The sequence below is a fragment of the Dipteris shenzhenensis genome, chromosome 1 (assembly GCF_047967505.1).
Source record: "Dipteris shenzhenensis isolate YYH24624 ecotype China chromosome 1, Dip_SZ_1.0, whole genome shotgun sequence".
NCBI classification, from domain to species: domain Eukaryota; kingdom Viridiplantae; phylum Streptophyta; class Polypodiopsida; order Gleicheniales; family Dipteridaceae; genus Dipteris; species Dipteris shenzhenensis.
The window spans coordinates 15,109,938-15,254,116 of record NC_141596.1 but is presented as its reverse complement, the minus strand read 5'-3'; the positions used below and the strand labels follow the sequence as shown (position 1 = coordinate 15,254,116).

At 42.8% G+C, this 144,179-nt stretch overlaps 1 protein-coding gene across 3 annotated transcripts; it reads left to right on the top strand.

The window, feature by feature from the left end:
- The first annotated feature begins 42,415 nt into the window (after positions 1 to 42,415).
- On the top strand, positions 42,416 to 96,745 carry LOC147905440 (putative UDP-N-acetylglucosamine--peptide N-acetylglucosaminyltransferase SEC). 3 transcript variants are annotated; one of them, XM_087372593.1, is made up of 28 exons: positions 42,416 to 42,685; positions 42,964 to 43,109; positions 43,216 to 43,314; positions 43,393 to 43,443; positions 43,544 to 43,660; positions 43,834 to 43,890; positions 43,972 to 44,091; positions 44,255 to 44,317; positions 44,556 to 44,634; positions 45,238 to 45,347; positions 45,495 to 45,548; positions 59,140 to 59,207; positions 59,332 to 59,434; positions 59,819 to 60,021; positions 60,114 to 60,210; positions 84,487 to 84,558; positions 84,786 to 84,862; positions 84,981 to 85,097; positions 85,353 to 85,437; positions 85,532 to 85,699; positions 85,797 to 85,907; positions 86,019 to 86,105; positions 86,268 to 86,395; positions 95,017 to 95,099; positions 95,178 to 95,283; positions 95,442 to 95,588; positions 95,775 to 95,895; positions 96,041 to 96,745. In XM_087372593.1, the coding sequence occupies exons 1-28, from the start codon at positions 42,541 to 42,543 to the stop codon at positions 96,152 to 96,154; spliced, it is 2,928 nt and encodes a 975-aa protein (XP_087228719.1). In that variant the 5' UTR covers positions 42,416 to 42,540; the 3' UTR covers positions 96,155 to 96,745. The 3 variants fall into 3 exon arrangements, with proteins under 3 accessions (XP_087228719.1, XP_087228728.1, XP_087228736.1); XM_087372602.1 differs by lacking the exons at positions 42,416 to 42,685; positions 42,964 to 43,109 and having other exon boundaries at positions 43,255 to 43,314; positions 43,585 to 43,660; XM_087372610.1 differs by lacking the exons at positions 42,416 to 42,685; positions 42,964 to 43,109; positions 43,216 to 43,314; positions 43,393 to 43,443; positions 43,834 to 43,890 and having other exon boundaries at positions 43,577 to 43,660; positions 43,910 to 44,091.
- Positions 96,746 to 144,179: the final 47,434 nt, after the last annotated feature.

The window sequence follows — 144,179 nt, the reverse complement described above, 5'->3', positions numbered from 1 at the left end:
CTCCGATCCCATCCAAGAGAAGAGCCCGTCGATGATGTCAATCGCCTTGACCTACAAGGGCCAATTTCACCACTCTAAGCATAGTGCCCTCACAAGAATTGGGCTGCTCTTGTAAGCCCAGGGCTACTACCAAGGCGAGCGAGCCGCTTGGGTCCAGAAACTTTAGACGACATCGAATCTATGATACCAACTTGTTGGGATTCAAAAGGTAGTAACACAAGAACCTGTCAACTCTGGATGGAGTCCCACAAGAACCTACCCTTGAGCCCAATGCGACAAACAAGCTCCCAAGCCCATGGAGTGCCATGATTCCACGAATAGTGCAACTCAATAAGAAGATTGCTCAAGTCCCCGAGGAAGCAACACAAGAACAAACCCCTAAAAGCAAGGCAATTACACAAGAACCTTTCTCTAGGCCCATGCGCATGTCATCAAAGGACACTTTACTCTCAATAGAGCACCAACGGTGTTACTCGGGGGCATAACCCATGTACTATGACATCAAGGGTCGTGGTACCACAACAACCTATTTCTACCCTGGTTACATCCACACAAGAATCTACGTGCCTTATCTCGAGAGAGGTCCATCAAAGGGAGCACAATAGCATCGGTGCACACCTGACAACCAAGATGTTGCACAAACTCAACACATGATCTACTTGGCTGATAATGCGGTATGCTGCTATACTGGGCATTAATCTCCATTGCATTCCACCTAATCATCAAGTCCATGTCTAGGTGAGTCTGTACAATAGGCATAACACTCACATGCACCAGTAGCTCACGAGTCCTTGGTATCCCAATGCACCCACTCACATTCATGGTCAGCATAGGCGAATATGGCCAATACATTTTTTGTGCATTTTCTTAATGTTTTGGATCCTTGCACGCTGACCTCAAGAGTTTGTGCTTCACCTAGTCCGTTCACCCCATTTCTCCCTTAGCATGACACCCTTAACATTAATAGCCCCTCCTTTTACCTTTTTTCCCTTTTCCTTCTTTCCCTCTTCCCTCCCCCCCCCTCTCCCTCACAAATTTTGACATAGGTTATCCCCAAGGTCATCTCTTTCCTCCTATCCCCATGGCCGTCGCCTTTTCTATTAACCCCATGACCGTCGCCTTCCTTCTATCCCCATGGTCGTTGCCTTTTTTGCTATCCCCACAGCCATTTCTTTTTAGTTAACCCCACAATTGTCCCCTTCCTCCTATTCCTCAGGTCATCACCTTAGCAAAAAGACAAAAACTTTATCAAATTTTAGCCATATCTTCCTCAGCTATCTGCCCTCTTCTAGCCTGCATTCTAGCCCCCCCATTGAATGTCCTCAGCCTCATCCTCCTCCATCGACTCTCTTCTCACACAACTACCCTTATTTTTCCCCATAATAATGTCATTACATAATAATACTCTCTACAATAGTAGAATATCATTACATAATAATTCTCTCTAACATTTAGGGTTAGAAGACTCATGAGCATAGGATGACATGAGAAGCCCTACTTGGAGGCCTTGACATGTGAACACCATGATGAATTAGATCAAACCGAGATAAGTTAGACTTTAAATCAAGACAAGAATGATATAATTATCAGAGTCCTATCATGAGACGTCTATTATGTATAAAGTTAGACTTTAAATAAAGTGAAACCGATTAAATAAATTCAAGGAGTAGGAGTTGTTGTGACGAGAACACTCTACTAGATAGTGTGAGGTAACAAGTGCAAGACTGACATGTGAGATGATAGATTTCAAATAAAGTGAGAACTTAGAAATAAATATTATATTCTTATCATGAGTTTAATGTATATAATAGATTGGACTGAAAGATGCCTTTTTTTCATCATCACACATTTAATATGTATCCATGATAAATTTCCCTTATGTATCCATGAGTAAATGCCCCTTATGTATTCACATATTTAATAAAATCAACCAAAATAACATTGTGAGCCAAGGAAAACAAGTCACAAATTTAATATGTATCCATGATAAATGCCCATTATGTATTCACATATTTAATAAAATCAACCAAAATAACATTATGAGCAACAAAATCACAAGTACAAAATTTTGCGACTTTGCATTTGTACATGCAGCATCACTTGCCAATAATGTTTTCCTACTTTAAAATGAACTCGTGTACATGCTAAACCCCATCATAAAGCTTCACAATGAAGTGGGTTCTTATGCTTGTTGCTATGGACTCCATTGTGATGCTTTGGAAGTAGAATTTTTCTCTCGAGGCTTTGATGCTTTATGCATAAATGGACTCTTCCTTCGGGCATAGAATTTGTCTACTTCCAAGCGTGGACTAGGTTGTGATGGTTTAGGCATAGAATCCATTGGAGGTTGTGATTCTTTGAGCTTATATTAAATCTCTTCTTTTAAGTGTGGGGTAGATTGTGATTCCTTGGGTATAGTCTCCTCAGGAGGTTGTGATGCTTGCGGCATAGAAGGAGTCTCTACTTCCACTTGTGGACTTTGCTGGGATGCTTTGGGCATAGACTCCCCAAAACGGTGTGATGCGGCCATAGATTGAGTCTCTACTTCCATGAGTGGACATCCTTCTCATGCTTTGGGTTTATACTCCTTGAGTGTATGTTGAATCTCTACTTTTGCGGTGGCTAGACTTGATTGTGATGCTTCAGGAGTAGACTTCATTAAAGGCTGTGATGGATTGGGAGTATATTGAGTCTCTACTTCCTCAAGAGCCTTTGATGCAAACTTGGGTGGCTTATTTACTTCAATTGGAGATTGAGCAAAAATGTATCGAACAGTATGAGCCACAAATGTATATAATTATGCATTGGAATATGTAGACATTGAGGATTGTAAGCCCTTCACATCAAATATTTCATCGAGGAGCAACTTGCAATTGTAGCACACTCTCCAGCCACAGCTGTGTGCATCATTTTGCTCTACAACCTCGCATCTTTGTAATATAAGTCCATTTGTTCTTACAAGTCACCATCATACTTTGTGACTTGTTCTATTGCACTTACTAACATTGATGTAGACCTATCCCTCACAACATAAAAGGGAATGAATAAATGCATCGCAAAAGATACATACCACAAAAGTTACAATGCATTAAGAGTACACTTACGCTAACGCTGCCATGATATCTTGCCATTGAATTGGCAAAATATCATTTCTTGGCTTGTAGGTCCAAAGCCATGAAACTCCAATGTAAACCACATGGCCAATTAAGAATCTTTATTATTTAACTACATCTTACTTCTGACAAAAGTAAATAGGAGGTTAGGGTGTCACTTATTCTTCATAATATGGAAAAATGATAACTCGTACGTTGTCCATATTGAGAGATTGTAGCTAGGTGCAGATATCTTCTATTGACCTTTTATCATTATTGAGCCATGTGGAAAGCAGGGAATCTATGACATATACACACTTTCCAAAATTCAGAGGAAACCAAGATATAATTATATTGCATCAAAAAATAAACAAACATTAGCTCATTAGATTTAATCAATATATAAATATTAAGCCAAGATAAAGTTTGTATTAAACCTGAGGGCCATTATAACTTTATCATTAACCTCTTTCCCTTGATATCTTAGGATTGAATCTCTTCTTCACCAAATGATAGATATTGAGGTTGTTGTCCAATGAGAACCTGAACATCAAAGTTTCTTCTCATTTCTTATAGCTTTGACAAATCTTCAGAATGAGTAGTGCCATCATCATATGCTCTGAGTTCCCATATGAGCAAAGTTGACTCTCTATGCTAGGAAAGTCTTTCGATTATCCTTTTATTGTCTCAAATATTTCACTTTCAGTTTTTCCAGCAATCACCATATCGATCTTGAAGGAAATATTGTGGCCTTCCTAATTTTAGAGCCACGTGAAATCATTTCTTCTTTTTTCCCCTTTGCCGTCTATAAAAAATACAAAATCTTGTGAGATTGATAGGTTATAGTTAAGTCTAATGCTTATAAAAGAAAGTAAAGGGTCATACCAGGATATATGTTCGTGATTCTTTATGTAGTCTTGTGAGCCATGAAGATCAACCATGTCATCATCTGCAATCATCTATGAATCACCTTCTTCTTTATTCTAAGAGCCATCAAGATCATCCATGTCATCATCTCCAATCCTCTTATGTTCCATCTCTTTCTTGTAGCTACTAATAGTTAGATCAACTTGCAAGTGAAAGTGTGCCATGCAAGCCTTTCTTTCAATAATATTAGTGGAATATCCTTTTCTGATAAGATCTTCGAAAAGATATCCCATCCATAATAAGGTGACCTCCCAATTAGGCGGTTGCAAGTATTCCAACATAGTAATCAAAAGACTTCCACTTTTTGCTGGACATTCGTAGATTTTGAAGTGCACTTGATGATGAGAGGACCTATGGATTTCTTTCTCCTCTATGTAAACTCTTGGAAGTCCCCCTTATGTTATGTTATAGGGAGTTGTCAGGATATTTACTCTACATGCATAAGAGGAATGATTCGAGGCATTATATCTTTAATCCACATTCTCTCTTTCTTGTCTTGGTTGCATATATACCATTGTAGATCTTGAAATCACAGGCATAAATTTTCTCCAAGGTGTTATGCATCTCTTCCTTATTTTCTTTATTGACAAAAATGACAATATTGCAAATTCCAGCTCTACTAATAGTGGTATTAGTATTCAATGAATTGGCGAATATCATTGGAAGAAACCTCATCAATAAAGAATACTTGGACCTTATCCCAACTTGTTTCATCAAGTAAAAAGTCCTCATCTGAAACACCCATGTACGCTACAACTTTCCCAGATTCTAAAGTGATGTTCACATTAAATTGAAAGCTGTGGTTGATATCCCTTGATATTCTCAATTTATGCTCATTCACAGGCTTCTCAACATATGCAATGACCTGTGGTGGGATTTGGGCTCTCATGAATGAGGTGACTACTTCGAACCCATCTTCTTGATTCTTCATCTACTTATGTGCCCATGCCTTTTCCTTAACTGTGGATAAAGTGGCTATATGCTTCACAATATTAGGGTCAATATTGCATTGAGAAAAGGGATATCTTTTTTTGTGAGCAAATATCTAATCACACTATCCACTACATCACGTTTCACCTGTATGTTAATGTGCTCCTCCATGCAATGATCTTTGTCCTTCCTGCCAAAAATCCATTCTTTCTTGAGTTTCTCTATTTCCATTGTTACATAGCTATCCACAAAATATTTTATGGGCCTCCACATTCTTGCTATCACCTCTCTTTTCTCAACCTTTGACTTTTGTTATAGTAACAAAGGACCTCCATAAGTAACCTCACCCTTCTCATATGCACGGCAAACTTCCACAACTTGCTCAAACACTCATCAGGTCAAAAAATTATACTTGTTTAGTCTGCATATCTATCTCTCACTACCTTGAAGCTTTTGAGAGATTATTCTCGTTCTTGATTTTCCCTTGATACAATGCACTTAAACATGTATAGAAATTGACTAATGTGTCTGCATATGCTTTTGTGGTAGTTCTTTTCAAATGTGTTGCTGTGGAGAACCAAGTGTCATCCATAGACACCTCGCTTTCATGAATTAGGATTTCTAATGTCAAGGTTATCTTACGTTTTGCACAAATATCATGATTCAATCATTCGGTCTCAATCAAATATTTTGTTGGATGCTTAAAAATACATATTGTGTTGATATAAAAATAGAAGGGAAGAACCTTTGAAATTTGCTCTGTAGTGAGTCTTCAGGAGTCCCTTGCTTGTCTAGAAAAATCATTACAAGCATATGCATAAAGCTAACCATCAATCGGCTCAAATTTACAATGCATCAAGAAATTTCTCTTTGCCTCTTTCAAAAATCTCTCAAAATTTGCCTCCACCTTGTTCATGCGGAATTTGTCGAAGGATTTGTGTGAAGAATTTGTTGAACGCCTCCTCAAAATGGGTAGGTCCTTCAAACATAATTCCATTCTCATGGCTACCTATATTTGGATAGAATGTAATTGGATGTAAGACTACATTAGAGACCGCAGGTTTCTTACCATCCTCCAAAGCCTTGAATATCTGCATCTAATAAGATATATCAAGATTCCTATTATTGGTAAAAAAAGTTGCTGACTCCACATCTCGAGCAGTCATAGCATAGGGCTTTTGTCCCCATATATATCCGACATCATCTTCTATGATCGTCTCATTAAGATGCAGATTGAGATTCTTTATTGACATGAGCTTATCTTGATCTTCCTCAACCTCTTTCCTCTTTATTTTCTCTATCCTCCTCTTTCTCTTGTACTTGAAGTTTCTGAATGGAGGAATGTTGTCTTTTTTTCAAAGTAGCCTTTGTAATTGTGTCCTCTTTATCTCTTACATGTACTTTTTGAATGGAGGAATGTTGTCTTTTTGTGAAAGTAGCCTTTGGAACTATGGCCCTTGTAGTATTAATCTTTTCTATTTTGTGTCTTTATTTTCCTTTGATAGATTGCACCAACATGGCCGTGTCTTGTCCTTCCTCTTCTTCTATCTTTTGCATTTCTTTAGTATGCACTCACTGGATGGCTCTTCAATGATCATCTGGTTTATCGGAGTAATTCATGGTAGCGGGGGTTGTGGACCTAGAACCAATAGTGACAATGGTAGGTATTGAGCCTGTAAAGGCCCTTGGTTGGCCGTGGAGGCTCCTTATATGGCCATATGGCCTTGATTGTAGTAATTTGGTGGTGCAAGGAGAGACAACGGTTGCCTTTACCAGTACATGGGGTGGGGGCATTGACTTGGGGTATCTACACTGTGTGGTTTCCCCATCTAGTGTAATGGGCACAATAAAGCACCAGCCTTACCCATATGTGAGGGCACTCATTCATAGGATGGTTGGCTATGTATACTACAAGTATATTGCACACCACACATCATCCCACCTTAGAAACAAGTGCAAATTACTTGGGCCTTTGCTACCTAGCCCACCCTTGAGCTGTTGACCCACTCAGGATGCGTCAATTTTATGAGCAAAAACCTATGAGCAAGTTTATCCGAGCGTGTTTTTCAAGAGACTTAAAAATTTATATTTCTTCAGGAAACATGGTTTTTACACTTTTATTTTCACTAGAACTAGATCCCTTTCTATAAAAATATACAGAATTGTCACTCATTCAATTTTACATAACATAGAACTTCTTATTCATAGACATCCTTTATGCCCCTGTTATTACCTAAAAAAAGTATTGATAAATAATTCCTTTAAGAAACATCCCTAATAATCACTCTCAATATAATAATATTATGCATATATAATTACTTATTAAACACATTTATATCAACATGACAAGATCTTTCTAGTGTTTTAATAGCATAAATAACAAGGTATTTATGGATATGTTTCTAAAGAAGTTTAAATTATTATAAATAAGTATTAGCTTGGGCTTATATATCACTCTCATAAATACATGTAATATTTAATACTATATATGCAGCATTTTCCAAAATATAACTCCATAAATGTGCTCAAATGGGGTTTTTTGATCAATTTGAGTGGCTGAATGACTGTATTTGGACATTGGATGTGAAAGTTATGCCACTTTTAAAAGTGTTGTCCAAGGTAGTTTTGCCAACGAAACTACCTTGGAAGAGCTACTTCAAAGGGGTTTCATTGGTGAAACTAACTTGATGGCTTGCTTCAATGAATGTAAGAAGGATCATAAGGGAATTTTTATAGAGAAGTCTACTCTACATGTGGGTTTCTTCAAAAGCCATCCCATTATGTTACTCACCATTACCAAAGATTCATGTAAATATTTGTGTATAAAATAGTCATTGCTATAATACTTTGCATATTCTAAGTGAAACTGTATTTTTGCCATTCGATCTATTTTTGCCATTTTTTTACATAGTTGGAAGCTTTTTTTTTTCCTTTGCTCGAATGCTTGGAAGATTTTTCTCAGAAAATGCTCATCCCTAGCCATTCCAGCCTAGGGTTAAAGGAAAAATTTGTGGTGGCAACATGGTAGTCGGGACTTTGTAAAGAGAATTAGATAGTTGAATTGCTAAGAGTGCACCAGTAGAAGATTTGGTCTGATTGTCACCAAATATAATACGATTGGTCAGCAATATATATATAGGAATTTTTGCATCTAAAATGACAGGGTGATGAGAAGAGCATAAATAAGTTCTTGAATCGACGAGAATAAGTATCATCTTACTTCTGAACATTGCTTCAATGACAAATGTGGTCAGAGGATGAGCTAGTGGTTCTAAAGTCAATTTCCCCTTGACGAATCCAAGTGGTCTCTTCCTGACACTAAGTTGCTAGAATCAAAAGTTTGTGCCATTTGGAAACTTTACACATGAAGTGACAATATTTTCAAATGTGTCCATATTTGTTTTGTAGAGAAAACATCTTGCTCTTCCTTGAGGATCTTGATCAGCAGGCAAGTTTGGTCGATTGGTTTGAAATCGAGGTTTGTTTTGCTGAAATGAGGAATGCTGAAATGTTTGCAATTTCCATTGGTGTAGATTTGGTAGCAAAGGAGGAAGTGTTGGTGCCCTACTGGTATTCTTTCTTTTAGCAAATTTGATCCGTTGTGCAATTGCCAAAGCTTCATTACTTGACTTAGGACTTGGTTTTGTGTATATTGTGATACATTAGCATCAAGTCGGGGTCAGAGAAAAAATAGCCTAAATCCTCACCCATTTTTGGATCAACTCTTAAATTTAGTAAATGTGTAAAATTTACCCAAAATTGGGAGATGCTTTCCGTGGGCAGTGTTTGAGTTCATGAAGTTGAGTAAGAGCACCTTTGAAATTGTCTGTGTTCCCGAACGTCGTTGTGAGAACTAGAACCAAATGCTTCCAAGAAAGCTAGTTGCTCATCAAGTTGATGATACTACACCACTTCTAGGCCTTGAAAGGATTGTATAATCTCATGCACCTTTTGTTCGTTAGAACATTGGTGGTAACAAACAATCTAGCCAAAGGTAAATGTCGTCTTCTGTAGCACCCATATAAGATTTTGGGCGAATGCAAGAATCATGCCCCAAATTGGATATTCGTTGAGAATACAGATGTGCCATCTTGCATGTTAGATTAACCAAGTTCTTAAAGTAAATTTGTGATTACATCGGAAGTGACTATGTGTGTTTGCTAACCCTGATTTTCTCCTTCAGCTTCCATGCATCTCTACCAATTGACGTAACAACTACTCAAGCGAAGAGAGAGAGAGATGTGCAGAATGAACACACACACACACACACACACAGAGATCAGAGAATGCAAAGGCTCAAAGAAGAAGATGACTAGCTGAAATCTGCGTCAACATGACTGCCAGATCAAATGCACTCATCCACTACTTAACAAGTGGGTCAAAATTTGGTGAATTTTTGCATCTAAAATGACAGGGTGATGAGAAGAGCATAAATAAGTTCTTGAATCGACGAGAATAAGTATCATCTTACTTCTGAACATTGCTTCAATGACAAATGTGGTCAGAGGATGAGCTGGTGGTTCTAAAGTCAATTTCATTCCATTGGTGTAGATTTGGTAGCAAAGGAGGAAGTGTTGGTGCCCTACTGGTATTCTTTCTTTTAGCAAATTTGATCCGTTGTGCAATTGCCAAAGCTTCATTACTTGACTTAGGACTTGGTTTTGTGTATATTGTGATACATTAGCATCAAGTCGGGGTCAGAGAAAAAATAGCCTAAATCCTCACCCATTTTTGGATCAACTCTTAAATTTAGTAAATGTGTAAAATTTACCCAAAATTGGGAGATGCTTTCCGTGGGCAGTGTTTGAGTTCATGAAGTTGAGTAAGAGCACCTTTGAAATTGTCTGTGTTCCCGAACGTCGTTGTGAGAGCTAGAACCAAATGCTTCCAAGAAAGCTAGTTGCTCATCAAGTTGATGATACTACACCACTTCTAGGCCTTGAAAGGATTGTATAATCTCATGCACCTTTTGTTCGTTAGAACATTGGTGGTAACAAACAATCTAGCCAAAGGTAAATGTCGTCTTCTGTAGCACCCATATAAGATTTTGGGCGAATGCAAGAATCATGCCCCAAATTGGATATTCGTTGAGAATACAGATGTGCCATCTTGCATGTTAGATTAACCAAGTTCTTAAAGTAAATTTGTGATTACATCGGAAGTGACTATGTGTGTTTGCTAACCCTGATTTTCTCCTTCAGCTTCCATGCATCTCTACCAATTGACGTAACAACTACTCAAGCGAAGAGAGAGAGAGATGTGCAGAATGAACACACACACACACACACACACAGAGATCAGAGAATGCAAAGGCTCAAAGAAGAAGATGACTAGCTGAAATCTGCGTCAACATGACTGCCAGATCAAATGCACTCATCCACTACTTAACAAGTGGGTCAAAATTTGGTGAATTTTTGCATCTAAAATGACAGGGTGATGAGAAGAGCATAAATAAGTTCTTGAATCGACGAGAATAAGTATCATCTTACTTCTGAACATTGCTTCAATGACAAATGTGGTCAGAGGATGAGCTGGTGGTTCTAAAGTCAATTTCATTCCATTGGTGTAGATTTGGTAGCAAAGGAGGAAGTGTTGGTTCCCTACTGGTATTCTTGCTTTTAGCAAATTTGATCCGTTGTGCAATTACCAAAGCTTCATTACTTGACTTAGGACTTGGTTTTGTGTATATTGTGATACATTAGCATCAAGTCGGGGTCACAGAAAAAATAGCCTAAATCCTCACCCATTTTTGGATCAACTCTTAAATTTAGTAAATGTGTAAAATTTACCCAAAATTGGGAGATGCTTTCCGTGGGCAGTGTTTGAGTTCATGAAGTTGAGTAAGAGCACCTTTGAAATTGTATGTGTTCCCGAACGTCGTTGTGAGAGCTAGAACCAAATGCTTCCAAGAAAGCTTGTTGCTCATCAAGTTGATGATACTACACCACTTCTAGGCCTTGAAAGGATTGTATAATCTCATGCACCTTTTGTTCGTTAGAACATTGGTGGTAACAAACAATCTAGCCAAAGGTAAATGTCGTCTTCTGTAGCACCCGTATAAGATTTTGGGCGAATGCAAGAATCATGCCCCAAATTGGATATTCATTGAGAAGACAGATGTGCCATCTTGCATGTTAGATTAACCAAGTTCTTAAAGTAAATTTCTGATTACATCGGAAGTGACTATGTGTGTTTGCTAACCCTGATTTTCTCCTTCAGCTTCCATGCATCTCTACCAATTGACGTAACAACTACTCAAGCGAAGAGAGAGAGAGATGTGCAGAATGAACACACACACACACACAGATCAAAGAACGCAAAGGCTCAAAGAAGAAGATGACTAGCTGAAATCTGCGTCAACATGACTGCCAGATCAAATGCACTCATCCACTACTTAACAAGTGGGTCAAAATTTGGTAGTGGCTCCATGCACGATAGATTGCATGGAAACCCAAGAATAGACTGCACCTAATGAAGAAGCGCTAGATGATGGGGAGTGTAGCCATTCCCATGGTCGACATGTGGGTGTGGCCAGGTGGCATGGATGACACGTGGACATTACCAGGTGGCAAGGTCATTGTGATACTTATAATATTTAGTGTCAGTATACACTGACACCAACACTAATAGAAAACTTGCCCATGCATAATACCAAGGTTTTGGCATCCGCACATGCTAAATGTCGACAAGAAAACATCAAGGGTGAAGTTGTAGGAGTGAATGTATACAATAAGGGTATGACTAACCGGCTCCAATGGTTGAGGGAAGAGGTGAAGGACCTAAATACGTTACATGTAGCTTTTGTGTCGTTGATGTGTAGCAAGACCGATAGTAACGTTCATGAATAATGGTTAGAATACATGGAGAGAAGTGATGCAAGGGGTGCGGTGTGATGATGAGAATGGGTTAGAGGAGAACCCTTCCTATGTCAAACCTAAAGACAATGATGATTCTAGTGAGGACTTAGAGCAAGGGGAGAAAGTAGCTCTAATGATGAGTAGTGAAATGGCTAATTAGTGGTGTCTTTTTAGGGTTGGGTAGTGTGTAACCACTAGTGGCCTTCTCAAAACCCTACCTGTAAGGGGTTGCATTGCCCACTAATCCTTCCTATTCCATTCCTTATGAGGCCCTTTCAAGACCCCATTTCTACCCTAATGAGAGATTAAAAGAAAATCAAAATATTAAAATGCTATATTATATTGCAAGGCTATGATCTCTTGAGCCTCAAGGAAAATCTTCTATTTGAGAAAAAATCTTCATTTAAAAATGAAGATAAGCAATCAATCACATGGATAAAAAGACAATTAAAAAGTGATTAAATAAATACTTTGCTTAACTATTAAAATAGATCGGATTCATATGGGCAAACAAGAAAATGTGTCATAAATGGAGAAAAGTTTGCGAGATCTAAGGCATGAAACCTATCTCGATTTTATGGGATTTGTAAGTATATTTCCTAATACATCATGTACTCTAATTTTTGTGAATTCTCCACCATATTTCTTTCAATCTTATAGTAATTATAAGCCCTCCTACCTCCATCGATCACTATTACAAGGAGGTGCGATATTGATTCTTTTCCTTATATTAGAAATAATATTTAAGAAAAGAAAGTAAGATAAGATAAAAAGTAGTCATTGGTTGAACTCCCTATACACATACCAAGCTAATAAAACTTGAAATATTACTCTAACAAATACATAAAGGAATGAAACCGAAAACCATAGATTCGTGCACAATAATATCTAAAGCTCATTTTATTTTTGGTCTCCATGCTATCTTACTCCTTAGAATAGGCAAAGAAGTTAAAGGCTAAATCATTTCATAAACCAAAAAATGGTCATACTTTCTCATGATATTGGTTGATGGCTCTCTTTTTAAGAAGGAAAGAGTAAACCATCATTGATGCGCTTTAGAAATAATATACAAGAAAAGAAAGAAAAATCATTAAATTGGCTCATGACAAGTTATTGGTTGCACTCTTTATGCACATACCAAGCTAATAGAATTCAAAATCTTATTCTGTTAAATACATAAAATAATGAAATCAAAATCCCTAGATTATTGCATTGTAAGATCTAAATCTCATTTTAGTTCTAGTTTTAGTAATGCTAAGTAGAAATGAGTCATTCACCATTGGTGCACAATTTTCTTGCGATTTTGTATGGGGATGCAAGGTGAGGTGGTAGATCACATTTGCTAAAGGTGGAAGATGAAAATGTGTGAATAAAACCATCGAGATCTAGCTAGATTCAAAGTCTTTAACCAAAAGAAAACAAGAGCAAAGTTCTATTCTAGGGATGATTTGGAGGTGAGGTAAATGAGGAGAAACCTTACAAGGTTGAGTGAAGCCCATTAAAGGGATTTGTATAATTGTGAAGGGCCAATAAGAGTTTATAGTTTTTTCTACATAGAACTAAATGGCAAAATCAAATCATGTTCAAGGGTTCCATATTCCCGAGCATAAAAACATTATATCTTTAGCTAAATAGGAACCAAGATGTTGGCACATACATCTATGACATCTATGCTATTAGTGTGGGGGGTTTTAAAAGGGCTAACCTAAAGATTAAGGAAATAGTTATGATCTAGAATATGACATGATTGTCACGTATTAGGCAAAAGGAAGCTCTTTGTACTACGAAAGACTTGGATTTCATAAATAGATCAACTCACCAATAAATGATATTTTGGTCTTACTACATGTCCTTGCCTAAGGGACTCTTTTGACCCATTTAACCCAAAACAAGAAAATCATTCCATACACTTAATATAATTGGGTACACCCACATCAAATTTTTTTTGCAAGAGTAATCCATGCTCATCATATAGTGAAGACATGATAATTTCGACATTTCTTTTGTTGGATTTTTATGGTAATGGCATCTTTATTCCCACAACCACACTAAGATTCGAATTGATGCCAATTGTGTGAAAATTTTTGGTTAGTTCTTACTTCTCAAGTTTCAACACAGAAAAAAACATAAATCCCGAGTTTTGTAATGCAAATCCTTTCCATATATGCAAAATGTGCCAGCCTTTTAGGAGCTGAAGGACAAAAGATGATGCATAGTAATAAAAGATGCGTTACAAATCGCAAATAAAACATATAGAAATACCTCACCTTACGGGGTGTGGATCGAGTACAGCACTCCATAGCAATGCATTACAAGTCACACACCGTCGCTAAATAACCTTAGAAAAGGTGTTGCATATTGAGTTGATATCTTTGAATTCCAACTCAGAATCAAATTGATACTAACCTGTGGACAATGGCCTGGAAGCTTTCGAATAATTTGGCATCGTACCCTTCACCGATTCCTAGTTCTTTTAAGATTATAGTAGCAATAGTTTTTTTGGACTTTCGAGTTGGACCTATAGTGGGATAGGAGAAAACTGGTCGGCAAATGTTAATAGATATCGTAAAGACTTGCAAGTCGACTAACACAAGGGTTTGAATAGCCAGAACGCATTACCCTCTAGAGTTGCATCCTTAAAAGTCACTGAGAAGCTTACACCACCGACTCTTCTAGTTGGTGCAAAGTTCAAGCCATAGTGCCATATATCTGCACTTGCACTTGCACCTGCGACTGCATCTAAGACTCTTATCACATCTTGGTACGAGTATAGAATTCCTACAATAGGTGCAGACACAACAACACAAAGCAACTATAAACGCACTTGGTAGACGCACAAAATAGCGGGCACGTCCATAGATGTTGCTTGAATAGAGAAATTACAGGCGCGTCTAATCGTGCATCTAACAGCTCGTCTATTTGTGCATGTATTAACACATCTATTTGCGCGTTTACACTGAGAAAATATAGGCCTATCTAACATTGCATTTATCAGTGCATCTATTTACGCGTGTATTAGTGCATCTATTAGCACGTTTACACTGAGAATTAGATGCATATTTAACGCGTATTTAGATGCAAAATAGAGAATATAGAAAGTGAGATTTTGGTGTACATCATTGCTTTCCAAACATTGCCCATGATTACCAAAGCACATAATTTTAACAAAAACGTCAATGTTTTTTTTGCAAGCCCACATATACAAGAATTAAGTGAGGTGAGGAGAATGAGACAATATGTAAAATAGTTTTGCCAATATCAAAGATGGGCTACGGTTCAATCTCATCCTCAATGAGATCAACCCTTGCCAAACTATCTACTTCAAAATCCAAACAAGTGTTTAGATCTACAAATACATTCAACCCACTACTACTTGTGCTACTCATGTGCTCATCAAAATCATGATCACCAATGGTAGGCTTGTCCTCATGGGTGATGGCCTCAATATCTATATCTCCTATCTCATGATCATCCTCCTCTCTCGTATCACAGTCATCATCATGTCCATGGCCATGATCATCCTCCATACGCTCCATATTAGTAAATGTATTATACATCACTTTGGAACGTGGCATAATAGGTATGACATGCCACCATCTATTATTATACACCATTGGTTGATAGACAACCTAATTCAAACACAAATACAATCATGTTATTTTCCTTGCATCAAATATTTAAAAGTGAGTATTTTTATATGTGTGCACAGTACCTGTTCACATTGTTGCGGTAGTACTAGTGTGTCCTTCCTACTTTGCCAAAACTTTGTGGAGTCAATAGTTACAAAGCCACTTGCATGGCGTTTGATTGTTGCATTAGGGCCTCTTTCCACCATGTCCTTAAACCACTTTACATCCAAAACATACACAAAGAAGCATCAAAAGTCAAGCTTAATAATATCTTGGATTATGCCACAATAATCATCCATGGCTCCATTGGCTCCCTCAAAGCTAGCAATGACGCCGCAATCTTGTGTGTTTCTCTTATCATCAATCCGTTGTGTTTGAAAATGCTTGCCCTCACACCATATAGCATTGAACATAGTGCACTACACCAAGAAAAAAATCAATTAAATAAGAAATCTAAATTATTGAAAGCTCCTAACTTATGCATAACATTCTATATACCGACCTTACTCATGCATCCCCTAGCATATTCCCATTCTTCCATTGTGATATGCATCCCCTCATCTTTCTCTGCATTCTCCATTTCATCAAGTAGCCAATCCACATGAATATCCTTTGGAAGTGCTCTTAGATACTAAGGGTATGGCACACGAGATCCGTGGTGTGTACGAAAGAGGGCCCTTTCTTCTTGTCTTCTTGCCTTTACACCCTCATATCTTGTCACCCACCTTTTCATCACATCACTATTAAGCATGCAATAGAGATTGATACTATTATGCAACTCTGTGTCTATTACTTTGCTGCATCCTTTCCCTTGAGGCACAATAGAGGTCATCCTTAGGTCTTCATCATCTCTCCATAGTCATGGGAGAGAGCTATCCACATCAACAAGAAACTCAGAAATATATACAAGTGACTCTTGTACCAACCAACCCTCGGCCATGCTACCTTCGGGTATTGCATTTTGTCTCACGAAGCCCTTCAAGGTCTTCATGAAGTGCTCGAGGAAGAACAACCATCGTGCATGTATAGTACTGCATATAGCAATCTCATTCACCAAATGCACTATAAGATATAGTTGGCTTGTGAGAATAGAACGTGGAAATGTCTCCTCCACTAAACAAACCACCTCCACTGACATAACTCGAGCATTCTCAAGCATGGTGGGATCTATTTCCTTTGAGCTCACATACCTAGAAATGAAAAAGTACACCATATTAGCAATATGAACACTTTGCATGGAGCATTCATACGCATCATATTTTGTATCATGTAAAGTACCTCACAAGCTCACCCATCTTGTAAATACAATCTTTCATGTCCTTCAATGCACTACATGAAATGCTAGTAGGTAGTATGAACTGAACCCACGAGGAGGTGGTTGATTAGTTGCTTATAATTATTCACTCACAAATTTGAAAGGAAAAAGATATTATGCACATAAAATACTTACTTGGAGCATCTTGTGCCAATCATGAGATTTCAAGCCATATAATTGCTCTATACCTCTTTTCTTGCTCTTTGTAAAGGCTCCCTTCATACACCTCATGCATCCAGTGGGAGTACAAATTGTAGTAATAGCATGCTTCACCTCCGCCATCGCTAGCTTTGATAACCTCCACGGTGCACCGGGTAAAAAAACACGCCCATTTGGTCTCTCTTGTGGCCAAGCTTCATGCATCCTCCTTGTGGAACGTAGATCCTCCCTTATGCCTACGAAATCTCGTGTCCCATTTAAATGTGCCACATTCTTGAAGATATGCATGGGATCAAGTAGGTGATTGATCTTGAGGTGGGACCAATATGGTAACCGATAAAAGATGGAGTATCTAAACAAAATAAAGTGTTAGTGGGCAATCTTTATTTCCAGCCAATATAGCACACAATAGTTACAAACCCTTACCGACTCATGCTAAGTGGTGGAGTCATCGTGGAACCGTCCCAAATTCTCATCCAATCTCCCGCGGTGAGTGATTGTGGGAGGACTTCATTCCAAGGGGCAACATATCTAGGATGATCAGGTGGGAGAAATCGATGGTGATTCTCATAGATGACCTTATTCAATGCGTCTGCCTATGAGGCAACTAGTGAAGGACCGCAAATAGGACATGCATTGTAACCCGATGTAGTGAGACCTGAACAATAGATGCAATTAAGAGTTGAAGGTGGGTTTAGGGTGCCACATCCTTTGCCTATTCATAATTAGAATTGCAATGCTTACCTAAACACTCGCCATAGCCTAAGAAGTCATGCATCATCCACATCAAGACTACTTTGCAGTTAAAGTCTCATGACGAGGGAGGCCTGCTCACATCATGCACCTCGATACCTCTCCAAAGTATCTCTAGCTCATCAATCAAAGGCTCCAAATAAACATCAAGATTTTTGACTTTATGTTTCTCTAGAATTAGAAGGGACAGCATAACATGTCCTTTCTTAATAGCCATAGAGGGTGGAAGATTATAATTCACCAATATCACTGGCCATACACTGTAAGAGGTGTTTTTGAGACCAAATAGGTTCACACCGTCCATACCCAATCCAAGTCTCAAGCTCCTAGGTTCTTCCTTGAAGCTTGGCCATGTGTCTTCAATATGCTTCCACGTAGGAGAGTCTGCGGGAGTTCTCCACTTGCCATTGGTTGATCGATGGGAGGAATGCCATGACATGAGCTCTGCAATGGATTTGCACTTGAACATATGTTGGATGCGAGGGATTATGGGAAAATGTCGCAGAACCTTACGAGGCACATCCAAAGTTTTGAGATCTGCTCTATATCTTGCCTCTCCACAAGTAGGGCACTCTCTTGCATCCTTATGTAGTCCACGAAACAAAACACAATCATTGACACATGCATGGATGTGCTTGTAATCTAATCCTTCAAGAGAGGTCACATGTTGCCTTGCCATATCTCTTGAGGTCGGTAATTTATTCTCCCTTGGAAGCATTTTACACAATAGCTTGCACGTGAAGACCATAAATGAGGAAAAGCATTCGAGTAATTGACCCACTAGCATAATTCACCATGTTTGCAAAATAGACTTTAAAGATTACTTGAGTAATGCATTCAAACTTGGATTGCTCCATCCATAGATGGTTTACAAGTTTAGTAACTCAAGGGAGGCACGTAGAATATAGAATGTGCACCCCTCAAACAATGGAGTCGATGCTGCAGTAAAAAGATCATCCTGCTCCATGCTATCATCATGGACATATAAATCCTACACCATATCATCAAATACCTCCTCCTCCACGACTTCATGAAGGAATGGCGGAGGGCTACTATCACCATCACTCCATGCATCCGTAACGGTCCCTCTTGAAGATCCCACCTCATATCGCCGATGCTTCGCCTCCTCGCGGCGAGCATAGGGCAACATATGCGGGTGTGGCACTACATCCTATATTAAATTAAAACGAGATCATAACTCAAACATATGAACACCCATAGGTATCTCAATCAACCTTAACTCTTTAACACTTACCATGTTTACAATTGCATCCCATTCTCCATACTTTGAGATGTGATTGAGTGTAATCCTGCATGCACGATACATGTTTCCTCGACATCGATCACACATACATTTGACTTTTTGCTCCAACCACATTTCGCGATGGTGGATACGAAGGGATTCATCCTCACTGGAGCTACTTGTTGAAGATGAAGACATCCTACAAACAAACAACCCAAAAAAATATGCTTTTCTTCAAATATTTAATTTTAAACTCTATGGCACATCTAAAAGCGCGTCCAAAACTGTGTCTGTCTATTCTGTGGTGCACATCTACAAGCGCCTCTAAAACCGCATCTGTCTATTCTATGGTGCACGTCTACAAGCGCGTCTAAAACTGTGTCTGCTCTATGTATTTAGACACGTGTATAGACGTGCTATTAGACGTGCTTATAGATGCGGCTTTTAAATTTTCTTTTAGCGTGCTCGCTTTGCTTTTCTTCACATTACTTATACTTCACACGGCTTGCTTGCTTTGCTATTAGTAGATCCACAATTTTGACGCGTAAGAGAAAGGCACCCACACTTACTTCCAAGCATAGTGACATCCTTGAACAAGGTTAGCCAATAGTACCCAGCATGTAAAATCTTCTTAGCTGTATAGTCACCATCATAGTGGCCTCCACAAAATCCATCATGATAATGCTTCAATACCTTAGGTACTTCATCTGCATCAATGGCCCATCTTAGTACCCCATCCATGCCTTGACAGTACAACACCCCATTAAAGAGAGTGTAGCACCTACTATCTCTGCGGATCTTCTTTCTCTCATAGCTAGTACTTTCTGGAGGAAAGGAGAAAGCAGTTAGAAATCTATAGATACCACCATACCATGGATCTCCAACTTCTACGGCCGCTACAAGGGTTACATCACGGCACTCCTCTAAATCAATCAAAGCATTCTTCAAGTTGGAACAACCCCCCTTTACAATTTTGAAAGAAAAATCATATTCTTGTAGAACTGCCAACCATTTGGCCAACCGGCTCATGGGATTTGGTGATTGAAGAACCTACTTTGCAAGACCATTGCTAGAGATTATAATGGACTTTCTAGCCACATAATGCTTAAAGTTCTCAATGCAAAACACCAAAGACAAGGCATGCTTGTTAGCTTCAGAGTAGCGTCGTTCAGTTTTGAGCAATTGTCAAGAAGCAAATCAAATGGGATACATGAACCGATCCTCCCCTTTCTGGAGAAGAATACCCGCCAGAGTGTGTTCACCAAACCCAAGATTGATATAGAAAGTCTTTGACCAATCAGGATTGCATAGAATAGGTTCTGAAGCCAGAGCACTCTTGATTTGTACAAACCCATGATCACAATCCTCATCCTAAGAGAAATCAACTCCATCTTTTAATAGCATAGTCATGGCTCGCATCAAAGCAGCATATTGATCAATGAAGCAACGATAATATCCTACTAGATTGACAAATGAGCGTACTTGACGTTTGGTTGTTAGCGGGGAGAGCTTGAGGATAGCTTCTACCTCAGGCTTGATGCCTTGGATGAGACAATATGTCCTAGTAACCTCCCTTGAGTGGCTCGAATGGTGCATTTATCAGGTTTGAGACTGTCATTCGCATCATTAACCCTTTGAAAGGCCAACCTAACCTTCATGACGTGCTCCTTATGTGCCGAGAATATATAGAAATCATCTAAAAACACCTCCAAAAAAACCCCAAATAAGTGTGAAGAGAGTGGGAGAGAAGGAAGGAGTCTCACTTACAGCTTTCTCACATACACAATGGGGGAATATACACAAAGGTGGAGGCTGAAAATAGTTTTTTTCTTTGTAGTTGTGAAAGCCAAAAGAACTCTAAGTACAATAGAATAGGTGAACCCTATATGTAGGTCTCAAACCAAACTCAACTAACTAAGGTGGCATACTAATTGAGCCATTAACTAGAGTGCATAAAGATAGCTGTCATCCAGCTATTATTCATGGGCAGTGTACCAATTGCATCTGCAACTAACAAGTTAGTGACATAAATGCACAACTGTCACCCTGGCATATCATGAGTGGAGCTCGATATCTCAACACTCCCCCTCGAGCTCATCAATCCTAATTCCTGCACACCAAGCAGGTCTTTGTACTTGTGCAGCTTCTCTGTACCCAATGCCTTCATGAATATGTCACCTACCTGATCCTCTATGCTGACATAAACTAGATCAATAAAACCTACTAGAGCCTTCTCCCACACATAGTGATAATGCACCTCAATGTGCTTTGTTCTAGCATGATAGACTGGGTTATTTGCCAAGTGTATACTGCTCATGTGTTGTCACAATAAATGACAACTGGCCCATCTGTAGACTCATGCATATCATAAAGTAGCTTATGCAACCAAGCTACCTCACATGCAACCATTGCTGCACCCCTATACTCAGCCTCTGTGCTTGACAAGGCAACTGTAGGCTGTTTCTTGCTGCTCCAAGTGAGTGCCACACTCCCAAAAGAGAACATATATCCACTAGTAGATCGTCTATCAAAAATACTACCAGCCCAATCAACATCAGTGTATCCATGCAACTGTATCTGAACCCCAGTCTCATAAAAGAGTCCATTCTGCAATGTGAACTTCACATACCTTAGTATGTGTCTAGCTGCATCCAAATGCGGTTTCCTTGGAGCCTGTACTAGCCTTCATATGTTAACTCCCTTATTTGGGTGAATGGAATCCTTATGGAAACCAGACGATCTTCAACTTTGTTAAGTAGTGAGACATATTTTGATATGTTTGGTAATTGCATATTCCTCGTGTGAAATGTTGGTTGTTTTCTAGCTTTGGATGTGTTGTAGCATAGTGCGCATAAGCATTGTTGGTCCATTGGAACATTGGCACTTATTGTTTCATGGGTGTGAAGGAATGCATGTAAGGGCTCGGTAAGACTATGTAGTTTCCTAGAAAAACTTAAGTTTTGACAACATGAGCATGGGAACTCAGGTGTATCATTTATTGTTAGAATATATATTTCTATGGGTGACTTGTTGGATCATTTCCTCTTTCGATATCGATCAGATTGAAATTTTTTCTTATCAGCTTCAGAATTCTCGCTTGTGTGTGGTGAAACAAAAGTACCCCCCACTTGATTCAAAGAAGATGGCAATAGTAATGCGAGATGTTCTTTCATATCATTTGCTCGCAACTTATATATTTTGTTTAAAATTGCTTAGATCGAGTGCCTTGATCCTTGATGTTCTTGGGCATACATAAGAGCCAACTTTATTGCTAAAATGCCTGCCTTGTCTGCTACAATCAATTCACACAAGCTTATCTTTTCCTATATTGACCATCATATGTATGTGCATTTTACTTTGAGAGGAAGCAAAGGTGTGACTATCCATGTAGATGCACATTGTGTTAATAGAATATCGTAGGTTTTGTTTTTGGGTTGTGTTGTTGTGCATTAAGAAGATTCTCTATAGTGCCATCTTTGCTTATTAGTAGAACTGTAAAAGTGTGCAGGAATATGGATGAAAATCTTTGTATGCAATCAAGCACTAAAGCTAGCGAGCTTGATGAATTTTGCATAAGAAGAGATATTTCTTGTTGGGTCAATAGCCTTTTATGCAATTCTTTATTTGGTGTAGACAACATTTGCCAAACAGTTGTTCCCATTTGCATAGATTGAATGACATCTTTGTATAGCAGTTCGAGTAGTGTATCATAATATAGAATTCTTTGGTGGATTTTACAATGTTGGTATTCAAAGGATATTGATTGTTAAATACATGATTAACCTGGACATTAAACTCTCTCAGAAGATTACCATTGTCCATATTGAATTTGGTTATCCTCCAAGAATGATTGATAAGTTGGTGTGGTCTGCAGACAGATTGTGTTTGATGCAAGGAGGGTATTCCTGAGAATGAGACAATGAAATGTTTTATCCTAGAGAACTATGATATAGGATATGACCAAAATGGATGTCACCATGATATCATCCAAGTGTATGAGCAATGTGTAACCTGACACGTAAGGACTTGTTAAATAGTGTTTTTGAGTCAAATATTATTGCTCGGACTGCTCTGGTTAACATGTATGCAAGTGTGGGAGTTTAGACAATGCATGCCTTATGTTTGACAAAATGCCCGAGAAGACCATGATTTTATGGAACTCTATGATTGCCATATATGGATAGAATAGGAAGGGGAAGGATGGCAAACGAAGGAGGAATGTACCGTAGTGAACAAGGTTGGTTTTCTTAGCATTGTTGATGCTTGTGGTTGTCAGACCGGTCTAGCTGAATGCAACAACAATAATTGTGCCAGTGTTCAAGATGCAGAGAGTGTGTTCTATATAAAACTAGAACTAAATGTGGTCACTTGCAATGCTATGATTCTAGTTAATGTTGAACAGGAAGGCATAATACCAAAGGAAATGGACTTCATTGGCATACTTCATGCATCTATTACCCTTTAAAAAAGTGACAAAGCTAGGCTAAGTGACGCCTGTAAAATTGGAAGTGTATCAGTGTCTAATGTTATTGTGAGAACTATGATTATCAACATGTATGGCAAGTGTTGCTACACAAAGGATGTGTTGGCTATCTTTGAGACAATGGAAGAGAAGGATGTAATGTCTTCATCAAAATATGACATCAAAAGGTTCTAAAATGAATGTGTTTGCATATAAAAATTTGCAACTATGTTGTTTGACCTTAATAAGAATAGAGTAGAGCATATCATTTCAAATTTGAATGATCAATTTCAAGAGTAGGAAATGTCATAGTTTCATACATAGGTCTACTTTAATTCTATAACTATAATCGAGCATTTAAAGAGACCATTGGTCTTTCAAGTTAATTGGAACTGCCTCCTTTAAATTTTGAAATAGTAAATACATAATTTTAATCTTAAAAATAACAAAATATTTCCATAGTGTTTTCCTCCGATCACCAACAAAAGAGAGCTGCACACGAGTTTTTTTTAACATCTCAAAGAAGACAAAATTTGATTATAGAATCATTCAAAAGGAGATGTACCATATCTCAATCCTCGAGAGCTTCGGTCCATCAACTACAATGATTTGATCAAGTGAAGGCCCATCAAGTTCAAATATAACAACAACAAATGCGATTGTGTCCATTACAGAAGTGAATGTACCATTTCTAGATTGAGTTTGATTTGCAGCCCATGGTACATACACACTGATCACTGTATCTGGATGATAGCATATATCACCATTGAATGGCTTTGTTTTATTCACACTTGTTGTTGCATCTACACAAAGAGATACATTACACATGCCACCTTCAGCTGTTGCTTTCTTCGTAATGGCTAGACCTTCTATTATGTAGAAAGCGTCAACCTGTTTGATATCTCTCAATTGGTTGACATAAGTGTGTGGAACATGAAGTGTTACTGTTTGAGGACTGTTTGACAGCAATAGATGTTTATAAAATCCACTCTCATGTTAACCGGATATGATAGATTAGTAGCCTTGAATGTTCCATGCTTGCAGAGAACTTTGCCCTCAAATGCAAAGTGATAACTTATGTATTCACATAAGTTGTCAATGCAAACCACAGGGAGTGCATTTGTGTTTGTTGCCCTAAAATCAGCGGGAACCAAAGCTTTGCAAGGCTCTAATATATTACCACGTTCTCCATTGATCTTTGTTGAATGACTTGTATTTGCTGAAAGAATATTTCTTAGATTCAATATGTATCTAAAGGACTCGTCCTACAAAGAATGGTTCCAAGTTGTCAATTTGGTTCCATTATGAATAATCAAAACACAAATAAATAGACAGACAAGAGTAAGACATTGGATAGTATATGGACAAATCAATACACCTCGAGATGGGTTAGAAATAGATGAGACAATAAGTCACAAGACAAAAGGTTTGTTCCAATTGGGACAACTATTTATCATCAGTAGGATTTTTTTGTTTTCCAAATAAAGGGAATAGAACTATGGATGCTTAGTCTTAGCTCTAATGGAGTCAGCATCGAGAGGCAAAGGATGATCGAGTTATGTTGCAAGCTTTGTGATTTAAAAATTGGAGGCACTGAGGTTTGTATGGCTATCTGATTTCATATTCTCTAGCTACGAAGTAGGAAAAGGAGGGGAAAGCATAGAGCATTGTGAGTTTGGAAGGGGGACAAAAAGTAGAGATGGGAAGATGATGGTGGATTTAAAATAGAAACTCTAGTATGAGAGCATCAGAACCAAAATAGTAGAGCTAGAACATAAAGAATACAATTCAAACCTAAGAAAAAATTGAAATAATTTTCTTTTGGAAAAAATAAACCTTTTTAAATTCCATTCTCACAACAACAAAAATGATAGTATATATTAAATCATAAACGGTGCTAATGATGTTCAATATAGCAATCGCTACTAGCTTTCTGCATATTAAAATTCAAAAAGACAATTCGAAAATTGAGTAGACGGTAGCCAGATAGTATTATGTGTTAGATATCAATGCTCCACTCTCATGTAACTATGTGGGAACCAACTAACTCTACTTGTAAGCCCCCCATATGAGGAGAAGGCATTTGAGTAGCTCGGTTATCCGGTAGGTCCTGGTTTGGACACCAGATGGGGGCCATGTGTGGCCTGATGGCTGTACGCCTTCAGATAGAGTTGCCACACCACCAATTAGGCTACATGCGAGTGTGGGAAGGCATCCCTTGATTGACCGCACTGAGGGTAGATGGAGCATTTCCCGGGGCAGCAGCCCACTCTTGGGTTGCAAGGCCCATTTGGAGCCTCAGATGATCCCGGATGGCTCTGGGCTGAACGGTAACTATAGGTCAATTGCTCTGTTTTGTGCATCGGTTCTATCGTATGGTCGATGGCCTATTTCGGACCCCCAGTCCACCATTTCGGGCAGACTGGGTCGGTCACCCAATTGAGCCTAACCGACTATGACTGGTGGCTATATAAGAGCAAGCCCGTGAAGCCCATTTTATCACTGGCTACAGCAACCCTGATTCCTTAGCATCCAGCCTCCGTCTTCTACTATTTCCAGCACACCATTGAAGCTTCTTTCACAGGAGCACACGATTGGGAGGCGGCGCCATCTATTGTATCAGTTCTATAGTAATCAAATTTTTTATTCTCCATACTATCTTGTTTTCTCTCTTGCGTACGAGATCCTATTATCTATTGAGCACAGACGTCGTATTATTTTCTTATATGGTATCAGAGCCTGGACTCTAGCAAGAAGATTTGGTAGTGTGTTTTCTGTTTGCGAGCAGATTATGAGAGATGGCCCAGCCCACAAGACTACGAATCCCACCATTCGGCGAAAGCGGAAAGTTGGACGGCTCTAACTATCCACTCTGGAAGTTCAAGATGAAGACCATCCTAAGTGCATACGAGCTTTGGGACACTGCTACTGGGGTGGACGTGAGGCAGGTTGCGAGACCGGATCTAGCCAATGCAGGACAACAGATAGTACCAACTGTGGATGAGATTCTCATGTGGTCAAGAAGAAATGCAGATGCTTTGTGTTCTATTGTATGCAGTGTTAGTGATTCTGTCATGGCGTTAATTCAACATGTCACCACAATGGAGGAGGCATGGGCGATCTTGAAAAATCAGTACGAGACCACGAATTAGACACGAATTTAGAATCTAGAGACTCAACTCGCGAACGAAAAATTGTCTGAGTCTAAAGCGGCAAAGAAGTTCATCACCAGGGTGAAGAATCTGCGCGATCAAATGACTGCAATTGGCATCACCATCACCAGTGAGAATTTAGCACGAAGGTGCATACGGATTCTCCTACCAAAGTACGATGGTCTTGTTATGGCACTGAATACGCAGAACAGAAATCCACCCCTCAACTTTGAGGATTTCAGCACGATGCTTTTAGAGGAGGAGATGCATCAAAAGATGAGGACTAGAGAAGATTCGGCTTTCTAGACCGGATCAAATAAAGGTAAGGGTAAGGACTCTGGTAACCCATCTTCTTCTGATGATAAAAAGAGAACGAAGAAGATCAAGTGCTTCTATTGCAACAAGGTAGGGCACAAGCAGAATGAGTGCCGAAAGAAGATTATAGATGAGAAGAACGGAGTAAAGAAAGAGTCCAGCAACAGCGCGCAGGCAATACCAGTAGAGCTGTTCATTGTAATTGAGGAGATTTGCACGGAGGCAGTTCATGTACCTGCAGATAAACCGTGGATCATTGACATTGGTGCATCGCACCACATGACCAGTCAGAAGGATTGGTATACCTCTCTCTAGCCAATAGGGAATGACATCCTGGTAGCAGTCGACAATGATGCAAAATGTCCAGCAAAAGGAAAAGGTACGATTGCTCTCAAGTCAGATGGAGTTATAAAACAGTTGTCCGATGTTCTTTATGTGCCAAATATCAAGAGGAACTTGTTGTCCATTTCTGTAATCACGGATCGGGACCTCAAAGTTCAATTCGATAAGAATGGTGCGCAGATTCTAGATCTTCAAGGGAAGGTTGTTGGTAAAGGTACATGACGCAACAACATTTACGAACTCTTAGCTTTCAATGCTCGAGCAGATGTGAAGAACACTAAGCTGTGGCATGAGAGGTTTGGTCATCTAAACCTTAGTTCTTTGAAGGAGATGCATAAAAGTGGAATGATTGCAGACCTACTAGAAATTTTAGATCTGCCCGATGTATGTGAAGCTTGCATGATGGGCAAGCAGCATCGGCAACCCTTTCCTAAAGAGGCCAGCAGGGCAAAGGCTCCTCTAGGGCTCTCGTTCACACAGACCTCTACGAAAAGATGGAGATGGAAGCTTTGGGTGATTCCTACTACCTCATGACACTGATCGATGACTACAGTAGAAGGATATGGATATACTTCCTAAAGACTAAAGACGAGGCTTTTAGTAGGTTCAAGGAATGGCATGTAATGGTCGAGAAAGAAACAGCGAGTAAGGTGAAGAAGTTGAGATCAGACAGAGGTGGAGAGTTCACATCAACTGAATTCGAAAGTTACTGCAAAACTCACGGAATCAAGGGGCGAAAACCCCTGCCACATACATCACAACAAAATGGAGTAGGAGAACGCAAGATGCACATCATCTGCAAAATGGGCCGGAGTATGATGAAAGGGAAAGATTTGCCAAAGACTTTTGGGCTGAAGCATGTAACACTGCAGTTTACATCCTGAATCATAGCTACATGAAGGCTGTGAACGGGATGACTCCACTGCAAGCCTTTTCTAGTAAGAAACCTTCAGTTGTACATTTCAGAGCTTTTGGATGTGACTCTTTTGTGCATGTCCCTGATGCTACCAGGACCAAATGGGAACCGAAGAGCCGGAAGTGTATTTTCTTAGGCTACAGTGAAGAGGCGAAGGGTTACCATCTCTATAACCCTGTTACCAAGAAGGTAATTGTAAGTTGCGATGTGGTCTTCTCAGAACAGCTACATCAATTGGAGGAGGATGTTTCCTTCCCAAACAACCAGGACCAGGATATCCATCCAGTACCACCACTAATAGCAGACCGAACTCCCCCAACGGTGCTTGGGAGGATTCAAGACAAAGAAGATAAAGAAGAGCCTGCAAAACCACAACAACAACGGCCATTCCCAAAGTGGGTAAAGCAGCTTTTGGATGGCAGAGAACCTCCAGCCATTGAGGAGGAACCATCTAAACACCGCCGGTCCAAGAGATTAGAGAAGAAAAGAAGGGTGCAGGAACACTTGGTCAACAACGCATTGATGACAGAGGTGATCCATGCTGAAGAACCCGTGTCTTGAAGAGGCATAGGGTGATGATAGGTGAATGGAGGCTATGCAGTCGGAGTATGGCTCCATAATGAAGAACAACACTTGGGAACTTGTGGATTGACCACCAAAACGCAAGGTAATCGGAACCAAGTGGGTGTACAAGCCCAGGTACAAGTTCGACGGCACGTTGGATAAGTACAAGGCTTGGCTCGTGGCAAAAGGATTTGCATAGGTACATGGTTTTGATTATCAAGATACTTTTGCTCCCACAGCTCGACTAACCACAATTCGCAATGTTTTGGCTTTAGCTACCCAGGGAAGTTGGCCCGTGTTTCAGATGGATGTGAAATCCGCCTTTCTGAATGGAGATCTCAAGGAGGTGGTATACGTGGAACAACCACCAGGATTTGAGATCCCGATTCAGAAGGTAAAGTCTGCAAACTAAAGAAGGCACTTTACGGGCTGAAACAGGCCCCACGAGCATGGTACCAGTGAATTGATGCCTACTTTCTGCAAAACGGGTTTAGGAGGAGCCCGTCTGAAGCAAATTTGTATATCTTCAGAGAAGAAGGCAGGTGTATGATCATGGTCCTTTATGTGGACGACCTTGTCATAATAGGGAACCATGAAGAGAAGATCTCGCAGACGAAGCATTTGCTAGGAAGAGAGTTTGAAATGACAGACCTCGGATTGATGCATTTTTGTTTGGGGATTGAAGTTTGGCAAGAGCCAAAACAGATCTTCATTTCATAGCTGAAGTATGCTGGAGAGATACTAAAGGTATTTGGCATGGCTGAGTGCAAGACAGTTGGTACCCCTATGGAGGTTGATGCGAAGCTCTCAAACGAGGATTCATCACCACTGGTGGACGAAGCGAAGTACAGAAGTCTTGTGGGCAATTTGATTTACTTGTGCAACACATGGCTGGACATCAGTTTTGTGACTGGTGTACGAAGTAGGTTTTTCAATAAGCCCCAGGAGAACCATTGGAGGGCAGGGATGTAGGTGCTGAAATTCATCAAAGGCACACTTGATTATGGCATCACCTATACCAAGGGCAACATCTTGACCGGATTCTGTGACTCAAATTGGGCAGGAGACCCGGACAGTAGGAGATCAGTGATAGGGTACTGTTTCTCACTTGGATCTGGAGTTGTGTCATGGGTCAGCAAGAAGCAACCCACAGTTGCTCTTTCTTCTACCGAGGCCGAGTATAAATCTACATGCTTTGCTTCTTACGAGGCAGTGTGGTTGAGGAGGATTTTGGGGGACATGGGTGTTGTTCAGAACAAGCCTACTCAGTTATCATGTGACAATCAAAGTTGCATGGCGATTGCAAAGAACCCCGTGTTCCACGCTTGCACAAAACACATTGAGATTCAATATCACTTTGTACGCGAGCTCATCATGGATGGAGAGGTCGACTTGGTGTACTGTCTGCCGACTACAGAGAATGTTGTGGACATCTTCACGAAGGCTCTTGGAAGAGACTTGCTGGAGAGGCATCTTCATCGACTTGGCATTGGGCCGAAAAAGTAAGTTCACTTGCGGGTGGACATTGAGGGGGGGTGTTAGATATCAATGCTCCACTCTCGTGTAACTACGCGGGAACTAGCTAACTCTACTTGTAAGCCCCCCATATGAGGAGAAGGCATTTGAGTAGCTCGGTTATCTGATAGGTCCTAGTTTGGACACCAGATGGGGGCCAAATGTGGCCTGATGATTGGACAGCTTCAGATAGAGTTGGCACACCGCCAACTAGGCTACATGCAAGTGTGAGAAGGCATCCCTTGACTGACCACACTGAGGGTAGACAGAGCATTTCCCAAGGCAGCCCACTCTTGGGTTGCGGGGCCCGTTTGGAGCCTCAAATGATCCCGGATGGCTCTGGGCTGAACGGAGACCGTAGGTTAGTTGCTTTGTTTTGTGCACCGGTTCTATGAAAGATTATGGGGGATTGGGTTGTTGCTACTGCTAGTGAGGAGCAGCTTGATGGGAACAATGGAAATGGATGATAGTGATCCTTCATATGTTCTAAGAAGTTTAATAAAGCCAAGTGACCTTGTTCGCTCTCCTCAGCCCATGAATACATTAGTTTCTCTCCCCTCTCTCCCTTCGTTTACCTACCTCCCCCTCTCACCCTATGCTCATGAGAGTTTTCTTCAAAAAATAAAAAACACTCTGCAATTGATTCAGTTCAAAAGCATGTCTAGTTTTGATGTTATGAATTTTTAAATGTGAGTGACCCAATATGAAGAGTGATAACATAATAGGAAGATAGGAATGCCTCCTTAAAAGGTAGATGATTACAAGGGATCCTGAAAGCTCTCCAATTTCAAGCACATCTGCCTATGACTTTCTTTCTTCCCATCCAAACTCCTAAATGTCATCCTTATTGAGTATTCAAATTCTCTGTATCGAAACCCCAAATCATCACTCTTTTTATAAGCTAGTTTATTTCGACATATCCATATATGTTGAATGACTATAGCTCTCAACAATTGCCAAACCTCCAATAATGCATCATTCGAACTTCCCCAGTCACCAAGTACAGCAGATTTCCGCTGAAGAGAAAAGAAAATCTGTATTTGACTGAACCGCATCACAATTCTTCTCCATACTGGCCAAACTGCAACACATTCCCACAAAAGATGAAAGTGTGTCTCCACTTTTAAATGTACAAAATGTGACACTCTAGGATTCCACTTAGAAATGCTTGCTCTCATTGGCATTTTCCCAACTAAATCCTTCCATATCAACACATTATATTTTACATACTGGAGTAGCATCCCATCCCATTCTTAATCTTCTTAGACAAAACTAACATTGTCCCTTCGTGCTTTATCAATCCACTAATTACACCCCAACAAAGCAATCCACACTCCGTAGGGAATCATCGTATCCTTTAAAGAACATCTATGTGTGCTTTACCTATAGCAGTGAATGACAAAGCCTTTCAAATACCCTTTATCATTCAAGACTATATTAGTCGGCCAGTCTTCCCGAATATTTGTCAATAGGTTTTACATAACTCATCTCTATCCACTCGTCAGATTAAAGGTTCTCCCTATTTCATCCACATCCTTTCATCTCCTCCCATCTGGATCCTAAATATTCCTAAAGTCTGCAGTCCTTTATCACAGTTTTCTCACTTGCCTTATGGCAACCAATAGTCATCTTTATAAGCCCAGTTAGCTAACCAAAGTGACCTTGGAATGAGGAATTGCCCAACCAAGTAACACTAGAAAGGATCTCCTTCCAAAAGCAAATCATTTTAGTCAACGCTTCATATTGAGGAGTTTTTAATAGGTTGATCACAAAGTACTATGTCCTACCAAGGCCCTTTGTTACCCTAAGGCCCATTTTTTGCTTATCCAGTGTTTCACCTACATAGCCCATGTCTAATCACAACCCATCTCCAACAACCATTTAGAGCACAGCCTCCTACAAAAGACATAGCCCATGTCTAATCACAACCCATCTCCAACAACCATTTAGAGCACAGCCTCCTACACTTTTGTCCCATTCCTCCCTAAACCAGTAAGGCAAAATGGGTTTTTGTGGAATCAGATGTTTGTGGAATCCATGGATATAAACAGTAACATGTTCTAGCACAGTTCTTCTTCAATCCAAACTTCTATTTCCACTTCGTTTCATTACGTTTTCCTTAGTTTTGATGTATTTCTTTCGGTAATTGTGTTGAGATGGCAAAACAACGTGGTAAAACAATCCAAGAGATAGAGGACGAGGCGAAATCATTTGGGATTGATAAATCCAATGTTCAAATTTTTGTTTCTTTGGCTATCTCTCAGGGTTAAGCTTATAGAAGTACTTGTTTTGTAGGATCCCGAGCCTACACCTCCCCAACATTATTGCATGAAGCAAAGGTCGAGATCAAATCTCATGCATCTCTTAGTTGTCCAATGCTTCTGACGTGTACTGGTGCACCTCCAATGCTTCTGATGTGTAATGTGCACGTCCAAAAAAGCAATCCGAGCTGATAAGCTGATAAAGAACTCTACAGTCAATAAGAGTGCTAAAAGGTCTCTGCAAAAAGCATTTGAAGTAACAATACTCAAGCATACGTGGAAGGTTTGTCCCTTTGTTTGAGATTGTGACGTTTGCTCATAATCTTTGGTACCAAACATCAAAAGATAATTACAATCTTGTGTGTTGTGTTTATTGTCAAGTTTTGCTATTGTGCAGGATATTACTATTCCAACAGTAGGCTTATGATCTACTGTTGTAAATATAGTGTACATTCAGAGAATACATATTGTCTTTCGATGAATAGTTTAGGGATTGAGTTTGGGTATTATTGTATGCTAAGAGTGTGTTCATCTATTAATGCAAATTTGGTTTGTTTGGGCATATGATTGGAGACACAGTTTTAAGTTGTTTTTCATATGAAAGGCGATAAGTGGTGGATTAATTTTGATACAATCACATTGCAGCGCGTGTTCCTTCATCTTATATTTGAGACAAATTGTGAAATGATATCCAATTGTGTGCAGTCTTCGTATCTTGTGCCAAAGTTTAATATAGGCTTACACAATCTTTCAGGTTGGCACCTTTATGTTCATAGTGAGACACACAATCCCACTATACTTTTGGCACCCATTTGTGTCAAGATGGCATAAATACTCATCCAAACCCCATGGAGAATACTTTGTAGCAAGTGACCATATTTCTATCAAGCCTACATTCCAATGATTCTCCCGAGGCTTATTGGAGAACCTGCTCAAAATGCCAATAGCAAAACTGATGTCTAGCCTGGTGTTGCACAGATAGATGAGACTGTCGACCAACTTCCTGTACCTCCCGCCGATGTCTGCTGGTGGGTGAGGCATCCTCCATAGACAGCCTCACATTTACCTCCATAGGTGTAGCTATCTCGTTGCACTCGAACATACCAAATGCCTTCAAGATCTCCCTTGCATATTTCTGCTGAGAGATGAAGATCTTGCCTGGCTCTTGTCAGACTTCAATCCCCAAACAGTAGTGCATTAAGCCTAAGTCTGGCTGTCATCTCAAACTCTGTGCTCAATGCCTCTAGTCTGCTAGATCATGTCTTCATAGTCACCTATAATAAGGAGATCGTCCACATATAGAACAATAATAGCAAATTTTCCACCTTTCCTGTACACATACAAGTTAGCATGTGAGGCACATCTTTTGAAGTTTAATTTATGAAAGAATTTGTCTATCCGTTGGTACCATGCTCTTGGGGCGAGCATACTTCCATTTCATGTTGTTAGGCATCTCCTTAGGGAAGGTTGTAGGTGAAAGGCACTTGGTGTTCAATTGATCTCTTCATCATCTATCTCTACTACAAATAGTTTTGCATTTGGAAAGTATGACATATGTGATCCTTTCACACATAACTTATTCGAAAAATTGGACCTAATAGTAATTTCCTTTCACAACTCATAGCATTCCATAGCTACACACACATTTATATGACATTGGGTGATGTTGAATACTTGTGAAAACAAAAATTGATCAATTTGAATGCCTATGCACATGGTCAGGAAATAATTGATTCAAACACATATGCACCCTAGTTCTTGTCTTGACTTGTTATAGCAGGTCTTGATCTTGTCAAGATTTGTCCAAGTCAAAAACCACTTTCTTAAGAGTTTCACTAGCTAGACCATGTTATTTGACCTATGTTGATGATTTTCATAGATTTCATCCATAAGCATTGGAACTTCCTTGGAAACAATCCAAGGCTTACACAATACAAGGATGAAGCTTAAATAGGCATGCACTCGCCTTTGCCAAGAGCTTGATCTCTGGGGTCTGCATGATGATCGCTCCCTTCGGGATGCAACACGGTCAACGCTATCTAGGCCGTCCACAAAAGCTTGGTCGTCATCTCTTTTGATAGAAACTGTTACATGGGCCTTCATGCCAAAATGTAGCGCCCTTGCATTGTGGAGCGAGTGTCTAAGAGCGAGAGCCTTTGCTTTTCCAATGGCTAGAAGAAACCAACCAAATGATTCCCTTGCTTCCTAATTGTTGAAATTAGCTTAGGATCAATGAAGATTCATTGAGGCGCTCTTAGCAATAGATTTGGTTGATCGCCTAAAGCGGAAGAAAATAGTTGCCATTGCTGCCCATACTCTGTTCTTTTGAAAACTCCGACTGCATGGGAGATAATTGTGAAGAGAGTGGGAGAGAACTAAGAAGTCTCACTTGAAGCTTTCTCACATACACAATGGGGGAATACACACAAAGGTGGAGGCTGAAAACAGTTTTCCATAATCTTGTCACTTTGAAATACCCTGGCCCCTCTTCATAGAAAGTTACATATTAACATTTCAAGGATTGTATCTTTGAAACTCTATTGCAGTATTGAATAATTTTAATATATTGAATGCTCCTAGAGTTTTCTTCATGAAATAAATTAAGAAAAATGGATTTTCCTTGATAAAATAGATTAGTGAAAATTTGATTACATCCCCAAAAAATGATAAAATACTTGCTTGCTCTTGATGAGACTATGTCAAATGTTTAACAATATCATTATGAACTGAATCAAATGTTTATTTCATATTTAAAGTTATTAAGTTCCTGATACCTATCTCTACTTAAATGGCTTATGGCAAAAACGCCTTGCTATACATGTTCTCTCACAGGACTAGAGTTCCGGTCCTTGTGAGAGCAACTGGAGCACTTGGGCCATCTTTCACACAAAGAAGAGGAACAGATTGAGCATGGCTCAATTGGAGCGGTTGATGTTGTCATTGCAACCTCCGTCTCCTTGAGTTCGCCGCCGACTGCCCCGAACCTTGCCAAGTGAATGTAGACAAGGTGGACGTGGAGAAGATGAAGGCCATGCCAGATATCCCACGGGAGGAGCTGGACATATACTCCATGTTGTATGAGGAGTTGTCAGCACCAGCATGCAACACATGATCATAGGCTCAACCATTTGGAGATGATGCTAGTACTTCAGCTGCACCCGATCTTGTGTTGATGATTCTTCTTCAGACAGTGACACAGATGCCTCAAGCTCATCTGAGGAGGCAAAGGATGATGATGACGAGGAGTCCATGGATGATGCAGATGGTTAGTAGTGATGTACCTTGGTCCTTGACTATGACTGTATAGACTACAGTGCTAGCCTACTCCTAGTCATGACACTTCAAATGCATCATGCATGCATCTGGGACTATGTTATTTCTTTTTTTATGATAGTAGATACAATACTGAGTATACTTTATTTATGCCAACAACCCAATACTTTATTTATGCTAAATATTTCTATTCTCACGATAGAAATATTCAGCATGGGCACCCTATGTGTAAACCAATGACAAGATATGAGGATGAAGCTAGCAAATCTAGTGATGAAGCTAGCATTCTGAACAAGCTTCCTTCCTTAACTGCTTTTCCTACTAGTAGCTGATATCCTCTAGATTTGTCTCTGATCGTGCATTCATCTCTATCAAAGATGACTCAGTAGTTGTGTTCCGTCATTTGACCAACTGATAAGAGGTTCTTGTTGAGTTTCGTAACATAGAGTACATCTTTCACCAATTCTTTCATACTAGTAAAATTGTTCATAGGGACAATGCCTTTCCCTTGAACTGGATTCAGTATGTTCACTGTTGTTTATCTGCAGTGTAGATAATGTTCTTTTGTCCTTCTAATGGTTTCATCTCTCTAAACCATCTTGATGTTTTGTCATATGAGATGATGCAACATTGTCGATGTACCAAGGATCCTAATCTGGTTGATTGACTTGATAAGTTGAATTCCTCTTTTGAATTGCAATCAATATCAAGATATGCTGTTCAATCTTTTGCATATCCTCGCTTGCAAGGAACATATTCTTACGTTCATTGGCATAATTACTGTGATTGTAATGTCCACCGCAATGATTTCCTCTTCCTCAAAAATTCCCTCAATTGCTACTAGATTGACCGCCTTGGTCATACTAATCCTTACGACAATCTCTTTCATAGTGTCCAAACTTATGATAGTAGTTGTATCGAATTTTCGACACGTTGGTGTATGCATTCCCTCGTTCTTGGAATCTTCCTCGGTTGGAATGATTTCCTCTTGGATTCTGATGTTGATGTTGGTGAGGATGATGCTGATGCTATTTCTGAATTTGTTGTGGATGATGTCCACTTCGCTAAAATTATCTACCTCTACCTCTACTTCTATTTGAAGCCATGAATGCTTGATCATTGGAATCACCTATGTATGCATGAATGGCTTGCGTCTTGGGTTCTTCGCCTGACTGGAGTTCTTCCAATGTTAGAATTTGCCATTGGATGGCAATACATTGGACTAGATTCTCATATCCCTCTCCTAGTCCATTCCAGATTACTTGAACCATTTCTGCGGGATTCACGATCTCTCTTGCCACTGCGAGTTGATTGTTGTAATCCTTCATCTTGAGTATGTAAGCATGACCGGTTTCACCGCTGTTTGTGGAAACTCTGGTTGATTTGGTTTCTTAGTGTGAGAATCTTGGAAGTGTTCTTGGACTCATAGAGAGCTGCGAACATATCCCATGCTTCTTTTGGCGTCTTGACGGTGTTGAGATATCCTAGCATGACATCTTGCACATTCTCCTTGATAAGATGATATGCATATTTGTCTATCTTGTTTCATTCTGCCTGTACTCAGGAAATGGCAGGATCTACGATAGGTGCAGTCACTATTAGTGTAGCTATAGAGAGAGAGAGAGAGAGAGAGAGAGAGAGAGAGAGAGAGAGAGAGGGTGAGAGAGACAAATGAGAGAGAGAGAGATAGAGATAGAGAGAGAGAGAGAGGGGGAGGCAGGGATGGAGGGACGGAGGGAGAGAGAGAGAGAGAGAGAGAGAGATTCTCTCTCTCTCTCTTTCGCTCTTTCCGTATCTCTTTATTTGTATCTACTCTAAATGTATTCTCTCTCTCTCTCTCTATCTCTCTGCTTCACTCTTTATTCTCTCCCTTTCTTGCTCCCTCCGTCCCTCCCCTCCGCCTCTCTCTCTATCTCTCTCTCTTTCCCTATCTCTCTATCTCTATCTGTTTTAAATGTATTCTCTCTCTCTCTCTCTCTCTCTCTCTCTCTCTCTTTCCCTATCTCTCTATCTCTATCTATTTTAAATGTATTCTCTCTCTCTCTCTCTCTATCTCTCTCTTGCTCTTGCTCCATCCCTCCCCCCTCGTCTCTCTCTCTCTCTCTCTCTCTCTCTCTCTCTCTCTCTCTCTATCTATCCCTAACCCTCTATCTCTATCTATTTTAAATATATTCTCTCTCTCTCTCTCTCTCTCTGTCTCTCTCTCTCTCTCTCTCTCTCTCTCTCTCTCTCTCTCTCTCTCGCTCTTCCACCCTCCCTCCCTCCCTCCCCCCCTCTCCCCCCCTCCTCCCCGTCTCTCTCTCTCTCTCTCTCTCTCTCTCTCTCTCTATCTATCTATCTATCTATCTATCTCTACTTCACTCTTTATTCTCTCTCGCTGTTGCTCTCTCCATCCCTCCCCCCCCTCCTCTCTCTCTCTCTCTCTCTCTCTCTCTCTCTCTCTGTTCTCTTGCCCCCCGTATCTCTCTCTCTCTCTCTCTGTCCTCTTGCCCCCTCTCTCTCTCTCTATCGCTCGCTGACTCTCTCTCACCCTCTCTCACTCTCTCTCTCTCTCTCTTTTCTTATGTCTCCTTCTGTATCTATTTTAAATGTATTCTCTCTCTCTCTCTCTCTCTCTCTCTCTCTCTCTCTCTCTCTCTCTCTCGCTCTCGCTCTCGCTCTCTCTCCCTATCCCTAACCCTCTATCTGTATCTATTTTAATTATATTCTCTCTCTCTCTCTCTCTCTCTCTCTCTCGCTCGCTCTTTCCCTATCTCTCTATCTCTATCTACTATAAATGTATTCTCTCTCTCTCTCTATCTCTCTCTCTCCTCTCTCGCTCTTGCTCCCTCCCTCCCCCGCCTCCATGTCAGAGGGTGAATAGGGTAGAGATGGGTGAGGTGGCAGAGGCACTGTGGGCACTATGTCAGTGCCACATGGCGTAGCCCACCAGAGGAGCAGGAAACCAGATGGGCAGAGGAGCATGGGTTCCAAAATTGATGCATTACGGTGCACAGGGCCATATCAACGCGAGCAAGGCCACGTGGTAGTTGGCAAGTCGGGCCTCGTCAACACACGTGCCACATAAGCGGGGCATGAGAGAGGGGCGGCACGGTACAGACTGCTCACTAGAGCAGACACAACCACCACTTGTGTCGCCAGTAAATGTGACAGGCCGCATGGCTTAGAGCGAGTTCCCACACATAGCAAACTCAGCATATTTGTTGGGATTGGCCACCAGGGCAAACATTCCCACTTGAAGCCTCTAGAATTCTGCTACCAAAAATTGGCATTCTTTGGCCCCATTGGAGACAGATTCTAAGGGCTCTCCACCCAGGCAAATCGAGGCCAAGGCTAATTCAAGCTCCCTGATTTGTTGTTTGTCTTCTCAAAGTCTGAAGCTTTGCTGTTGCTTTACGAAATTGATGCCTGACATGCTGCCAACAATACATGAGTACGCTATGCTTGGATTTGCCAACCCTCTCAGCATTTTTTATAGCCTGGTTGAACACCGGATCTCGCTCTTACATGCCTCGTAAGGAGAACGACTACCACGTGCCAAGTCGAGCAAAGCCAGGAGTAGATGGCCAGCACAGGGCTCTCGCGAGAGTGCCACATGGCAAGGGCACCAGAGCAAAGAGATAGTGTCCAGGCAATCAATGTACAGTAGAACAAGGTAGCCGCTGCAGATCCACACACATGGCACAATGATGGGGCAGACCAAGTAGCAGACGAAACACATAGTAGGCGCAGTGGGGTCGATAGCGCACGTTTGGGTGCCCTGGTCATGGAGCAAAACACACGTGGCGTCCGAGGGAGAGTGAGTACCATGTGGCATGGAGCAATCCCCCCACCGGATGGAGGCCGAACATAGACCGTAGGTTAGTTGCTCTGTTTTGCACACCGGTTCTATCGTATGGTTGGTGGCCTATTTCGAGACCGACCCCCAGTCGACCATTTTGGGCGGACTGGGTCGGTCACCCAATTGAGCCTAACCAACTATGACTAGTGGCTATATAAGAGCAAGCCCGTGAAGCCCATTTCATCACTAGCTATAGCAACCTTGATTCCTTAGCATCCAGCCTCCGTCTTCTACTGTTTCCAGCATGCCATCGAAGCTTCTTTCACAAGAGCACAGGGTTGGGAGGCAGCGCCATCTATTGTATCAGCTCTACAATAATCAAATTTTTGATTCTCCATACTTTCTTGTTTTCTCTCTTGTGTACGAGATCCTGTTATCTGTTGAGCACAGACGTCGTATTATTTTCTTACATTATGAACTTCTGTCACGTTCTGGAAATAGAGGACATAAGTTTATTGTAATATGTGTCTAGATTTTAACATCACCTTTCCTCTCGTGCAAAATCTTCCGAACTGTAACAATGATTGTAAGGCAGTCAATACATGCATCCAATATTCATTGTAATAAGAAAATAACATTTTCGAGCATACCTTCACGTGCAACAGATTTGAAGATTTACAAATGCCTGAGTGTCCTTTCAAAGCATCATTTTTCTTTGAGGTACTTTTATCTACCAAAGATGCTGGAAAAGTGAGCTTGCGACAAGGATCAGAAGTCTCAATACGACAAGTCCCCCAAGCGCTAATAACATCAGATTCTGCAAGATCAACTATAAGTATGCTGTCATCTACGTTTACATTCAAACATACACAAATACAAAGTAATTGTTAAAACGAATCAAGAAAAAGTTACCATCTTCCTTTTTTACGATCGCTTCTTCCATGATGACATCTTTTCCCTTGCTTTTTATTTCTTTTGATGCTGCTCCCTTTTCTAACTTCACAGCGAGATTATACTTGCACATTAAAACTCATGAACATATAATTGAAGTGTTAGTTTACGACTCCATTGACATCTACAACAAAACATAAAGACATAATATACTATACCATGCTCATTTGTTGTGATCAATTCTTTCATTATTTGCTTGCCCTTGCGCTTTCGTTCCTTTAAGATGCGATCATCTTCTACCAGTACATCGAGATGACCTGTTACCCTTACTCTATCTTTCAAATTCACATGGATAGTACCTACAGAGAATCCCTCACGAGCACGAGTGTCTAAACACATCCAAATGATAACTATTGAAATACAAAGACCACCCTCACCGATCCTTGTTTTGACAGACAGACGCAGATGAAATATTAATGAAATCAACAACGACCAACAACCCCGTCAAATAATTTAACATTGAGCAACATATAATCGAACTGTTAGTTTAGAACTCCATCGACATCTACAAGGAAACATGATGACATATAAGACTAGGGTAAAAGACCATCGAGAAAGGAAGAAGCATCATCGACGATTTCATTCTTTTGTTCGGCAAACTTTAGCAACTCTGCACCTAGGTACTTCTAAGACATTAGCCAACTAGCAGGAAAGTGGAAAGAAAGGAAAAATTGAATTTGAAGTTGAATATGCAAAACCTTTCTGGAAGGTGGAACTTCTGGTATGCATTGAGTCTCCGGACAGTGATAATTGAAGGGACTTCATCTCTTCCATTTGATCACTGGGATTTTGAACAATGGAAACAAGACTGAAGAGATCGAGAGAACTCTTATGCACAGAATCATGCATAATATAAAATCCACAAGCAATCTCCATCTCCATGAGAATCAAACTAACACTACCCCTCGAAAAAATAGGTAGCCCACAGCTCGACCGCCTCTGAATCAATCCAGAGTATTCATCGAAGGGACACACATTCATCCAATCATTGAAGCAGGCCACGTATAAATCGATAGAAACAACCTCTCGAAGAAAACTTAGATCACGTGTACCACAAGAGTCGGTCAAGCATGCGCTGTTTCCACTCTTGCACGAAAATTCTATCCAACCTGAAAGAAACACCCGCGCCTTGAAATTTGGCTCTACAATCCGAAAGCCACATTCTTGCTTGAAGCGCTATCTTTTCAAATACACAGCAAGCCAACCACAAGCTTTACACACCTACCAAAGATTCATCCACTCATAGAGCTCCACATGCATGTCAAAACCGCCTTTGAGACCATCGTTCTCCGACAAAAACTCGAATCCGACACCTCCTTCCACACAACAAATCTTCATTGGCTCCATTGTTAGCGAAGCACCCTCCCATGTCCGATTAAAATGCCACAACTTATGACACCTGCCTCTACACACTTCCCCATCCTAGCGTCTGCCATCTTCGAAAAAACCTCCATATCAGAACAACTCCATGCACTGAACAACCTCATACAAACACCACGCCTCAACATTCCACACAACGAAGTGACATGCATACAGTACTGACACGTGCCAATGTGAACCGCCAACAACTTTAGTAACTCGACATGAATAAACATGTCGCATGCCACATGGACTATAATCGTCCAACCTGGATGGCACATACAAATGCATGCTCTACACGTGGCCATTTCGAGCCAACATGGCGTCCATACACACACAACACCAGGACCACTAGCGGAGCAACCAAACGCATGCGGGGACCACCACTGAAGAATACGAACTACTAGTGCCACGTACCCCCAAATGAATCGTTCCACCAATACACCGAAGACACGATACTTTCAAATACTAATAAAAGAATTTAGCTTCTTACGCAAAACACCATGAATAAGACCTGCTCCAGGGGAGCCCATAATACATTTTTCGTTTTCCCTAAACAACGTGACAAAGCCCTAGGCAGGCCAAGAAGGGATTTTTTACTCGAACCTCCAATTAGACCAAGGCCAAAAAACAAGCGCTTGCAAAATGTAAAGAAAGGGAAGCCATCCACTTCTACTTCTGTCACCTCAAACCTAATTGACCTCCCCCTGCTCCGTTTTGATTCTGGCTTCCCACCTTCCCACCATGATCTCTCTTCAGAACACCATGCGGCAGGCGCAGGGACACTCCCAGACTGCACCGGCCCCTTCTTCTCACCTCCGAAAATCCAGACTCGCCTTCGCCCTCACCGACTTTCAACAGCCTGCTTTGGCTTTGGAGCCTCCGAAATGTAAGTTGTGTTCTTGAACATTTTGGTCGTTTCGACGTAAACCCCCTCCTTCTCCTCGGCTGAGGGATGTGCGTTTCCGCCGAACAATGCCTCTGTGGCCACGTCTGCACATCTCCTGTTGCTCTGGCTTGTGTCGTTATATACGGTCAATTCTGAGATACTATGTTGCGGCCCGTTTCTACATCTTTTCGTCTTTTTCCAAGAGTCACAATTCGGAAACAGCAGTTTCATGTCGGGGGCGTCAAATTGTTTTCTGATGTCGCTTGCAACGTGAACAGTGGACGAAGGTACAGTGCTTGCACTTGCACATAAAGAATACAAGGATTCTAACTATAAACAAGCTTTGGAACACTGCAAATTGGTCCATGAGGCCAATCCTCACAGAACGGATGCGCTTCTTTTATTGGGGGCAATCTATTATCAGGTGTGAATGGTCTGCTTTGAAGCAGCAGTTATTGTGTGCACCGTTTTGGGCTGCTTTTCCTGTCGTTGCCAACCTCACCTACTAGTTGCAATTCATGTTATTGCAGCTGCATGACTTTGACATGTCTATTAAGAAGAACGAGGAAGCAATAAAAATTGATCCACAGTTTGCAGAATGCTTTGGCAACATGGCAAACGCTTGGAAGGTGAGGTGGCTGATTTGAAGGGTCCAGCACTTTATGTGGCGTATCATCAAATACTCATAAGCTTTGAGGTGGTTTCAGGAAAAGGGAAATATCGATCTTGCCATTCATTACTATTTGATTGCCATTGAGGTGAGCTTCTTTTATATTTGAGCATTCATGCACAATCGGTTGCGAAACTGGCATGTCTTTGGCTGACTGTGAGCTCCCAACTCATTGCTTGGATTTACAGTTGCGTCCTAGTTTTTGTGATGCTTGGTCCAATCTTGCTAGTGCTTACATGCGAAAAGGGAGACTTCATGAAGCTGCCCAGTGCTGTCGTCAAGCCCTTGCCATCAATCCAAATCTGGTAAGATTTTAGAAGCAAGGCCACCTCAAAATGTTGTAGACATGAGTTGTGTCCAAAATGGAGTACATTGTATCAAATTTTACATTAGAATTCTTCAAATTGTTACAATGCTTATCTATAGTCCTGAGATTTGCAATATATGTTTTTGTAGCGAATTTACACTTAATTTGCAGGTTGATGCCCATAGCAATTTGGGAAATCTATTGAAAGCACAAGGACTCACTCAACATGTAAGTGTTTTATGTTCAGGATTACACTAGCTTGTACTCTTTGATTGACGAAGCTTGAAGGATTACACGCTGATGGAACAGGCATATGCATGCTATGCGGAAGCCCTACGGATACAACCTACTTTTGCAATTGCTTGGTCTAATCTGGCTGGCCTTTTCATGGAAGCCGGGGACTATCAAAAGGCCCTTGCATACTATAAGGTAAATTTAGAAGTAGGGAAGATTATACGCAAGATTAATAATGGATAGTGCATGAGTATTGGCCATTATTTTATGCAGGAATAATAAATTTTGGTTATTTTTGGTATCAAAGTACCTTCAAATTCATTTCCTCAGGATCGACTGTTCTTATCTACATGTTCAGGAAGCTATTAGCTTGAAGCCTAATTTTGCTGATGCACATTTGAACCAAGGGAATGTGTTGAAGGTTAGTAACAGTCTGGTGATTTTTTGGAGTCCTTTGATCACAAACACAAACAAGATCAAGCATTTGTTGTTGCATAGGATATCAGGGGCTTTTTAACTGTCGTTGGTTTATGTGTTTCACGGTCCCCTCCTCTCTCCCAAGTGGGGCGTTGCTGCATTGTGGGTTTTCCTCTCTTTTTTCCAAGTGAGCTGATCTGAGAAAAGTCAAAGCGTTACACACAAATTTCTTTGAATTGCAGGCCATAGGAAGACCACAAGATGCAATCCTGAGCTATCAAAGGTCGATACAGCTGAGACCTGACTATGCCATTGCTTATGGTAAGTCCTTTTACTCTTATTTGGGCAGAAAGTAATGGGATCGGCATACGGAGTTAGCAATGTGATAGCTGTAGGTTGCCCATGTGGTAGTTTTTAGCGACTTCGTAAATCTTCTTCCTTTGTAGTGCCCCAAATGTAGCAGTTCCTGATGTCCTCCTTTCTGTGTTCTGTTGTCTCATCTGTTTGATGGTGAAGGTGCGCGGCTTGGGACATTAATTTGGAATGTCAAGTGATTGCTTGATGGTTTAGTTTGATGCCATATGGTCATTGGATAAAAAATGCCTTGACAGAACTGAAGCTTTTGCTTTCCAGGGACTGCTAGTATAGAGGTCATTACCCATCTTGCACTTGTTTAGCAAGCTTGCAAGTTTGTTGCCACACCGTCGGAGTGTTTTGTATGATTGCTCAGGCATTCATCGCGAGCCCTTTTAACACGGAGTACAGTAATGATGTCTTTCACAAGATCTGGGCAACAAAGTGCAGCCGATGGCCAGCCATGGATGGCCTGAGTTAATAGAATGCAGGTCCACCTTCAACACATCCTAGGTACGTAGTGAGGGTTTAGGGTGACGGGGGCTTGCTGGGTATGCCATGGTTGTGCAGGGAACTTGGCGAGCGTCTACTACGAACAACATAACCTTGATCTGGCGATTATGTATTATAAGCAGGCCATCCTGTTGGATTCCTCTTTTTTGGAGGCTTACAATAACCTTGTAAGTTCTTGCTACTTATGCATGTGTGTGCCAGAATCGTAATTATTCTTGTTACCTTACTGGAATTGTACTCTGTTATACGTTCTCAACTGCATGTATGTTCGCAGAGGTTTCCAGAGAAATAAACAAGTTGACGTTTTGTGATAGGGTAATGCATTGAAGGATGCTGGAAAGGTGGAAGAGGCAGTAACTTGCTATCAGGTACTGAGGAAGATATACTCATCCTCCTATGTATACTTGCTTGAGTTCTAGAAGTGGACGATTGAGCGATGACTAAGAGGTCTTATGATCTTAGGTTGGCTGCCTCAAAAAGTCCTTTGTTTCACACTTAAATATGTATGTAGATATTTTATCAAAGGCAACCTAGAAATAGAGGCTAATGGTAGGCAACTCTTCCCAGACAGTTCTAGAAGCACTATGAATTCTGAAACCCACAAACTTTAAAAGGAGAGGAGAGAGAGAGAGAGAGAGAGAGAGAGAGAGAGAGAGAGAGTCTATTAATGTCCACGGGAGACCAATAGGTCTATGGGACAGCAAAAAAACCATCTAGTACATCTGCTGCAGGGAGGGCACATGGCAGCTCCCAGGGAGTGCAAAAGCAATCCCAATTATTTAGAGTATCTGCATAATAGTCTGAAAATCAGTTTAAGACGGAGAGTCTTTTGGTTTGGATTTAAACTATTTGATTAGTGCTATGCCTTCACACCATTTTCCATCTTTCCTAGAAGCCCTGACTTAAGCTAATTCCGTTGCCTTATTCTTCAATTGAGCTTGTGTAAGTTCCTCAGCTATCCATACCTTGGGGTCCCTTTCAACTTGTAAGATTGTCGAAGGAGCTTGATCCGTAAATCTCGTGACTTAAGTGTAAGGATAGCATGTCCTTTGGAGTGCCGGATATTATTGATCATCATCATCATCATCATTATCGTCATCAACCTTCCATTCAATATTAGGCATGGCTGCTTTGATATGTACTAAAGTCTCACTGAAAGAGTCATCATCTTTGAACCATCCTTCAGGGAGCCCCCCCACTCTAATCTTCAATGCATTATTGTGTCTGGCTTCATGTTCTTTGATCTCTTCTTGGATATCAGTCTTGTTTGCCTTTGTGTTGAACTCCTCAATAACTTCTTTCTTGATTGATTGTACTTCAGTATGAACCATATCTTTGACTGTAGAGACTAGTTGAGGAGTAGGAGGAGAATTCTTACATGAGTTCATGACCTCAACAATTATTGCATGCTTGCGAGGTCCTTCTAGAACTTGAAGTCGGGCTTTTACTTCTGCTAGCTCAAGCTTGAACTCTCTGACTGCTTGTTGCAAATAATAAACGTGTTCGTGTTGCCCAATGATGGGCCGTTTGGACCCTTCTTGTTGGTAATTGCGTGCATACGGAGAGGGTGTCATGGCTGCAATTGTAGAATACCGAGTCCTGATAGTTGAGGTTGATGTGAAAAACTAGACTTTTCGAGAATGCAAATGTGTGCAATGCATGCAGAATTTGAATGCCAATTGGCCCTCCAATGGGGAAGAGCGCCCTCGTGAGAGTACTTGTTTCTATTTCGACCTACATGCAAGGTGGGAGAGAGATGGCGGATGAATGCAATGTGGTAGAGAGAATGCTACGTGAGATTCACAATGAAAGGGCGATGCCCTTTCATTAATGTCCCTTGAGGTCACTCAAGTTCCATCTTCCCATTTACACTACCCTTATCCTATGACCCATGCACCTACCATTCAATGCACTCTAATGCACCCTTTCCCTTTCCTATTGCCCCTAGGACCTAGACACGTGTGTGCACATCTTTATTACTAATCATTGGCCAATGTTACATAATTTTGGCGGTACTATTTACACCGCTTGATGGATCATAAATACAAACATATAACCGCATCATCAAATTGGTGCCTAATAATAATAAGGTTCTAATGACTATTAATTAACTAAATAATCATTTCTCTTGTCATGACACTCCCTCCTGCTTGAATGAGTAGAAGTCCTCTTCTGGATTATTGCTTGTCTCTTCCTCTTACGTGCACTTTCTCTTGTTACTTTTGCAATTGCATCGCCTCTTTATAATCTGCGAGTATCTGTGGAAAATCTGTAAAGAACTCTTCTTCCATCCATTGTGCATCACTAGCTGGCTGGTCTTTAAACTTCAGTAAATACATCTCTCTCTTCTTTCCACGAGTACTCTTCTCTTTATGGTACACGATCTGTTCCGGAGTAAGAACTTCAGTCCCATCTTCAAGTTCAGGTTCTTCTTGATGCTGAGTATCCAAAAACGCAGAAGTATCGCCATGGTATCTCTTCAAATTGCTCACATGAAAGATATTCTTCATACGCCAGTTGGCTGGTAATTTCAGCTCATACGCTCTGGATCCTTCTTTTGGATATAAAGCTGCTGTAATAAACTTCTTTTCTTTTTTTATTGGCTGCCTTGGATTGTTGAACCTGGGCCTATTAATATGTTCTTTTACCTGCTCAATAACCTGCGACATATCCTCAGCAAACTGGTCAGCAACAAAAATTTGCTCCCCCAAGTGTGTTATTGGAGTGGGTAAACATTGCCCATAGATGATTTCAAATGGGGCTTTCTTGGTGGAAGTATGTATAGTGTTATTATAAGCAAACTCTAACATGGATAAGAACTCTGGCCACCTTCTATGTTGGTCATGGACATAAGCTCGAAGTAAAGTAATTATGGTTTGATTGGCATTCTCACCTTGTCCATCTCCTTGAGGATGGAAGGCTGTAGTAAAATTCAGTTTGGTTTCGAGATTCTCTAATAGGGCTGTCCAAAAGTTGCTAATGAAATGGCCATCATTATCGGATACAATAGATTTTGGTAACCCATGTAACCTAAAGATTTCCCTAATGAATAACCTTGCTGTTTCAGGAGTAGACAACTCTTTTTTACAGGGAATAAAATGAGCCTGTTTACTCAGCCTATCTATAACAGTGAAAATCTGTTCAAACTGACCAACCTTGGGGAAACTTGACACAAATCCATTGTAATAAGTTCCCACCTTTCAGAGGGAATAGGCAAAGGCTGCAAAAGACCAGCAGTCTTACTTGTGTTAGATTTAATGCGTTGACATACGTCACATTGTTGAACAAAGGCTGAAACTTCTTTGCGAAGTTTAGGCCAATGGAAGTACCTCTCAATATTGTCAATGGTCCCTCTAATGCCTCTATGTCCAGAATATGGACTCGCATGTAACTCACTCATGACTAGACACCGAAATGTTTTGGGTACACATATGGCACGTCCCAAAAATAAGTATTCATCCACGATGGAATAAGCCTCTAAACCCCCGATCTCATTACGCTGAATCTTCCCATGAATGTCAGTGAAGTCCTCATCTAAAGGATAAGCATCAACCATTGCTCCTAATGATTTCTCCTTAATCACAGAAATGTGATCAACTTGGGGCCGTCTACTCAAAGCATCATCTACTAAATTCTTCTTTCCTGGCTGATATTCAATATTTGGTTGTCCAAAGGATTGAATATATTCAACCCATTTGATTTGCCTTGAAGAAACAATGGGTTGAGAAAACAAGTGCTTGATACTTTGATGGTTAGTCTTAATCTTGAAAGCAGAACCATATAAATAATGCTTCCATAACTTTAAAGCATGAATGACTCCTAGTAACTCCTTCTCATACGTGATATATTTCAATTCAGCCCCTTGAAGTTTTCTACTCTCATAAGCAATGGGATGCCCTCCTTGCATCAACACTGCCCCAATCAAGGTACCACTCGCATCCGTACATACAACAAAGAACTCTTTGTCCATGTTCGGAAGCGTTAACATTGGTGCAGTGACCAATGTTCTCTTAAGCTCCTCAAAAGCTACTTGGTGAACCTCTCCCCACTCATACAAGGAATGCTTCTTCAACAAATCTGTTAGTGGAGAAGCAAGACGAGCATAATTCTTAATGAATCTGCGATAATAACTACAAATCTCCTAGGAAGGATCTCAGCTCATGTATATTTTTGGGTATTGGCCATTCAATTATGGCCTTGACCTTTTTAGGGTCAACGCGAATTCCCTCAGCAGACACAATGTGTCCCAACTACTCTATTTCCGTCTTGAAGAACACACTCTTCTTAGTATTTAGGAACAATCGATCCTTCCTTAGGAGCTCCATTACCTTAGCAAGGTGATCCTTATGCTCTTTCTCATTCTGGTTGAAAACTAAAATGCCGTCAAAGAAGACTATGATAAATTTTCCCAAGTAGGGTCGCAAAACCCTTCTCATCAGCCTACTAAAAGTGGCTAGAGCATTAGTTAGGCCAAAAGGCATGACCAAAAACTCATAATGTCCAGTGAGAGTGCGAAAAGCAGTCGTATATTCATTCCGAGTTTTCATCTGAAGTTGATGATAACCGAATTTCAAATCCAATTTGCTAAAAACTTTAGCACCTTTAAGCATATCCAATAAATCATCCACTCTTGAAATCGGATACCGGTTCTTAATCGTAAGTTTATTCAAAGCATGGTATCGATACACATATGATATGATCCATCCTTCTTCTTGACCAATAATACAGGTGCTCCAAATGGAGAACTGCTTGGTCGAATTAGGCCTTTTTGCAATAAATCTTCAATTTGTTTTTCTACCTTCTCCATTTCTACCTTGTTCATCCCGTATGGGGCTCTACATGGGGGAGAAGCTCTTGGCTCTAAGTCTATGGCATGATCATCTTCTCTCTCCATAGGCAATTCGAATGAGTCATCTCTTGAAAATCGATCCTCATAAGCTCTGAGGAACTTATTTCTCTTCCGATCTTCTTTTGAGATATGAAGATCTCGTGAATCCCATATATACACAAGATTACAATCTACCCCTCTTTTTACCAATCTTTTCGCTTGGGTAGGAGTAATCAATGGAATTGTATACATGTCTTGATCCCCTACGATCCTTATGTACAAAGCAACAATGATGAGTATGAGGATGAACAGCATGGTTAAAATCATACCGCCATGGTTTACCTAGAATCATGTCAACGTCTTGTAAAGGAGCTACTAGAAAATCCCTTCGATCTCTATATTTTTGTATACGAAAAGGAATATTCCGTACTATGGATGTGTCTTCTTCATTGTATAAATGGATGCTCAAGTATGTGTGGGTGTGTGGATTTGTATGTGTGAGAGCATATTTTTATACTATGGTCTACACCCACAGTTGGGCGCTGATGACGTCAGTGGGGATGTCATAGTAGCTAGTCCCTGCTATGTGTGATGGAGTTTATGGTTTTCAATCTTATGAGTGACTATCGTGAGATTGAAACTGCACTATGTTGTTTCTTCTGCCGTATTAGCAGACATGTAAATTTCACCTTGTGAAGTTTTCGTCCAAGTTGCGGCTTGCTGGTATTGCGATAATTCTTTCTATCTTAAATGGTGCGTTGCCCTATCAGCTAGATTTAGATGCTCGTTTGGGAGAGACTAAAATGAAATCATTTAGACTTCACAAGCAGTTGTAGCTTGAATGAAGAGATTTGGACTACTTTTTGATTAGCCTCCTCCTTTAGTGCTAGCCTTTGTCATGGCTGAGTTTGCCCTTCACCTCCAGAGTGCCGACAAAAACTCAGTACGAAGACTTTGTATAAATGGATGCTCAAGTATGTGTGGGTGTGTGGATTTGTATGCGTGAGAGCATATTTTTATATCATGGTCTACACCCACTGACGTCAGTTGGGATGCCATAGTAGCTAGTCCTTGCTATGTGTGATGGAGTTTATGGTTTTCAATCTTATGAGTGACTATCGTGAGATTGAAATTGCACTATGTTGTGTTTTTAGAGGATGAGTTTGGGAATGTTCCTGGATTCATCTAGGTATATAGTGTCTTCTTCATTGTGTCCCCTAAAAGCTCCTGAGAGCGACATGTTTTTTATAGGTTCTGGTTTAAGATGGAGTAATTTTACCAATCTATCACTCACTAAGTCATAATTACATCCATCGTCTAGGAGAACCACTATTCTCTGTCCATTCATGAATCCATACACCTTAAAAAGATCGTGAGGCCCAAAGGTATTGGCTGAATGGACAGCATTCACTATTGGCTCAATAGTCACGGTAGATTTCGAGGGTGAGAAGGTAGAAGGCTAAGATTGCCAAGACGAATTCTAATAAAAGGGAAAGCCAAGGCATCCAAGCAGGAAGGTGAGGCAAGAGAACGGGACACTTATCTCATACGTGCCCTGGCTTATGTTTCTTACACCCGAAACATTTTCCTTCCTTAATCAACTTTCTCTTGTCTTTGTCCGTCATAGAAGGAAATGGCACCCATCCAGGACGTGATTGGTTGTTCACATTCCTTACAAGAGCTTTACCCTTTTCTTTATAATTTTTAAACTTTTCTAAAAGTGGGTATATTGTTGGTTTTAGATGATGACCCACCCTCCTTATTGAAGGGTTTACGAGGATTCAATTTCCTCTCGGCTATTTCAGCCAACTTAGTGAGGTCCTTAAGCGTGGTTGGGTTAAACATTTCAACCTTGTACCTTACTTTTGGGCTTAAGGCTACTCTTTTCGGGTAACTCTAGAGAGAGTTTCCAAAATCTGGCTGTAAAATGTGCATTACTCTCATTATCGAACTGCCTAAATCTCTCCCAACAAAAGGTTAGGTTCTCTTCATGCCTCGGTGGCATGAAAGTGGCTTTCAGTTGCTCTATGAACTTAGTCCATTCCATTCATGACTAGGCTCTTTTCCTGTTTGTGACAAAGACCACCACATTAGAGCATCCTTCTGATTCTTTCCTTTTAGTAATACAAGAGAGAAAATGAGTTGCTGTAATTTCAAAAAAAGGGTTTATTTTACAGCAAAAGTTGGTGGTATTTATCCGACTCCCACTTCATTTGTGTTGAGAAGACACTTAAAATGACCTCTTCTTCCTTCTCTTTTAAGCTTTTCTTTTTGTATTTCTGCTGTAAACTGGTACGCTCCGTTTGGGCTACTTGTTTTGAGCGGATTGGAGCTCTAGTTACCGTTATAGGGGGTACTTGCTGGGTGGATGACTCCCTTAAAATCTTATTCCAATCCGACTTTCCATTGGGGCGAACGGGGGGGTCTTTTTTCCTCACGGTTTAAGGATTTTAAGGGTACATTCACACGGGGGGACGGGACAGGTACCCCGTTAGCACACCCCGTTCACCATTCAAGACCAAAAATTTTCAGAAAAATCCCTTGTTTCAAAACATCAAGAATTCAGGGTTGGGTGGGAAGGAGATGTTTACAACCTGGAAAGTGTGCTGTGCACACAGTGCAGGCTGCGCTGTCCGTAGAACATGCGTGTCGTCGAGGTTCCGTCGTCAAATTTCGTTGTCTCGCAATGTGGTAGAGAGAATGCTACGCGAGATTCACAATGAAAGGGTGATACCCTTTCATTAATGTCCCTTGAGATCACTCAAGTTCCATCTTCCCATTTACACCTACCCTTATCCTATGACCCATGCACCTACCATTCAATGCACTCTAATGCATCCTTTCTCTTTCCTATTGCCCCTAGGTGTTGGAAAGGTCACCTCCCCATCTGTAAGCCCCCAAATGAGGAGAGCGTGGGGGAGGGAGACCTAGGGCAGGATGTGCCCAAGAGAGAAAAAGGAAAGTACCTGGACGCATCAAAGTGGCTGCAACACATGGCGCCGAGACCATGGCAGATGGCGATGCATACATGGCATAGATCTGGCCTGGAAGAGACATATATGGAGCAGCACGAGATGGCGGGGTATCGCGGTGTACAGGCGCCTACATGGCAAGCTATCTGGCAAGGTGTGTGGGTAGGCACATGGCCTGCAGCATACCCTAAAGATGGTGCAGGAATATGGCGGGACAGATCAGCAAACAGGTCGGCCAACAGTAGAGCTGGTTGGGGCTGGTTGAGCCAGCCAACCAGGCTTTGGTTAGGCTGGTCAAGAGGGCTGGGTCCCTGCATGGAACAAAGGCTGAAAAGGGCCTAGTGAAGTCCCTTATATAGGGCCCTGGTTGGGCTGGTAGGGACAGCCAACCAGGTCGGTTTTCAGCCAGACTGAGTCGGCCAAAATAGGGCTGACCAGTCGGTATTTTTGCCAGGCCTCAGGGCCTATAAAAGGAGAGGCTCAGGCCTCATTTCAATATCCAGTAGTGCAGCTTCCAGCAGAGCAGAAAGGAGCAGCAGAGCACAACCCTTGGGGCCTACATCCAGAAGCTGAAGGAGTACCAGTGTTGCTGCAGACTTAGCTCAGTGTGAGGCTGAGACCTTGGCTGTCTTCTAGGGCAGCAAGGAGCTGAGGTCAAAGGATGGAAAGTCTACAGAAGCTCCAGGTGGAGCACGTGGGCTCGAGTCTAGAGATAGCCAGCAGATAGGAGAAGGACCTTGTGGTAAGATCAGAGGACCACATCATTGGTGGGACTTTGGATCTGTCTCTTTTGTATTGTGTCCATAGTTGTGGACGGAAATATATATTTTGGTGGTTTCTCTATCTGGTTGGTTCATTGTCTATTGATGAGTCTGCGCACCTATTGTATGCACATAAGTAAAGAAGTTTGTGATTCCACACCCACACCGCACACTGTGTGAGCTCCTGGGCACTTCTATAAGTCTTCCGCTGTGTGTACCCTCTGTTGGGTATTTTCTGACACTAGGACCTAGACACGTGTGTGCACATCTTTATTACTAATCATTGGCCAATGTTACATAGTTTTGGCGGTACTATTTACACCGCTTGATGGATCATAAATACAAACATATAACCGCACCATCAAATTGCGCCTAACAATAATAAGGTTCTAATGACTATTAATTAACTAAATAATCATTTCTCTTGTCATGACAGTTGATGGAGTTGAGGGGGATTTGGAGGAGAGGGTAGGCCATTCCATATTGGCTATTTCTCAAGAACTCCCTTGTTGAACCTAACCCCCGGGTTGGGTTGGGGGTTTAGCCCAACTCGGGGTCCTAGGAGAACCGGTGACCAGAGAGAGAGAGAGAGAGAGAGAGAGAGAGAGCAGCAGCAGCAGCAGCAACAGCAGCAGATACTCTAGGAAGGAGCTACAAGCATCCGGCGCACTGCTTTGGCAAAAGACAGCTAGAGAAAGGCTGCACAAATTTGAGGCATGAAGACAAGGAAGGTCGCTGTTTTGCTTCTGCGTGCCTTTTGTGAAGGGCTTCAGTGTGATAGAGACCTGGGCCACCTATGGCTCCTTTTATAGGCAGCCAACACCCTGACCAGGCTGATGTGGTCAGTAACCTCACCAGTTCTAGGCCGACTTGGGTTTGTGAAAATCATCTCAACTACAGGTTTGCCAACCTGCTCGTGCCCAACTTGCTCGCAGGCCATGCCAGGGCCTATAAATAGACCTGTCACTGCTGCAAAATCTGCTGCAGGTGTGTCCTTGTCCTGCCCACTGTTCCAGACCTGTGCGGACTACACCTGCCCATACTGCACACCATGAAACCTGCTTCCAGGCCATGCTAGGGCCTATAAGTAGACCTGGCACTGCTGCAAACTAGGCTTCCTCCTTGGGCCCAAGCTCTTCAAATGTAAGAGGCTTGTTCCTCTCCCTAAGTAACAAATCCTTTGAAACTCATCAGAAGCATCCCAAGAACTAGCATTGCTAATTGGCTTGAGTCCACCTTATTGCTGACTGCCGCCAGCTGCTCATCTTGACTTTGCAAAATGGTTATGTACCTAACCCCCTTCATTCGCATGGTGAACAATTGATTTTGGAGGGATAGGATCCTTGACGAATTGTTCTTCTCATAAATCATTAAAAATGGTCCACACCTCATTGGACATATTCGCTTTCTACATGTGTGGAATGACGGAATCCGCGTAGTCCCTATGATCATTGACAGGGCTTGGATCTATAGCCACTGCCACCTTCCCTGAAGGATACTTGACATCCTCGGGCTTGAGCTTGTTCCTATCATCACCTTTTAGAGTTTCCTAGCCACAAGGTGGCTCGGATCTTGACCTTCCAAACGGATCATGGAATGTTAGTCCCATCCAACTTTCCCACATCTCCGAAGTTTGGGATGGGCATGGGAGTGTTCCAAAATCACAGAAACAGAGAATAGACTTTAGTGGTTGCCTTCGAGCTTGAAGGGGCTCGTTCCTTCAATGCGAATATAAGAGTCATAGTGATGGCTCTGATACCATGTTAGTACTAGATGCTAATGCTTGAACTCTTTTAGATGCACTACGAGTTCGGAACACTCAAACTGTAAGAGAGAGGAGCACATATACTTCCAATAATACTCAGATTATGCCGACAACAACGCATATACTTTCAATAAAACTCATATTATACTGACCACTAGAGTGGAAAATTGCTTTAGGAAGGAACTTCGAACATCCAGTGAATTGCAGGGAAAAGACAGCTAGAGGGGCTGTGTAAATCTTGTGAAGAACCAGCCTTCTTAAGAATGCAAATGTGTGCAATGCATGCAGAACTTGAATGCCGATTGGCCTTCCAATGGGGAAGAGCGCCCTCGTGAGAGTACTTGTTTCTATTTTCGACCTACATGCAAGGTGTGTGTGAGATGGCGGATGAATGCGATGTGAATGAAGAATGCTACGTGACATTCACAATGAAAGGGTGATACCCTTTCATTAATGTCCCTTGAGATCAATCAACTTCCATCTTCCCATTTACACCTACCCTTAGCCTATGACCCATGCATCTACCATTCAATGCACCTTAATGCACCCTTCCCTTCCTATTGCCCCTAGGACCTAGACACGTGTGTGCACATTTTTATTAATAGAATAAGTATCACATGTCCAAATTCGATGCCGTCTGAAGCAGTGGCTCCAGCTCGACTAGTCCTATCTACTGAGATGATCCACCGCCATAACAAATCGGTCGGTGTCCATCATAAATACATATACATGTTACACCATTGGCGTGTAATATATAATGTCTACTAATCACGGATTAGTGATTTCTCTTGTCATGACAAATCTGAGGTACGAAGACAAGGAAGGTGAGTATGCTCTGCTTTTGCGTGTCTCATGTGAAGGGATTTAGGGAGCTGGGCTACCTATGGCTCCTTTTATAGGAAGTGACCAGGCCAACCTAGTCAGTAAACTAACCCGACGAGTTCAAGCCGAACTGGGTCTGTCAAAATCACCTCAACTGCAGGTCTGATGACTTGCTTGTATTTACATGCTTCGATGTAAACTACTCGGTGCTTTCTATCAATTCAAACAACGGATTTTGCAGAGGCGTTTGAATGAAATGATTGCGAGTTGCTAAACACTTATACTTGAACTTAAGAGATTTCAATTAAGCTAGAATTAAGACTTATACAGCTTAAACACAAAGTGACATCATTGGAAATTGCAATATGATTGAGGGGCCAAGACGGGCCCCCTCCTTATCCAGGCTCACTTTATACTTGAAATGATTGCGAGTTGCCAAACACTTATACTTGAACTTAAGAGATTTCAATTAAGTTGGCATTAAGACTTATACAGCTTAAACACAAAGTGACATCATTGGAAATTGCAATATGATTGAGGGGCCAAGACGGCCCCCCCCTTATCCAGGCTCACTTTATTTTTGAAAATGGAGATACAAGACCAAGGTGCAATGCACCTTCCAAACTGATGAACTCAGTGAAAGCCTAGGACCTAGATACTAGACCCAAGAGCATATGTACAAGGTAGACAACAGAAAGGAGGACTCCAAGCTCAGGTTTCAACTCTTGGCTTGCCCAATCCACAAGGAAGAGGCCTGCAACAATCACCACTTACATCCAACATTAGAGGCAAGCACAAGTTTCTAGAAAGATAGTAGAAACAACATGAAATAGTGCTGTAAATGAGATAAACTTGACAATACAGACTCCCTTCGTGACTTGACCCCTTTGTAGATGAAGTCCTTGATGCCTCTGAAGCTCCCTTGGGTGAGGAGAGTGTGGAAATGGGGCTGGAATGAGAACAGCTCAGGAAAACAGCTTGTAGGCTAGAGAGAGAAAGACTTTATGGAGTGATAGCTGTAGAGAGAGAGTGCCAATGCTGATCCCAAGGGAGGGGATGTAAGAGAGGAGCTGCTGCTGCTCTAGAGGTGCAGAGAAAGGCAGATTTCTACAAGGGGAAGGGGCTGGAACAGTAGAGAGAGAAATTCTGCAGTAGAGAGAGAGAAGACTGCAGCAGGAGAGAGAAAGGGGCTGTGGCTGCTCCAGGATAGGAGAAGGAGAGAGGATGCTGCTGCTGTTCCAGAAGAGCTGAGAGGGGGCAGATTTTTGGAGAGGAGGGGCTGGAACTGTAGAGAGAGAGTGTGTTGCTGAGGTGAGAGAATGGCTTGGGGAGAAGCTGGCTGCACCCAAGGAGCTGGAGAGGTTCTACTGCATCAACCAAAAGGAGGGAGAAGAAAAGTGACGAATTTTTCATGTAGGGAATGAAGGGGACAGGCCTTCTTTTATAGGCTCAGCTCCCCCCCAGAGTGGAAGGTGGACACTCGTCCCAGATTTTTGGTGGGCTGCAGTCCCAAAGAGGACAGCCCACAACCTGTCCCAAATCTACCAAATTTGGGGCTAGACACTTGGCCTGCATGCCCTGCCACCTGCCATGCATGCTGCCACATGCGTGGGACAAGTGGACTGACCTGCCAGCTCAGATTCCATGTGGCAGTCTGCCATGTCACTCCCAAAAACCCTAAAATTTCAAAGTTGTCAGAATTCAATTCTGATCGCACCCACGGGTTCCTAACAGCTTGGACTATCTACTGACATACTCTAAGGTCATAATTGAGCCATACTGAGCTCATTTGTTTGTCGTCTTATCTTGTATCTCCATTACTCTTGGCATGTTGCTAGGCCCACACCCAAAGCTCAAGGAACATTCTCTTGAATGGTTCCTAGGTCAGTATGCAATCTGTGCATTTGATTGGTCCCATGTTTGGGTACTCAGGTGGGGTGTGGTTTCCAGATGTCCCTCTCAAAGAGAGGCCATCACTCTTGTGGGTCACTAATGCTCATAACCCCAAGCAAGGGGTCCCACCCTCAAATGCTAGACCTAGTCCCCATTGACCATAACTGAATAGTAGGAAAACATTTCATTTCTTAATAAGCATACTATTGAAAAACAAAAAGAAATATTACCAAGCAAGTGGATACATGTTGCTGAAGCAGGATGACATCCGAGGCCAGGCCGGGGCCTATAGATAGACCTGTCACTGCTGCAAAATCTGCTGCAGGTGTCATGCTTGTCCTACGAATTGTGCCAGACCTGCGTAATGTTTTGGGGATGAAGCATGCTATACAGTAGGCCCATGCTCCAACTTACAGACGGGTCAATGACCAATCATTCCTTTAGGCTTGGTTGAGGACTGTGTGATCAATCTTTCCTTTAGGCTGGCCTTTGATATGGCTGAGTTTTTCGTTTGCCTTGGAACACTCATCTTGTAGGTGCTGATAACGTAAGTAGGGATTTTAGAGCTTGTTATGTGGACTCCTTTCTGATTAGCCTTCTAGTTAAGTGCTAGCCTTGATCGTGAGTGAGCCCGCCCTACATGTCTGGAGTTAAATTGTACAAGGCATTTGTTTTAAGGAATGCTCTTGTGCACGCAAAATTTTTTGTGTCGCTGTGAAAGGCATAATTAGTTTGTCATTCTGTTGCATTACAAAATTACCAATGTTTCCAACATTTCTGTCGTGGAAATCTGCAATGGTGTCTTATGTTAAGTGGGATTTTGCACTATTTGTTTCCTCAACCACAATGCAATAGAAAGTTCATGCTCCATCACTGTACTTTGCACTCTCATTTTATAGATGGTTTATTTGCTTGCAGTCTTGCCTGGCGCTTCAGCCAAACCATCCTCAAGCTTTAACCAATCTGGGAAATATTTACATGGAAGCGTAGGTGCCTCCCACTGGTTTTTGGATCATGGTTCTTTGATCGGCATCTCAATTTTGCTGAACTGTCCTATCCTGTTAAGTTCCTCTTTCATACGCTGATTTTGGTCTCATGCCCTGCTTCTAGGAATATGATAAATGTTGCTGCAAACTTCTACAAAGCAACTCTCAGTGTCACCACAGGTCTATCTGCGCCGTACAGCAACTTAGCCACTTTATACAAACAGCAGGTTGACCATCTACATCCCTTTTAGTCCTAGCATGAAAATGAGTATTAATTAATGAAACGTCTTGAAACTGTGTGGGGTTACTTCTCAGCGTTGTAATCACTTCGTGAATTATTCTTTTGGACTTCTTGGAAGCTTGCACAGGAGTATGTTTGTCGATAAGTGATAGAAAACAACATTTCAACTGACTGCATGGCAATAAGCATATTGTAACCTGTCAGTCCATGGGGGTTTGTGATTGCAGCATTGAGTAAATATACTTCACTTAGCATCAAATTTGTGGCCATCTGTTTTGATGCTTGTTCTGTACTCAAATTGGACTTATTCCTGTTGATGTCTTCTACCTTACGTTGACATGCTCAAAGTAATTTTGATTCTTGCATGCAGGGGCATTATGCTGAAGCAATTGCATGCTATAATGAAGTTTTGCGTATAGATCCTTTGGCTGCTGATGGTCTTGTCAATAGAGGAAATACGTTTAAAGAAATCGGCCATGTGAGTGAGGCAATTCATGATTATGTGCGGGCTGTAACGATATGTCCTTCAATGGCTGAAGGGCATGCCAATCTGGCCTCTGCTTATAAGGATAGGTCTGTGGTGCAGGTTTAAACAATCTCTCACTCTTTTATCTTTCATGCTAAGTTGTAATTTGTCTTAGTCTCTAAACTGATCTGTCATGCAGCGGGCATGTGGAGGCTGCTATTACTAGCTACAAGCAGGCCTTAATACTTAGGCCTGATTTTCCAGAGGCAACATGCAATCTTATGCACACTTTACAGGTATGGTAAAATTTGAGGTTTTGTTTTTTTAAATTATAGCAGTCTTCATGTTGCGACAATGTCATTTTTTGGCTTGATAATTGGTGTATTAAACAGTACATATGCTTGGGGATGCTTTTTTTTGGCCATTGATTGCGTTTAGAGGTTTTGAGTGCTAGGCTAGAATGGGTGCAGTAGTTAATTATCATAGTAAATTCATTTGGTTGACATGCATCCATGGTAGCAGATAATTTTATGCTCATTCCCTTCCAGCATTCCTTAAAGGTGACATTGTTTGCAACTGCCATTGTTGTGTGTTGAACTTTGATTAGCATGAAGCAAAAGACTCTTGCTATTATTTGCAAAGCGTCAAAAGATATCCGAGTCTACACAAGAGCTCTCTGACACTCTTGGTATAGAATCAGGCATTGAGGCTGCTGTCTTGCACAATTATGAAATCTGTGCACATTTCAGCTCATGATCCCCTAACCCATGGGAAGGCTGGGGGTGTTGAACTATGAGTACCTGAGGCTTGTGCGGGTTGACTTGGCTGAGGGTTTGAAGGGTGAGTAGTTCAAGTCTGAATGCTGGAGTGAGAAGGTCATCATTATCCACCTTGTGGGCCCACTCCATCAAGGTTGAAGCAGGCACACTTAATTTGCTAGAGAACTAGTTCAATTGCCACTCGTATCATGATCAAGAGGCATCCAATCCTTGTCTCGCCTTATGGATGCGAGAGCTATCTATAAGCGATTTTTGGGCTTGCTAGTGCAACCACTCCAAGCTTTCAAGAAGCTTCTCCTTACTGCTTGAAGCTACTAGATCTTTGGAGGATTCATAATGCTTGAAATGTGCATCTTCTCAAACCTTTCCAGGGAGATGTGCCAGAGGATATGCCTTTTGTGTGTAACCAGAAGTTGAGGGACTTGATGAGATCTTAGTTACAGAGCAAGTATAGGCACATAAGGGAAGGAAAATCAAAGGTGCACCGAAGTTGTTTCAGCTTTACTTGGAAACTTGCTTGAGCCAACTTCGGTTGTGGCTCTTTCAGGCTCAGCAGAGCATCACTACATGTTGATGAGCGTGGTCTTTTGCTTGTTCTAGCACTCATTACATGATCCATCCGGTCGTATGTTAGTCACTATACGGCCTTCCATCTATAGATCAAAGAGAAGACCAAGATCCAGTATGCATTGAGCTTGGAAAATTATATCATAGAATGGAGGGACTGAGCTCCAATGGTGTCGCTCTTCCAAAGTTGTAGGATCTTTGTAGGATCGATAAACGAGAGAGCAAGTACAAGGTACAAGAGTCGATAGTTATCAGCCGTTACGTCAACTAGACTAAAATGAAAAGAAAAGTACATAGTACTTGTAGGTAGACCCTAGGACTAAGTGTCCTAGGTGTCACATAGGACTAAGTGTCCTATGTGGCATAAAAGGCACAAAATACACTAAGTGCCTATAACTATGCCTACAAGGCACATACTAGGGCCCATAGGGCATCACTAGAACAGGGAGAAGATGGCCTACAAACCCCCCTCCATGGTATGGGCTGAAGTATTCTGGAAACGTCTCAGAATACTTGGTATTTTCTGGTCATGGTGGCACATGTTCATCCAAAAGGATATAGCCACCTATGAATGTACAAGGTATGTCAGATCATGTAACAAAGGGAATCAAGTGTAAAGCTTGTCGGAAGACTTCGAACTTGGGACGAGGAAGTGTCTTTGTAAACATATCTGCAATGTTGTCCTCTGTGGGAAGATAGGACAACTCTATGTCTCCTGCTGACAACCGCTCTCGAACATAATGATAGTGAACTTCAATGTGCTTTATATGCGCATGAAACACTGGGTTATGTGCAATGGCCAAAGCACTCTGGTTGTCAGTGTAGACCATAGTGGAGGATGTCTGGCAAATACCAAGATCCGTAAGTAACTGTCGAAGCCAGACACAAACTCTACTATATCGATGAAGGCTGCCCTGTACTCAGCCTCACAGCTAGATGTGGCAACTGCTGGTTGCTTCTTGCTAAGCCAAGAGATACATGAATTGCCAAGCAAAAAACAATTGCCGGTATGTGACACTCCGGTGACGGAACAACCTGCCCATTCACTATCCGTGTAAGCATGCATGGTAAGTGAACCCTGATCACCATAGAAGAGAGCTAAATCCTGAGTGCCTCTTAGATATCTAAAAACTCTCTTCACTGCTTGCCAACGCTGTGAACTGGGCATGTGCATGAATCTGCTGAGCTGAGATACTGCATACTGTAAGTCAGGTCTGGTGTGACATAAGTAAATGAGACATCCAACAGCCTGCTGGTAAAGAGTGATATCACATGGTGGGCTCCCATTATGAGCTGAAAATTTGAAGCCAGGGTAGAGATTGGCTTGCAATCCTTGAACTGAAAACGATCAAGGAGCTGTCCAATATACTTGGACTGTGACATCATGATACCCCCCTCAACATGAGCAAACTGAATGCCCAAATAATAGTGGAGCTGTCCCATGTCTGACATTTCAAAAACTTGCTGCAAATCAACCTTGAAAGCTGCAATATGGTGAGTATTTGGGCCTGTGATGAGCATATCATCCACATATAAAATCAGCACTAAAAAATCTCCCACGGACATAAAGAGTGGGTTCTGTGGGGCTATTCTGAAAACCAAGGGATAGTAAGTGTGCATGAATTTCGGCATACCATGCCCTGGGTGCTTGCTTCAAACCATAAAGGGCTTTTCTAAGCCTGCATACCTTGTTTTCATAATTAACAACCTCAAAGCCAGGAGGTTGTGTCACATAAACTTCTTCCTGCAGATCCCCATGAAGAAAAGCAGTTTTGATGTCAAGCTAGTGCACTTGGCAATGATGATGGGCTGCAATGGCAATGACACATCTAATGGTAGTAATCCTGGATGTGGGAGCAAATGTCTCTTCAAAGTCAATGCCTTGTTGTTGGGCATACCCTTTTGCAACAAGACGGGCTTTGTGTCGATCTACACTGTCATCAGATTTCCTTTTTAATTTGTAGACCCACCGGGTACCAATGGCATGCTTGCCGGGAGGGAGATCTACTAATTCCCATGTGTCATTTTTGGCAATGGATTGTAACTCAGCTTTCATTGCATCCATCCACTCTTTGCTGTGAAAAGCATCTTTATGACACAAAGGCTCTTCATTGCAAGCTGTAGCAAGGAGTGCAAACTCAAGAAAGTGACTATGCTCTACTGACAATAATCTTCCCAGTATTTGGTTGGTATAACCTATACCCTCTGCTCTCCTGGCTGTAACCAATAAATATGCATTTGATTGCCTTGTCATCAAGCTAATGTCTTAGCTGAGATGGTACATGAACATATGCAAGAGACTCAAAAACTCTCATGTGTGAAAGTGAGGGCTTCTTGCCTTTCCATGCTTCATAAGGTGTAACAGTCTTCAATGCCCTTGTAGGTGATCTATTCAGCACATAGTTGGCACACATCACTGCATCAAGCCAAAATTTATTGGGCAAGGACTTGGCCTTAAGCATGCATCTGGCCATCTCCATAGAGGACCTGTTCTTCCTTTTGGGAACAGGATTATGCTGAGGAGTGTAAGGAGTAGTGCATGAGTGAGCAATGCCCCGTGAAGACAAAAATGCATCAAACATCTTTGACATATACTCTCCCTCCCTATCTGTGTTGAGGGTGACAAGCTTGCATCCTGATTCATTCTCAACCATATTCAGCCACCTTTGAAAGCATGAGAACACTTCAGATTTGGCTTTTAAAGCATATACCCAGCAATATCTTGTGAAGTCATCAATGAGAGTCATGAAATATTTGTACCCCCCAATGACATTTGTCCTCATTGGGCCACTGACATCACTGTGCACTAGCTGCAATTTCCTTTGTGAGACTTTTGGACAATTCTTTTGAAAAGTCTTACCCAAAAGACAACCCTCACACACATGTTTGGAAACTGTATCAGTTTGAGGTACATCATTTGCCATGTCCTGTGAATGTAACTTGGCAAGAGCTCTATAATTGAGATGACCCATTCTCTCATGCCAAAGATGAGTTTCAGCAAGTTGTGAATCTGAAATAGCAAATGCTTCAATAGAGAGTGCAGTTGAGTGATCATCAAGGTAATAAAGGCCGTTTTTCAAAGTGCCAGTGAGAACTATGGCATTGTCATCACGAAGATCATATACTAGGCATCTGTATCCATAAAAAATCACTCTGAAACCTGAAGTGGCAATTGCTGAAATTGAAATCAAGTTGACTTCAATTCCAGGCACAAATAGAACATTTGTCAAAGTGACAGGATGGCTTGAAATGGATGTGAGCTGCACATCTCCAATTCTTTTTACAGCATAGGAAGCATTATTAGCACATGTGACAGTCCCTCCTCGAGGTGCATTAGCTAAGGAATGAAACAACTGTCTGCAAGAGGTGACGTGCTTGGAAGCACCACTATCAAAATACCAAGACTGAGCATCATTAGCAGGAAGCATCTATTGGCTCGTGGGATTCAATTGCATGTGAGGCATTAACTATCAATCCTGCTTTCTTTTTCTCCGAAGCAATGCGCTTCCTACATTCTGAAATGTCATGTCCAGGCTTGCGACAATAGTTGCATCTTTTCTTCTTTGACTTATCTGCTGTATTTTTAGATGCATTGGAGGAATTACCACTGTTAGGCGCAGATTTAGGCTTGCCCATTTGCCTCTTCTTGTCTGTTGTGAAGCAAATGCATGATCAGGAATAATAGCTTGTCTATTAGCTCGACTTTGCTCTTCCTGCAAAAACAATGTGACTAGCTGATCGAAAGAGTAGTGGTCTGGATTACCCATGGCCACTAATCGAAGGGTTGTAGCAAACCCTTGATATGTATCTGGCAGTCCGTTCAATGTGGTACTGACAAGCTGAGAATTTGGCACCACCTCATCAATATTGGCAAGTTGTTCCATGAGGTCGTTGACCTTTGTCAGGTATGCATCCATAGAGTCACCTTCATTCATACTGACTTCTTGCAATTGCCTTCTTAAATATGCAACACGTGTCTCATTGCGAATTTGATAAAGAGAAGCCAATTTGTCCCAAGCATCCTTTGCTGTCCTGCAAGATCGGATGTGTGGAATAATGATTCTCTTGCATGATAAAGCAATACAGGAATGTGCATTTGCATCTCTGGCATTCCATCTTGATTGCTCCTGAGTTGGGGGAGCAACAGCAGGGGTGCTAGAAGATAAGGCATCACGAGTAGTACCTTCTACAGAGGGACCAGCAGTAGAGGCAACCACTGTAGCATTGGCTGGCCTTAGATCAACCCCAAAAACAATATTCCAAAAGGGCCTTGCAACAAGAATATGTTTCATTAGATAGGACCACATCGGATAGTTGGTCCCATCCAACTTATCATCTTCACGAAGAATGCCAAATAAGTCGTGATTGTTTCCAGCCATTGTAAATAGTACTGATAGAAATGCACTAACAAAGTGACCAAAGTATAGCCTCAAGGCTTTAAATTGCAAAAAATATGATTTACTGTCCCAAACACCTGTGAGCTAACAACAGATATTTCCAGGAGGCTGAACTGGGCCTCAAGGCAACACGGTCCCTTTTCTTGCTCAGATGATGAAATAGAGAGAGCAAATAGACTTAAAATATGTGCAGCAAGGTATAGAAACAGGGTTACCAGCTGAAATTGAGCTCCCAACACAAAAGCCCTAAATTTTGTTGACCTGAGTGATGACGTGGCACAATGTGACAGTCCTAAACCTGAAATTGACTGAAAACTTCAATTTTTGGAAGGATTTCAGTTGTCAACCTTGTCCAAAGTGTTGTATTAACAGGTTGAAGGTCCAGATGTCAAAAGCCCTAAATTTTTCTGTTGGAAATTAGGGTTTGACAGTAAAAACTGTCAAAAAACAGTAAAAGACTGCAAATGTTGCTTGTGAATCAGCTTCTGGTCCCCTGAACTTAAGGCTGAGACCCAAAAGACCTCTGTAGGTAGAGTATGACAGACCACGGAGCTGCTGCAGCAGATTGAAGTGCAAAAGGCAGCTGGAGCGAAGCTGGAACAGCCCTCAGGCACCTCGAAATAAGTGCGTGGTTGCAGGTGTTTCCTGTGGGGGTCTTTGAACAGGTTGCGATAGCAGGATGCCTCCTGCAGATGACTCTGGAGAGGTCACGGGAGCTGGGCGCCTGGATCTGCAGTACAAAAGTGGCGACAGATGGCCACGGGTGCTGTAGAAGACCTCGAAATTGCTGCAGCAGGGGCCTATAAGCAGTTGCACCTGCTGGAAACAGCAATAAGGCAATTTTTGGCGACGAAAAGACTCTGGGAGCCTTGGGCAGCAGCTGGAGAGCCTCGAACAGGCTGGAACAGTGACGACCAGCAGAGGATCAGACTTCCAATGAGCAATGGAGGACTCAAGGGGCTGAGGAGAGCTGGAAGACAAGTGTAAGGCTGGCTCTGATACCACTGTAGGATCGATAAACGAGAGAGCAAGTACAAGGTACAAGAGTCGATAGTTATGAGCCGTCACGTCAACTAGACTAAAATGAAAAGAAAAGTACATAGTACTTATAGGTAGACCCTAGGACTAAGTGTCCTAGATGTCACATAGGACTAAGTGTCCTATGTGACATAAAAGGCACAAAATACACTAAGTGCCTATAACTATGCCTACAAGGCACATACTAGGGCCCATAGGGCATCACTAGAATAGGGAGAAGATGGCCTACAATCTTTACTGGAACCTCTATGGCGATAGGTAGACCTAACCTCCAAGTAGTTATGGGGGTCCAATTGCCAATACTTCTTTGGGAGTGGGTGTCCTAGAGAGGGCTTGGGGCCCATGCTTTGTAGACGAGATGTAGTGGAGGCTGAGTGCAAGGGGCCCTTCGGTGAGTGATGTGAAGAGCAAGAATCACGGGGGGATGTTGCAAGGGAGAGGGTTGAGACGGTGGTTGCATTGGATTTGCTGACGTGAAGGATTGGTTGGAAGAGGGTAGGTGGGTTAGAACCGTAACAATGCAAGTGATGGAAGAAGAATGGAGAGGGGCTTGGGGAAAACGTTGAGGGGAAGAGGGGTCAAGAGGCAAGTTAGAAGAGGGCACGTGAAAAGAAGGGGGGCGGTGTTACTAGCTAGCTCTCTTGGCTATTGTGCTATGCTCACATGTGAACTTTGTGGATTTAGGACCCATGTGTTACTATCGGGGGGGAAATCTTGAGATCCCGACTCTCTAGTGAATCTCTTCACTACTCTTACATTTATTAGGAGGGCGGTGGGATTCTTGACACGTAAGTGTACACACACCTTTGGTAGTCCATTGTCTATAAACAATCCCTTTCTATCGGTTGCCTTCGATTCTTGCTCTCGAGTTGGACACTTTAGCATTCAAATTTTCCTTGGCCTCCTTGCTATTGGAATTAAGAGTAAGACATTTCAAGTGTAACAGTTCGGCTAGTGGATCGCTACTCTACTGCTTTGTGAGAGTGGCCGAAGAAGATTTAGTAGGTGGGCCAACTCATGGTCCAATATTAGTATAGTTAGTTGTTGATCTTCTATGAATGTAGCACGCTACCTGATTTTCCCAAAAGTAAAGGCAATGTTATGGATAACAAATTCATGCTAGGTTCCAAACCTCGAGGTAATTGCAAATCAAGCCCATAAGGATTGAATTATCAAGCCCACCTCCCAGTCGTAGGTTTTGTATTTCGAACCACTTCGAGCCTAAATTCTAGACCATGAGAAAGCTACTCCGTTTGTTATTAAATTTTGCTTCCCATGCCACGTATCCCTTCCACTAGGGTACTATTGTGGGAATTCACCAATACACACTCGTTTTTTCACAAGCAACCCATAAGGAGGGGAGCTAGTGCCTTATCACCATTGAGCTTGAGGTTTGGAGAGTCTGTTGATGGGCTCAGTGAGCTACATATGTCCCATACCATAGGAGTCCCTTGCTAGAAGCCAAACTACTCCATCCCATTAGGTCTACACTTGGAAGAGATGCTACCCTAGAACCCTGAACAATGAGTCCTCTGCATATATTTTGCTATATTTGCAAAGCATTTTCAAATTTGAGGACATAGTTCACTATCTCTAGAATAGCCACTTTTTTGTTATGCTTTTTCCAAGAGGAACCTTTTTCTATTGCTATAGGCCTCGTCCCATTAGCTCTAGTGTAAAAACCCTAGTTGAATGTGTTCGAATTATAGATATAATTCAGCAGTGACCAATGTAATATAATAAGCTAGTTAGGGGCACTTTTCCCTCTTTAAGAGGTTTTTCCTCCTAACCGCAGTTAGTTCACTAACTATGGTTAGTGACTACTAAGGTTTTGTCACTAGGACAAAACCTTATCTCTCACTCATTGAGTTGTACTCTTCACACTCTTCTATTGCAACTCAGCTTTCAGCTTCCAAGCTTCTAGCTCTCACTCTCTCTTGCTCTCTCTCACTCACCATTCTCTCACATGCATTACAACAGCTTGATGACACTTCAGAAGTATTCCATGGTTGATGCATTGCCACCTCTTGAGATACCTCCTCCACATGCCTGTGAAGGGTGCATTTTAGGCAAGATGCATAGATTCCCCTTCAAGAAGGATGGTTCAGTTAAAGCTGTCCGCAAATTACAGCTTATACACAGTGATGTCTGTGGTCCCATGAGGACTCCATCGTTGGGTGGTCATCTCTACTTCGTTCCATTTATTGATGATTACTCCAATTTCACTTGGGTTTATGGGCTGAAACACAAATCTGAAGTGTTCACGGTGTTTAAACACTTTTCAGCCATGGTTGAAAATGAAACCGGACTCAAGATACAGACATTGCGCACAGATAGAGGTGGGGAATACTTGTCTGCAGAATTTGATGCTTTTCTGAAAGGCAAGGGTATTGTGCATCAGCTCACAGTCAGGCTGACCCCTCAGCAAAATGGCAAAGCTGAGAGGAAAAATAGAACCCTCATGGAGATGGACGGATGTATGCTGAAAAGCAAACACATGCCTCACAAATTCTGGCTTGAGGGTTTGATGTGTGCCAATTACATTTTGAATCGGGCTCCCACTAAGGCTTTAAAAACAAAAACTCCTTATGAGGTCTGGAATGACAGGAAGCCTTCAGTGGATCACTTCCGAGTCTTTGGATGCCTTGCTTATGCTCATGTGCCAGTTGAATTTAGGCACAAATTGTCTGATATAGCCGTTAAGTGCATATTTGTTGGGTACATTGCAGAAAGCAAGGGGTGCCGTCTCTACAATCCTGCTACACGCAAGATCATAGTAAGTAGAGATGTGATATTTTCTGAAAATTCAGCTCACACTCAGGCTGAATTTCAAATGCCTTCTTCTTCAGAGGATGTCTTAGAGGGGTTGCTACCCATTGCCTTGGGTTCCCCTGCTGATTTTTCTAATGCAAATCAGAATTTACAGCAACCTCCAAATGCTTTAGTTCCGCCACAGGATGTCTTGCCCCCTCCACAGGCAGTGGAACAGGTGGTGCAGCAAGAAATTGCAGACATACATGCAGCAAAAACAGTCCCAAACTGGCTGTTACAGACTCTCAGGGAGAGTAAAATTGATGCTCCGTTACCTGGCAGGACTCGCAGTGCAGCAAGGCACATGGAAGGTGCTAATTCAGTGGGGTACTCTTCTTGATGAGGAGGATGTTGGGATATCTCAAGGTGTATGCCTCAGGCACACCTTATGTTTCTATGTGTGAGTGCTAGAGGCACAGTTAGGTGCCCACAAGCACAGTTAGGTGGTGGAGAGCCACATAGGATGATTGAGAGAATCTAGGAGCAGATTGAGGAGATGATTGTGGAGCTTTGAGGTCATCAGTGATGTCAGTGACCTTGTATGAGGTGCCTACTTAAGGACCTCTTTCTTCTTCATTCTATAAGCAAGTATTCTGATTTTGTGTCAACTCTACTCTTTCCTTTCAGTTTTCCAACATGGTATCAGAGCCCTTTGATCCCCCTTGAGCCCATTTCTGCCACATCATCTTCTTCTTCTTCATCTTCTTCTTCTCCATTTTCCTCCTTCTTCCCAAAATCTTTGAGAGCTTGGTTCTCCACCTACAAACGGCCATTGCCCAAACCCTCTGAGTTGGAAACTCCTCTAGTATGGGCGAACTTCCACCTGCAAGGAATTGAAGAAAAAACGTCTGTGGTGGCTGCCATTCTCCAAACAGCGAATTTCTTCTGTTGCTCAATACTCGCTGCCTGCTCCGCCATTGCCTGAGCCCTCTTAGGAGTAGATGGGCGACCTCAAGACGAAGATTTTGAGCCATTTTTCAGGTCATTTGGTTCAGTAACGAGGGAGAAATCGTCAAAACTCAGTTTCAGCCTGTAGCAACTCTCCCGGGCAAAAGTGCGCACCATTTCGTCCAACCTCTGTGCTAGACCCTCTCTGGTATATGAGCTTTCTTTTGCTTCAGAAAGCCCTCTTTTTCTTGCTTTGAAGAGTGAGCTACAAGCCCTCCAAGTTCAGCTTTTTGGTTTTGACAGTTTTGGACAAGTTTTTGAAGATGATGCTACATAAAATGCTACTCTAGCATTTCTGGTTTTTTGAAACTTTCAATAACTTTAGTACAAGTGTGGCTTCAGTTTTGTTTTGAATTGCTAGACCTGGTTTTGATTGGAAAGTATTCATTTTAGCCACTTCTATGAAGCATGTAAGAAGAAGCATCATTGTTTGAAATTTGGTCACAAGACTTTGCTACATTAAATGCTTGTATTTTGAAGCATTTCAGTTGTTATTCTAAGCCCTGTAAGAGAGAAGACACTGCCCAATACCTGGGTTAGACCCTCTCATGGCTTGCTTATGCAAAATATGTGAAAAGCCAAAACATAAAGCAATGTCTTGTTATGCTACAAAGGATGAAAATGTCAACCTGACTTCCTTGTTGAAGATTGCCAAAACAATGGTTGCCAAAAAGGAAGCAACTATAAAGCCAGAGATCTACCCTCTCATGGCACTTTTATTTGACTCCAAGTACAAGAAAAAGATGAAGGTCAGATACCTGAGATATGCTTCTCTACACAACTATGGAGATGACAAGATAATTTTTCTCTTGAAGGATATGATTTTCAGATCCACTTGTTCTATCATAGTACCATCTTATAAGGCACTAGACACTGCCCATGTGGTAAGACCTTGCCTTGACATGGATATTTTGCCTCCACAAGATGAGGCATCCCATGAAGATTATGCATTTTAAACACATCTCTATGTATGCTCAAGATCTCTCTTTTTATGTCAAGGTACTCAGCCTGGATAGTCCTCCAAAATGAATGAAAATAAACTATTGTGTTTTGTGTGTTTTGTAAACACCTCTGGTCACCTTATGATGTAGGCCATGTGTATGTTTTGCTCCATGGTACCTCCTGCAGACATTGTGTGCATACATGCAGGGGAGATAACCATTGGAAGGTCTTTTTGTATTCCTTTTTGTTTACCTTACACCCAAGGGAACCCTTGCTAGCATGAGAACCTAGCCATAGATTTATCCTTGACCACCATGAGATGGCATGAGAAACTATGAGACTAGATGTATCCTTGACATAGCTTGAGGCATTTCCTTGAGGGGGGGTTTGTTGGGATATCTCAAGGTGTATGCCTCAGGCACACCTTATGTTTCTATGTGTGAGTGCTAGAGGCACAGTTAGGTGCCCACAAGCACAGTTAGGTGGTGGAGAGCCACATAGGATGATTGAGAGAATCTAGGAGCAGATTGAGGAGATGATTGTGGAGCTTTGAGGTCATCAGTGATGTCAGTGACCTTGTATGAGGTGCCTACTTAAGGACCTCTTTCTTCTTCATTCTATAAGCAGCAAGTATTTTGATTTTGTGTCAACTCTACTCTTTCCTTTCAGGTTTCCAACAGAGGAGCCTGCCACATTCGAAGAGGCAAAGGATAATGTGCATTGGATCAATTCCTTGCACGATGAGTTGCAGTCCATTGCAAAAAATCAGACTTGGGATGTTGTAGACTTGCCACAGGGTAAACATGCCATTGGCACACGATGGGTTTTCAAGGTCAAACGGAAGCCAGATGGCTCCATTGACAGATATAAGGCAAGGCTGGTTGCTAAAGGCTATGCTCAGAAAAAGGGCATAGATTATGAGGAGACATTCGCTCTTACATCTCGGATGACCACCATCCGATCAGTTATTGCAATGGCTGCACATTTTGAGTGGAATGTTCATCAGTTGGACATCAAAACAGCCTTCTTAAATAGGGACTTGCTGGAAGAGGTGTATGTCAAACAACCTCCGGGCTTTGAAATTACAGCAAATGTACTTCAAGTATGCAAGCTCAACAAAGCTTTATATGGGCTGAAACAGGCCCCTCGTGCATGGTATGCCAAGATCCATGCCTTTTTGACCAGCAAGGGGTTGCACAATAGTCCTACTGAGAGCACCCTCTACATCAAGATGGATGGGGGGGAAATTTTAGTCATCCTTCTTTATGTCGATGACTTACTGCTCACAGGGTCCAATGAAGACAAAATTGCAGATTTCAAAGCTGATTTGTAGACCAACTTTGACATGTCAGATTTGGGGCTGCTTCACTTTTATTTGGGGATCCAGTTCTCTCATGAGAGACGTGGCACTGTTATGTCTCAGTCCAAGTATGTTCAAAAACTCTTGGACAGATTTAACATGCATGAGTGTAAGCCCATAGCCATTCCCATGGAGCCGGGGCTGAAACTCACAATGCATGATGCAGGAGAATTAGTTGATGCCACACTTTATAGTTAGGCTGTTTGATGCCTCATATATCTCTGCAACACTAGACCTGATATTCAGTTTGCAGCATCTCAGGTGAGCAGGTACATGCACAGCCCAAAAACTATGCATTGGCAGGCGGTTAAGCGCATCTTCTGTTATTTGCAGGGCACGAAGTCTTTTGGCTTGCTATTTCCCAGGGGGGGTGACTTGCAGATGCATGCCTTCAGTGATTCAGATTGGGCTTGTGATTATGACACTAGGCAGTCCACTAGTGGCAATTGTTTCTTTTTGGGTAAATCTTGCATTTCCTGGCTGAGTAAGAAACAATCTACAGTGGCTACCTCATCATGTGAAGCTGAGTACAGGGCAGCTTTCACAGCAACAGTTGAATGTGTCTGGCTGCGACGTCTATTTGCTGATCTTCATCTGTCTTTGGAGGGTCCTTCTCCAATTCTCACTGATAGTCAGAGTGCCATTGCAGTGGCAAAGAATCGAGTGTTCTTCAGTGATTCAGATTGGGCTGGTGATTATGACACTAGGCAGTCCACTAGTGGCAATTGTTTCTTTTTGGGTAAATCTTGCATTTCCTGGCTGAGTAAGAAACAATCTACAGTGGCTACCTCATCATGTGAAGCTGAGTACAGGGCAGCTTTCACAGCAACAGTTGAATGTGTCTGGCTGCGACGTCTATTTGCTGATCTTCATCTGTCTTTGGAGGGTCCTTCTCCAATTCTCACTGATAGTCAGAGTGCCATTGCAGTGGCAAAGAATCCAGTGTTTCATGCTCGCACGAAGCACATTGAGGTTCACTATCACTACGTCAGAGAGAAGTTGCATGCAGGATAGATCAGTATGATCTTTGTGTCCACACATGACAACGTTGCAGATATTTTCACCAAAGCACTACCACGTGAAAAGTTTGAGGCATTTCGCAGTGCCCTGAACTTATATCCGTTTGGTGATTGATCAGCCTTGTACATGACATTGGCACTGTAGGGGGGTGTTAGAATTATAGATATAATTCAGTAGTGACCAATGTAATATAATAAGCTAGTTAGGGGCACTTTTCCCTCTTTAAGAGGTTTTTCCCCCTAACTGCAGTTAGTTCACTAACTATGGTTAGTGACTACTAAGGTTTTGTCACCAAGACAAAACCTTATCTCTCACTCATTGAGTTGTACTCTTCACACTCTTCTATTGCAACTCAGCTTTCAGCTTCCAAGCTTCTAGCTCTCACTCTCTCTTGCTCTCTTTCACTCACCATTCTCTCACAGAATGACCCTCAAATCCTCGGATGAATAGGAATTTGGGATTTATTCGGCGTTAACTATGAGCCGTGCTCATTTGGGGTTGGATCACATCTAGTTCAATCGTCCTTGGTTAACTACTTGCCATGTCCATGTGAATACGTCATGCATGCTAAGTTCTTCCTTAAAAGGGGATGTATGTCTTCATAAATTCAATTTAGAAATCACACACAAGTACTAACATGCATATAGCATAGTGGAGAAGGGGAACTCCTTTGATTGGGGTTTAATGAGATAGTACAAATTTTTAAAGATTTATAAGGTGGAGCTTTACCACACCACCTAAGTCCAACGACCAGCCAAATATGGACACAATTTGTAAATCAGGACATAGTTGTTCACACCTTGCAGGTATTTGTATGACTTGTAATAGATTAAGTCATATTGAGGAAGATTCATTAAATTTCAAGTCACAAAGCTAACGATGGAGTAAAACAAACTAGAAATATGACCTATTTTTTTGATCACTTCAAATTTCACGCATGGGTCAGTGTAAATCTATATTCAACATCAGGAGGCCTTAAGGAAATATTATAAATTACATGATATTTGCATTGCAGGCATTTGGAAGAAGAAACAAGTAACTTATAGGCAATCTATAATGTATTAAAGAAAACAGTTAGGTAGATACATTTCCATTTTGTTGAGGTGTGAGTCATCTATACACATTGTAGGCTTTTTTGGAAGTATTGACTTTGCTTGGATATGGGCGTATTGTTTTGCCTTCTTTGAAGTATGTGGGTCCAATATTTATGCCTGAGCACTTGACACTCAGGTCAGCCAGCATGTGGAGCGTGAGGGATTCAAAGCTATTGTAAAGGCAGGTAGGCCTCTGAGCAGACCACTTGATGACGTATCACATTTTGACACTGAGAGGGGTCATTGAGGAGATCAAGGCACGGAAGTAGAGGGTATATTGTTGCTTTATGGATTTTCATAAGGCTTTTGACATGGTGACATGAGCTCGACTACTCAGGTGACTACATGATTTAGAGTACAAGCAAGACATCATTTGGGCAGTCATGACACTCTGTGGGCATTAGGTAGAGAGGACAACAATTCGGTTGTCACCATTTGGGAATAAAGAGTAATCTTTATTAGAATTGACTTTGTGCCCTGCATTGGTAAAAAGAGAACTGTGGGGATGCCTACAAGGGACTAGAAATAGTCCAAGAACTAGGAATGCATGCATTTTGCTAACCTCTAATGGGTTAAAGTGTTGGAATTTGTTTGTGCAATGTGCAGGACTCAAGAGAGTGCAAAAAGTACTCTAAGTTTGAGAGAAAAGCACAAAAAGTAGGTCCCACAAGGTTCTTAAGCAAGGACAAGGGGGCATCTCTTTAAAAGAGGGTCTACAAGACTAAAAAGCCACCTAAACCCTCCAATTTAGGAAGAAAGGCCTGAAAGCTTAGCTTTTATGAAAAAGTAGCCTTTAGAAAGCAAGCCCTAGCATTTTGCTAGGCCTAGTCTATAAAACAAAGGCCCTCTAGCCTCCCAGATGTATTCAGAATTGTACTTAGTTCTATGCTCTTTCAAGAGCGAGTTGTACAAAGATTATTCTATTGTAATAAAGACCTTCAGGGGGGTCCAATCCTTATTTCTGGGCCCTAGTGTTGTGTTTTGCTCCTTACCCTTCTCTCCCAGCACTCCATCTAATTGGCGGTTCAACTTTCATAGCTCCAGTATGTATCTTGAGAAGTGTACAAATTTTCCAGCGCTAGGGTATAGTGGTATCAGAGCATGGTTTTGCTACTTTCCTTGATAGCAACGGCGCACAGACCTTGGTAAAGACGTCTGACAGACGCATATCGGGAGACCTCGGATCACATCTATAGGCGGACGGAACATCCGCACGCGGACATAACATTTGCAGACGGACGGGCGGACAGAACGTCCGCAGGCAGGCGGACAGAACATCCACAGATGGATAGGCAAACGGAGTGGATGGAATACAGCTGTACAGGTGTAGGCAGATGGAACATCATCCCGCATGCGAACTTGTAGGCAAACGGAACCGTAGACGGACGGAATATCATCCGCAGGTGGGCTCACAGACCAGTGGAACTTAGAGCAAGCTTGCAGACATGGGGTTTGGAGAAACGTGCAAATAATATTTTATATTTTGCACCCATACCATGGACTAGTGGTTGAACCATACAACCAAGAGCCACACCCATTGATACTTCATCGTGCATCGGGTCGACTCCCATCTTCACCCGTAAGCGTTTACCTCCTTGAAAGGAGTAAGGGCTTTGCAGTTGATTGCTTTAGGCCCAGTTAAATTGATTCGGTGGGTTCAATTCTCTATCTCCCACATCATGGTTTTGGAGCACGAGAGTTTAGCTACCAAAAGGCCTAGTTCAGCCTCTAGACGATCCAATAAGAAGCATTCTAAGGGATATGAAGATGACCTTAGTGAAGGATTTGTGAAAGCAAAGATCAGGGAGCTTCAGTCTCTGAATCAAAAGCCTCGATTTCAGCATCTATTCGAGGAGATGATGACCAAACACGTTTCAATATTGCCAAAAGAAAAGGGAGATCAAGAGCTTTCTCTCACCCCTCCATCAAAAGACCTCTCCAAGCATTCATATACTTCAAGGAAGTGTTCCTGGAGTCCTGCATCGCACTAGGAGCGTCATACTTCAAGAAAAAGAGGGAGGAGCTTGAAGCCTCACGGGAGAAGAAGCCGAAAGCATGGAAGGAGATCTCCCAGTTCAAGCCCAACCTCTTCTAGTTCTTCTTCTTCCTCTTCTTTCTCTTCCTCATCTTCTTCTGTATTCAAGGGACGCTCTCGTCATTCAGGGAAGGTGGTAAGTCGGTCAAGTTTACTACTTTTAATGGAAAGTATGGAGTGACTCAAAATGCTTTGCAGTCATACGCCAGCTCGATATAGCCTTCAAAACGGGGCACTATCGTGAGATGTCCAAGTTAAAGATTGTAAGTCTTCATCTGGCAAACAGTGCCAGTGCTTCGTGAGGAGCTCTTCTAGTTGCGGAAGAGACTTCGCTGACACCATCGAGACATATATTTAAAAGTTTTGGACAGCTTATCTTCAGATCACACCCTTCAAAGAAATTTCAAAAAAGACGAAGCTTCGGAAGTATCGAGGGGGATTGCTTCCCAACATATGAACTCAAGTAAGCATTGATTCAAAGAAGACGAAGCTCTGAGATTTGATGCATTCAGCTTCCGTGGTTGAACTGTTAAGGGAAGACGACCTTCACACTATGGCAGAAAAAGGGAAGGTTGTGGATACTAGCAAGAGGGTTGTGGCACCAATGCAAGGTCCAAAGAGATTTCAGCCTTAGAAGCCGAGGGGCCCATTCAAGCCCTTCAAAGGGAAGTCAAAGTTTACTCCTGAACAGATTGAAGCCTTCCGAAAGGAGGTTAAGTGTTTCCATTGTGGAAAAGAAGGGCATATGGCTGCCCAATGCACCAAAAGGCCTACAGGTCCAAGGGAGCAGAAAACGCCAAGAGAATCACCAAAAGCTTGTGGCGGTCCTCCCCAGATATGTTGGGTAGAACCAGAGAAGCAAGAAAGCGAGAACTTTGCCTCGCGTGGGGTAAAGTAAGAGATCAGAATGCCTTAATTCTTTTTCATCCAAGATCTACCGACAGAAGACCTAGCTTTGAGGCTAGGAATTAAGACGGAAGAATTGGGATTATCTTTGGATGCACAGCATGTTTTTGAAGGGGATCCAGTCAAAGTCACACTTTTGATTGGAAAGCGCAAAATTCATGTACAGGACTATGTAGACCACGAAGAGTTTTATGTTTCACCACTCAAGCATTATGATGTTATTTTGGGTATGCCGTGGTTCCATAGAAAGGAGGTAGTTCTTGATTCTAAAACAAGAACCCTATCGGAAGAAGCAACACAAGGACCATTCCAGTTGTATCAAATATTTCCATTGCTAAATCAATAAAGTCTTCAATTTCTGCATATATGGTCTTTGTCAAAGAGAGAGGGTGAACATCAAGTGGGAATAAGTCCTTTAGAAAAAGAAAAATTTCTGTTTCTAGAATCTTTTAAAGATTGTTTTTCCAATTCTCTACCATGAGAGCTTCCTCCAGAATGACATGAAGATGATGTTATAGAGCTCCTTCCAGAAAGTGAGCCCCCGAATTGACCACCTTATCATATGAGCAGACTAAAGAAATTATGGCACAGGTACATGATTTGCTCTCCAAAGGACTTATCAGGCTTAGTTCCTCACCCTTTTGTTCACCAGTGCTCTTAGTTCAAAAGAAGGATGGCTCTTATCGTATGTGTGTGGATTATAGAGCTCTTAATAAAATGACAGTCAAGAACAGATTTCCAATCCCTCGCATATATGATATTTTGGACAGACTGAAAGGGGCCACGATTTTCAAGTGTATTGATTTAAAAAGTGGATATCATAAGATAAGGATCCACCCACAAGATGTCCATAAGACAGCTTTTCGGATCACTTTTGGACTTTGCCTTTTGGGCTTACCGATGCACCGGCCACTTTCAATCGTATGATGGACAGAATTTTCAGATCGTACAAGTACTTTACAAGCACTTTCTTTGATGATTTTTGGTCTTTTCTAAGACATAAGAAGTGTTAGAAAATACCCAACAGAGGGTACACGCAGCGGAAGACTTATAGTAATGCCCAGGAGCTCACACAGTGTGCGGTGTGGGTGTGGAATCACAAACTTCTTTACTTATGTGCGTCACATAGATGTGCAGACTCATCAATAGACAATGAACCAACCAGATAGGGAAACCACCAAAATATATATTTCCGTCCAAAACTATGGACACGATACAAAATAGATAGATCCAGAATCCCACCAATGGTGTGGTCCTCTGATCTAACCGCAAGGTCCTTCTCCAATATGTTGGCTATCTCTAGACTCGAGTCTGCGTGCTCCACCTAGCGTCTGTAGACTTTCCGTCCAGTGTGTTCTTCTCCACCTTACTGCCTGTGAATCAGCCTAGGTGGGCAGCCCTTGCCAAGCTTTGTCTGCAGCACACAGGTCCCTGTTCCACTGCTCCAACCTGCTTGTGAATGGCTGCTCCAGAAGGTATGATGATCACAACACCTTGCTGCCCTAGAAGACAGCCAAGGTCCCAGCCCTTAGGGAACTCAGTCTGCAGCACTCCTTTAAATCTCCTTTACCTCCAAGATGAGGCCAAAGGGAATGCCTTCAGGCTGCTCCTGTCTGCTCCACTTTCTGCTGGATGTTGGATAAATAATGGGGCATGAAGCCCCTCCTTTTATAGGCCTAGGGGCCTGTCAAAAACCCGACCAGTCTGTCCCAATCTGGGCCAACTGGACAGGCCAGGTTGGCTCAGCCCAACCAGCCCTTTAAGTGCTCACAAAACTAGGGCCCTTTGGCCCACACTTCTAGGGCTTTTGGCCCTCCAATCAAGGCAGGGGCCCAGCCTATATAAGGCATGCCACTGCCCACTGGCAGCCCCATTTGCTGCTCTACCAGGCCCCATGCAGCCCTGTACACCTGCGCTCCTGACCTGCCATGTCAGCGCTTGTTTGTCCTGCTGGTTCTGCCCTCTGCCAGGCTCTTCTCCAGCGCCGTACAATTCCGTACACTGCCGATGTCAGCGCCATGCAGATCCATCCTAGCTCCGGGTACCTTCCATGTTTGATGTGAGGTGCTGCCCATGTGGCAGCCCCCTCTCTTCTTTTCCTCTTGGGCACATCCTGCCCTAGGTCTCCCTTCCCCACGCTCTCCTCATTTGGGGGCTTACAGATGGGGAGGTGACCATTCCAACAGGTACAGGTACAGGATTTGCTCTCCAAAGGGCTTATCAGGCTTAGTTCCTCACCCTTTTGTTCACCAGTGCTCTTAGTTCAAAAGAAGGATGGCTCTTATCGTATGTGTGTGGATCATAGAGCTCTTAATAAAATGACAGTCAAGAACAGATTTCCAATCCCTCGCATATATGATATTTTGGATAGACTGAAGGGGGCCACGATTTTCAGCTGTATTGATTTAAAAAGTGGATATCATAAGATGAGGATCCACCCACAAGATGTCCATAAGACAGCTTTTCGGATCACTTTTGGACTTTGCCTTTTGGGCTTACCGATGCACTGGCCACTTTCAATCGTATGATGAACAGAATTTTCAGATCGTACAGGTACTTTACAAGCACTTTCTTTGATGATTTTTGGTCTTTTTTAAGACATAAGAAGAGCACAAAGAGCACTTAGCTACTGTGTTTCAAGAACTAAGAAATCATAAACTTTTTATTAATGCCAAAACGAACGAATTTTTTCTTGATGAGATTCATTATCTTGGACACATTATTTCCAAGGAAGGGATTAGGATGGATCCAGCCAAGATTAAAGCTATACAAGAATGGCCAGAGCTCACCTCGGTACATGAACTATGCAGCTTTCTTTGGCTTTGTTCCTATTACATACGCTTCATCTGACACTTTGCTGATATAGCAGCCCCCTTACATGACTTGACCAAGAAAAATATAGTTTTTAGGTGGGGAGAAAGACAAAGGACAGCTTTTAATGCTCTCAAAGAAAAGCGAGCGACCGAGCCTATTCTCATTGCTCGACATTTACAGAAACTGTTTGATGTGGACTGTGATGCATGTGGAGATTGTGTGGGAGCTGCCCTCCATCAAGAAGGTTGGGTTATAGCTTATGAAAGCAGGAGGCTGCGTGATGCCAAGATGCTGTTGGGTGTTTATGAGAAAGAGATGCTAGCAGTTATTCATGATATTTGGAAGCATTATCTTCTTGGAGCTGACTTTAAAGTCAAGACCGACCACTACAGTCTTAGTATTTCTTGACTCAGACCAAGATCTCTGAAAAGCAGATGAAGTGGGCAAATTCTCTGTCCATGTTTCATTTTCAGATTGTTCATAACTCCAGGAGCTCGTAACAGGGTTGCAGATGCTTTATTTAGCATATCACGGCTATGAAAGAGCTTTATTTACAGGGTCCACATTTCGGAGAGACCATGATAGGGAGTATCATCCAGCCAGTATACACTGAAAGACATATTTCTCATGAAAGATGATCATCTTTGTGTGACCCAAGACATGCGAGCCAAAGTTTTGAAAGAATGTCACGCTCCTCCTAATGCAAGGCATTGAGGTATTCTGTCTACTACACAGGCCATTGAGAGAGATTTCTTTTGGCCAAGGATGCGGAAAGAAATTCACAAGTTTGTAATTGAATGTTTTACGTGCTAAAAGGTAAAGTATGATAGGCAGAAGATCCCAGGACTTCTCATGCTGCTGCCCATACCGCAGGGACCATGGGAAAGCATTGCCATGGATTTCATCTTTGATCTTCTTAGATCCAGATACGAGAATGATGGGATATGGACCATCATTGCCAGGTTCAGCAAGCAGGCCCATTTCATTCCACATGGCCCGATTGTTTTTGGCACAGATCTTCAAGCACCATGGGATGCCTAAGTCGATTGTTAGTGATCAAGACCCAAGGCTGACTAGTTTATTTTGGAGAGCATTATTTGATAATATGGAGACGAAGCTGGACTTTTCATCTTCTTTTCATCCTTAGACAGACAAGGTGAAATGCCAATTCCACGGTATCGGATCTTCTCAAGTTTATGCATCTGAGCAGAAGATCGAATGGGAAAAGTATCTTCCTCTTGTGGAATTTGCATACAATAACACTGTTCATAGCTCCACAGGAGAAGCCCCATTCGAAGTTATTTATGGAAAGGTGATTCTACCACCTATCCTTAGAACAAAGGATGAGATATTTGCAGCCGACCAGTATGTCTGAGACTTAGATACAACTCTCTCAAAAGTACGGACAACAATTGAAAGATCTCAACAAAAGCAAAAGAAGGAAGCATACAAGCACCGGAGGGGAGATAAATCTCCAAGAAGCAGATTGGGTCTTACTAAAGTTTAAAAAAGCATGATTCAGAAAGATGAAAGGAAAAGAGAAAGTATACCCAAAGTTGTCTCCTAGCTATTATGGACCATTTAGAGTTAGTGAGGTCATAAATGAAGTCGCTTTTTGACTAGAGCTGCCCGAGACTTGGAAGATTCACAATGCTTTTCATGTGAGTCTTCTAAAGAAGTATCAAGGACCAGAACTCACAGAACCAGTTCAAAAGAAGAGCCACGTGAGGTGAAAGAGATGGAGGAGATCCTCCAACCAGAACAAATTGTATCTCATACAAAGAAGAAAGGACCCAGAGGCAAGGTTATTTGTATATACCTTGTCAAGTTTAAGAATTATTTGGGACTTGATGCCAAGTGGGTAGATGAGGAATTCTTCTCAGAGTATCCTCAAGTTTTACAGTTGTATCACAATTAATAGTAATCTTTATTAGAATTGACTTCGGTCAAAGAATTGTGAAGTTGGTTAACTAGGAATAAGTTTTATTGTTTTACTTTTGCCTTGCATTGGTAAAAAGAGGACTGTGGGGATGCCCATAAGGGACTAGAAATAGTCCAAGAACTGAGAATGCATGCATTTCGCTAACCTCTAATGGGTTAAAGTGTAATCTTAGGAGACAAATTTACTGCAAACACTCTCTCTTGCTCTCCCTCTCTCCCTCTCTCTACAAACACACAAGGACCCAGGACAATCGTCGGGTTGGACCCCCTTGAAGGTTTTTATTCATGAAGAGAATCTGAGTACAAGAGTTCAGCGTGGAAACTACTCTTACAAATTCCAAACGTGATTCCTTTTTACAAAGAGCTCATGGCTCAATATTTTGGCAACATGCCGAGTGTCAAAATATATAACTACATGCCACAAAGGGAAAACTCTTGGGTCTAGAGAGCTTGACATGACACACTCGCTCTCAAGTTGACGTACGTTTGAGGACCGTATCTTTACTATTCGACTTGGGGAGATAGACCTCTAGAGTGATGATAGCGCTCATTAGATGATGAGCTGTTTCTCGGAGACAGACTTATCAGGTTGAGAATCAACAACAATTTGATTTCCTTCCTTGACGGCGCTAGTCCTCACCAGAGCCAAGATCATCTCTTCTTTCCTCAGCGAACCGATAGAGTTGGTCTCTTACATAGCATACATAGGCTCCATCACTCAGAGGGTCAGCTGACCGGCTGGCCCATTGACAAGGGTCTTCCTCCCCTTCTTTTGATGTTTTTGGTTCTCATACGGACAGGCATATGTGTATATTCCTGTAGAGACTGTGGTTTATCTCTTTTTGACATTCTCGTCTCAAACCTCAGCCTTGGGTGTGGATGCCCAGCTTTAGTGGCCACCCTTAGCTTTTATTGTATCTTTATTTTCTTCAGTCTCATAGACCCTTCAGTCTTTCAAAAAAGGTAATAAACTTTCTCTCTCTCTCTCTCTCTCTCTCTCTCTCTCTCTCCAAGGTAGTCTTTTTCTATACCTCAGTTTTTTTCTTTCCAATCTTACCTTTGTTTTGGAATGTGTTCATAAAATTTGGTCTATTCTACTGCCATGCTTCATGAATATGATGCCATTTGGGTGACTGCCATGAGCTCAAAGTTGCCTTGTTCCTTTTTACTGGCCCATTGACAAGGGTCTTCCTCCCCTTCTTTTGATGTTTTTGGTTCTCATACGGACAGGCATATGTGTATATTCCTGTAGAGACTGTGGTTTATCTCTTTTTGACATTCTCGTCTCAAACCTCAGCCTTGGGTGTGGATGCCCAGCTTTAGTGGCCACCCTTAGCTTTTATTGTATCTTTATTTTCTTCAGTCTCATAGACCCTTCAGTCTTTCAAAAAAGGTAATAAACTTTCTCTCTCTCTCTCTCTCTCTCTCTCTCTCTCTCTCTCTCTCTCTCTCTCCAAGGTAGTCTTTTTCTATACCTCAGTTTTTTTCTTTCCAATCTTACCTTTGTTTTGGAATGTGTTCATAAAATTTGGTCTATTCTACTGCCATGCTTCATGAATATGATGCCATTTGGGTGACTGCCATGAGCTCAAAGTTGCCTTGTTCCTTTTTACTGGGCTTGTTCCCGGCTTTGCCCTAGATAGACCTGCATTGATATATCTTCCTACATGGATGGCTATCTTCAAATAAGTCTGAAATTGATCTTTTTGGGGTGGAGATCTATTAAGTGTAGTCTTGGAATGTGTGTATGGGGTAGGTGTGGAAACATGAGTGCATGCATTGATATTGCATGGTTACAGCTAAGCATGTGTGGGTACTTTGTGCTTTGCCTTTTTCCAGCCTATGGTGTGTGTGATGTTTACTCTCAAAAAGTTTTGTATATAACTTATAGTGGAGGATCACTATTTTCTGGTATCTCAGTGTGTCTGTGACTGGGATGACCGTGAGACCAAGTTCATGGAAATTGAGGGCATTATCAAACGGCAGATCCAGGTAATTGCTGTAAGCATTTCTGAGTTCAGTCAGTATTTTATAGCTCGCCTTGGTCAAGGGTTATTCCAAACTTAATCAATGGGATAAAGCATTTTTTGATTTCAGACTTCCTTCTATAGTTGAAACGGAAGCTGTCCTCATTGTTTGAATTTTAAAAGCATGTATGCATTTATCTCATAAATCTAAAGAATGGCTTGATGTGGATTAAATGCCATGGACTATAACAGATGCAGCTTCTTCCCAGTGTTCAGCCTTTTCATGCTATTGCATATCCCATTGATCCCCTTATTGCTTTGGAGATCAGGTATAGTGTTGTGAAAGCAAGGAACACTTTTTTCTCTCTTTTCTATTCCTTTTTCTCCTTTGGTAATTTGCACGCTCATGCCATCAATTTCTCAGGTTTTCATATTTTTGAATTTCAGCCGCAAGTATGCAGAGCATTGCTGCTTGATTGCGTCACGCTTTGGCCTGCAATCATTCAATCATCCTCCTGCCATACCTGTAAAGAATGATGGTGGCAGTGGGCGATTAAGAGTTGGGTATGCAGCCCGTTTTGTTATTATCTTGATTGTTTGGGTGAAAGGTCATAATTTTTTTAGAATTCTGTATCACATGTTTGAAAGGGCTACATGCACAAAACTTTTCAATAAAAATTTGTGAGAATTCTACAATTTTCAAGGGTACATAGTAAAGTTTAACTGACTGTGCATGCCAATTTGACTTTCCAGGTATTTGAGACTCTTAGTCTTGTCATGGTTATATTGCTGCTTACTTTTTACTCTGTTGGCTTTCAGCTATGTTAGCAGTGATTTTGGCAACCATCCCCTTTCTCATCTCATGGGTTCTGTTTTTGGAATGCATGATCGAAAAAATGTGGAGGTATGCTGCTTCTGCTTCTCAGTCTGTTCTATGATGCAGGGCAATCAATCTTTCAGAGGCTGAAAGCTTTTACTGAGTCTGAAAAATCATGCAGGTATTCTGCTATGCATTAAGTCAAAGTGATGGGAGTGAGTGGAGGATGCGAATAGCTGCAGAAGCTGAACATTTCATAGATGTATCATCTTATTCATCTGATGTAATAGCAAGGACAATTGCTGATGATCAAATACAGATTCTTATCAATCTCAATGGATACACAAAGGTGCTTAATGAATCATGTGAACCAAAGTTTCACTGTGTTGAGTTCTTATTCCTGCATTTTTTGGGCTTTCTCTGAGCTGCTTAATTTTATCTTTCAGGGAGCTCGAAATGAAGTTTTTGCAATGCAACCAGCTCCAATACAAGTGTCCTATATGGGATTTCCTGGAACAACTGGTGCTAATTACATTGATTATTTGGTGACTGATGAGGTAATCTTGTGAGCCTTGCACTGTCTTATTGTTACCTGCACACTAGTGCATGGGTGTACAATTATATTTGTCTTATAGCAGGATGTCACCCATTTTACCTTGTGAGTGCAGTTTGTTTCTCCAACTCAGTTGGCACATATATACTCAGAGAAACTTGTTCATCTACCACATTGCTACTTTGTCAATGACTATAAGCAGGTGATTTTATAACTGGAAATTTCTTTCCTGGTGAAGAAGTCTTCTGTGCATAAAGTTTGAAAACGAAGGGAAATTTTCCTAAGACAATGTGTTCTTTTATTCATCCCTGTTATGTTGCAGAGAAATGCTGACGTTTTTTTGTTCATCCCTGGTATGTTGCAGAAAAATACTGACGTTTTGGACCCTGCTTGTCAACCTAGACGGTCTGACTATGGTTTACCAGATGACAAGTTTTTATTTGCATGTTTCAACCAGTTGTACAAGATGGACTCAGAGATATTGACAACATGGTACAATATTGTATAATACAACTAAATGAATCTTGTATGCAAAGTCTTTGTAGTTTCAAAGGTGCACAGATTCATTACATGCCCTCTCGCTTTTCCTCGACGTGCTGCTGTGCCTCATTTTCCTTTGTATTTTCTATTTGAGGTTTTTTTGAGTCTATTTCGTTTGTCTTTAGTACAGTCTATGCTGTGAAGTATGCATGTTTGCCAAGAGAGTAGCGTGTTTGCCTTACTCTCATCCTAATTTCTTTAAGAAAGAGAGGAGGGTAGTTTTATAAGAGAAGCAAGAAAGTCTAGTAATGTCCACGGAAGACCAACAGGTCTGTGGGCAGCAAATACCAGCTAGGTACCTACATTGTAGTCTGAAAAATAAGACAATAAATGGCCATACATCAGTTGAAGATTGATGGTCTTTTGAAACCTTAACCGCACCACAAGCTCGTCTCCTGGAACCACACACAGCTGCTAGAGTCATTTCGCACCTTGGAAACAAGCCTGGAACGGGCTGGAAGCCTCAATCGCAGCAAGATGAATCACAACACTTTGGGGAAAATCACAAATGGGGGTAGAGCATGCGCGTTTCACACAGCATGCTGTCAGAAATAGGTGATTTAAACAGCATATCCTAGGTGATGCACCACTAAAGGCATCAGTGAATAATGCTAACACCACAAGCATAAGCAATCAGCCTTAGGCTCGCCATCCGATCGTCTACCTTGGTAGTCCTGCCCTGGTACTCTGCTACCTTAGACAGCGAATCCTTCATACCAAGGCTAACACAGCCATACGCAGCCGTGAACTCCAGGACGCAACAGCCCATCAGCTGATACAACAATCTGCGCAACTCATGGCCTAGATCTCAGGGCACAACAGCCCACCAGCCAATACACCAAAACTGCGCTCAGATGGTCTGTCCCTTTAATACAGACACAAGGCCGGATTGAGGATGCTATCCTCTTAATCGTACAAAAGCAATGTTCCAACTCCAGGAACGCAGTGCTTGCAGAAACTCTGTTGCACAAGCTGAAGATTCGTTGCTGAATTCTCAGGGTGCTCCATCCTCAAAGCACATCCAATCACTTTGCTGAACTTCGCAATCAGCCCATGAAGCCCCCAAAGCTTGTCCAACTGGATTTTCTCAATCTCTTCTCGCTATTACTACCATGGACATATGCATCCTTCACCAAAGGGAATTTACGCTTTCCCCAAAGCAACAAGTTCAAAGTTGGCTCTGATACCAGATGAAACAGCCCCAAACTTGATCAGGTTAACATAACTGTATGGGCTTCAAATAGATCTGCAGACTAATTGATCTAGCCAGATATAGAAACCACCAAAACAATATATTTCCACATCCAAAGCTATGGACACGTGCTCCACCTCGAGCGTGTATAGACTCTCTGTCCAAAGACCTCAGCACCTTGCTGTCCTAGAAGATAGCCTAGGCTCCTGCCCTAGATGAGCTCAGTCTGCAGCAACGTTTGGCTCCTCTGCCTCCTGGATGTAGACCTGAGGGTGTGTGTACTGCTACTCCTGCTGCTCCCAAACCTGCTGGCTGCTGGATACTGTAATTGTTAGAAATGAAGAGGGAATGAATCACTCAATCCTCCACCCAAGATCTCTCTAACTCTTACACACTCAGCTTAGATAGATGACCACAGATGCAACAGAAACACACTCAGAAATAACAGCAAGAATAGATGGAGAGAGAGTATATTCATCCACCGGATGGTGGGCAGAAAATGGCTCCAAGGGAGCAGTACAAATCACAGCAGGATGCTGGAGAAAAACTGATGAACTCTCTCACAAACTCCCCCAGATCTGGGTGCTGAACACTGCCTTGGAGAAGGCTTTCTGTAATGCACTGGATGCTGGGCTCAATGGAGAAGTGGGCCTTTTATAGGCTCTGCCCAGGCCCCTTTAGATGACCGACCAGCAGGGTCGGTACCTTGTCTGGTGGCCGACTTCATGGGCCCCACCCCCACTTATATGCAGAAAGCTCACAGCCCAAAAAGAGCTGCCCACAGCCAAAGATATAGAACCTGGTGGGGGCGGTTTTAGGCAGGCTGAGTCAGCCAGAAGGAGCCTGGTCAGTCAGTTTCTAGAGACCTTGGGGCCTATAAAGGAGCCCATGGCAGGGCATTACTGTTAGAATCTCATTGTGCCCACCTGTGAGCCCCCGATTTGAGGGGACAAGGGGCAGTAAGAGGTAGGAGGGCTGGGGAGAGAGACTCAAGCCGGCATCATAGGCGACCAGCACACGGGCTGGGTCGCAGCCTGCAACAGCAGATATGAGGGGGGGCTTTAGGCCTCACATGGAGGCTCTTTCAAGATCCAGGGTCCCCATTAAAAGTCTGCAGGTTAAAGAAGGCGTTATACGGGCTGAAACAGGCTCCCAGAGCTTGGTACCAAAGGATAGATGTATTCTTTCAGAAGATAGGGCTAAGTCGGAGCCCTTCTGAGTCAAACCTCTACTTGTTCATTGAGAAGGGGTTGCGATTGGTACTCATCCTCTATGTTGATGATCTTATCTTGACAGGTGACCATGTCAAGAAGATTTCCCAGGTCAAGGAACTACTCATGACTGAGTTTGAGATGACTGACCTTGGGTTATTACAATACTTCCTTGGGATAGAAGTAAAGCAGGCCAAAGATAGGATCTTCATTTCACAGGAGACATATTGCAGAGAACTTCTAAAGAGATTCCAGATGGAGGTTTGCAGGACAGCAGTAACTCCCATGGAGGTCCGGCTCAAGCTAAGTGTTCATGACACATCTCAGTCGGTTGATACTCCTTTGTACCGACGATTCGTAGGAAGCTTGCTTTACCTTACCAATACTCAACCTGATATTTGTTATGCAATTGGACTATTATGCCAGTTCTCTGCTTCTCCCAGAAAGAGTCATTGGGATGCAGGTTTACGGGTGCTGAGGTATCTAAAGGATACTTGCACCTACAGGATCACCTACACCAAAGGCATCGAACTAGGCAGGTTCTGTGACAGTGATTGGGCGGGTGATGCTGACACCAGAAGATCAACAACAGGGTATTTCTTCTTACTTGCATCTGGTGCCATCTCTTGGCTGAGTAAGAAGCAACCCACAGTGGCCCTTTCATCTACAAAGGCAGAGTACAGAGCCGCATGTACAGCAGCTTGTGAGACATTGTGGTTGAGATGGATTCTGGAGGACATAGACGTGTGTCAGGAGGACGCAACAGTGTTGATGTGCAACAATCAGAGTTGCATAGCCATTGCCAAAAATCCAGTGTACCATGGGCGGACCAAGCATATCGAAGTTCATTACCACTTTGTTCGAGAGCTCATCATCAACAACGTGATTGAGCTCATGTACTGCTCGACCGCCGACAACTTGTCCGACCTCTTCACGAAGGCACTCCCTCGAGAAAAGATGGAGCACCTCATCAGACGTATGGGGATTGGCCCACAGTTGTGACATTGAGGGAGGGTGTTAGAATCTCACTGTGCCCAGAGAGACTCAGGCCGGCATCATAGGCGACCAGCACACGGGCTGGGTCGTAGCTTGCAACAGTAGGTATGAGGGGGGGCTTTAGGCCTCACATGGAGGCTCCAGCTGCATGGCATGGTCAGCCTCTATCAGAAGCTACCTGGGAATCCGTATACCAGTTGCGGAGAGTGTTCCTAGACTTTATCATCGAGGACGCTGATGTCTGAAGAGGGAAGGAATGTTACGCTCTAGCCGAGGTAGCATGACCTCGGAAGAATCAGTCGACATTTCCCTTAAAGGTTCTATGTTTGTAATATATCTATTTGCGCTTCATGTAAATGATCGAGAGGGAATTAATGTCAAGGTCCTAGGTGAGGGATCGGTTGACCAAGATGACTCATTTTATTCCTATCAATGAAGACGTTAAAACTCTAGAATTAGCTAGGCTATTTGTGCATCATATCTATAGATTGTATGGGCTACCAGCCGGTATTGTTAGTGATCGGGATAGCAAATTTAATAGCCATTTTTGGAGGGCTGTGTTTAAGAGATTGGAAACTTCATTGAATATGAGCACCGCGGACCCTCCACAGAGTGATGGTCAAACTGAAAGAGTCAATCAGATCATTGAGGATATGCTTTGAACATATGCAAATAAATGGCAAACTAATTGGGAACAGTATTTGCCCATATTAGAATATAACAGTGCCAAACATTCAGCTACAGGTTTTAGTCCATTCATGATGATGTATGGATTTCAACCTAGAGCCCCAATGACAGTGGGACTTGAAAAAGAGAAGGTTCAAGTGGCCAAAGACTTTCTTGAGGATATGAATCAAATGCTTAAGTTAGCTAAAGATAGCATAAGAAGAGCTCAAGATAGAGCACACAGTTATGCAAACCCCCACCGTAGAAAGTTGGAGTTTGAAGTAAATGAGAAAGTTGTTGCGTGCCCAATAGGCTAGGAGAGAAATTTTTGAAAATAGTTTGTGAGAGTTTGAAGTAAAGAGGAAAATTTGTGGAAAAAAGATTTAATGCAAAAATGGTTTTTTGAAGTTGTTGGGTACACACAAGTTTTTGAGAAAAGAATCGGATTTGAAAAAAAAATCAAATTTACAAAAACTTGATTCTTAGAAGTTCTTGCGTATGCAATAGGTTAGAAATGAACTCACCTCTTACAACATTTTAAAAATTTTTGAGAATCTTACAACAGGTTGATGAGAGGAGAGAAGCGTGGAGTGTAAAAGAATGATCTTTTAATGAAAGAGAGAATGAAGAATGTTCTACTTATAGTGAACCTAAAAGAACTAAAAAAGCCTTAAAAACTAAAAAAACCTGACTTGTAACTATTTTGGGGCTGTGTGCTGGGCCATATGGCTGACCAGCTCCCTCCCCCCACCAGTCCTGTGGGGCTGTATATAGGGGGGTTTGCCAAGCTTTTGCTGGCCTCTGCTCCCCCATTTTGAGACGTGGTATGCGCCACCCTTTACCCTAACATAGAGGCCTATTGCAGGCCCTTTATCAGGACCAAAGGCACTTCCAAGTAGGCGCCTTTGTCCTCTGCAGGTCCTGCTCTGTTTCAGGTCCTTTTCAGCCTCTGGATCCATACATGCTGTCCCAAGCCTCCGTACAGCTCCGTACTGTTGCTGGCTCAGATCCTCTTGTTCTAGGTCTCCCTCCCCCATGCTCTCCTCATTTGGGGGGCTTACAGATGGGGAGGTGACCTTTCCAACGGTCGAGGCTGCTAGGTATTAAAACGAAGAGATTCAAACTAACATGAGAAACAAGATGTGACAAAGCAACACTAATTTTGTATTGATTACGAAGAGAGTACAAGTCACTAAGATGTCTCACACACTCATGTACAAGACTTTAAATAAGCAAGGGGGAAGGGTCCACTTGTCTTTCACAAAGCACTCCACCTGTGTCTCACATGCAAGGAGGTGTTACCACATAACACCCACATGTTACTAGCCTAGCAAATAACTAGAGACAACCAAGTTCACTTAGGCACACTTAGCCCCATTGATATTGGATGCTATGATCATCTATTTCTCAACACTTTTGCTTGATCAAGCATTCATACCACACACAATGTGCTTGACCAAGGAACCACTAAGAATAAAATGCCCACTGGCGAAAGAGAATTTTTACAAAATACATTACACAAATGTATATCAGCATGTTGCCACTCTTGCCATGTTGATGAAGAAAGCCAACAAATTTTGCGCAAAGCCAATGTAGATCCATGAAGTCAGGTTCACACTTAGAACCATGCAGACATGTGCCCATGTCTTCACAAAGTTATCAATCACAAACGTAAGTCCATCTCACATATGGAATGTGTAAGGTCACCATAAAATCATCAAGAAATAACTAAGAATGATTTTGATGCATGTGATCTATACTTTCCCTTGGGAGCCATGAGTCTTACCCCCAGTAATCACAAAGAATATGCTTGTTGCACATAGAAGGAACCACTAAATAATGATTTACACATAGGAAAAATATTGCCAATAAAGCATATACATAGCTCCCCTTTGAAGGTGAGTCAAGGAAAAATTGGCTGAAATAAGTCAATCAATCACCAAGGTTGACCTTCTAAAACCTTAGCCCAAAAAACAAGGTTCAAAGCATGGCACGTGTCATCATCTCAATGGATGAAGGGCCGAGATTGTTTCTCTGTCACTAAGGGAAACCTTCACAAAACATTTCAAGGAAAATCTTGCACATCACATTGTTACTAACACAGACCTTCCACGAATTTGAAGATGGGAACTAAGGGTTTTTGAACCTTCTAGATCTATTGGAATAGACGGATTTGAGTATGGTGGACACTATCTGTCACAAGTTTGGAACTTCTCCCAAGAAATAAAGATAAATCTTTAAGATTGACTTTGGTCAAAGAAAGTTGACTTCGGTTAACTAGGGAGAACCTTTATTTTCCTTAGCGTTGCATTGGCTAAATAACATTGTGGGGACATCCACAAGGGACTAGGATTAGTCCAAAAACTAGAATGCATGCATTTCGCTAACCTCTAATGTGTTAAGGTGTTGGATATTGTTTGTGCAAGGTGCATGACTTTGGAGAGTGCTAAATCCCACCTTTTTTAGGAAAAAAAGTATAAGACGAGTTACGCCCTGATTAATGAAGGGCCCACTCCATGGAGAAAAGCGCCCACTTTTGGAGAAAGCTCGACTTTGGGTGCCCACTTTTGGAGAAGCTTAACTTTTTAGAGAAAAGCACCTATTCTAGGCAAGAAAGCAGGCCCAGCTTTTAGAAACCGCATGGTTTCTAGTTGGCTGGCCTAGTCTATAAAATAAGGGCCTCTAGACTCCCGGTTGTATGTAGAATCTTATCCACGCCCTGCTCCCTTGTGAGCCACCTTGTACAAAGATTTCTATTGCAATAAAGACCTTTGAGGGGGTCTAGTCCTTATTTCTGGGCCTTAGTGCTGTGTTCTTGCTCTTTTCCTCCCTCTCCCATCTTCTCTCCCTACTGCGATTCAACTAAGAGCTTCATAGTTGAGTTTCTAACGCGCTGTCCGAAGTTTCTGGCCAAATTCATGGCCGATTAGTCAAATCTATGGCTAACACAATGACATGCATGGCCAGAATTCCTGTGTGCCATAACATGGGAATCCATCAGTCCGGCTGTTTGGCCAAAACTGTGATTACCTTAGTAATTTGTAGCCAGGAGGTGGGATGGGTATTGCATATGCAAAATTGACAGAACATTTTATCTAGCTTCTATGTATATGTCTTTTTTTTTGCGCAAAAAGTAGTGCTAGTTATATTACTTGAAAGCGAGAGTACAAGAGGGCCTAAAGGCCAACGGGCTGCAATCACAAAATGGATACAGCCCGAGGAGCCAAAATGCTAATTACAAGCCTCTCAGGGCATAATCATCGGAGAGTGGACAAACAGCCATGGTGGGGGGGTGTAATGCCACTGAAGACTCTGAGCTGAGTGTTGGAAGAACAACTCCCGGTGGTCCCAGTTGCGAAGGAAGCGCCGTCTCTTTTCCTTCCTTGCTCGGGACTCCCCTTGAATCTGATCCCACTGACCCTTGAGCGTGTGAATGATCGTGCTCCAAATGTCTGCTAGGGTCTGGGTAGCCGAGGAAGCGTGATCTCCTACGGTTTGCGCGCATCTGGAAGTCGAGATATGCCAGCTTGTAATGCTCCCTATGATCTCCCACACTGGGTGCCGAGTCATCGCTCCTGCATCTGTCTTTGTCAGATGCCAAGGGAAGCTGTCCATGTATGCCCAGGTGGCCTGCGTGATGAAGAAGACGGGATCATGCCTAGAGAACTCATAAGCCAAGTGATGTCCCATCTCCCAAGTGATCGGTCCTAGCTCGGGTGCAGCCCTCGCTAAGATCCCCATGACTCCCTTCCAAATTGTCTGCGCATGTGAGCAGCTCCAAAGGCAGTGCTTCAGGGACGACTCCTCCTGAAAACACATCTGGCAGTGCCCCTCCTGTCCCATCTGCCTTAGTCAGCTGCCAACTGGTAGCCCCTTGTGTGCCACCATCCAAAGAAAGTAAGAGATCTTTCTCGGCCGCCAGCTAGCCCAAAGAGTCTTCCAGAAAGTGCGAAGAAAGACCAGAGATATCCCCTGGGCATACCAACTATGTGCCTGTGTGGGTAGCCCGCGCTGGAGAGCCCCAAGAGCATGCCTACCAGTACGCGCACTGTAAGAGAAGAAGGGGGTAGGGTGCTCTGAGGTCTCCAAAGGTGGCCAGCGCCACTCCCCTGGGTCCCACTCCACCTGTGTCAAGGAACGGCCCTCCCATATCTTGAGTCTCCAGTCTTGGTCCTGCATAATCAGGGGTTCTATATGTATATGTCTTGTGACCTAAAATCAGCTTTACACCCCACCATTTCCCAGATTACCATCTTCCGTTTCTGAAAAGTTTCCATGTCACGGCGTTTCCCTGCAACCCAGGAAGTATGAATTGCACAAATTTATGTATTCTACTTTACTTTTCTTTCTCTGTGAGCAACATTTGTTGTATGCTACGGCGAGCTGTGCGAAATTGTTCTGGTCTCTATCAGTATATGAGGTTGCATTTAGTTCATTGTTTGTAACAAGGATGGAGTCTTAATTCTTGTTTTCTCTCTTCAATTCTGCTTATTTGTGTTGTTATTCAGGTGCAACATTTTGAACCGAGTTCCTAACAGTGCATTATGGCTTCTACGATTCCCTGCAGCAGGGGAAACCAGACTGCGGGCCTGTGAGTCTTGCTAGCTTATATATTATGGCTTTATGCTTCAGAGTCAAGACTGGTAATTGATTTTGTTGGTATTTGCAGTTGCTGCTGCTCAAAGTGTTCAGCCAGAGCAAATTATTTTCACGGATGTTGCTGCTAAGAATGAGCATATAAGGCGCAGTGCTTTAGCAGATCTCTTTTTGGATACGTGAGTTCTATTTTGCAACTGTTTGAATGGGATTTTCCCCTGTTGTCAGTTTCATGCCCTCGTGTCAAAGCCTTTTTCTTGTAGCTCACTGAAGATTTGATTTGAAGCATGTGTTGCGAAGTAAGAGCTGCTTACTTTATATGATATTTGGATTGCAGGCCATTGTGTAATGCCCACACAACGGGTACTGATGTGTTGTGGGCTGGCCTTCCCATGGTGACTTTACCTCTGGAAAAGATGGCCACTAGAGTTGCAGGTTCACTTTGTATTGCTGCGAGCTGTGGAAAGGAAATGATTGTGGGCAGGTAATAGTGTCTTTTTTCTTTCGCCCCCTGGGGGGGGGGGGGGTCGGCTGGGGAAAGACTTTCCAGAAGACTAGAGAAAACTTTTCTGAGTGGAGTTGAGAAAATTTTAGTGTTATGAAGTGGCTTGCTTTTAAAGTCAACTTGAGAGTTGAGATTCATACTTTGCTTGATTTTGATTGGTTTCAGCATGCAAGAGTACGAGAACAGAGCAGTGGAATTGGCAACAAACCCTCCTCTGCTAAAAGGGCTGACGTCGAAGCTATGTGCAGCTCGGCTATCTTGTCCCTTGTTTGATACTCTTCGATGGGTAAACACAACCAAAAATTACTGTTTGGAGATGCAATAGTTTCTTTTTCTTTTAGCTTTCTAACTGTAAATAGAACGCACAGGTGTATTGGAATGCTGACTTTTACGTGTGTGTTTAACTTTCTAACTGTAAAACGAACGCATAGGTGCGGAACGTTGAAAGGGCCTATTTTAAGATGTGGAATTTACATTGTGCTGGGAGTCCTCCACAACATTTCAAAGTTCTAGAGGATGCCACACTTTTTCCTTTGGATCTGTGATGGAAGCAAGCGAACGTGCTGGGAGTCCTCCACAACATTTCAAAGTTCTAGAGGATGCCACACTTTTTCCTTTGGATCAGTGATGGAAGCAAGCGAACATGCTGGGAGTCCTCCACAACATTTCAAAGTTCTAGAGGATGCCACACTTTTTCCTTTGGATCAGTGATGGAAGCAAGCGAACATGCGTTAGTGGAGCAATGGTAGTCTGTAAAGGATCTTGTAATCCTTTGCCTCTTATTTTTTCAAGAAGTTTCTGTTTGATCTATGAGGGAAGTAATTGACACCTCAGTTTATACCTGAAGATCCATGTGATGCACTGCAAGTGAGTCCAAGCCTGACTCCTGTGTTGATGGATTCCAGTGGCTTGCTTCTAGGCATGCCGCCTCCTCGCAAATAAGCTTCTTTGAACTTTGAAGTGACATGATTTTTTCAATCAGAAGTAAACTTTGAGCTACACAGTTTTTGGGTGAAGGCCGTACTTGTAAATTTAAGCTGATGCCCTCATTGTCCTTCCGAGTGTAGATGTGATTGCATTGAGGATAGTGTTCCATCTTTCTGGTGTCTTGGAGTTATTTCAAATATATTATTTTCTGCTGGTATTGTGATAATTCTTTCTATCTTAAATGGTGTGTTGCCCTATCAGCTAGATTTAGATGCTCGTTTGGGAGAGACTTAAATGAAATCATTTAGACTTCACAAGCAGTTGTAGCTTGAATGAAGAGATTTTGGACTACTTTTGGATTGGCCTTCTCCTTTCGTCATGCCTGAGTCTGTCCTTCACCTTCGGAGTGCCGACAGAAACTCAGTACGAAGACTTTGTATAAATGGATGCTCAAGTATGTGGGTGTGTGGATTTGTATGTGTGAGCATATTTTTATACTATGGTCTAGCCCCACTGTTGGGCGCTGATGACATTAGTGGGGATGTCATAGTAGCTAGTCCCTGCTATGCGTGATGGAGTTTATGGTTTTCAATCTTATATGAGTGACTATCGTGAGATTGAAACTGATCCAAACTGAATGAAGATTTGACGGGTGCATATACGTGCTTGGAGCAAGTCAGGTCAGGATGCCTGTCGGCTTTAGAGTTCATCTTGTATATATTTGGGCATATGGTTTTGTTTCAAGAATATGGTGCTTGAATCGCATTGCTTTTGTTGAACTTCAGGTAGCTTGAATCTTGATTCTTTAGTAGCTTAAATCTTGTCAAGAATCAAGACACGTGGAAGCATGGGCACTGCATAGTTGCTGCTTTGAATATCAAAATCTTCAACTGGCTGTGCCGCCCTAAGAGTTTTTGTCCTCAGTTCAACAAGGTCAAGAGCAGCCACTTGCAGCCCCTCATCCTGGAGGTTGATATCTTCTTCTTGCTCTGCCATTTCTGTTATCAAAGGAACATCCTCTTTTTCCTCTGCTTCAGATGTGTCTTTTTCTTCAGCCTTCTGTCCTTGTTCATCCAGAGAGTCCTGACTGAAGACAATGTATATAAGGAATGCCATGATTTCTTCAAGCACTCTACATTTTCTGGTGTGCAAGTTACAGTTGAATTTATATTGATCAGGCAGGCTGTCAAATCTTCTATTCACATGGTACCTCAGGCTGTCAATGGAGACAATATGATTTATAAGCACAAAAACCTTTTCACCTTTCACAATTCTTCCTGTCTCTGTCAGTTGTTTGAAGGTATCCCAATGGTCTGGAAGAAAATCTTTGTGATGCTTCAGTATAGAGCTCATAGTGAACTCCATGTTGAAAACACTGTGGTATGTGCGGAAGTTCCTGTGAGCCTTGCATTTGTGAAGAAACTCAAATAGGAGCAAATCTGGAGATTTGTCCTCTTTTGGTTCCTTTTGTTTTGAGATGGAAGACTTAGCATTCTGCTCGAGTCTCTTCCTTTTGCCTGTTCCAAAATTTATATACATTGAATTCTATATGATGACATGCAATCAGGGAATGCATAGGATATCACCAAATAATTCCCTTCATGAGCTCTCATGACTCACCTGGTGATTGCTGTGGTCTAATTATAGCAGCAGAAAAGTCGAGCTTCCTCTTGAAAGGAGGGGCCTGAGAGTCAACTGTTCCACAGCAAAAACATTTCTCATCATCAAGGAAGAATTCCATAAGGCTAAAGATAGCAAAACAATGAGGAAGAAGTGAGAACCAAAAGAGACACATGAATTTGCAGGAAAACGCGATGTAGGACCATTTGAAAAATGTCAAGCTCTCTCCTCGCATTTTATTGCAAATTTTTCAGTTCTGTTGATATTCATGTCAAATCAAATGCTAGGATCATCTCACAGATTCCTGGATAGTATGAGTTTATGCAAGAGAAAGGTTGGAGCTGAGTGAAGCTTTTCATGAGGAATGTGTCGAGAACAGGAATTTGCAGCAAAATGCGATATGGGCTATCTAGAGATGAATAAAGCACTCTCCTTGCATTTTGTTGCAAACTTCTAGGTTCTATTCATATCCATCTCCAATCAAATTCTAGGGTGATCTACCAGATTCTTGGACAGTATAAATTGAATATGTAACAAGAAGGGTGGAGTTGAGTGAAGATATTTGAACATCAAGAGTTCTATGGATGGAAGAAATATATGTCAAAAACATTGAAAAGAATATAGAATTCTGACCTTTCTTTTCCTTTTCCATGCTGTTGGTGTTGCACTGGTGAATCTCTTGCTCTTTCCCAAACTTGAATTGTAGCCTTGGTAACCTGGAGACCTGGCAGTGGTAGTAGTCTTCAGGCAGGTTGCAGTCTGCATGGAGTGTGCTGGGTAGGAAGGGATCAGAGAGGGAAGGAAAAGGATGATGGGAGGGTGTTGGCAGGGATGAAAGATTGGGAGGCAGGGGAGGGAAGAGTGGTTGTGGAACTGATTATGAAATCATGAATGGCACAAGTTCCAAGGCAAAAAGTGTCCCTTTCACATGTGCCAAGTTTCAAATTCCAAGAGATCTGGGTACCACCCACGTGTGTGAAAAAACGACTCCATTCCACACGTGTGGGATTTAGCAGCTGCCTTGTTTGTATTTTGCACTAATCTTTTGCCTCCTGTTTAATCTCTCCTGTGTCGGCCCTCCCGTCTCAGCTCTCTTGCCTCCCTACCTCCGTACTCTGCACCATCAGCACCCTGACCAGTAGGATAGGTTCATCCCCAGCACAAGGTACTCATCAGCAGCACAACACACCTACATATAGCTTCCAGGTCTGTAGGACTCTTTATATCCTGATCTTTATGTTTAATAGTATAACACACATGGCTGTAGGATGTGATGTACCTTGGATATTAGGATAAAGATTATAGGCATTCCTAAGGTTTTTCCACTGCAACCACAAGCAGGAAGACTTTTGAATTGGGCTGGTTGAGTGAGAGATTAATCATCTCTGTAGATTTAGCAATGTTTGCAGATCTTAATGTGTGACAATTGCATTTAAGGATAAAACTTTATCTATGGGTTCCTCCTTCAGTCTGTGCACTCTTCTTGCCTTTCATAGACTCAATCCATCCTGCTTGAACTTGCACACACATTGAAATGACTGAAGGCATGTTTTAGCATGCTGCCTCATGAATTTGCAGGAAAATGCGAGGAGAAGGCTTTATGAATTTCAAACAGCCGAAATGGCGTTTTGTTGCAAATATTAAACTGTTGCTTCATCCACCCCTGTTATTCTGGTTTTGTCTTTCTAAGTTGTCCATGGCTGGACTCTCCTTGCATGGAGTGTGGTGGGTAGGAAGGGATCCGAGAGGGAAGGAAAAGGATGATGGGAGGGTACTGGCAGGGATGAAAGATTGGGAGGCAGGGTGGAACTGATTATGAAATCATGAATGGCACAAGTTCCAAGGCAAAAAGTGTCCCTTTCACATGTGCCAAGTTTCAAACTCCAAGAGATCTGGGTCCCATCCACACGTGTGAAAAACGACTCCATTCCACACATGTGGGACTTAGTAGCTGCCTTGTTTGTATTTTGCACTAATCCTTTCTCTCCCATTTAATCTATCCTGTCTCGGTCCTCCAGTCTTAGCTCTCTTGCCTCCCTATCTCCCTACTCTGCAACATCAGCATCTTGACCAGCAGCATAGGTTCATCCCCAGCACAGGGTACTCATCAGCAGCACAACACACCCACAGATAGCTTTCAGGTCAGTGTTTATGGGTTCTTCCCTCAGTCTCTGCAATCTTCTTGCCTTCCATAGAAACAATCCATCCTGCATGGACATGCAAACACATTGAAATGATTGAAGGCATGTTCCAGCATGCTGCCTTATGAATTTGCAAGAAAATGCGAGGAGAAGGCTTTAGGAATTTCAAACAGCCAAAATCGCGTTTTGTTGCAAATATTGAACTGTTGCTTCATCCACCTCTGTCATTGTGGTTTTGTGTCATGGCTGTACTCTCCTTGCATAGACTCTATCCATATTTTATTTAGTTGTAAAGACAGAGAAATCACTGTAGGAATGCAGATCTTCAAGTGTGATAATTGCATGTGAGGGTAAAATTGTACTTATGGGTTCTTCCTTCAGTCTGTGCACACTTCTTGCCTTCCATAGACTCAATCCATCCTGCATGGACATGCAAATACCTTGAAATGACTGAAGGCATATTCCAGCATGCTGCCTCATGAATTTGCAGGAAAATGCGAGGAGAAGGCTTTAGGAATTTCAAACAACCGAAATCGCGTTTTGTTGCAAATATTGAACTGTTGCTTCATCCACCCCTGTCATTCTGGTTTTGTGACTTTCATAGTTGTCCATGGCTGTACTCTCCTTGCATAGACTCAATTCATATTGTATTTAGTTGTAAAGACAGAGAAATCACTGTAGGAATGCACCAGCATGTCACTTTAGGTATTTGCAGAAAAACGTGATTTCGAGCTGTTAGGAATTTCAAACTGTCCATATCGTGTTTTATTGCAAAATTGTCAATGTTGCTTCATCCACCCCTGTCATTGTCTTTTTGTGTCATACCATGTTCTCCATGGCTATAATCTCTTTCCATTGCTTTGTATGCAGTTTGTCAGAGTGATCGCAAGAACCAAGTTAACTGCAAGGAAAGCTGGCAAAGGGCCAGGGCTTGCAGCAACAGCAGCTGGGGCAGGTACCAAGAAATTTAGTGTACCTCCAAAGGGAAGAGGTGCACATGGCAGGAAGGGTAAGCCAATGAGCCTGCTCCAGCAAAAGGCCAAGAGATTAAAACATGGTGCAGGTGTGCTAAGGGAGATCAGGAAGCAACAGAAAGCTATAGGCTTTGCAATCCCCAAGGCACCTTTTCAAAGACTGGTGAAAGACATATGTGATAGTTGGCACCTTGGGTTCAGGTGGAACAGGACTGTCATTCTTTCCTTACAGGAAATGGCAGAGGATTACTTGGAAAAATATTTTGAAGATGCAATGCTGGTAGCAGCCCATGCTCACAGGGTGACTCTGATGGCCAAAGACTTCAACACTTTATCGAGAGTTTTTATTGTTGTAGATAAATAAAAAGTCCTTTGAAATAGAACCTTTTGTCTCAAACAGAATGTCATTGCGCAATTGAGCTAGGGAGAGCAACATTCTCTTAATGAGATATTGACTAGCACATCACCATTTTCAACAACATCAATATCAAGAAGTTTATTTTTTGCACTAAAAGAATTTTCATCTTGATCCATTGGGACTAGTTTTGTGCCTAGCATTCGACTGCGCTTATAATAAAAAGAAAAAATAAAATTTTGTGATGCAACCATGTACTTCAATTGCATAGAAGATTGGACAACCTCACAAAACACTGAACTACATGTCTTCTTATCCCAACCTTTATCCAAAAATTGTGGCATGCATGCCGAACTTGTTGCTTTAACTGTGAACATTGTTTTTGAAACCTTCACTGGAAAGGTATTAAACAAATCCACAAAAACTGTGAGAGGCATGCATAAAGAAATTTTTATTATCCTTGTGGTAATATTGGGCCTCAGAGCTTTCTGTACTTCTTTGAAAAGCTTGGCCCTATATGCCTCTGTAACACTAAAATGTGGGTGAGGCCAATCCACTGAATTCCATGCCGGAAGGTCTTGTTTTCTTAACACACCATGTGTGTTAGCATTGTCCAGCAACTGATAAAAATGATCAGTAAAAAATATACCCGATTGAGCTAGCTCTGTTGCACATTGACCTTGGTATTGTTGTTCTCCTATCGATCCATGCAAAACATCTATAAATCCCAGAATACAATCGATGTTTTGCCATGTCAATAAGCAAAGAAAGAAAGCTTCATCTTAAAAATCCATACACCTCGTAAAGAAAAAAACCACAATAGAAAAATATACAATTAGGTTTGTGTTGCGGAAGATCATTTGGATAGTCTCGCAAGACAAGTTCTTTATGCATGTACACATGCTGAATCAAAACTTCTTTCACCGATATTTTTCCTCTGGTGATTTTAAAAACTCGTACTCTTTCCTTCCATGATGCCAAAAAAATGTTTTTTGTCTGGGGTCTTTTTCTTTTGCTAGGTTGCATGAGCACCCATGCTCCTTTCGAAACACTTAACCTTTCCCAAGTTCCTTCCATTTTAACTGTACTTGAATTCTCTACCGAAGAAATAGAAGAAGCAGGTCGACGGGGTAAGGATGTGTGGTATAATTCTGCCTTCATAGCATTATCATCCACAGAGCGTCTTCCACAAGAACGGCCATGGTTTTTATTTACCATGGAGACCTTGTGAATCTGTAACAACAGCAAAGTAATGTAAACAAGATAACAAATTGAAGTTTCAAGAAAGAGAAAGTGGGTAGAGAGACAGTTGACAAGAAACATCTTACTCTACTCCAAACAGGTTCAAGGGAGCAGTTTTGGAAAAGAAGAGGCTGCTGCACAATGAGGCAGTGGTGTAGAATGGTAGACCTTTCAAAGGAAAGGCAGCACAACATTTCAAAGTTCAAAGGAAGGTGGAAGTAAGAAGGCCCTTGTCAGATAAAATGTCAGACTAGATTCTATCTTCATGTCCAAAGATCTTATGAGAATAAAAAACCAATCTCCACATTAATGTAGCACGCTTGTACCTACATAAAGTATTGTTTCTTTTTTCTATTTTCTGTTATTTTCATGAATTTCCAACGTTATGTTGGCCCTCTATTGATTGGTTGAGAGCTTATTTTTCCAAACCGTAAAAGGCCCCAAAATGAGCTCCCTTTTTTCCTAATGAGAAATCAATAAGAATCTCATTTATGTCGACATCTTTTGGGCAGACTAAGAGACAACCGAGGGTCAAAATGCAAGGAACCTCGACACTAAAGCAAGCATGCAAGTAGCTAGATAATTCAATCCTTTGTTGACACCTTGTATGTGATGATTTTCGACCTCTTGAAGCTAGGGGAAATGGAAACAGATGCAGATGAAACGTTGGTTTGCCAATAGTACTTTTTGGAGAGGTAGGTAGTTGCTCTACCTTGCTACTTGCATTGCTAGCTTAGCTTTCCAGCATGCTAACAGGGGGACCTAGCAAAGATGCATACTCCCTTGCCTATATATTGGGCATTCTCCATGAATAAAGTGTTCAGTCTCTAGGGAGGTGGGTAGTTTCTAAAATCTTAAAACACAACAAATGACCTATGTTTAAATAAGGTACACGTCCTTGCTATATTGTTCTTTTAAGCTCTTGTAATTGTAAGGGAATATTTTGGAGGAATTGTTCAAAGGATTTACTTTTCTCATCACGATATCCTACCCACCCAAAACTCGTGAATGCAAATTTGACTTTTAAGGGCAACCATACATACTAGAATTACTATGTAGACCGTAAAATAATTTTGTTATCAAAATTATACTACAAGTTCATAGCGAATATGATAGATGAGAGGATATGTTGAAGGGATCCTTTGAGTTTCGAGGTCAAGTTTAAAGGTATTCTAACCATGGCAAGCTGAATTTTCATGAGCTAGTAACCCTTAATCATTGTATCAAGGAAAGTTGAATATGCATAACAATGGAGTGTAGAATGACGTGCAATATCGTCTACGATACGAGTGTATATCCTAAGTTAAGATCATAGTACGAATATGCCTTCACATGTGAAAAGATTGTTTCCATCATGGAGTCACATGCACTAATATAGAAGAGTTATGTTACAATCTTTCTTTATAAAATATTGCAAGTGTAAAGGTATTATTACCACTTCAAGTTTGGTTTTCATGATGTAATCCCTTAATCATTATATTGTGAAAACTTAAAGAATCATAACAATGAAGCAAACGGAGAAAAGAACGGGACATTATACCCTTTAAGGATATAATATAAGTATACTTCAAGTGTCTCCTAAGCTAAATTAAATTTTTCATAGAATGAAATCACCTTCACATGTATTCCCTTAAGGGAGATTTGTGATTGCATGAATCATGTTCATAATATTGTTTCTATAATGGGTGCACAAGAATCACAACATAAAATAGTCATAGCCTTTCTTGATAAAACATTCATCCTTGTTTATTTCATACCAAGTCAAATATAATGGATCTTTTGAAGAGGAAAAGTGAGGACATTATCCCTTGACACACACTTTGGCATTAGCATGCGTTAGCAAGAGGTTAAAAACTAGACCTCATCCCAAGTCATAAAGTGTTTGAATCCTCAATCAAATCTATCATAGGATTTAAACAAAGTCAACTTCAAAATTCAAATATAACGTTGGAGTATCTTTGGCATACTCACAAGTTGCCCAATCAATTATGATGGCTTCCAAAAAATGTCTACCTTTAAGGAATCCTTTTTTTCTAGCGAAATCCACCTTCTCATTTTTAGTTGAATTCTTTAAACGTTGAAGACTCCTTTGCCAAAGATTACCTTTGTTTCAACTTTGCATAAATCAAAATGCATATTGTTGAACTGACATTTCTTTTTAATGAAAGATTGTCACATAAATGTCTTCATTGTTGATGACATAAGTCTTCATGATGAAGACATCTCCCCCTCTTGCTCTGGTAATTGCGTTATACAAAGATCATTTAATTCCTTTGTTATGTCAATTGAATTGCTTATTTAGGGCAAGAGTTCTTCACTTGGTAATACCAAAAGTTATTAATAAATTGATTCGATAAAAAGATCCATTGAAAGATCATTGGGATAAGCTTTGATTGTTGTAGACTGTGGTTATTGAGAGTCATATTGCTTGCCTTTTGATGGAATCTTGAAAGTATTTGCATTCGTTTATCGATTAAAAATGTGCATGATTGTAAAAATATCGTTGATGTTGACTTTCCCTTTGTTGAATGTGCCACTGATGAAAAAGATGACTTGCCTTGATTTGTTGTACCACTTGATTGCCAAAATGCTTCAAATATCATTTGAATAATTAGTTAAATAGCATTAGTTACTGGAATTGATGTCCTTTGCCATAAATTTTTTTGAATTGAACTTGATGATGCCAAAATTCTCCAATTGACGATGGCCTTATTCAAGGATGCCAATTTGTTGATCAAGTGTTGTCCTTTGAGAAATACTTTTCCAAATTTGCCAAAATTCTCCAATTGATGATGCGCTTGTTTTATGCAATGTTGAAATTCTCCAATTGATGATGTCCTTGTTCAAGGATGCTAATTTGTTGATTGAGTGTTGCCCTTTGAGTAATACTTTGTCGAATTTGCCGAAAATCTTTGTAGAAATGTTGGTTTTATTCGGTTGAACCTTTTGGGAAAGACGACATCCAAATTTTGATATATTTTGTTGAAGTTATGATGAGTTTCTTTTTCATAAGGTACTTGAAATTGGTGCTTATGAGATGATGTCTAGCCCACTTTTCACACACTAAAAGGTGGGCTTTGACAAGTTCCAATTTAAACAATAAGTTATGGCCAGGGTGAAAATATGCCCAAAAAATGTGACTTAGACCCAAATACTAGGTGATTTTTTTTGAACTTCTTACATGTGGAGTAAAGCCTTCTATTAGTGAAGCACCACTCAAAGTGACTTTTTTCTTGCTAAGGTTAAAGCCTCCATTAATGAGAACCTACACCACCATGGGTAAGCATTCATACAAGACTATTTTTATCGAAGACACACAAATATAAGGTTGGATAAGTCTCTTGTTATGAGCACCACATTTAGTCATGGTAAGGCTCCATATGTGAGCACCATCATCATTCATAATTTTGCTAGGCATTTAACAAGATGTCATGTAAGCCTCTTGTTCTCCCTCAGAAAAAGGAAGCTTTTATTATGCTTGAAAAACATCGTACAACTTAGCTACCAAAATGAGCTAAGGAAGGTAAGTACAAGAGAGACAACTAGTTGTCAGGAAATAACCAGCCTATTTCCTAGAGAACCCAGCACACTACTTAGGGAATCTTTGGAAAAGGGGCTAATAACTAGGGGGGTGGTCCATACATACAATGGATATCCCATGTGAAAGAGTATAGAAGATGCATCCAGGCTGCCAAGCCTTGGAGAATAGCTCCCAACTTTCGACAATTGCTCTCGATCCTGGAGTATTGCACTTCCAAATGGCACACAAGATAAAGATAATGTCCTACCAGATGGCAACAAGGGTAGCCGATGGAGTGGTCTACTGACCTCCCATCACCTGACTACACCGTACTTCTCATATGTTCTAGGCATTGATGCTAAATATCATCTTGCAAACACTATCCTCTAGTGAGGGCATTAGGCATACACAAGAAGTCGACGACGCATCATCAGTCTCTATCTGGAAGAGTTGTTGGCCATGGACCCTATACGCTAGTGAGCCTGGGTCAATCAAGAAGGCATGCCCTCCCTCTGTGAGCCATGTAACCATCCCCCAAGTGAAGTCTCGCTGTATCCGTTGTATGTGGGCCACAATCCTAAAGGCCACTAGCCAAATGCTATGAGCTGCAGGACACCCCCATAGGCAAGGGGGTATAGTCTCAAAACTCCCTCTATGCTATAGCAAAGGCATCTGCCATCTACACTCATCTCCTCTAGCCAGGGGCCAATAGAAATTCCCCATGGGCCAACAACCAGAAGAAATAGGAGGTCTTTCATGCTCATGCTAGTCCAAAGATGAGGCTGCTCAACCCAAAAGCACTCCCTCGAGGGTGTCCAACCAGCTACCTCTAGCTGAAGATGATGGGGCTGATGCGAGTTGTGTACGAGAAGAGGGCACCTCCTCTACCCTACTCGCGTGCCCTGCTCTAGTTGCCTAGAACCACTCCCATGGGTCCCATTGAATATCACAGAGGGGCCGGCCCTCTCAAGGCTACATACACCAAATTGTTCCCTTTGAGGTTGACAGGACCATGTCCGAATCAATGTGCCATCCCTTGCCTAAGCAGCCCACTACCCTGATCCACTACCACTCCAAACCATCTATAGCCACCCCATCTAGACGATCCCTACTTGTCTCAATCTGCAACAGACTCTATGACCCACCTTGTAAACCCTGTGGCAACGGTGAAAGGAAACAATGATATCCTAAAAAAAGCAAACCTTGAAAGGCACCCCTATCCGTGAGAACTTCTCTGCCCCCCTCAAATGTGAAACGGTCTATCCTCTTGTCTCTGCATCCCTAGGGAGCCAACTTGAAACTCCTAAAGATCTAGCTGGGCCACTATCCCATTGTGCCCATCCAATATGCATCCATTGGCCTAGCATATGCCCCTTCGTGTCTCAGACCTATAGGTGCCACCTCTTGAACTCCTTCCTGTAGGAGGGACTGAAATGGCTGAGCCTCCTAGCCAGCTGCCATTGCCAGACCCTAAAAAGGATCCTCATGAGGGGGAATCCCTTCCGTGGGAGGAGAGCCATTGAAAAGATCCCCTGTGGGACTACTACCATTGTTCACCTGTTCAAGGAGTGTTCTCTAGAAGCCCCCATTGAAGGGGGAGATTCTAGGGCTCCATACCTAAGGAGTGATCATATACCGCTTTGCTCTACATCTCCAGATCAACGATGCCCAAACCTCCTCATGTATTAGGCATGATCACAATTTGCCATGCCACTTGGGCTCTAGTTTTCTATGTGCCATCTGATCCTGCCCAAAGGAACTTGTGCACCAACTGTCTCAATTGCCCAATGCATCCCTGGTGGAAACACCAGTAGGAGGCTATGTACCAGGCTGTGGTGGCAAGAAGAACTTGATTGTAGCAGTGCTCTACCTGCTCAGAAGAGTTTGGCCAAGCTCCAATACAAGAGCTTGTGCTGAACGCTCTCGAGAACCAGGGCAATCTGCTACTCTGTTGAGATGTCCGTTCCCACCTATCAGCCAAGGTACCTCGCTGTCTGTCTTTGCAGAATCCAACAAAAGCCAAAAGTAGACCCCAGTGATGAACCTTTTGAACCTCCTTTATGATTGTGAAGAAGGCAATAGATTTGGTCTAGTTACTGCAGGCCCCAGACGCCTCATTGTAGATATCCAAATCCCCTATGACTGCCTTAAGACTCGTGGCTGAGCCCTCCACATACAAATTTAATAAATGTCTATTCATCCTATCCCCTTGTTGTACCCATTTGGCCCTAGAGGAGTGGTATAAAATATCAGCCCGATGAGCCTCCATGGCCTGCAAGTCATGTAAGAGATCATTTGGAATGTAAACCCCCTTTTGGGGGAGTCCTCGACGGGGCTGCTCTAGGTGGAGTACGATCGGAGAGTGATCTGACGTAGTGGTACTTTTGTTAAGATGCCCACCATGGAGCCTCCCCTCACCCAGTCCCCAACATGGATCCCAGGCACAGGCTGTATGTTCCAACTGCCCCTGCTCGGAGCAAGGAGGTGCATACCAGGAACAAGGAGGGGTGCACACTTCTGTGCCACGAAGAGTGCATGCGCCTTGCACTATTCAGCTCCACATCCACAGGAAATAACGACGCCAATGAAAATAGCCACAGAAGGAGTACAACTCAAACTCAGGGAGTTTGTTCCCCAAATATTCCAAAGAAAAGGCTTCTAGCAACATTCAGGTTTGTCGTGGGGTGTCATGCGGAAGCCTAGCCTTGTCACTCTAGGTTTTGAGCCTAGTCGATGAGGTTCAAACCACAGATAGGTGAAGGTGTGAGGGCGCTCAGGGAGTTTGAGCCCCAAATCACCCGAGCCTAAGAGTGGCGAGGCTAACAGAAGCACTATTTGTCCCTTCAAAAGGTGACTTGTATAAAAGGCCAAATGGTTGACTTTGGTCTTCATTGTTGTTTGCACAAGTTTGAATACAAGCTCCCTCTTCTCTTCCAAGAGATTGTTTTGGGTGTTCTCTTGTTTCCATTGTAGTGCCTTTGTGGTTGTCACTCTATCCCCCTTCACTCCCTTCTCCTTCTTCCCTTCCTCTTCCTCCCTTCTCCCTCCTTCTCCCTCTCCCCTCCCCTCTCCCCCTTCCCTCTTTCTAGCGTGAAACCACATGATGGCAACAATCCGGAGGCCGCTTGAGTGACACTTTTGTCGATGACTCGTGCTATGTATTGCTCCCACAAGGAGTAGCCGGGAGTGGAGACTCCATTGGCATATCTTCAATTAGCCCATGACACGTGAGTCATCACAGAGACCCATTACATTTTTGGTGCCACTGCTAGGGATAAAAGGTATGCTTTTGCATTTGCGCTCGTCTCCCTTCTATATATTCCCATTGCACAAGTTTTCAAGCTTACCTTGGAGCTTGTTAGTGGAGTTATAGGAGGGAACAGAGGTGGAAAGAGAGAGAGAGAGAGAGAGAGAGAGAGAGAGAGAGAGAGAGAGAGAGAGAGAGAGAGAGGACATAAATCTATTTTTTCATGTAGGAATGCCATTTGTGAGCATGGGAAGCTTGTTTTGTATGCTTTTTGGTGTTTCAAGTTGATAGGAACTTAGTGGGCTTGATTGCTAAGGGGTGTGTTGGTCTAATCACCTCAAAAAACAACAAAACTAAGGATTTTTTTCAAGTTTTGAAGTAGTTTCATGTTTTAGAACTCCCCTTTTCTAAGTTTTTGCATTTTGGATTTTAAAAGTGTTTGTTTTCAAGCTTTTTTTCATTGAGTAAGTAGAATAGGTAGTGTAGCACCCCCCATCACAAAAAATCATGAACAAAAACTGCAAATCCTTAGAAATCATCAAATCTCAATTGGCAAAATTGTGTATGAATATCCCGCTGAGTCGATGCTGTAGCATATCACACCGACCCGATTCCCTATCAACCAGTGCATTAGTTTGATCCAATCGATCAACCTACATTGACCCGATGTTGTAGTGCTACCACGTCGACCTAACCTTTGACTATGGTTTACCCCATCGCCTAGAGTTAATGCGTGTCAGATTTACTTTAACAGCGTGATCTAACAAGTCGTTGACCGGTGCTGTAGTGGTTCCTTGCCGACCATTGCTATCTTACTATCCCATTGTCGGCACGGTGAACCCACCCCCATGCCCGGTTGTAATCGTTCCCCTCTGCCTATTGTGCTACTTCCATCACACCGCCCATCGTTGTGTCTCTATGCCATCCAGTGTCTTATGCTTACCCTGCCATCGTCGCTATATCCATAGCCCACCGGCTGATGCATTAGTAAGATTCTGCTGACTCCCTATTCCACCGCCTATTGTTATCCAATATCCCTATGCCCATGGGGATATCTCTTCCAATCGATCGCATCAACAACGTGGCACTCATTATCCCACCGATCGTCGCGATATATTCATCACACCGATCGATGCTAATTCCTTATTTTGCTGATTGTCATCATTCGCTGAAAGGCTACGCCACCACCAGTCGCCAAAACCATACTACACCGCCCATTGCTATACCTATAGCACACATATAGGTGCTATAGAGTTATCCTACCGCTCGGTGCGATAGCTAAGGAATTAATAGAAAATTCCAGAACCTCAGTCTAGCTTGGGTGTTCCTAGCTAGAGGCATCCCACATGCACTTGAGGTCTGAAAGGATTTTGCCAAAGGGTCCCATGTTAGAAGAAAGCGCTTTGAGCTACACTTAGCCCACCCTCCATCCTAGTTGGGAGTCTGGAAGCTCGATCTCGAGCTTCAACTCATTCGTAGGTCCCCGTTTAGAAACTCCCTCTAGTTCAAACGAAACACAAAGCCTTGAAGGAGTGATGCAAGATCCCTCAGGTCCAAGGGCATCGGAAGCCCCCTTCATGAGTGTAGCCTCGCCCAACTCTCCTACACCTTCGGTTGCATCCAGGCTTAGAGGTACATTCTGTAAAGAATAAGGGAGAGAGATAGGAGACTCAAGTTCAACTTTCTTCACAACACACAAAAGAGAGAGGACACAAGGTTGGAGGGTGAAGCCTTTCTTCACTTTTGCACACAACAATGATACAATAGAAGAGGGAAATACCCTATATGTCAAAACCTAGAATACGTGGTTCATATGTGAACCCAAACCAAAAACATACGTGGTAGTCTAACTACACCACGAGTACAACTAACATAGGCGGTGACATAAATGATAGTCATCCAGGAGATATATCGGGGGTAGAGCTTGATATCTCAACACTCCCCCTCAAGCTCAAATCCATCTCACGTACACCAAGCAAGCTCCTAAATCTACGAAGCTTCTTGGTACCCAATGCCTTCGTAAAAATATTAGCCACCTGCTCCTCAGTGCTGACATAGACAAGGTCAATCTCACCAGCTAGAACCTTCTCTCTCACAAAGTGATAATGCACCTCAATGTGCTTCGTTCTAGCATGATAAACTGGGTTATTAGCAAGCATGATGCTGCTAATGTTGTCACAATGAATGACAACTGCTGCATGAATTAACTGTCCCATATCTGCAAGTAGCTTCCGTAACCAAGCTACCTCACATGCAGCCATTGCTGCACCCCTGTACTCAGCCTCTGTGCTTGACAAGGCAACTGTTGGCTGCTTCTTGCTGCTCCAACTGATGGCACCACTCCCAAGGGAAAACATAAAACCACTAGTAGATCTCCTGTCTGAGACACGACTAGCCCAGTCAGCATCTGTGTATCCATGTACCTGTAATGCACACCCAGCTTCATAAAACAGTCCATAATGCAATGTGGACTTCACATACCGCAGTATGCGCCTAGCCGCATCCAAATGTGGCTTCCTCGGTGCCTGCATAAACTGACTCACCAGCCCCACAGCATAGCTCAAATCTGTCTAATAGTCATGTAAATCAAGCTGCCTACTATGCGCCTGTACATAGTAATATCTTCAAGAAGCTCACCTGTCTCTGCATTGAGCTTCACATTCTGCTCCAATGGAACAGAGATATGCTTACAGCCTGTCATCCCATATTTGGACAGCATGTCCAAACCGTATTGCCTTTGCAACAGCCATATCCCACTCGGGGATCTAATAACCTCAATGCCCAAGAAGTAACGCAGCTCTCCCAAATCCTTCATCTCAAATTTCTGCTTCAACAGTAGCTTCACTTCATTAATGTCTGCATCACTATCACCTGTAATAATCAAGTCATCAACATAGATGACTATAAGCACAATCCCTCTGTTTGTCCTTTTCACATAAAGTGAAAAATCTGAATTGGAAATCTGAAATCCAATAGTGACAAGATATTGCCCGATCTTGTCTGACCATGCCCTCGGCGCCTGTTTTAAGCCATACAAGGCTTTGCGCAACCTGCATACAAAATAGGGGTGTGAATTATCCTCATAACCTTCTGGCTGCATCATATAAACCTCTTCCTGCAAATCACCATGCAAGAAGGCATTTTTCACATCCATCTGATGCAAAGACCATCCCTTTGCAGTAGCCATAGCAATTACTGCTCTCACGGTTGCCATCCTTGCAACTGGGCTGAAAGTTTCCTCATAGTCAATTCCATATGTCTGTGCAAAACCTTTGGCAACCAATCTTGCCTTGTACCTGCTAACAGACCCATCAGCATTGTGCTTTACTTTGTAAACCCACTTGCAGCCAATAGCCTTCTTATCATGAGGCAAAGGCATCAAATCCCAAGTGTGGTTTGCATCCAAGGCAGCCATCTCTTCATCCATAGCTGCTTCCCAATTTTTATGCCCTGCTGCATCCTCAAAACATGTGGGCTCTGGCTCCTCCAGAACCTTGACCATATAAGCATAGTGATGTGCTGTATACCCATCATATCTCAGCCTGTCAACTGGATACTTAATACGAGTGGACCTCCGTACAACTGGATCAGTTGTAGGAGTCTTTAAATCATGCCTGCTTTTCCTTGCACCGGGTGTAACAACAGAAGGAATCCCAAGTTCCTCATCAAGGCTCATTTTAGAGCCACTTGACTCTCCATCAACATGAGAGCTACCAGCAGACACATCAAACACTGGAGCATGGTCCACTTTTTCTTTTCCCTTATGTGATACCTGCACAACACTATCAGGGCTGCCATGTGACGATTCACTAGATCTCAATCTCCCTGTCCATGCATTAGATCCACTAGTAGAGGACTCTCTGGGTCCACTCAAGGCTTGAGATTGCTGCTCTGCATTTATTGCAACATTCCCATTTCCTGCATCTGCATCTCCTACCATAACAGTTGGTGCATACCAGCTGCTCATTTCATCAAAAACAACATCTCTGCTCACTTGCATTTTGCGGGTGGAAGGGTTATAACAGCGATACCCTTTCTGGTGCAGAGCATATCCAATAAAGATGCATTTTTCTGCCTTTGGATCCAGGTTTGTTCTCTTCTCATCAGGAACATGAACATAAGCTATGCAACCAAATACCTTCAAGTGAGAAATATCTGGTTTTTGGCCTGTATACATTTCTTCAGGCGTCATGCCATGGACAGCTGCAGTGGGGGTTCTGTTCATAATATAAACAGCAGTTGCTACTGCTTCAGCCCAAAAATAATCAGGCATGTTTTTCTCATTTAGGATCGCCCGTCCTACTTATGCAATATGCCTGTTCTTCCTTTCTGCAACCCCATTCTGCTGAGGGGTAGACCTGCATGAGTACTTCCTTTGAATTCCCTGTTCTTTCAGATATTCACAAAATTCTTCTGAAAAGTACTCTCCCCCTCCATCAGATCTTAGCACTTTAATATGCACACCTTTCTCTTTTTCAACCATGGCCTTAAAAGCCTTGAAGTGGCTGAACACTTCACTTTTGTGCTTCATAAAATAAATCCACACCTTCCTAGTGTAGTCATCAATAAACGTCACATAATAATGGCATCCACCAATAGAAGCAGCTTTGGTTGTCCAAACATCTGAATGGATCACTTCCAAAGGTCTTCTGCTCACCTTAGCATTTTTGGGAAATGCATGTCTGGCCTGCTTACCCATTTGGCATGCTTCACATACCTTTTGCATTCCCTCAACTCTGAATTTAGGCAAACCTGCAACAATGTTTTTCGTTTGCATAGATTTCAGCCTTTGTATATTCACATGCCCAATGCGCTTGTGCCATATCTCAATATCTGCAATGACACCTCTCCCATGCGCAAACATAGCAGCTTTCACCTCAGGCATATCAACATCCAAGGTGAACATTCTGCCATTTTTGTTGCCTTTCGCAACCAAGTGGCACTTATTTTTCAAGTCCTCAACAAAGCATCCATCAGGATTAAATCTAACCTGCAAACCTTGCTCAACCATCTGGCCTACTGAAACTAGGTTCTTAGTGATTTTTGGAACATGAAGTACATCTGCCAAGTACTTCGTTTTGCCATCCTGCATAGCCAATGGCACTTTACCAACCTGTGTAATTGGGTGCGCAGTATCATCACCTGTTTCAACATAACCTGGCTTATCCAAATTTCTAACATCATGAAACCACTCACCATGACTGGTCATGTGGTTAGAGGCACCTGAATCAACATACCAAACATCATTGCAAGCTGCAGCATCTCCTGACATGGAGTTAACCATATGCTGCATCACAAAAAGGTGCTCATTTCTATCGTCACCATGCCCACTTGATGATGCATAGTTGCTTTGCTGCAACTTCCCACTTTTGATGTCATTCTGCTTTTTATAGCATGTATTCTCCTTGTGTCCAGGCTTTCCACAATAATAGCATTCTGTGCTGCTATTTACTTGCTGGTTCCTTTGCCATGAACCACGGCCTCTTTGGCTCCCCCTGCCTCTAGAACTACCACGTCCTCCTCCATAGGACTGGTTTTCCTGTTGTTGCTGTTGGTTCTGATTTCCTGCACGGCCACCAAAACGGCCTCTTCCTCTACCCCTGCCTCTACCTGTATTCGAGTAGAAAGCAGTCTCTTGAGAAGTTGAGGTGGCTAAACCACCATTCCTTTTCTCTTCACTCAGCAAGAGAGCAATAAGTTCCTGAAAATCAGGAAATGTTTCACGGACTCCAATGGATGTCCGAAACTGTGCATAATCTTTCCCAAGACCATTCAAGGTCACGGACACTAAGTCCTCATCATCAACAGGTGCTCCAATGGAGGCAAGAGAATCTGCAAGGCCTTTCACCTTCAAGGAATACTCATTTATATTCATATTTTTCCTTTGCACATTGTGCAACTCCTGCTTTAGCTGCATCTTTCATGCTTTGGTATTTGTGCTATACAGCTTCACCAATGTATCCCATGCCTCCTTAGGTGTCTCTACATCCTGTATATGCACAATCATAGAATCTGAAATGCTAACAGACAGCCAATACAAGCATTTTCTGGCTTTTTCATGCCACTCTTTAAAGGCCTTTAATTCAGCAGGAGTAGGAGTAGCACCCAAAACTGGTTCTGCAGTTTCACCACTGATGTACTCCCAAACTCCCTTTCCCATAAGGAAGTTTGTCATCCTGAACTTCCATGCTTGGAAGTTGTTCTTGTCAAGCTTCTCACTGACAATGGTAGACAGATTCTCAGACATTTTACAAATCACGAATTGCAACAGCAACCTGTAAACACAGCAAATGCCTCACAAGGGCAAATAGCAAAACTTCTGCAAAAAACCTCACAGGGGCAGATCTGCAACACTGACGAAAGTAGTATTTCACCACACAGTCACTTCCTAGTGACGATTTTGCATCAACAGGTAACAGGCATGAATCTGCAACTCCCAATATCTCTGCACACAGGCATACAATGCAATTTCTGTGGCACCTTTCCACCGACTAGCCGCGCGCTGGTCACACAGCAAAAACAGGGCCTTTTTCTGAGTGCCTGCGAAGAACTTCCGCCTTCAAAACGGGCCCCGAAATGGCCTCAAATCAGAAAAATAAAGTCACCAAGGGCTTCGCCCTTACCCGCAGCATATACTGTGCTCTCGCCACACCACGAAGGGCCTCTCAATCTGAAACAGTGCACTCCTGCACTTCTGGCTGTGCTACCTGCAGAGATTTGCTCCCAAACTCGAAATAGGAAAGCAACACTGGTCCTCTTACCAGGACACCACAAACTTGGCTTGCTTTCTTGAGCTCCTTACCACGAACAAGGCTCTGATACCATGTAAAGAATAAGGGAGAGAGATAGGAGACTCAAGTTCAGCTTTCTTCACAACACACAAAAGAGAGAGGACACAAGGTTGGAGGGTGAAGCCTTTCTTCACTTTTGCACACAACAACGATACAATAGAAGAGGGAAATACCCTATATGTCAAAACCTAGAATACGTGGTTCATATGTGAACCCAAACCAAAAACATACGTGGTAGTCTAACTACACCACGAGTACAACTAACATAGGCGGTGACATAAATGATAGTCATCCAGGAGATATATCGGGGGTAGAGCTTGATATCTCAACACATTCTCTAATATGTTTGGCTGCTTAGGACAAACAAAGTCGACAGACATGGAGAGCCCCTTTGCTGGCATGTCCATCGTAGGAAGGGAAGGCCAGCAACATACAGTCCCCAAGCCATAGACCGGGATAGAAACTACCTTTGTCAATCTAGGTTCCTCTGCCTACGCCAGACCCCTCAGTGGGAGAACATGGATGAGGGAACTCCACAGATAGTACCCGAGTCGAGGGGATATTGGAACTTCCAAAGTGGAATGCCTTATGACACTCTAATAGCCTCGGCCCCACCAACCTTCGTCAACTATGGGGCACCACAGTTTCCACCCTACCGCCCGCTACATGGAACCAACGTTACCATGCCCCAGGACCCACTGCCTTTGGGAGTCTGCCCCTTTCTGCCTATACCAATTGCACCAATGAACGTAGGCATGGGTACTTCTATCCCAATGTCGACACTAGCAACTACATGGACACCACCACCTGGTCCAGGCCTAAGGCAGCCCTGCGACCCATCAGACCCACAACAAAACCACCCTCGGTAGCTACTCAAACGGTGTTTATTGACGAGGCAATGCGTATTTTGGTGAATACCCTAGCAAGGGGTGGCAACACCACCTCCACCTGCCCCAATGTTCCTTGCAGGGATGGAAAATCCCTCGAGAAGCCATCCCACAGCCATTTCCAAGCTAATGACCAAATTCCTCAGAGAAGGAGACCAAGTCTTCCACGTGGAAAGGTTCGAGCAGATTTGTGAAACCTTTGGTGCACTAGGTGACCTTGAGATGGCCAATGCATTCGGTCTTAGCCTCGATAGCAAGGCAGGTCAATGGTATAGGGCTCTCACCCCAGAGGAAAGGATAAAGTGGGAGACATTGAGAAAGCTTTTTTTTGTGGGATTCACCCCCAGCGGCCATAAATGGAGCTCGATCAACCAATTGTATGGGGTAAAACAAAACGACAAGGAATCCTTGAGGGATTACATTGCTAGGATTAAGCACCTCAATGCTCGCTGTGAACCCTATGAGCGAATGAGCGAGATGAACGATTGTTGCCTCGTTTCCTTATCGGGTTAGTAGACCCAAAGCTGCACGACCACCTCATGGTGATGAACCCACCTCCTTTGATCTATGCAGCAAGGTGGCCATTCGTATATGTGAATATATGATGGACAAAGTGGATTTGGACAAGGCCTCGGCCCCCTCCAAAGTAGCCCCATTGATTAGGTCCTCGAGTGTAGAGTCAAGCAAGAAGGAGGCTAACGAGCCTAAAAGCTTGGATGTGAGTGAGCTAGCCTCCAATCTATTGGAGTAGGTAGGTCAGCAATGGAGAATAGGAACTCCAAGGAGGCACCGAGCAACCCCCACTTGTTTCCACGAAGAGAAAATGTCTACTGTGGGATATGCAATGGCAACCACCCATCCAATGAGTGCCCGCACCTAAGGGCAAGGTTGGCACTCTACTGTGCACATTGCCATAGGTGGGGAAACCATGATACCTCCCAATGTCAATTCCAAAGGTCCCTTCCCCAACCCATGTATCAAATGCGACCGCCATTGGCCCTAATAGCCCCACCCAACCCCCAGATCTTGCAAGGTGGCCCTGTGGCTAGCACTAGCTACTAGTACCGGGCTCAGCTAGCTCTGTTGCCACCACCCATACTAGGTCCACAACCCTTGCTACCTTGCATCGCCCCAGTCAATCAAGTGTTGGTTGAAGAGTTGCCCAATGACTAGGAGGAAACAGATCCTAATCATGGAACTCATGATTATTACCCCTATGAGGAGGGGAGTGGAGCCCTGACTCACTACCTCCCACTAGAGGATCAATAAGTCCCCGTATTCTAGACTGCCCCCATAAATGCAAGAGCAAGAGATCTAAACTCAATTTCTCAGAGGCCCCCGCTCCAATGTTATACCTGCTAAGGTCCCCATAGAGCAGGTGAATGCCCCTAGTGAGGCACTTCAAACCCACTGGTGTCCTATTTCAAATGCCAGGGCCCACACTTCTTGAAGGACTATCCATATAGGGATCATATGCCCACCACCCAAACTGCAACCAACCCCACTCCCTTGTGTGTAGGATGTGGCACGGAGCATCTATTCCAGGACTATCCCATGAGAAGACCAACCACTCCACTCACCCTACCAAAGAGCACCAGCCTCAATCTGCTTAGCATCGAACAAGGCCATGTGGTTGCAGTGCCACTATAAGTCATTACAAGGATGTAGGCTAAGGCACTAGGCAAGGCCATGAAGAAGCTCACCAAGAAGGGTAATGTATCCCCGTTTCCCGGTCCCAAGATTCCTCTACAGCCTCTAACTTGTTCCAAGAAGGCCATTTGAGTAGGTGACAATTCTGACCAAGTGCTCATCCAGGATGGTCCTGATGAGGAGACAGCTACCCTTGCCACCTCCTTTACTTCCAAACAGTCTTCCATCTAGGGTGACCTTGATGTACCCTTGATTTCAAAAGTGAATAGACCAGTGTAGGGTCAGGGCCTGCTGGCATCAGCACCCACCTATAAAGAGACCTACCCTAACCCGGTCTTAGAAAAGCAATACATAAAGGATGCCCAGAACTTGGTGTGTGAGCCAAGATAAGTTTGAGCATCGACTAAAGGCTAGTAGGGGGTGAGATACTATCCATCCAGTCCACCTGATGGGGCATCGAGGAGCAAAATTGCTCAAGGTCCCAGAGAGTGGAGGAAGAGGAACACCTTAGCTTGGAGTAGTTGGAAGCTCCGAATCTGATGCAGAAGATGTTCCAAGAAGACCCAATGCTACATAACCTTCAAGACGAAGGAGACCTATACGGCTTTGATGACATGTTGTCCATGGAGGAAGAAGCTTTACCAGAACCCTACGATAGTGCCAGGCTAATTGTCTTCCTATCTACAGAAGTGAAAATGCTGATCGCATCTCTGCTAAGAGAAAATCCCATCCTATGGTGTGACGTGTCCAATTGGATGAATAGACTGTTCCTACCTCCAGCCCCTACCAACCCTAAGCCCAACCAATAAATGCTAGAAAAGGGGCAGAACCTACCCAAGATTCCCATCAACAAGCTAGGCCAGTTTTTCGAGGGCGATGACACAAACGCCTCAATCCCTATAGTCTACCAAAACCAAAAGGTGGAAGCCATCCTAGATGGGGGAGCAAGAGTGAGTGTCTGCACCAAGGAATGCTAGGAAAAATGGGGGAAAACCCGCAGTTGAGGAGACCCATTTGGTCGTAAAGCTAGCCAATGGAGAAACCACTGAACCTCTGGGAGTGTTGACTGGAATAAGCATTAAGGTGTTTGGATTCACATATCCTATCAGGTTCATGGTCATGGACTTCACTCGTCGACAGCGTGGATATGAAGCTATCCTAGGCAGACCCTTCTTGTGAATGTTTGGCCTCATGCATGATTGGTGCAATGAATAATATCTACTTGCGACACGAGGAGCAAACCATGAGAGTGGACCTGCACACCTATAAGGCCCACCCATTGTTAGGACACCTCTTTGCTGCTGCAAAGTCCAACACCACTGCCCAAACCACCTCTGTAAAGCTATTTCAACCCTGTGAAAAGGAAGAGGATGAGAAGGAGTCTGATGAATTCTGGCACCTCCTCCAGAGCCATAATTGTCACAGAACTGGATGCACATCTTAGCCAACATAGATGTCCAAGAAAGAGTAGGGTTTCAGATCACCACCCCAAAGCTCAAAGGTTCTGTGACCTCGGTGGTTCCCCTAAGGATGTTCAATATGCTCAAATCTTGAGAAGTAAGCGAGGGAACCATAAGGGTAAAATCAGATCTTCATTGGCTATCCTACGTAGGTGCCACGAGCACCCACCATGAGTTCTCCTCTAACTGGGGACACATGATAAGTAAGGTAACCACCACCATCGGTTCTATAAGTACAAGGGAGGAGCCCCCTTCACGTACCAAATCCCCTATATACAAAGGCAAGGCCAAGGCCACTGCTCTGGGAGATAAAGAGAAGGGGATTGAGGATAAAGAAGACTTACGGTAGGTACCAACACACTACAAGGCATATACTATTCTAGATCATAAGATCTTATATACAAAAAGTCCACTGCTCTGGGAGAAAAAGAGAAGGGGATTGAGGATAAAGAAGACTTACGGTAGGTACCAACACACTACAAGGCATATACTATTCTAGATCATAAGATCTTATACCAAAAGGCCAAAAGATCTCGAGAGGATGGTTGTTTCAAGGGTATGATGGACTAGCTCCGGTCAAGGAAGTAAACTTGGCCCCGAAAAGGTAGGACCCACAACCCATATTCCTCACCGATGACATCACTCCCAGTGAGTAGAATGCCTTAATAGCTCTCCTACAGGAATATAAGGACTGCATGGCTTGGAAGTACATGGACATGAAAGGGGTACCTCCCACAATAGTCTAGCATACAATCCCCATGATGTATGATGCCAGGCTAGTACGGCAATGCCCCTATCCTATGAATCCTAAATTCGCAGTCATAGTGAGGGAAGAAATCCAAAAACTCATAGATGCACGATTCATCTATGAGATCGAGCATATAGACTAGGTATCACCCATTGTGATAGTCTTAAAGAAAAATGGAAAAATTAGAGTATGCATGGATTTGAAGAAGGTTAATGTGGCCATGAGATGTGACCACTACCCCTTGCCATTCACGGAACATGTTCTAGAAAGGGTATTTGAAAAGGAAGCGTTTAGCTTCCTAGATGGATTTTCAGGTTACAACCAAGTCTCAATTGTCCCCCAAGATCAACACAAGACCACCTTCGCAACTGAATGGGGTGTATATGTAGCTAGGGTTATGATATTCTGATTAACCAATGCCCCAAATACCTTCCAATGTATGATGGTTATGGTATTCAAGGAATACTTGAGGGACTTTGTGGAAGTCTTCTTGGATGATATCTGCGTGAACTCGAAATGGGATGACCACCTGAAGTATCTTAGGTTCATCCTCGAGACGTGTCACTTGTACCGCATATCCCTCAACCCCCTTAAGTGCTAGTTTTGGGTCAAACATGGTGTCATCTTGGGTCAAATAGTGTCCCCGAATGGAATCTCTACAGACCAAAACAAAATCAAACTCATCTTGGAGTTGCCACCTCCCACCAATGCTAAGGGAGTCCAATGATTTACTGGCATATGGGCTATTACCAGAGGTTTATCTTGTTCTACGCCAACATAGCCTGGCATTATACAAACTGCTAGTATCCTTTGAGTAGACCAAAGAATGCCAAACATCCTTTAAAACCCTCAAGCTAGTTCTAGCCACTGCCCAAGTACTGAGGTCTCCCGACTGGAATTTAATATTCGACATCCACATTGATGTCTCTAACTTTGCCATTGGATGTGTGTTAGCCTAGCTCGAGGAGCATAATTTGGATTACCCATTATACTTTACAAGCCGTCAACTAAATGAGGCTGGAGTTAACTACACCACCACCGAGAGAGAGGGTCTCACCATGGTCTATGCAGTCAAGAAGTTCATGCACTACTTGTTAGCCAACAAGTTTGTCTTCTTCATGGACCATCAATCATTGTTGTACTTGGTTAACAAACCCTGCATGACGGGACACATTATGAGGTGGATGCTGATCCTACTAGAATTTGACTTGTGCACAAGGGCAAAACCCACGTTCTAGCCGACCACCTATCGAGGATCCCAAACGGCAAAGCTCCAACGGGAGTAGAGGATGATCTCCCCAACGCTTCCCTCTTTTTCCTCGACGTCATTCCAAAATGGGCCACCAAAATTGACCACCACTTGGCCAACGGACTACCCCTAGGCCAAGACCTCAAGAAGGATAAAGCCCATAAACTCATTAAGGATGCATCGCCATATCAGCTGATAGTAGCAAGCCAACACTACCACGTGGGTAAGGATGGCATACTGTGAAGATGCGTATGTGAACATGAATACATCGAGGTGCTTAAAGAAGCCCACTCAGGAATTGCAGGCAGCCATTTTGCCTGTCGAGGTTACAGCATGTAAAGTGCTGCAAGTTGGTCTCTGGTGGCCAACACTATTCGGAGACATGACCAAATTTGTCAAATGATATGACCCCTGCCAACGCATCCAAATCCCACACAGGTTAGACATGATGCCCCTGACCGAGATGTTGGCTGACCAACCCTTCGAGAAGTGGGGCATCAATTTCATTGGTCCCATAAGCCCAGTCGCTAATGGGACCGGGGCACGATACATCATCCTAGCCACCGACTACTTCACCAAGTGGGTAGAAGAAAGAGCCACGGTAAAGGATGATGCATCCACCGCCAAATTCTTATATGAACAAGTCATCACGTGCTTTGGATGCTGGTTGGAGTTAGTCAATGACTGAGGAACTTACTTCCTCCAACGAAACCATAGCAATCCTGATGAGCGAGTTTATGATCATTCATAGGAAGTCAATGCTATACTACCCCAAAGCAAATGGCTTGGCTGAAAGCTCCAACAAAACTTGCTATAAGATTATCACATGTACTATAGAAGCCATTCGTACTGATTGGGTGCATAAGCTCAAGCAGCGTTATGGGCCTGCAGGACCTCCTACAAAGTGGCAACACATTGTACCCCCTTCAAGTTAGCCTTTGGGGTAGAGGCAGTAATGCCAATGGAGTATGTAGTGCCTAGCCTCCACCTTGCAGTAAAAGAAATACTCACGAAAAATGAGCTAGCCAAAAGGCTAGTCGACCTCAAAAAGCTAGAAGAGACAAGGTTGTGAGCAGCCTATGCTCTCCGAGTAGAAAAGGCCGGATGTAAAAAGTGGTTCGATCGCAACCCAAAGAACAAGGATCTGGTAGAAGGAGACTTGGCACTCTTGTATAGTGTCCGCAACACCAAATGTAAGCTTAAGTACTGAGGTATGGGTCCTTACCGCATAGTTGAGATCACTCCCCAAGGGTCGTGCATAATAGCCACCCTTGATGGAACAGAAATGGATGGCTACCTAAACAGAAGTAAATTGAAAACATACTACAGACCACTCACTATCTCCACCCTTCAAGTCGTGCATAGAGAAAAAGAACTCAAGGCAGAGCTGGCCAGGATGAAATGCCAGGCCATCGAGGAAGCTAGAATTCATAATGCAAAGATCCAACAATGTAGATAAATGACCTTGCTTAAGGCAACGATTGAACAGATGCAACTAATGGATGAGCTAACAATAGAGCCAGCCAAGTTGCTTGTTCAGCTATAGGTACCACGCATGCGCATAGTGCTACGTCATCAACTGCCAAATCGACTTGCATGCCCAAACTGCTTCGCTTACCAATGGTGGTCAAACGGTGGTAGTCCCATTGTGCAGACCAAACCCCCCCTCTTCGGCCCCAACCTCACCGATTCACGATAATGAAGTGATGCAACAAAGCCAACTAGAAGCCCCAGCCTCCACCAGCACACCACTTAAGGGCCCAACTCGAAAGGAGAAGAAAGCTCATTGTAGTGTTGGTAAACCAATGCTATTGCACACTCAGCCAACACTACCATCCTCTGCTCAAGAAATTCGAGAGCTGCAAGTACGAGATGCTATCCTCTGCACCCAACATCACCTCGATCGGAACTAATGCCTAGAGAATGGTAACAAAGCAACAGCAGCTCCAGTCACCTCAAGATCACTTCCCCCACACACATTCACTACCTGGAGAAAGCCGCGCCCAACGCTCATGCCTCATCCACCGCCACCTCGAGCAACACCACCCGTTTGGGTAGCCAAGACAACAAAGTCTCTTGGATCCAAAAAAAGACAGTGCAAACCTCGAAGGCATCAAAGGCAACATCACAAGAACCTGCCAACTGTAGGCCAGCCTCAAGGTACCAAATATACCCTGGTGCCATGGGTAGCCTGACTCAACACAGGCATCGCCACCACCAGTTGAGGAACTCTACAATACCCGAATTCCATCCCATGAAGAGTTACACAAGAACCTCACCTTGGGGATGGACACTCAAAGTCAAACCTCGCGACAACAACCAAGTCTGACACAAAGGTGCCTTTGGCGTCCAAGGTAAGGACAAGCTGGACACATACTCTACATGGCTCCTCACTTACTATGCTGCAGTACGACACCTACCTCCACTGCATTCATCATAGTCATCACGTCTAGGTCTAGGTGAGTTAGTACGGTAGGCATCTCACGCGATGCACCCATGGCCCACTAGTCCCTGTCGAGCACACGAAACACACACACGGTTAGCACCAGGTGATTCGGGTCCATTCTTGCATTTTTACAAGTGTTCATGTTCTTGCACGCTGACCTCACTATCATGTTGCACAACACAAGTGCACTCTGCTCAGTCGACATTTTTCCCCACCCCACTCCCCCTTCCTTTTCTTTTCCCTATTCTTACACAATCACTACCCCGCTAACCATCGCTAAAATGTTCACCACTGACATCATCGAAATGTTCCCCACTGACCATCACTGAAATGTTCATCGTCGACCATCGCCAAGCCATTACACCACCGACCCCCGTCGACCGTCACAATAACAATACCCCACCAGGTCATCGCCAGCCAAACAATACCGCCCCATTGCCATTCGAGTACCATGCCGGTCACAGCATAAGACACTCCATGCCGATCGTTGCCATCGAGGTTCGCCGGTGGCTGTCACCATCAAATTCAGCACCGATCGTCGCCATACCAATATCCCATCGATTGTGGGGATAGAAATCTATACAAGTAGGCCTACCCCACTATGGGTCATTGCCATAGCTGTTACAGCAAAACTATGTCAAAATTTATCCAAAAATCTGATAGTTTCTTGCCCACTTCCTCTACATCCCCACCGGCAAATTTATGTCCTCTTGTTCTTCCTCATCCACCGATTCCCTCATCATGCAACTTCCACTTCTGTTTGCCATGGAATCCAAACATGACTTCTATGAGTTCAAAGCTGACTTGGGTCTCCACCCTCGCCCTATTCTAGAGGCCACTGGCCCATCAGATTCTCAGACCACTCCTTCGGCCACAATTTGAATGCCGACCAAAATAAGCATGGAGGACTTATAGGATGAAGACACCTCCACTAGACATGCTACTCAAGATGAGCCAGCTATAGCAGGCATGCCCCCCATGAGAACACAAAAGTGCACCCTAACGGCAACCGCAGGCGAGTACAAGATCGTGCGTTCACAAGCGCACTCGCCATTGGGAGAAGCATGGCTCCAAGAGCTATATGCTTGTGTGATCCACTCATGCTTTGCTTACGAGGGTTAGATTACATCCTCCACTACCACAGTAGCAGCATATGCCACTCTCCAAGACCTAGCAGTTGTGGAGACACTTAACTTTGCAGAGGCTTGGGAAGAGTAGCAGTGATTCCCGTGCCACTTGGACATGACACTGCTGGTGGAATTCCTCGAGACATACGACATCAACACCAACATTGGTGTCCTACATGATGCAGCTAGCAATCCCCACCACTACCAGATCAAGGTGCGGATAGTATTCAACTTGCCAATGGTGGCAAAGAAATACTCCAAGCAAAAAAAGAAGCTCGACTCCCTAAAGACAGTCTGTCACTACTACGACTGCCACAATTGCAGATGTTGCATCCAGTTCACCACCATCCAGAAGCTCAAGGCAGAGCGCCTAGCAAGAGCCCTGCAATGGCTCACTCAAGTGAAGCACATGGACCATAATCAATCAGTTGTGCCCAATATCTTGCTGAGAATGGTGAACTTCCAGGAGACGAATTGGGCTAACTACTACTGCAGCTAGATGAGAGATGATCTTAGCACCCACGGGGACGTCATCGGCAATCCCATGTTGTACATGCCGATCCTCTATTACTTAAAAGTTAGCATCCGCAAGTCGGCTTCGGCCTTGTCAAGAAATCTGCCACTGTTCCTGTACAGGCCGAGCAGGAAGAGATAGAAACAAGGCCCAAGAGAGCGAGGACAACACCAAGTGCCACTCTGGTCACTCAGGTGCAAGTCAGCCGCTCAACCAATATAAGGAAAGCTAGTTGCATGAATTCATGCAACGACAACTATGCCTACAGCTGTTAGCTCCTCAAGATAAGGACAAACAGGTGCACGGACTGCCTATTCTCATTGAAGACCTCCAAGGTGATGACACCATCAATATCGGCCTCCATACAAGAGCCGAAACTGTGCCGACCACCCCCACTACTCCCTTCATCTCTGTCTCCACCACCCCTCAAGAGCCATCATCCTTCACCACCGACACCTCTTCCATGCCATGGGCAGGCGTAGTAGAGGCCATATCATTTTGCAGTGTGCCCCAGTATAGGGCAACACGAGGCTTAGCCATGATGGTAGAATAGTTGTCATGCATAGATATCATGGAGATGAATCTCTTTGAAGCCATGGCACAACTGCTACAAGTCGCCTGCATGATCTTACAGAGGAGGCAAGAGCAAGCCTCACAACTCTCCTCCAATCTCATCCAAGCCTAGCTCTTGGCAGATGAAAGCTAGTCGACAATGGTTGCAACTCAGGCAACGGGCCATGCTGCACTACATCGAGCCAAAGAATATCGGGCTAAGGTAAAAGAGCTTGAGCTCACTCTAACAAAAGTCAAGGATGGCCTCGCCACTAGTGAATCCCTAGTCTAGACACTCATGGAATAGGTGGACACAGTAGAATTAGACCTGCGCACGACACTGGAGCAGCAAGCACAGGCAAAGTAGCAGTATGCCTGCATAGAGGAGTCCCACAACCAATAGATCTGATCCTTACAGGATCTCTTGGCACAAGAGAAGAACCTCATGGTCTCACTCCAAGAAGAAATTGAAAGACAATGTGCCACTGGCCACTCTGAGAAGTCAGGGTTGGAAGACCACGAGCAGCAGGAGTTCAAGATGTACAGGGAGGTGTCTACACAATTAGCCACGTATACACTTGCACCAAGCACCATCACCCAAACCTTGCAAATGCACTTCAATGCACTCCGTGCACAAAACCTTATCTTCCACCTAGACCTCACTACGCCACTACCACCTAACGGCCTCCAAAATATTCTCCATCATAATCCTAACCACTGCCGCCCCATCTTAGCCATGTCACATTTCTCTCTTGACCTTTAGCCCACCTTGACAAAATATGAAGAGGGGAGAGGAGAAGAGTGGAGATGGGGAGAGAGGGCATAGCTAGAGAGCACACCACAAATGACTAACTGTACACTAGATTTAGTTGAAAAAATAGAATATATACAAACCCTTTTAGGGTTAGGGTTAGGGGATCTAACCCTTTCCTTTATAGCACTCTATAAGGTTAGTGCTATGCACATATGATCATGTGATGGTGCTATGCACAGATGATCACATGATGTTGAGCATGAACTCTCAACACCTTCCCTCAAGATCAACATCATGAAGTAGGCCTTCCCTCAAGATGATGATTCTGGGGAATCGAAGAAGGATTGAGCATTACATTCCATCACACCCCTTTAATGGGAATGTCTTTCCTCTGCGTCAAACCAAGAGCTGATCAGTGTTTCTCGAATAGCTCTTTACCAAGTGGTTTGGTAAAGATGTCTGCAACATTTTCTTTGCTATCATAATGCTGCAGTGTGATGTCACCAAGTAACACTCTTTCTCTAATGAAGTGCTCTCTGACATCAATGTGCTTTGTCTTGGAGTGATATACTGGATTTTTGGCCAATGCTTGAGCCAATTGATTATCATAGTATATTATTGTTGGCTTTGACTCATCAAAGTAATCTGTTTCTGACAATAGTCTTCTGAGCCATATAACCTTACATGCACCTGTAGTGAGTGCTCTATATTTTGCTTCAATCGAAGACAAAGAAACAGTTGGTTGTTTGTTCGTCGACAACCATGATATAGCACCTTGACCAAGGAAAAATGCATATCCCTGTGTCGATCTCCTGTCTCATGATCTCCAGCATAGTCACTGTCACAGTATCCATGCAACCGTGGATGACTTCCTCTGTATTCTATCCCAAACTGTCTTGTACCTCTGATGTATCTCAAGACTCTTTTGGCTGCATTCCAGTGAGACTGTTTTGGATTTGCCATAAACTGTGCTAGTGAGCTTACTGCATAACAAATATCTGGCCGTGTGATTGTCAGATATATAAGAGATCCAATGAGCTACCTGTAGTATCTGTCATTGACTGTAGGCTTTTCTGAATCTTTAGTAAGTTTCAAACTCTGTTCCATGGGAGTGACTGCAATCTTGCAATCTTCCATATGAAACTTCTTCAGGAGACTGTCAACATACTTGAGCTGACTCATAAATGTGCTATCTGAATCTCTCCAGAACTCAATTCCAAGACAATAGTGCATAAGTCCAAGATCTTTCATGTTGAACTTTGCAGATAAATCTTGTTTTAGTTTTCTGATGAAGCTATCCTTGCTTCCTATCACAATTAGATCATCTACATACAAAAGTGCAATAGTAATGTCTTCCCCTTGAACTTTGTAGTAGAGAGTATGATCTGCATTGGACTTCATGTATCCCAGATCAGCAAAATACTTGTCAATTCTACTGTACCAACTTTTGGGTGCTTGCTTTAAGCCATAGAGACTTTTCTTGAGATGGCAAAACTTATTCTCCTGTCCTGGTTCAACATAACCTATTGGTTGTTGCATATAGACTTCCTCGTCTAGATAACCATTGAGAAATGCATTCTTGACATCAAGTTGATACACATTCCATTTGCTGAGTGTCGCTAGTGATATCAAGAACCGTATGGAATCCATCTTTGCTACTAGAGCATAAGTCTCATCATAGTCTTGACCATATTGTTGTGCAAATCCTTTTGCAACTTTGTATCTTTGAATACTGCCATCTGGATTGTACTTCACTTTATATACCCATTTGTTGGCTATGGCCTTCTTTCTTGGTGGAAGGTCGCATAATTCCCAAGTGTTATTTTTATACAAAGCATCCATTTCTTCATTCATAGCAGTTTGCCATTCTGGCTTGTCTACTGCGTCTTCGAAGTACACTAGCTCTTCTGTAGCCATGATGGTAGTCATAAGAGCATAGTTGGTGGTTTCCACCTGAATTGCTTTGTCTTTTTGAGCATATGTCAATTTGGCTAGTGGTCTGCTTTCTCTAGTAGACCGTTTGAGCTGCTGTGGCACTGCTTGGGGTGTTGCTGGCAATTCTTGCTCTTCTTCATCAACCTATTCTATAGATGACTGTGAAGTCGATGCTTCTATCTCCTATGTAGGTGAGGTTTTCCATTCTGATTCCTCATCAAAGATTACATCTCTAGAGGTAATGACTTTGCAGTTAATGGGATCATACAATTTGTATGCTTTGCTTTCTTCACTGTAGCCAACCATGATGCATTTGCATGACTTCGCATCCAATTTCCTGCAATGATCATCATGTATGTGGGCATATGCTATGCAACCAAATATGCGGAGATGCCCAATGCGTGGCTTGTGTCCAGTGAATGCTTCATAAGGAGTCATACCTTGTATCGGTTCGGTAGGAAGCCGATTAAGCAAGTAGTTTGCTGTAGCTATTGCTTCTGCCCAATACTGATTCGGAAGATGATTTTCACTAAGCATTGCTCTAGCACTGTCTGCTAAAGTCCCATTCTTCCTTTCAGCTATTGCATTCTGCTGAGGAGTATCTGCACATGTGAATTGTCTTCGTATGCCGTGATTTTTGCAAAAGCTCATGAATGCTGAAGACATGTATTCACCTCCTCTATCTGATCTCATGACGTTGATCTTTGTACCTGTCTGGTTTTCTACCATGGCTTTGAATTCTTGAAATCTAGAAAACACTTCAGATTTCTCTTTCAGAAAGTAGACCCAACAATATCTGCTGTAGTCATCGATGAAGGTCAAGTAATAAAGTGAACCATTGATGTTGCGGGTCTGGGCATAACCCCATACATCTATATGAATCAAATCAAGAATACCTCATGCACGAGAGGTACTTCTGTCAAAGTTGGTTCGCTTTTGTTTGCCGAAGCAGCATGCTTCACAAACTTTTCCAAGAAACTGTAGCTTCGGAATCCCAATTGCCATATTCTGATTCCTTAGATCTAACAAGTACTTGAAGTTGACATGACCATATCTCTTGTGCCATTTTGTAGATAGTGGCATTTGTTGCATTTGAGCTAACATGGCATGCTTATCTGGTACTGTAGCTAGCATTCTGTATAAGCATCCTTCCTTGACACCTTTTGCTACTAGCTGACATCTTTTGGATTTGTCTTTGATAGTGCATTCATCACCGTCGAAGATGACTTTATAGTTGTGTTCCGTCATTTGACCTACTGACAAAAGGATATTGCTGAGCTTCGGAACATAGAGCACATCTTTGACTAATCCTTTTGTACTAGTGAAATTGTTCATAGGGATAACACCTGTCCCTTGAACTGGATTCGGTGTATTGTCTGTTACGTAGATGACATTTTTCTGTCCTTCTAATGGCTTCATTTCTATGAACCATTCGTGATGATTTGTCATATGAGATGATGCACCGCTATCAATGTACCAAGGATCCTGTTCCACTTGGTCGACTTGATAGCTAAAATTTTCTTTGGGATTGAAATCAGTGTCTAGGTGCATTGTATCAATATGATGCAATTCCTCACTTGCAAGAAACATATTTCCATGTTCATTTGCAAAATGACTGTGACTGGAATGTCCACCACGATGATTTCCTCTTCCTCGGGAATTCCCTCGATTACTGCTGGATTGACCGCCTTGGTTGTACTGCTTCTTGCGGCAATCTCTTTCATAGTGTCCAAACTTGTGACAGTAGTTGCACTGAATGTTTGACACATTGGTGGATGCATTCCCTCGTCCTTGAAATCTTCCTCGATTGGAATGATTTCCTCTTTGCTGATTTTGATATTGCTGAGGATGATGCTAATGCTGATTCTGACTTTGATTTTGTTGATGATGACTACTTTTCTAATATGATCTACCTCTGTTTCTGCCTTTGCCTCTGCTTCTGTCTGAAGCTCTGAATGCCTGATCATTAGAATGACCTTTACGTGCTTGAATGGCCTGATCACCAAGTTCTTTACCAAGTAGAACTGACTGAAGTCCTTCCACTGTTGGAATTTGCCGTTGGATGGCAATACTCTGGACTAAATTCTCATATCCCTCTCCTAGTCCATTCAGAATGACTTGAACCATTTTTGTGGGATTCATAGTCTCTCCTGCTGCTGCAAGTTGATTGTTGTAGTCTTTGATGTGGAGTACATAAGCATGACCAGTTTCACTGCTGTTGCGAAAACTCTGGTTGATCTGGTTTCTCAGGGTGAGAATCCTGGATGTGTTCTTGGACTGGTAGAGAGCTGCGAACATATCCCATGCTTCTTTTGATGTCTTGACTATGTTGAGCTGTCCTAGCATGACATCTTGCACATTCTGCTTGATCAGGTGATAGGCATACTTATCTTTCTTATCCCATTCTGCTTGAGCTCGGGCAATGGCAGGATCTACTACTGGTGTAGATGTAGATCCCGTTGCTGGTGCTGTGACAACAGATGGAGTAGAGCTACTGGTGCCTGGATCGGCCAATGGTCTAGGTGTAGACCCATCAACATACTCCCATTTGTCCTGAAGCACAAGAATGGTCTCCATTCGGTATTTCCATGTACCGTAATTGGAATTGTCTAACTTAGCAGATGCCTCCAAATTGAGGTTGCTAGTCAACATGATGCAAAAAATGTACTCAAAAAGTGTCCTAAAAAACTCTGTATGAATCAACTGCAAATACACTGAAGATGCCAAGTGAAATCTCTGTACCGTCGGTGAAGATAGAACTGCAGTATATAAAATCTGATTTGTATTACAAGGCTTGTGGCAATGATGCCGGGAATAGCCAAGAGGCTTTACAAGGCTGAAATGATGTGCACGATGCTGTGAGATAGCCGAATAGGCTTTATAATGGTGGCATGTGTGTGTGAAATCAAATGCTATCTGCCCACTGAATCAATCTACAATGCCTCTAAACTCTGAAGTCTGCTCATTGAACTGATGAACGTAAGGTTTCAGGTAATGTAATGATGTGAAATCGGATGTGAGCGTATGGACTGACTCTGAGTAGGTACTAGTCGAAAATTTTGGGCATGGCTTAGATTGGCAACTTGGGGAATTCAAAGCGTCCCCTCTATGGCGATCTAGTCTACTCAGATCTAGATCTAAACCAACCATCGATCGATGAAAGAACATCAAATAATTCCTTTTCTTTTGTTCTTTTTAAGTGCTGGGTCAGATGCGTCGATGTAGAGGCAAATGTGCATGAAGGAAGTGGTTTTGTCAGAGAGGCTCAAATGTGAGTGTAACTTGCACCAAAATGTGCACTTGATGTGACAAAAGCATAGAGCACGAAAAAATGAGTGACTTTCCTTTTTGGAGCGCCCTCAAATTCTTCCTGTCTCAAGAGATATGACTTGATCTAGGTGGAGGGGCAAAAGGAGTGCAAATGGTGCTCAATGATGATGTGTCACTGTGAGTCACATGTTGTGATGATGTGGCACTGTGCCTAGCAAGAGGTGTGCCTGTGAAGTTCTGTGCTGAGGTGGTAGGAGTGTTCACATGAAGTGCTTGTGGAGCACTGTGTGTGCCTGGCAGGGGTCAATGCTGACTGGACAACTGAGGTGGCACTACTGAGGTGGTAGAGAAGACGTGGCAATGCTGATGTGGCAGTCGGTGATGATGTATCACTGATGATGTGGCTAATGATGTGGCACTGATGACGTGGTTGATGACATGGCACTAATGACATGGCATTGATGATGTGGAATTGATGATGTGGCACTGATGACATGGCACTAATGACATGGCTGATGATGTGGCTGATGAGCTGGGCTACTAACGTGGTACTTGTTGATGTGTCTAATAAGGATTGCCACGTGGCAAAATTTGAGACGCTTATCTGCCACGTGGTAGATAAGATGACGTGGTCCACGGGCCATGTGCCACTTTCTGGGAAGCCGAAATCTACCAAGATTTTGACGAAATCTTCTAGATTCCGTCGTCTTCTTTGTCGATGGAGCGGCCCGTTCGTTGTTGTCGGCGTTCGTTGAGCGATGGCAGTCAGCGTTGGAGCAGGCTGCATACGAGCTTGGTAGCCCGTCTGAGGTGTCGTCATCCGTCCGTGTCGATGGAGCTTTGGAGAGTGGTAGCGCTTGTTGTTAGCTGCCATGAGCACTATATGAAGGCTGTTCGACTGTAAGGCTATGGGCTTGCTGCTATTCGATGGCTGTGCGTCGATTACTTTGGAGTCACATGCTATGGAGCCTTGGCATTGAGGCTGGTTGGAGCTATCCGCTGGCTATAGAAGTAAGAGGCAGCCGTTGGCAAAGGGCTAATTGGTGCTGCTATGTTGGGGAGCTGATTGAAGGAGCCGTCGGTGGCTGTGGTGGCTGTGAGAGCCTTGGAGATCGCACATTCGGTGGCGGTTGGAGAGGCTGCTTGGAGAGGTTGTTGTTGGCGATGGCTAGGAGTTGGAGCCTAGCACTGCGCGAGGTCAGGTCGATGGCTGAAGGGAGAGCCGTTTGGAGTAGCTTGAAGTTCGTAGAGGTCGTGTCACATTTGGTTGTATGCCAGGAGCTGGGGAGCCGTCATTGTAGGATCCCGGTCGTTGAAGGCTGAGCCTTAGTCACTGAAGCCTTAAAGCTTGGAGTAAGCTATAAATGCACTGTAGAACCTCGTTGTCTTGATGATGTAGACTCGTAGATGCACTGGAGAGTCGAGACTAAGGGTAGAAGCAAAGGCTCTCTCTCACATAAAGTGCAAAGGCTCTCTCTCAGAAATGAATCTCTCAACAGAAATCTCTCTTTCTCATTGAATTTTCTAAGAACCTCCAAAGATCTCTCTCTATTGCTCTCAATGGATAACTCTCAATCTATCTCACAATGGAAATCCTCACAAAGAACTCAAGCAATGAACGAAAAACTCTCTCTCATTTAATAGATCTCTCACAAACTATCAAAAAAATGGATGGAAATTCCTCTCAAATGGACGGAAATTTCTCACAAAGAAAACATAAGTTCTCTCAACTAAAGAGAACACTCGAGAACTCTCAATCTCACAATCTCTCTCACACTCTCAAGAATGTCTCAGCGGAAGACAAGGAAGCTCTGATACCATGACAAAATATGAAGAGGGGAGAGGAGAAGAGTGGAGATGAGGAGAGAGGGCATAGCTAGAGAGCACACCACAAATGACTAACTGTACACTAGATTTAGTTGAAAAAATAGAATATATACAAACCCTTTTAGGATTAGGGTTAGGGGATCTAACCCTTTCCTTTATAGCACTCTATAAGGTTAGTGCTATGCACATATGATCACGTGATGGTGCTATGCACACATGATCACATGATGTTGAGCGTGAACTCTCAACACACCTCCCTATCTTTTCTCTGCCCATCCGATCTCCAAACCCTATGCGCTTATCCCATTCTTCTTAATTTTCAAGGCTAGTGCCGTGTCACTGAGTCCCTTAATTATCCTGTAGACGATGAAGTGATGCAACTTGCAAAGCCCAAGGAACTCACATCATGGGTCTACACTCCTGAATATCTGCATGTAGACATAAATTAGATGTAGACCTACGATCGAGGGGTTTTTGATACCCAAATACACCAAGGTCAACGATTACAACAAGCAATGTGCACACAGAAGGACTATAGCTCAAACTCAGGGAGTTTCATTCCCAAATACCCAAACTCGCTCCAAAGTCCAAGGATTCAAGGATCCCAGTCACAGGCTATGTTCCAGCTGCCTGCTCGGAAGAAGGTGCATACCAGGAACAAGGAGATGCACATTTCTCGACCACAAAGAGTGCATGTGCCTTGCACTATTCAGCTCCACATCCACATGAAATAGTGATGCCAATGAAAATAGCCATGGAAGGAGTATAGCTCAAACTTAGGGAGTTTGTTTTCCAAATATTCCAAAGAAAAGGCTTCCCAGCAACATTCAGGGTTGTCATGGGGTGCCTCGCGGAAGCCTAGCCTCGTCACTCTAGGTTTTGAGGCTAGTCTACGAGGTTCAAACCACAAATAGGTGAAGGTGTGAGGGCGCTCAAGGATTTTGAACCCCAAATCACCCAAGCCTAGGAGTGGCAAGGCTAACACAAGCACTATTTGGGAACCGGTTAGGATCACCTCCTAATGCCAAGCTTGTCCCAAGCACTTTAATATGGTTAACACAAGTGCTATTTCCGTTAGTAGGGAGAGTTGGTAAGAATAGTAACATGCCTTGGCGCCCATGAGCCCAAGAGCCCATGGTTGTAAAGTGAGGGAGAGTGCTAAAAAGGAAAAGGGTGTTGGTAAGCTGAAAGGAAAGGAAAGAGTGGACACAAACTCAGAATACTTGCATTACTTGCTTGTAGAATGAAGAAGAGTGAGGACCTTAAGTAGGCACCTCATACATGCTCACTGACATCACTGATGATTTCAGAGCTCCACAATCATCTCCTCAATCTGCTCCTAGATTCTCTCAATCATCCTATGTGGCTCTCCACCACCTAACTGTGCTTGTGGGCACGGCAACCATTGTTTTGGCAATCTTCAACAAGGAAGTCAGGTTGACATTTTCATCCTTTGTAGCATAACAAGACATTGCTTTATGTTTTGGCTTTTCACATATTTTGCATAAGCAAGCCATGAGAGGGTCTAACCCAGGTATTGGGCAGTGTCTTCTCTCTTACAGAGCTTAGAATAACAAGTGAAATGCTTCAAAATATAAGCATTTAATGTAGCAAAGTCTTGTGACCAAATTTCAAACAATGATGCTTCTTCTTACATGCTTCATAGAGGTGGCTAAAATGAGTACTTTCCAATCAAAACTAGGTCTAGCAATTCAAAACAAAACTGAAGCCACACTTGTACTAAAGTTACTGAAAGTTTCAAAAAACCAGAAATGCTAGAGTAGCATTTTATGTAGCATCATCTTCAAAAACTTGTCCAAAATTGTCAAAACCAAAAGGCTGAACTTGGAGGGCTTGTAGCTCACTCTTCAAAGCAAGGAAAAGAGGGATTTTTGAAGCAAAAGAAAGCTCATATACCAAAGAGAATCCAGCACAGAGGTTGGATGAAATGGTGCGCGCTTTTGCCCGGGGGAGTTGCTATAGGCTGAACCTGAGTTTTGACGATTTCTCCCTCGTTACTAAACCAAATGAGCTGAAAAATGGCTCAAAATCTTCGTCTTGAGATCGCCCATCTACTCCTAAGAGGGCTTAGGCAATGGCGGAGCAGGCAGGGAGTATTGAGCAATACAAGAAATTCGCTATTTGGAGAATGGCAGCCAACAGAGACGTTTTTTTCTCAATTGCTTGCAGGTGGAAGTTCACCCATACTAGAGGAGTTTCTAGCTCAGAGGGTTTGGGCAATGGTCGTTTGTAGGTGGAGAACCAAGCTCTCAAAGATTTTGGGAAGAAAGAGGAAAATGGAGAAGAAGAAGATGAAGAAGAAGATGATGATGTGGCAGAAATGGGCTCAAGGGGGATCAAAGGGCTCTGATACCATGTTGGTAAGCTGAAAGGAAAGGAAAGAGTGGACAAAAACTCAGAATACTTGCATTACTTGCTTGTAGAATGAAGAAGAGTGAGGTCCTTAAGTAGGCACCTCATACATGCTCACTGACATCACTGATGACTTCAGAGCTCCACAATCATCTCCTCAATCTACTCCTAGATTCTCTCAATCATCCTATGTGGCTCTCACCACCTAACTGTGCTTGTGGGCACCTAACTGTGCCTCTAGCACTCACACATAGAAACATAAGGTGTGCCTGAGGCATACACCTTGAGATATCCCATCAAAGGGTTGGCCCTCCCTTCAAAAGGTGACTTGTATAAAAGGCCAAGTGGTTGACTTTGGTCTTCATTGTTGTTTGCACAAGTTTGAATACAAGCTCCCTCTTCTCTTCCAAGAGAGTGTTTTGGGTGTTCTCTTGTTTGCATTGTAGTGCCTTTGTAGTTGTCACTCTATCCCCCTTCAGTCCCTTCTCCTTCTTCCCTTCCTCTTCCTCCCTTCTCCCTCTCCCCTCCCCTCTCCCCCTTCCCTCTTTCTCGCATGAAACCACATGGCAACAATCTAGAAGCTACTTGAGTGACACTTGCGGACGACTCATGCTATGCATTGCTCCCACAAGGAGTAGCTAGAAGTGGAGACTCTGTCTCAGCATCACTTCAACTACCCCATGACACATGAGTCACCGTTAAGACCCACTAAAGAACCCAAAAAGGATGCATTCGGGAGACAACCACATTGATCTAGCCCCCTTTGTGAGGCTACAATATCAATACCATCAACTATAGAGCCATGGGATATAGGACTGGAATCTCAAGATAGTTCCATGGCCCGAGCCTCTTGAAGTCCCTTGATAGAGAGGGGAAGACTGAGTGGATGAACCCCCTTTCCCTAGCCCTCATGAAGAGACCGAGTCCTACAAAGAAGGGGAAGGGGGTTGCTAAATCAAGAAAGAGGTAGGGGGAAAAGGTAGAGCCTTCCCGGGCTCGGAACTAGGGCTAGGGCCAGAAGTAGTATGAGACACAAGGAATGGGGGAACCTACTGTGGTAGGTGGGGGGGGCTAGATGACTAGGGTGATGATAGATGGGGGGGGGAGCGGAGATACCGGAGGAGGAGGGGGAGGGGGGGTGCGGGGGAGGGGTCTAGAAGGGGGGGAGGCCATCAATTGTTGCTAATGAGGAGGAGGCTCATTGCTACATGGATACCTAGGAGATTCGGTCCTTCTCCTCTCCAACGGTGGAGGGTAGGATGGGAGAAGCCATAGCCTCTCTAAGTCCTCAACCAATCTTGTAACTTGCTGCTTTTGTGGGGAGACTTGTATGCTCGGGTCCCCTACTCCAAAGGGAGCTTTTGGAAGGGGAAACTCCACATTCTTTGGCAAAGATGGGATGCTTGTTGGGGGGCTCGTGTCTACTCCTCTTGGGAGTGACAGGCTTCTTGCACTGTCCTCCTATGGTGGCTGGCCCATTGCCTATGACTCTTTGTGGTCCACCGAGATCAATTTCCTTTTGTTCTTTTTCCACCTTAGTCCATCTTCCTTTGAGGGCTCCACCCAATGGGTTTGAGACTCTTGCTATCTTTTTCTTGTACTTGGAGTCAAATAAAAGTGCCATGAGAGGGTAGATCTCTGGCTTTGTAGTTTCTTCCTTATACATGGGGTAGAGAGAGAGAGAGAGGGATGGAGGGAGGGTAGGAGGGGGGAGAGAGAGAGAGAGAGAGAGAGAGAGAGAGAGAGAGAGAGAGAGAGAGAGAGACGGGGGGAGAGAGGGATAGGGGGTGGGGAGAGAGAGAGAGAGAGAGAGAAGAGAGAGAGAGAGGGGGGGGGGGAAAGAGAACACAGAGAGAGAGAGAGAGAGAGAGAGAGAGAGAGAGGGGGGGGGGGGGAGGGAGGGAGGGAGCAACAGCGAGAGAGAATAAAGAGTGAAGTAGAGAGAGAGAGAGAGAGAGAGAGGAGAGAGAGAGAGAGAGGGATGGAGCGAGGGTTGGAGGGTGGAGAGAGAGAGAGAGGAATATATACATAGATTGATATGAGAGAGAGAGAGAGAGAGAGAGGAGAGAGAGAGAGAGAGAGATGGGGGGGGAGGGGGGGACAGGGGGGGAGGGAGGGAGGAAGGGTGGGGGAAAGAGCGATAGAGAAATACACAGAGAGAGAGAGAGAGAGAGAGAGAGAGAGAGAGAGAGAGAGAGGGGTAGGGGGGGAGGGAGGGAGGGATGGAGCTAGAGCGATAGAGAATAGAGAGAGAGAGAGAGAGAGAGAGAGAGAGAGAGAGAGAGAGAGAGAGAAGAGAGAGAGAGAGACTGTGTGGTGTGAGAGAGAGAGTGTGTGAGAGAGAGAGAGAGAGGGGCGGGCAAGGCGATAGGGAGAGAGAGAGAGAAAGAGAGGGAGAGAGAGAGAGAGAGGGGGGGGGAAAGGGGGGAGAGAGAGAGAGAGAGAGAGAAATACATTTAAAATAGATAGAGATAGAGAGATAGGAAAAGAGAGAGAGAGAGAGAGGGAGCGATAAGAGGGTAAAGAGAGACAGAGATAGAGAGACGAGGGGGGAGAGAGGGAGAGGGGTGGTGAGGGAGAGAGAGAGAGAGAGAGAGAGAGAGAGAGAGCGGGGGGGGGGCAAGAGAAAAGAGAGAGAGAGAGAGAGAGAGAAAGGGGTGGAGCATGAGCGATAGAGAATAGAAGAGAGAGAGAGCGAGAGAGAGAGAGAGAGAGAGAGAGAGAGAGAGAGAGAGAGAGAGCGAAGAGCATGAGAGAGATAAGGAAAGAGAGAGATGGATAGAGAGAGAGAGAGAGAGAGAGAGAGAGGAGAGAGAGAGAGAGAGAGAGAGGGGGGGGGGCGATAAGGGGGAAAGAGAGAGAGAGAGAGAGAAAGAGAGAGAGAGAGAGAGAGAGAGAGAGGGAGAGGGGGGGGAGAGAGAGAGAGACAAGAGAAGAGAGACAGAGAGGGAGAGAGAAAGAGGGGGGCAAGAGAGCAAAGAGAGAAAGAGAGAGAGAGAGAGAGAGAGAGAGAGAGAGAGAGAGAGAGAGAGAGAAGAGAGATTCGCACTGATATAAGTTTCATCAAAATCAGACTCTCGAGCAGAAAGTTATGAGCAAAACACTAATAGGGGGTCAAACTGTCATAAAAACTGCCCTCCGCCCATGCTAATTTCGCTTGAGCAGGATGCTCCCTCAATACTCCACCTTCACGATCCACCACTCATAGATTTTGCCTAGATTAGGGTAAGTAACTCCCTTGTGGCTCGGAAATGAATGGACCATGTGTGTGCAATGAGCGGTCGAATAGGAAGAACTTTTAAGGCTTTAAAAGAAAGAAAAGGGAAGAGAGACTCAAGAGAGGGAATATGAAGTGATCTTCATTGTCAATAGAGTGAGACTCTAGTCCAATGCAACTCAAAATACTACAAACAAAAGGGAGAAGAAGAGGTTTCATACATACAAGAGGGAGCGGAAGCTCCAAGACTACTCATAGAGAGTGAATGAACTAGAGAGAGATGGACTTAAGATCTACATAAGAGAATATCTACAAGAGGGAGAGAAGGCTCATGGAAGAGGCTTGAGGAGACTAGAGCTACAGAAACATGAAGCCTAATGGTGGAAGAGATGTTGAACAATGGAGAGGAGGGCTCCTTTTATAGAGATTTTGTCACCCTCCTTCACCCATTTACAATTGTTGCCTGTAGATTCCTTTCCCCATCAACCACATAAGCCCATATGTCACCATCCATGTCCTTTTTGGCTACTCTTGCCATGTGTCCCATCAAAAGATGCTCAAGAATCTTAAAATATTGAGAAAGTCAAGAGTCTCCCCACATGGAGCCCATAGGGACCCTCTCTTTTCCATATGTCCACATCCTCCTTATTCCACATAGGAATTCTAGAAGGATTCCTCTTGACTCCACACTCCTCCACATGCCTTTCACATGCTTGGCATGTTATCTCTCTTATATTATTGGAACACATGGACATGAGACCACCTCTTTATATGACACTCTTCCTATTTTCTAAAAACCCCATAATATCACATACATAAATAACTCTCACCCCATACCAAGGTATTTATAATTCATACACATGGTATTTACAATGATCCATTCCACTCATCCTCTCAATCCCATATAATATCTTAGAAAATAAAAATAAGTGAGAGCCGCTAGGCTATCACTTGATACTCAAACTCTTATCAAACATAGAGAAAAACAATACCAATGCCAAATAAAAAATATCAAATTTTGGCATCACAATACTATTGCTACCTTGTTGCTTGATGAAGTTAATGATTTCCTTATGCCCATGGGAGGGTCCAATGAAAGTGGAGTAGCCATGTGGCACGTTTATGGTACCCAAATGTACTCATTGCCTTCATAGTAGCCCTAAGCTTTGAGTAGTCTCTTAGGGATTCACCTGGGGTGCCTCCTTTTCTCTTTGGTTTTTGTTGCACATATCCTTCTTTGGGATTTCCCTAATTAGGCATAGAAAGTGATGGTGGGAGAAAAGCTATGTGATGTAGCTCACCATTAGAGGTGGAGAGTATAGGCTTGGAGCATAACCTTGGTAATCCAATGGTGGCTTTTCTCTTCACTTGGGGAGGCAAGTGGAGACCATCGATATGGTGGGTACAGGGTGGTCGGCATTGTTGCCTTTCCTTTTGGTGCCTTGATGGTGATGTCCTTGCAAGGTGAAGGCACCACTATGGTATTGGCTTTTCCACCTAAAGTAGTAACTATGGAAGCAAAAGATGATGACTTGCTTGGAGGACTTACAGATCTCTTGTTGACTGAGGGTGGGTGCTTAGTTAGACTTGTAGGTCAAGGTGATTAACTCTTAGGCTCCTTGACTGATTGAGATTTCTGAGATGTGACCATCATTTGTCAATGTTGCTATACACTCTCGCCAATCAATTTGGCAATTGATGGCCCAACATTAGGTCTTGTCAATGATCACCTGCTTTATCCATAGCACTTGTAGGCATCACTATCATATGCTTGCCACACTATGGTTATTTACCAATATTGGTATTTTCACATATCCTATGGATGGCGTTCTTTGACCATTTATTGCACATACAATGACAAGAGTGGGTTCAAGAGTTACATTATATGTTAAGAGTTTGTTGCACATATCTTGAGAGATGAGGCTATGACTTACCCTAGGGTCCACAAAGGCTTTAGAAGAGCAAATTGTATCCCTGCATAATTGAAAATCCACATGCACTCTAGTGGGTGCCATAGTTACATCTTCCATGTGGTTTAGCCATTCTACTACTGGTTTACAAATTGATATGAGCCCTAGTTGTTTTGGTTTAGCTTGGCAGGCCCAAGCCTCTCCTATTGCATGCCTTTTCATGTGGGTATCTTCCTTCTTAATTCCTTGTCTTGATGGATGGCTTCAAGAATGACCTCTGGTTGTCTTGGATGGCCACCCTTAGGCTTGGCACTATAAATTACATGGACATAACTACTTCAACCCCAAATGCAAGGCTAAAGGATGTGCGATTGGTCACAACTTGTATGTTGTGCGATATGCCCAAAAAGCAATGAGGTGAATTTGTGCTCCTAGTTATTACAATTGGCCTCCACTATGTAGGTCATTGTTCGGCACATAGTTTTGTTAGAGCTCTCAACTTGGAATTTCTCTCTAGGATAATAGGGAGTGGATTTTCTATGAACGATTAGGAACTCACTCATTAGAATATGAATTGTCTCATTGATGATTCATGACTTCAAGTGGGAGGCCGAAGCATGATATAACATTCTCATACATGAATTTGATCATTGCTCGTGTGTCAATCTTCTTGGTAGCCTTGGATTATGCTCACTTTGTGAAATAATCAGTAGTAGCCATGATAATATTTTAGGCTCGTGTCCCTTTTGATGCTGGACTAAATAGGCCAAAGGGCACGCTATTGGGTTTGATGCTATGGGTTATGAAATGCAATGACCTTTGGCATGCTTATGAATGATATAGCAAGCAAGTGCATGGAAAAAGAAACAATTCAAAATTGTAAATAGTGTTGAATTTATTAAAATATCTTTTCACATGCACAAATCACACTTTTCCAACTTCTTCCATTTTAGGGTGAATCTAGATACCAATACCAACAACTATCAGTGTTTTAAGACCACCATGCAGTAGTCCCACTAGTTTGGATTCCAAATTTTCAATCCGTTTTGGTCTTCAACAAATCAAAAAAAAGTTATCGACCATGCCCTCAAATGGGTATGCACCTTGGTGGAAACCCCATTGCAACGATCTAGTAGGCACTCAAGTGAACATGAGTGAAAGCTTTACTGCAATGCTTCCACAAGGAGTAGTAGGGGAGTAGCATGGGAGTGAGGAGCTCCATCGGCATTGTAGGAGGGCACCTTGTAGGAGATCTCATGGATTGCAAGTTGCTACAAGAAAGTTTATGGTGGCCCAGTCTCTTTGTAGACACAACCAAATTTGTTAAGGGTTGCACCCCTTGCCAAAAATATTTAATATCTCATAAGCAAGAATATATGCCTCTAATGGGAGTTCTCACTGAGTAAGCAAATCTCAATCTCAACACATGAGCAATAAGAGAGCTTGTATTTCTCAAAGGTTTCATACAATCATGAAGACCAAAGTCAACCACTTGGACTTTTATACATGTCACCTTTTGAAGGGAGGGCCAACCCTATTCCATGTACCACTCTCTCTCTCTCTCTCTCTTTACAAATACTTGGGGCCATATGGAGCCAAGCCATATGCTGATTCTCTCAACCTTCTCTTTGTCTTCAAATGGCTCTTCTGTTATCCATATATGAGATCAAATGGCTCTTGTGTTATCTTTGTCAATTTGGGCGATCTGGTGACTACTTCAAAATTGAGCCGTTTGTGGCTTAAAACCCATAGGTTTTGGATGGGCCAAATCCGTTAGCATGCTCAATAGCTATTAACATGCTCCGTTCCTATTGTTGAGCCATCCTTGGATCAG

What these genes read in the sequence shown, in the direction of transcription:
- LOC147905440 (XM_087372593.1), top strand. Translation starts at nt 42,541, where the DNA reads ATGATCTCTCTTCAGAACACCATGCGGCAGGCGCAGGGACACTCCCAG. An exon ending in TGACTATGCCATTGCTTATG is followed by an intron (nt 44,635 to 45,237) that starts GTAAGTCCTTTT and finishes ATGGTTGTGCAG; the next exon opens with GGAACTTGGCGAGCGTCTAC. An exon ending in CTTATTGCTTTGGAGATCAG is followed by an intron (nt 84,863 to 84,980) that starts GTATAGTGTTGT and finishes TTTGAATTTCAG; the next exon opens with CCGCAAGTATGCAGAGCATT.